A 144,179-nucleotide genomic window follows, 5' to 3' on the forward strand; every position below is an offset into this window, starting at 1 on the left:
ATCAGATAAAATCTCTTTTTTCCCAAGTGAAGCCACAAAACTCAAATGCAAGCTCCCATTCCTTTGTTTGGACGCTGATTTTTCGACTCAGTTTTCTCCAGAATTGCAAAAAATCAAAACACCTTTTCCTGTCTAAAATGCCATCTGCTTTTTTCTTAAATAACTCTCTAAACATGAATCATCTGTGTTTTTACACTGTCGCCTAAAGGACGTAAGAACCTTCCACCCAAATTGGAAATGCAAGGGGGCTGGATGACATTTGCAAAGAACACCTCCTCAGAATAGTTTTCCACCTAACCTTTAATAAAAGTATTTTCCATATATTTATTAATGTCACTAGAAGAACATGATGTTCTGGGATAAAATATTTACGGAATTTCTGCGTCTTTGTTGCGTAGGGCTCCTGGTTCCAAGAACCACTCAGAGGCTTTTAAACTGTTCACCATGTCTCTCCTGTCAAGTGGCACTTTTGTGAGCTCTCTGCCTTTTTTTTTTTTTTTTCTCTGGTGCATTAATGCACACTGGCATAGTTTTTCCTTGAAATTTCAAGTGAGTTGTAATAGCACCACAGAACACATCCACCTCACAGACCTTACATTGCTCTTGCTTGATTTAATTTTCAAACAGATCTAAATCTCTGTATATCCTGTTCAGACTCCTCAGCTTCTGGTTCAACATGTTTAGGGCAGCTCCTGACTCACAGCCAGCATGGAACCAAGCTTCTTATCCTCTCTTCTCTGCTGCTTTCCTATTTATATTCTCCACCCTGTATTAACCCTCATTCTCTTTCTTAATTTTGCCTGTTTATTAGCAAACAGACACACACATGGGGGTGTTTCTTTCTGCAGGAGCTGTAATGTGCTCTGATGCCCTGATGTCACAGTAGCACTTTTTGTGAGTGTTGTGTTTCTGCAGGTTTATTTTACCCCATTCCTGAGCAATGCCCAGTAAGTTTGTTATGAGGAATGTGAGTTAAAAGGGAGATCCTTGCATTTATATCCTGGTTTATTTTACTTGCTTCCCTCTGTATATTCTTAACCCTTTTTTTTTTTTCTGTTTTCCTCCATGATTCCTTTTAAGCTGTTTCACAAATGCACATTTCAATAGTCTGACACTACATTTCTTCATAGATATCAGGGGGAAAGAGCACAAAGCAAGCAAAACATTTGTTCTTTGATGAGTGAGAAGTTTGTCTCATGTTTTCCAAGCCACCACCTTGTGATGAGATTTCACTAGCTGGGAATTTGACATGATAGCCTACAGTGGGAGCAGGATGTGCCCTGCCAGCCCACACTGTTCTCAGAGCCTGCAAACCAGTTCCAGTTCCTCTTTGGAACAGATCTGCTGTTTCAGGTGTTTGTCAATATTCAAAACCTTTTCTCAGCAGTTGCACAATTCTTCACTTTTAATGAGGAGGTTGAAACATTGGTAAACAGGTTGAGGAAGGTGTAAGATAATAAAAAGGTCAGACCGAACAAAGATTGCACTGCATTAAGGAGGAATGTAAAATTATTCTTTGTGACTTTTTCAGTAAAACAATGAACCAATCCAGATTTCTGCATTCTTGGGAAAGACAGTAATTCTCTGCTGGACTGAGGGGGAGATGTGATGCTGGTACACGTGAAAAGCAGGTCAGAAAGCATTAATTACATTTCAAAGTGCTGGAAAAAAAATACCTTTCAAACATTCATTTCTGGTAAGAGAGCAAGAGCAGGAGATCACAATTCAGGCAGGATTTTAATTAGACACCTTGCTTAGTGTGGTATGATAGACATAGAGTAAAAAGAAACTTTTCTCATGCAGCCATGCTCTGCACAGCACTTTATTCCCTCTAGAAGGTGGCATGATGCAGAAGCTGGCACAAATATAAACACAGAGCAGCACAGAGGCACCCAGGGCACTGACACTGCCCTTCCCCACACTGGGCACAGGCAGACTCTGCCCCAGGCTGAGGTCACCACCTTTTGGAGACAACAAGCTCTTTCATTTGTTTTGGATCCTCACCAAACACATTCCAGGTTCACTGCAGTTTCCCACAACAAAAACAAGCCCAAAGGTGAAAACAGAGGTGTTGCAGCTGGACCTCAAGAGACAGGAGCAGGACATGCAAGGCCACAGGACAGGCAGCAAGCTGCTCTGGCAATAAGGTTTCAGGCTATATCCTGCTTTCTTCTCTCATACTAATTAATTTTTCACTCTGAGGAGGAAGGACAACTATTCATTTTATAAGATTATAACAGATCAATAAGGGGAAACTATGATTCATTCAATACTTGACGGTAGATTAAATAAAAAGCATAATTCTGGGTCTGCTCTAAAGTAAAAAATTAAAAGATAAAAGTAGATGTCTAGGGAGATATAAAATCAGAGCAGTTTTCCTCCCTTTCCTCCTTTTCTGTCTCATTAAAACAGAAATTACAAATGGTTTTATTATCCTGTATTCAGCAGACAAGCATCAGGACAGTGAACAGTAAAGCCTTTTTTAAAAATATCAAATTCATACATTTGTAAGAATACAAATATAAAAGTGAAGCAAAGAAAACTTTTGGGAGAAGATTGGTTTATTCTGTAAAAACCTCAAAACATTGCTGTCTGAGTCACTAAACTGAGATTTAGCAGAGAAGGAGGCAGCTCTCCAAAGTATTTTACAGCTCTGTATTTTGCAAACCTAAGCCAGATTTGCTGTTCTTATCTGCTGTCCTTCAGCCAACCTGTTGCTAAATCCACTACCCAACAATTTGTCAGGGACTTGAAGTAATTGCAGCTTTTTCAAGCTTATTGGAGAGATTATCAAACAGATATCCTGTCAATCTCCTGACTGCTCAGAGTTTTGGGCTAGCAGAGAACAGGTAACCTTTTCTGGAAATATTTGTGGCTTTGTGAGCTAAATACCATGTCAAACAGGAGACTGTCTGCTGGTTTGGAGGTGGCTGTTCAGCTAGAGGAGGCCAGGAATTTTCCATCTCAAAAGTCAGGAGATTGCTACACAACTTCTCTTGATCTTCTGAACTCCACACAACTCATATCCACAAGACAGAGCATATTGAAAGAGGAATATGACAGTGAATATTTCTGAATTATAATAATTAGGCTCCAGCTGTTTTCATTATCCTCTGATGGGGATAGAAACCAAACACACTCAATTTTGAACATAATGAAAGACATTCTTCTGGTTCGTGGCAATGACTTTTTAAATGTGTCTTGCATTGGGGTATAGAAATATTAAAAATGTGCCTGCTCGCTTCTGTGAAGAGCCAAATATTGTGCAACACAATATTGAATTTCAGTAATTAATTACATGCTGCCAAATTCAGCTGTGGCTTTCCTGAAATGCTAGAAGTTGTTTCAGCTAGTCTTTGTGGCTCTGCCTCAAAGCCCTTTAAAATGGATCAAAATCTCTCCATTGACTTCAAGTGGCCTTAAAGCTGATCCTCACTGTCAGGGAGGCTGCTGGGAAAAAAGAAAAAAAGGACCAAGAGTGTAGATTTATTCACAGAGGAATGGAAATGAGAGCTTTGGAGTACAGCATTCATTAAAGTATCAGTTAAAAATAAATGAAGCTACTACTGCTGCTACTAAGAGAGAAAATACATGCAAAAATCACCTCTGGATCTCAAAACAGTCAGGATTTTCTGTCTTTGCTGTCCAAAGCCAACTGGAATTGGAGAACTGGAAATGTGTTCTCTTTTCCCTGCAACTGGAATAAAATAATGTCTTATCAAAATGTTTTGCAGGTGATATATTTCTTTTGAACAGTAATTTCAGGAGAGAAATAAAATAATTTGGTTTTTAAAAAATGTTATTTTGGTGCTTTATTGGAATGGGATTTGCTTCTTTACAGCTGCAGTCTTCTATTAGAAAAAGCAGCAGCCAGACCTGGAAAAAGCTGCAGTTAAAGGAATGTGATCTCCAGACCTGGAGAACCAGGAAAATCTATGACAGTAAAGGAATTCCAGGGGGGAAAAAAAATCAAACAAGCAAATAAAAAAAAAAAATTAAAAGGAAGCAAAGAAGTAGATTTTGAGCTGAAACAGTGGAACCAACAGTCCTGGAAACTGCAGGGGAATTGTGTCTCAGCAGGCTGGACTGCTGTGAGCCCCAGCAGAACACACCAGGAGCTGCTGAATACCTCAAAGAAAACCAAACCCTTACTCTAACCAGCAACCTTGTGTAAAAGGCATGCTAAGTCACTTGTAATTGTAGTGTTGACTTTAAATGTGGGACTTGGATTACATTAACAGACACCCAGATATGAGAGCAGACTGAGGACCCCCTGTCACAGTCAGCATGTGCTGCTGGGTGGCTCAGGAGCCTGCACACATCTCAGGGATCTGGAATTCCTGCCAGCTGAGCATGAAGGAATGCTGCAGCTGCTGCCTGGGAGAGCAGCTTTGGGCAATTCATGGAAAATCTTCTTTTCTGTAACTTCTTGTCTATGGAAGTAAACTCACCTCTCCTTGACAGAGTGAAAATAGTTGTGGGGGGAAAAAAAAAAGTGCAGCAGTGCTGGCAATTGGTAGGGATTCCAGGCAAACCAGAATTCAGGCAATGAAGAAGCTGTTTTTGCTGTACCCACAGCAGAGGCAAAAGGAAGCCAACAGCAGAAAGGATTCCTGGAATCTGAGGAGAAGTCACATGAATAAATAATGTGTGATTTTTGACTCCTTGGAGCTCTGAGACTTGTGGCCAAGAATATTTCAGAACAAGCAAGAAAAACTTCATTGTTTTGATCAAGATGCAAATGGCTGGGTTTTGAATACTGCAAAAATCTCAGGGATCTGGTGCCTCTACTGGCACAGATCCATGTGGAATGCCCATGGTCCAGGCTCTGAGAATGGGTGCATAATTGCAGGAGTCTCCCCACAGGGCAGGGAGAGGCTTTGTTTGGGGCTGAGGGATCACTGGACCAGAAGAACTTATTTCCTTGAAGAGGGGAGAGAAGAGACACCTGCAAGGAGATTGAGATGCCAAAGAGGTGCTGATGAAATAATTTAAAATTATAACAGACTGGCCACAGCTGAGCAGGGAAAATTCAACAGTTAAAGTGTTATAGGAATATTCTTTATGAGATCTTTCCTCAGTACTGATCTTACTTGTGGCTTCATGACAAATTATACCAAAGTGGTAGAACAAAGGTAGAAAACTCAGGGATAGAACAGAGCATGGCCATGATTTTGAATGCAGGAACTGTAATTGATTGTGTCTCTTGGGTTGATTAAACATTGCTACCTTGTAAGCACCTTAACAAGCAGAAAGCAAAAAGAAAATTTACAATTTCACATTATGTTTTTAGCAGCACACCCAGGAACAGATGTGGCACACTGAGACTCTTAATCTCTGTGTCTGCTGCCTGAGATGTTAAAACTGTCCTGCTGGATCAGGTGGCTCAGTCAATCTGAAGGATTGAAGCTGCCAATGGAATGCCATAAATCTGTAAAATACTCCTTGATGTTAGAGTTTAGCAGCTTCAGGTTTGCCTGACTGTGAGCAGCTTCTCACACCATCAAACAGCTCACCACACTCTCTGTAGCCTCAGAACACCAAGACCATAAATAACTCTTCCCAAAATCAATTACAGTCTACACATTTGAGCCAAACATTTACTCCTGCAGTTGGGAAAGGAAGGGATTAACCTTTCCCTATGCCAGGAGTTTGCCTTGCACTGAAGAAGATAGCTCAGGTCCAGTAAATTATGAGCTTGGTGTAGTGCCAGCCTTGTGGAGGTTGAGAGTCAAATTTATTGATGTTCAGCCAAGGGAGTCACTCATGTCACAGCCCAGGGGCCTGTGAACCAAACAAAACAAGAAACTTTGCCCTTCAGTTTATGCAGGCATTTCAACTCACTCAGTAGAATTCTTCCTCTGCACAGGGGAACACATTTCTGAGTTGACATTGCAGCAGTTTGTGGGGGAATGGATTAGGGGTGGTCATTAACAAAGCCAGCACAAACACAGGCATTGCAGAGGAGCATTAGAAACCATCCAGGGTGGGAGAAAAATATATAGAATTATACTGATGTAGATAGAGATTGATATAGATAAGAAATTATAAATATATAGATATATACAGATAAATATAGGTATATATATAGATACATAGATATATAGAAAATATAGATGGTCTAGAGAGATACAGATATGTATAGATATATAGATAATCTAGATATAGATATATAGATTAGATATAAAGATATGGATTATATATATGATCTAGATATATTAGATATAGATTTAAATATAGATATAGATAGATATAGATGATATAGATGATATAGATATAGATATAGATATAGATATAGATAGATAGATATATTATATATTATATAGATAGATAGCACTCCTGATATAGAAAGAAACTCTTTCCAACATATCGTTGCAGATTCTGGGTGGAGAAAATGGATTTACTCAGCAAAAATATTTTCTAATAGCAGCTTCCAGAGTTTTACTTTACAGACCTTGTGCAATGGTTTCCCAAGTCATGTGTTTGACATCCTTTCTCAGGAAATGCATCATACTGCACTTTCCAGCCTTAGGGATCCCATGCTGAGGTCAAACTGTGCACTGTGCATTCTTCTGGCTCCCTGACTCAACCCTGGGGTGCATAAAGTCCTATCCCAAATGACACCAGCTTTTAGCAGCTTTTATTTTGTAATTAATTGCTCTACTCACAGAGCTTAGCTGGTAGTGTAAATTGCAGCTTTGGGGATGAAGCTATTTTTAAAATCACCTAATATTCAATAATAACCTTCTAAAATTTTATTTGAAGCAGTGGAGTAATTCACCTTCTTCTATTTTTTAAATTCCACTAGCAAGTCTTCACTTGTCTGATGCAGGAACTGGAGGTTTTTTGTTGTCCAAATTAATCTCAGCAAATCAGGTAATAAAGTTCCCACAGCACTTGGTATAGCCCAAGAGATTTACACAGATAATTTAAAGGCACCATGCTGATCTGCTATAAAATCCAGGCTGTCAGGAGTTCAGAAATTAAATCAACAAGAGAAATCACTAGGACTTTAGCAGATTCTTTAAGTTAATCTGATACATTCAAAGATGTCCTAGACATGAACTTTTATACACAATTTGAATCCCTTACACTGCAGAAACATTAACAATTATTGAAACATGTCTAGCCTTAGTGCTTTATCTACTGTAATAATCACAATAAACATCTGTAATGACAGTGGTTCTATGGCAACAACATCCCAATGATATTGAACATTATTTATAACAGAATTTTGTAACCAGATTGTTTGATTAATATCTGCAGTCACTTCTGCATTTTACACCCCTCCTGGAACACAAACAAGCTTTCTGAGGCTGCAAGTGTGTTTGGGACTCTCTGGGGCCTGAGTTACAAGATGCTGAACACCCACCTGCCTCACTACAGTCCACAGGGGCACCTAATTCCTTACAACATCACCCTTTAGGATCCTTACAACATCATCCTTAAGGCTCCTTCTTTGTGTTTTCCTCCCTCAGATTCCATTTGGCACTGGAGCCATCAACTTGTTTGAAGGGCAAGAAATGAGAAAATAATAAGAAGCTGAAAAGGCAGAGTCGCTCTCATCTCCAATCCCCATTTTCTCTAATTTGTTCTTACTCTGTTTTCCTAATCCCAGTGCCCAAAGGAAATCACAAAAAACCCAAATTACCAGTACATACACAATGATCACAACACATCAATACATCCACATGGCTTCTGCAGCAGGGACAAGCCCAGTGTTTTCCAATGGCACCTGAAGATGATGCTTTTTAAACCAAGAGCTGAAACATTGGCTCCTCACCATCACCCAGAGAAGCTGTGGAGCTCCCATCCCTGGAAATGTTGATCCAAACTCTTCACAAGTGATGGACCATCAATACTTTTACACTGAATCAGCAAAGGCTTCATTGAACACCCACAGCAGGAACTAGAGAGGCTCACAAGAACCAGCAAAGTTGATTTTTAGGTCCAGGGATTCAAAGTGGTAGAGTCACATCAAGAGAGTGCAGCAGTGAAACCAGTGAAATTGTCCATGCCAGGGGGCAGAGATAAATCACTGGAGGCAAAGCAGTCACTAGAAAGGAAGACAATATCCTGAAAATAAATACCTTAGATAAGAAAACAGAAATGCAGGTACAAAAATCCACTCCAGCCTTGCATATCAGGGCTGTATTAACAAGGAGGTCAAAGGCCACTGATCCTTCTGCCAGGTCAGTGCTCACAGAGAGAACAGGAGGATTTTCACAAGTCGGGTAAGTAAGAGAAAAAGGCAGCAATAGAAGTCATGTTTGCATTTCCCTGTCTGAATCCCTCACTGTTTTCAAGCATTTTGAAACTTACAGTTCAAGATCTGCTGTTCTCCAAGCAGCTTTTCCAGTCTTTGTGCTTATTTCAGTCCCAGCTGAAACATAAAAGAATCATTTTGCCAAAAGCAGGTTTCTCTGGGGATCATTCTTGCTCAAACATGTTTGTCCCTAAGCCTTCCATTTAACTGTATGGGCAAGAGTGCAAGTTAGAAATGCACTAAATTTCTTTATAAAATAACCAAAAAGCATTTTCCTCAGGGAATACTTATGTGGAATTTGTAGTTTATACCTTTAGCCTTTATATCCTGCACTTTGGATTTATTAAGAAACAATAAATGTTCTGAGAAGAGTCATATCTGAGTCTTTTCCATCACCTGTCCATCCAACACACTTGGAGCCCATGGATGGAGCTACAGAGCCTGAAGTAACCACAGGAGAGATCACTGTGGTCCTTTTTATTTCTGGATGATGATGATGAGTGGTTGGGCTGGTTTGCCAGGGTTTATCTTGCAGGGTGGGATCCACATCCCCCAGTGGGGATCAGACTCCAGATGTGGCAGCAATATGGTAAATCTGGTAACCATAACAACATAATCCTCACTGCAGGACTCTAAGAAACTTGTCGTGCTCCTGTTTGTTCCTAAAAACATTTTAGCTCCAGGAAGATGGAGGTTTGCTGAGGTTTGGGGAGCACAGAAGAGCACAAATTGAAATGAGGAGGGTGAGTGAGGTTAGAATTAAAAGAGGATAATGAACAATTAATCAGGATACAAAGGGCTGTACAAATATCAGAACAAGACACATCATTTAGTCCTGCAGAAAACGAGGTATTAAATACCCCAAGAGGCACATTGGAACACCTACAGGAACAGCTTAGGAAGTTAGGCACTTTTCTCTTAAATCACCTTGTCATGTTTATAGCTCCCCAAAGCCCTCCTTAAACATGATAATAGGAGTCTGACTAGTCTGACTTTGTCATTTTAATTAAAAGCTCTATTCCTCATGGCAGGAGCAAGTTTTAAAAAAATACAGTTCCCATTGCAACCCCATGGAAAATATTAATGCCTTTCCCTATAAAATCATAAATGAGTGGCACAGCTTAGGGATTGGTCTGGCCTATGTTCCATATGTAAACACCCATAATTCACCTTCAAAAATGTAATTTATTGGCAGATCCACTTTGTTAGCCCAAATCACGAGCCCTTCTTCGCCCCTCAGAGAACTTTTGTTTTTCTCCCTAGAAGATTTTTTGTCCAGAAATTTCCAAGTCCTCCAGCATTAAAATCAACTGAAGCTGCCAACTTTATAAGAAATTTTCCACTAGTTTGAAATTTGTTTTCAGAATTTTATTCTGCTTGAAACTGTCACATTTTATCCAAACTGGGAGTTAGCCATTAAAGAGAAAATCCAGTTCCCAGCATGTTCCATTAAGCCACATGACTGTGCACAATATAATAGCTTGAGTCCATATCCTTACATTTCTTAAGCAAGTCCAAAGCCACAGATTGCCAGGCACAGCAGACAGATCACACTGCCACTAAACTCATTCCCACCATCTGGATCACAGCTCCCACAACTTAATTCACTCTTTGTCAGACCTGCAGAACTCCCTCAATAGTCACAAAATCCAGTTTGCACCTATTTTAAAAAACTAAAATCACTCTGGCCCACATACCAGGGGGAGACAAAGCTTATCATCATTTTCCTAAGTGATTGCTGGCAGCTGATGCTGTTCTTTCAAAGGGCAGAGATATTTATCTGAATAACTACCCCATAGCCAGCTCTGCACACTCATCTCCTGCTGCATGTTAGCAGCAATCCTTGTCCTTTCTGGTGCATGCAGAGAGGGCTGGAGCATTTTCAGATGGATTCTTTATCCAGCTGAGCAGTTCCTTTTGTCCCAGGTGCTCATGTGAACCCAAGAGGTCTCAGGCTGGCATTGCCTTGCACTGGTGGGTCAAGAACACCCTCAAGGGGAGAAATCAGCACTCTGAGAGTTCAGATGACAACAGCTCTGGCTAAGAGGGGGGATAGTCAGGATGCTTTTGCAGCAAATTCCTCTCTCTGCAGAGGACAAAGGACAACTCACACCCTGTAATGTTTTTGCTACTCAGTAAATAAAGATGTGCACACACTGAATCTTCAACCCATGCTGAGAACTGCACCTTGTAAATTCAGATGAGAGACAGAGGGCAGGTGGGGGACAAAGGGACTGACACAAACCTCTTTTTCAAGAAGAGTTAAAAAATGAACACTGGAGCAGTGATCACACAAACATCTCTCTTTAGCCAGTTCCAGTCCAGATACAGATATGCATTTCTGTTTCCTGGAGCAAGCTGCAAGAAAAGATCCATCAGCATCATTCCCTTGTCCCTTGAGCCCTCCATAAACACTCATGCTCTTTATTAATTCATTTCCTGTGTTATTTATTAAAGCTTTATTCTACTCTGATTTCAGATGTTACTCCACAGCAAAACTCTTCCCACAAATCTGTTGGCTTCCTTAGTTCACGGTAAAACCCTTAAATAAAATATTTAAGGAAAAAAAATAATAATGGAAAATTAATTAAGATAGCCTCAAAAATCATAGAGCACTATGTGTTGGTATGAAATGAGTTCAGATATAGGCTGGAATTGCTGAGGAGGGCTGTCACCTGTAGGCAAGCAAGTCTCCTGCCTGCCTGATCAAATTCCCTGGGGGCTTTAAGGTGAGCAGATCAGTTTCTTCATCACGTTTCTCCAGTAAACACTCAGTTTCTTGTAAAAAAAATTAAACTTGATTGAAAAGCAAACCCAAGCAAGCTTGTGAGATGAAAGACTTCTTTTTCTCTTGCAAACCAGTCCATCTCTGTCAGAAATGCAAATGCATGGAGCAGGTCTGCAGGGGTGGCTGCCAAGGCACATTCAGGGGTGTGATGCACTCATGGCCCTGCAGCAGCCCTGGTGCCCAAGGACAGGGAAGCAGCAGCCCAGCTTTGCTCACAGTTGAGGATGAGTGTGTGTGTCTTGGGTTGCAATACAGGGTGTGACCAGAAATGTGAATTCTGTCCCCATCTGCTGAACCTGGGTGACCCTGATCTCCTGGCACACATTATGTGCTCATGGGCCATCTTTAAACCAGCTGGGGCAATCATCTTTATCTTCCCACAGCCCATCCTCCCTCCAGGAGATATCTCCTGTTAATGGCCAGTGAGTCCCAGGGCATGACTGATAAAATTACATCATCCCACTGGGAGATGCTCCAGCCAGGGGAGGAGCCAAGCCTTTCCTACCCAGATCAAAACTGACATTTTGGACACCAAGGCACCTTCTTTCCACTGGATTCCAGAGGAAAGCCAGACCTTTCCACATCATCCCTGGAGCTTCAGAGGAAACTGCACCTTCTCCAGGAGCACTGCTCCAGCTGAACCACATCTGCCCCTGCAGGAGGATGCAGCCACCATTGAATGGGACTGTGCCAACACCCTGACTGACTGATGGGTGTCAGCTTGGATTCTGACTCTGGCAGGGTTGGGATTGTTCTTTGTAATACTGTATTTCTATTTTAATTTTCCTAGTAAAGAACTGTTATTCCTAATTCCCATATCTTTGCCTGAGAGCCCCTTAATTTCAAAATTATAATAATTTGGAGGGAGAGGGTTTACATTCTCCATTTCAAAGAGAAGCTCCTGCCTTTATTGGCAAACACCTGTCCTCCAAACCAGGACAGTGTGGAAGTCACCTCTAGAGTGAGGTGTTTCAATCTTTGCATTTTTCTTCTGCTCAGATCTCCAGGGAAGAACACAAGTCCCACAAAGCTTTGGTGCCTCTTGTTCAGGAATGCACTGCTGTCCCACAGGGCTTGTCCACCCTTTATAAAGAGAATATTAACAGAACCTGACATTAGACTGCAAGAAATTCACTTCAACACCTTGAATAAGAGTTTTCTCTCTCTTGGAAGCACACTTTGCTTTCTGATGTCACACCAATCTTGTTTGGCCAAGCAGTTATGGAGACACCTAGAAATGAGGTCTGTAACTGCAAACACCATGCAAGAGAATATCTATTTGCACCTTGATAGCATTAAGAACTAAGACTCTTTTGTGGGAGGAGACAGCAGAAATCCTTGGAGAAATCCAGAGAGTTGGTTTTAGGCTTGGAAAAAACAGACTTGGAGGAACAGGTAGGAAATGTTTCAGCATGATTATGAAACCTTTCAGAGTGGTCCCAGCCAAATCTGGACATTTTTTAAATCCTCCCAGGGATGGTGAATGCTTGAATGCCCTGGGCATCCTGTTCCAGTGCTTGACAACCCTTTCAGTGAAGAAATGTTTCCTGCTGCCCAATCTAAACCTCCCTTGTCACAACTTGAGGCCATTTCTTGTCCTGTCACTTGTGACTGACCTTCACCTCAGTACAGACTCCTTCCAGGGAGTTGTGACAGCCAGTGGCACAACCCTTTTTTTGCATTATATATCCCTTTTATAAAATCTTGGCACAGCCAGCACTCACTGGCAGAACAATAACACAGCCAGAGAGGAAAAGAAATATCTAAGGGTTGCAGGTGAAATAGAAAAGCCACTCAAGTTTGAAATTAACACTGCATTCAATCACTGGAACCCAAAGACAGCCCTGAATTTATAAATTTGTATTTCCATAAGATCTGTTCATTAAAATGAAGATCACATAGTTTGGAAATTGCTTTGTGATAAACAGATCAGGATTTATGACCTGGTATCTAATCTGCAGCCAGCTATGAAAGCCAAAACAGTGGAGGTTCAAGAGTGACTGCAGGGAATGCTGAGGGCTGTGGTTTGGGGTTTTAACAAAAGCTTTCACCATCACATCCCCTTCAACACCCAATTTTTCATAATCTCCATTTCCTTTCTTACAGAATTTGCTAAATCACTAATGGACCAAAAAAAAAAAAAAAAAAAAAAATCCTTGGATCCAGGTTGGGCACTGCAAGCTTCTCCTTTCCCTATTAGTCAGAATTTTCTATAATTAGGCTTCCCTCACATCTCAGGATATTTATTTTTAAATTAATCCAGCAGGTGTTGTGAAAATAATTATGAATAGCAAATGGCTTCATTGAACCAATTTGGCTCCCTCAATGACCAGAAGCAGATTGTGCCCACCCCAGAGAAATCCTTCACAGCTGCTGAGAGCCACAGCAACAGAAATTAAACATTCTGGTCAAAAATGCCCTTGGTGCCCAGAAATGCAGGCACCCACATGTAAGACTCTGTATTACACAGTGTTCTTCTTTCCAGATGTTCTTTTATTTCCCTGCAATTGATTTGCAGTGGGATGATGAGGGCAGGAAACTGTTTCAGGGTGTACTGGCAATAAGAGAAGCACCAAGGACTGGATTTGTAACCTCTATTTTTAATAACCTTCATGCTCAACACATGGAGAAGAGCTGAGCTGGGCACTGTTGGGAGTTCTTGCATTTGCATACTCTATTATAGATTTAAAAATCAAAAGCAGAAACTCAATGGACCCTCCTCAACCTATGGGTGAACAATTAAATAATCCCAAGAATTCTGCCAGGGAGTGAACTTGTCACATGCAGCACCTGCTGCCTATTTCTACTTTCATTTCTATTGAAGCTGCAGGTTCCTTTAATTATCTAAGTGAATAACTTAATGATAAATTCCATTCCATCTCTGACAGCTGAATAATTCAGGAGAATTTTAATAGGGAACAATAAAACAGACTTTTAAAACATTCACTTTGGTTCCATCTCATCTTTAATTAAGTCAGTTCTGGAAAGATCCAAGTTCTAAAGGTCATTGAAAGATGCTGGCAAATTCATCAACTACATTATAATCTTTTAAAAAAATACATAAGTTCAGTTTCAATACTCTCAACACTCTAAAATAACCTTAAAGAAAACTATTATGTCATGACCAAATTATCCCTATATACTAGATTGAAATGTAAAAACTACCTAGGGTTAATTGTAAAATGAATACTTCTATTTTTAAATTGCACTTGCAATAAATTTGATTTAGCCAAAGTACATGATGTTGTTTTTTAATTAGTGACCAAAACTTCGTAAATAATGATTTTTTCAGGGTTTTGGAGTGAACTTTGGAAAACAGCTCATGTCCAAACAAATAAACCAACAAAGTTTTGTTTTCAAGTCATCAGTGAGACAAGCAAACAAGAACATTCTGCTTGGAGTCAGCCTACAGAACTGTTTGACTTGAAAGGTTATTAAAACCCATTTACTAACATTTGCTGTTGGATCAAAGTTTAAATAAGGGAAACTGTTCAATAAAAGTCAACATTTCAAATTAAAAATAACTCAGTGCTTCCAAGTAACAAAGTGATTATTTTTGCCCCCCTAGCTGAAACAATTCACTAACCTTTCTCCAAATTCACAGTGCACATTGATTTTTTGGGGTCAGTTCCCTCTGTTGAACCCTTCACCAGATCAAGTGAAAACCTGGCAAGCCAGAGGAGTCTCCTGCAACCATTAAACAGATGATTAAAATATTCACCTGCTGCTCAGTAGGGTTGTTACAGAGATAATCTAACAGAGGTGCACTCCTGGCTGACCAGACCTTAGGCAATGACAAGCATTCATGAAAATAAATGAATATATTTAGAATGATTTTACAAATATATATATATGGGAGATATTCACTGCACCTTCTTTTATAGAATGGGACTGCACTTAGCAAAAATCCTCTGGAATCACATTTTCAGCCTAAATGGATTAGTACCTAAATATATTACCTTCTTAGTTCAGACTGGACAGGAGCAGAGCTGCTGTCCCACAGGAAAATTCATCATCCCAAATCATCTCCTCAGCCAAGAGCAAGACAGAGTGCAGAGCTCAGAGCTAATGCAGCTGTACAGCATTCTAAGAACTGGATTGTGCCTGCTCCAGGCCTGACCAGCAGAAACATCCACTCTCCTTTTCCAGATGCAGCAAGTTTCCAGCAGCTAAACAAGCCCTGGCTAATTTCCTGCTGCTGTGGAAATTGACTCCATATCCACATGCCTGGTGAAAATGTATTTTCTCCTTGTGACAACCCAAGTCAGGAAAGGTCATTTACAAGTAATGATGATTTAATGTAAAAATGAAAGCAAACCTTGCACTGAATTTGCGCAATTTGGGAGTTGGGGATTTTCAGCCTGTTCCAAGAAGCAAAATTCCACTAAATTCCAGTTAAGACAAGATTCCCCATCATCAGTGCCATCCAGAAACCACAGGGGATTAGGAGCAAAGCACTGCCTGGAAAGCCAGTGCTGATCAGCACTCCCTGCTAACACTCACATGCCTGGTGATTTCCAAACCTTATCTGCCTCTCCAGCAGGAGCCAGTCACAGCCTGCATGCGAAGCTGTGGGCCATTTATCACCCTGCAGCCATGCACCTGCCCTCTCCCCGATGGAGGGTCTGCCTGAGGCTCCAGCAGGGACTGTGCTCAGCCCCACCCTGCAGGAGCTGCTGGCACCACGAAGTGAGCTGGTATCAGCACAGAGATGAGCTGGTATCAGCACAAAGTGAGCTGGTATCAGCACAGAGATGAGCTGGTATCAGCACAAAGTGAGCTGGTATCACCACAAAGTGAGCTGGTATCAGCACAGAGATGAGCTGGTATCAGCACAGAGATGAGCTGGTATCAGCACAAAGTGAGCTGGTATCAGCACAGAGATGAGCTGGTATCACCACAAAGTGAGCTGGTATCACCACAAAGTGAGCTGGTATCAGCACAGAGATGAGCTGGTATCAGCACAGAGATGAGCTGGTATCACCACAAAGTGAGCTGGTATCAGCACAGAGATGAGCTGGTATCAGCACAAAGTGAGCTGGTATCACCACAAAGTTGAGCTGGTATCACCATGAAGTAAGCTGATATCACCATGAAGTGAGCTGGTATCACCACAAAGCTGAGCTGGTATCAGCACAAAGTTGAGCTGCTCTGCTTCCACAAGGGCAAGCCCATAGGCACCAGCCAGCAGCACAAATCCCTCCCAGCTCTCTGTTGCTCACCCCCTTTCTGGGGTCTAGCTCCAGTCTGCAGTGTGGTCCAGACAGTCTGCCCTCTGCACCCACTGCTAGAGAAAAGAGCTTGCCCACTTCACCACCAAAGCCAAGGAACAAAATCCCCAGCCAGACTGAAGCAGCAGGTGGGAGGTGTTAGCCAAGCCTGGAAATGCCATGCCATGCAATTCCAGAGGAGGAGGAGGGGGAGGTGTTCCTTTTGAACAGATGGAGTCAAGAGGCAGCAGAAACTCCCCCAAGTTGCTGGGTTATTGCTGTGCAGGAGGAGAGGATGGATCCCAGGTGCAGGCACAGTTTTTTGGAACACTCCAGAAGGGAGGGATTGTGCCAGAGCCCTGCAGGGCTGGGGAGCCCCATGCACCCCACCCAGCTCCCACCCACGGCCCCAAGGAGGGACTGCTGCTCCTTGAACACTTCAGTGCCACCACCAGATGCTCCCAGCACGAGGGAAACACCCACAAAGGAGCTCTGTGCTGGGGCAGTGTCAGGCCAGCCATTGGCACACTGCAGGCAAAACCTGGCTGATTATCTAGGCACAGCTGCACCACCCCATTTCCATAGACCTGTCATGGCTGTGGGGTCAAATTAGGGAAAAAAGCTCTTTGCATGCAAGGTTCCCCAGGTGGTGTGTACAGGCAAGACAAGAGAGCACCCAGGGCAGCCAAGCAACTGGAACAGTCCTCAAAAAATGCAGGAGGGATGAGACTAAAATGAGATGCAAAGCAAAAGAATAAATCTGTACAACTTCTCCTCGTGGGATTTACAGAAATACCAATTTGTCTTTCTTTCAGACACATATTTCTTACTGCCAAAGGCCAAGGCTTTTTCTTGTTTGTTTTTAATAAGACCAGGGTTTTTTTTCAATGCCTACAAATCCAGACATACAGTTTAATGTGAGATATATTCCCATCATTTTGTGAACTTGGACCATCGCTTCGGAATCAGGGAGCAGCTCCCTATCTCAATTCTCCCTGTTTGAAAATGCTTCCCCTCACACATGAAGGGCAGCAGTCAAATCCCCTGCTGGGATTTGGAGCCCCCACTCAGGGGTCCTCCAGTTTCTCTTGGCTTGCTTTGCTGGGGAGAAGAATACAACATCAATATTAGGCCAGGCTTTGATTCTGAGATGTTCCATCTCTGTGGCTCAAGCTGATGTTTTCATCTTAAGGGTGAGCAGATGATCTTCTCAAACACAAAGCACAGCCCATGAAGCCTGGGGGATACCTGGGGCTTTGCTTGGAGCTGGGTTGCATTCCCAAGCTCAGCTGACAGCACATCTGGTATGCACTTCTTGCTCAAGAGCTCATTGGAACAGAGCAGAGCTGGATGGGAGAGACAAACAGGCAGGTGCAGAGTCACTGCACATTTGTTTTCCCCTTGTAGTTTACACCAGATGCCTGGGAGGAAAACACAAAGCAGACAAATATCAAACCTGATGTCTTTCATTGCCCTCCACACCCAGAGCCCACTGTTTGCTCTTTGGTCACCTTGAGAGTCTTCCCCCTCTCCTGAGGAATCCCCTCCAAAAGGCAGGTGAATAAATGACTCCTCCCAGCCATGCACTGGTTACAGCTGGCTGCTGAATCCACTGGGTCTGCACGAGCACCCACCCTGGTTCCAGCATCCCCCAGATGCTGAGCCCCTCACCAGGCTGCACCCAGGGAAGGGACAGCTCCAGATCCCAGCTCAGGAGAGCTGTGCAGGCTTCACAGAGTGCACTGGGCTTCCTGCTGAAAAAGTGAGCGATGCCAAACCTGTCTCCAAGTCCCACAGCCCAGAGAAACTCCCTGGGGCAGGAGACAGAGCCTTGCCCAGGGCACAGGACTCTTCACATCCACCCCACTGCCAGCACAGGGGCTGCTGAGCTGGCTCCTCTGCCTCACAGGGGACATGCCATGACTTCTTTCCCCAAGATTTTTATTTTGAAGCCAGTGGCAGCAGAGCTTGACTTCATCAGTGCCACCAAGCTGGGTCTGTGCACGTCCAATGTAAATGTCAGAGCAGCTCATCCTCCCCCTGAGCACAGCCTGCATCCCCAGCCAGCTGCAATGGGCTGAGCTCATCTCCTCTACCTCAGAAACACAATTATCAGCACCAACATCAGTAACAGGAAGTTCTCTTTGAAGGATCAACATCTGATGCCACACCAGCCCTGAGAGGCCTCACCCTGTGACACAGCTCATTAATTAGGGTTCACATGATGGCTGTAGGAGTTTCACTGCACATGTGAATCCATGCAGAAACCTGGAACTTGCCAGCTCCAAAGCTCACTAAAGAACTCTCACAGGAATTTTTAACTAAAGCATCTCTAGCTGCTCTTGGAAATCCTTTTTTCAGTAGGATCTGTGGGCAGGACCAAGCTCAGCTGGAGGTGATTTCTGCCTCACCAGGCTCTGGCCCACTGGGATGGGGGATGTTTTTCTAAGCAGATGTTTTAAAGCCCAAGGACTGGGTTTGCCACACAGTAAATCTGTTCTGCAGGCCAGTCCATAGAGGAGGGTCACACAGAGCCCAGGGTGGAGCAGGGGATGAACACCCAGAGGCTCCTCACACCAAGCTCCAGCCTGCCTGTGCTGGAAACAGCAAAGTCTGCAGCTGACTGAGGTGCAGTTTGGCAAAAGATGGAATTCTTAACAATGAGCCAGTCCAGACATGGAGATATCTGCATAAGTCACCTGTGACCCTCCAGCAGCTTCTTCCTGCAGCTCATATCACAAAAAGGAATTCTCCTAATTCATCCAGCTTCACTTCTAATCAGTCCCACTCTCTCTCTGTTGCTACATAAAAAGCCCTTTTAACACCAAGAATCATCTCCAAGGCTTTAGCTTGCTCTCATCAGTGTTTCCATTAGATGAACAGGCATGTCTGACTGACTCTTGCTGCCAGGCTGTTTTCTTGTGTCTGGTCCTTTCCTGCCCACTCTCCACTTTTTCTCCTTCATTTTAAGCACCCTGATGGTGACCCTGCCCAGGGCTGGTCCCACCAGCAGCGTGCACAGGCACCCATCCCTCCCTGCTCCCACACAGTGCTCCCCTGCTCCTTTGCCAGCCTGTTGTGCCATCTAGTTTGCATCATGATTAGCAAGACAAAAAAAAGACACCGGCAAAAAAATAAGTGCTGAATGGCTCCTGTTCATCTCAGCACACTTCTCTGCTTTCTAGCAATTCATCTCAGTATTAAAAACAAGATACCAATGACCATCATCCCATCAGTAATTGCCTTAATCTGATCAAAATTCCTCCATTTATCAATCACTGCAAGTTCTCATTACCCTTTTCTCTTTCTGCTCTGTTATCCCAGAGGCATCTCCACCACCAACATGAAAAATTTTCTTTTATTCAGAGAGCCTGTTAAGGATCAGAGCTACCAATTTTCTAAACATGCAGCAAAATCACATTTTTTTTCCTGGTCCTCGAATCAATCACCTCAGAGTGATTCCAGTGATAAATTAAACTTCATATCTTATGTGCAAGAAAGTGAAAATTGTTGTTTTCCACTTGAATAGATGCACAAAGAGGTGTAAAAGCCAATATATGCCATTCACACAGCAACAGGGATCTCCAAGGACTCCTGCTCTCAGTTAATGGCTTGAACAGAATACCCTGGCCAGGAAGAAGCAGCGTTACACAAATAACTGCTGTAGTCAAATTGCTGGAAAATTGGAGAAGTTTAGGAATATTTACTTTGGTGAATTGCAATCCTGAACAAGCCAGTGAAAGATGCCAAGCTGTAAATAGCCTTCCTTCAAGCAGTAAGTGGAGTCTTCTAAGAACTTTTATCCACTGTAAAGGTGAGGTCTGCAGCAATTGCTGCTCACAGGGTGAAGGGGAAGGGGTTCTCAGCATTCTGTGGTTATTGGGATTCTGTGAGTCTGTCTTTGCAGAGAAACACTTGCCAACAATAAAAACCAAGCCCACAGATTTTCCTGGAGCCTGTCCTGAGCAGCAGCCACTCATGCACGATTTTAGGTGGTTTCACCTTGGCTGCACCAATGGTACATCCATTTTACCATGGATGGAGGTGTGACAGTGCAGACCTGGGGGAAATGAGCAAGAACAAAGGAGCAGTGCAGCACAAAATCGAAATAGAGGGGAGACAATGGAAATTACCCATTCCCAGACAGCCCAGAAACTGAATTCCTGCCATCAGAAGGCATCCCTAATCTCTTAATGCATTAAGGGCCTCAGCAGTCCTTGCAATTGCCTAAGCATTTAAAGGTTAATTGCAACCAGGATCTTTCAATGAAGTTATGTCAGAGAATAAAGGTTTCAGGAAATCCAACGCTGTAATTAGGAGATGGATATCACAGATTCACATTTTCCTGAGCTTTGTGCAGTGCCTAACACTGACTGCTCCAGTTTTTCTCTGGAATTCAGAGCAACCCAAATAAGTACATGTCTCTGTGAGGATGAAGGCTTCAAAATCCAGCTGATCGTTTTTTCTGGGTCTAATTACTAAACCCAGGGCTGTATTGGAAGACTCCAGCCATTTCTTTAAAACTCCTGGATGAACAGCAGCACCCCAGATACAAAAATTAAAATCTTCTTTCTTGTGGCCTTTTTCTTAAGTGTTTTGCTTCTCCTGCAGATGTTCAAATTCCCACAGTGACCCACAAAGGGCTGGAAGAGCTCTGGGGAAGGGATGTTGCTTCTCTCTACAGCAGAAATGAATTTATTTTGTTCACTTGTGGCAGCAAAAGGCTTCATCACACCTATATATTTGTGGTTTTGGGTGACTGCTACGAGGCCCTTGCCTGGGATAAAGGAAAGGGGAAGATGTAAAAAAGCTTCTGGAGGTGACACCAGAAGTGGCTGGGTGTGATAGGTAAGAGAGTAAGAAGCTGATGAGCCTTTCAGAGAGTGGGGAAAGGAAAGTCTGTGTTCAGGGTAGTGGCAGAGGAGCTATGAGAGGAATACCAAATTTCACATAATGAAGGGCTGAGCTCCTGCCAGCATTGCCCAGGTAATCAATCACATCTGAGACATCAGCTGCAGACCTGACAGCCACATTTCCACAAGCAGGCTGGACAGCAGTTCCATGTGCCAACCCTGCCAGAGTCAGCTCGTTCATTTAGTGCCCATTCCATTTCATACACAGGGTGTTCTGAGAAGAGTGTTTAGGAGCAAAGCAGACAAATTCCACATCATCTGCAGATCATCTGTCTGCTTGAAAAACTAGAAAATACTCTCTTAATCACTGGTGTCTCACAGCTCAAAGGCTCCTACTTTGGGACAGTGAGTTTCCTCATCACAAGGTAAGAATAGACTGACATGTGGGGCTGGCATCCCAAATTCAGAATTTATTCTTTCTGGATCAGTCTCTTTCACAAGGCCAAGTCCATTTTAAGAGCAATAAGAGATCCCCCAAAACAGAAACAAGTGAAGCCCTTAGCCCATCATACAGGATCATTAGGACTAAGCTGTAGTACTTAAAGCCCAGTTTTTCCCCTGCTGCTTTTACACAGTGCCCAGCAGGGGACCAGAGAGGTGGTGGATGCCCCATTCCTGAAACATTCCAGGCCAAGTTGGATGAGGAACAACTTTTAGCAGTCCACATCATTAGTGGGATTTCATTAGCAGGGTTGCTAATGAGAAATGGGACTGAGATGCAAGTGAGCATTTTCCTCCCTGGGAGAACAAACTGACCAACACTCACTAAAAGAAGCAGTAAAAGCAGGACATGGGTTCTGTGCCATCTGGGCAGTTCCCACAGAGGATGTGTCTGGAGCCTTGGCAGACCTGGAGGAATCCACCTGGCTTCTAGTCAGAGAATGTGCTTCAAGATGCATTTGTACCTTCATGTTTCAGTTCTAAGGCACTCCCTAAGCTCAGAATTTGGGGTGATGGGTGAGAAGGGAGCACAGTGCAGGCCTCTCCAAACCTGGGAGCAGCCACTGCTGTCAGGCTTCACACCCTGCACAGCCTCACCTGCCACAGCAGCAGAGCTCCACAGGCTGCCCAAGGTGAGCCTAAAACTTCATCTCCATGAGATGAAAATCAGGAAGAGCTCATACAACCTTGCCCTGGCAGAAACAACAGCAAAACAAGCAGTCCTTGGCAGGCAAGAGAATGCTCTGTAATGCACTTCTGGAAAGTGCCCTGCAGTTGTTCTGACACTGCCTGCTCAGCTCAATATCAGCACAGAGCAGAGAGCAGGCAGTGGGAAGGTCTGGTGGAAATTAGATTCCAAAAGAGACCCTGCACATTTAAAATTCCCCAGCCTCAGGAGCACAGAATTGAGCTGTTTGTTCAGGAGGAAGCATGTCTGGCTAACATTGAGTTTGCATTTAATTGGCACTGATGAACAATAAAGTTGCAAACTCCTTTCACCAGTGCATGAATGTGCAGAAAACAACCTGCCACAGAACATTATATAGGAAATATTGTGCTTTGGCATCCTGCAGCCTTCTGCCATGTGAATCACAGCCCATTTAACAATGACAGGGATGCTGGGCTGCTCAGGGGAGGGAAAGGCAGCTCTGACCATTACACACCAGCCAGCATCATTAGAGTCAATTACCCTGTTAGCACTGAAACAGAGCTGGTACGTGAGCAGGGAGCCTCAGTGCTCTTCAAGTGCTGCCTTCAACTGGAGATCAAAAATGGGCACAGGAAAATTTACAGCTGCTTACAAGCAGCACTCAGCACCCGGCAGCATTGGGCCCCTAATTAGGATTTAATAAGCTGGTAATTGTAATGGCAGTGGTCTCATTAGCCTGATGCCTCATTACTGTGAGCACAGATCAAGTTGAGAAAGGCAGTCAACCTTGCAAGCCTTTCCAAACAACCAGACAAGAGCTGATTAAAGCAAGCTCTGCTTTTGAGGCAGTTCCTAATGAAAAGTCCAAATTCACAGCCAATGGGAAACCAACAGTAATTTGTGTCACTCTTTTAAAGAATATCTTTAGTGAGAGGCATGGGACCAGGAAGTTTGTTAATACTAAATAAATGCCCAAAATGAAAAGGAAGAATGTGTAGTCAGCACTACAAAATAAGGAACACTGAGCTGGAACAATGCTTGCCCCAAAGACAGTCCATGGAAATTGCTAATGACTGCTCAGGGTACAATCTCTGAAGCAGACCAACACGTTTCTGAATCCCAAAGAACTTCAGAGCCCTTGGTTACTTGCTGTGTTTATTGAAGCTGTCACTTCAGGTACACACTTGGGCACTGCTCAATAGCAGGTGAAATCATCCTGCACTTTACTGCAGAGCTCAGAGAGCCTTTGATCAAACAAATGTCTGTCTGCTGGCTCTCATCTGCCTCTGTTTGAGCAAGATCATAGCTAAAGGTCTAAAATAAAGTGCATTTATCAATAACAGAAATGAAATGTGTTTTATAAATACTTTTGATTCCAGGAATTTAGATAAAAATCTAGACTATTCCATGAACAAAACTGGAGCACAGATGCCATCTCATGCTGGGTAATCCCCTAGAAACCAATCAATCAAGAACTTCTGAATGCAAATCAAAAAGCCTTTAGGCTCTGTTGCTCACCTTTCTTCCAATCAAAAACATGAAGTTTACTGAGGCCAGGATTTTGCAGCAAGTCATTTCACACCACCTTTTCATCTCAACAGAGCAACGTGAGCAGAGAGTTGGTAAAATTAATTCAAAATAATCAATTCATTAAAAATAAGTATCCAAGTGGCTTCATGAAGATCAAATACCTAACAAAAAACATTTCTGAGCTTGATTTCTAAGTATCCAACTAGACAGTTTTAAAGTTCCTGTGAGTGGTTACCAAGGCAGAGACATGTAACAGATCTTATACAGGGGGGAATTGAAGGATTAACCTTTTTTCTTTTAATTTTTTTTAAAAGATGCCTGCAGAACAAATCTTTATATAGGCTGCCTTTCAGTCATAAAATACTTTGACCAACACAGAGAGAAAATTCTTGTGAGTAATTTTGGGATGGCAGAGGATGTATTTGCAGAGACCTTGGAGCAGCAGCCACCCCATGGGCTGTCACTGGTATCACTCAGCAGCTGCTGCCTCTCTGTTCAGAAAAGTCACAATGGTCATGGCCACCAAAAATGGAGGAAACCCTCAGGAGCCTGAAAATGAGATTTTTTTAAGCATAGATTTACTATGCTGGTATCAGCACTAGCAGTTCCAAGAGCCATGAGCTGGTGTCTATCCAGCCCTGCAGGAAGCAGGTTCAGGGAGGGCTCAGAGCAGAATTCCTCTCCCTTGCCTGGTTTTGTGTCTTTCAGCATCAGGCAATGTGTACCTTTGTGGGAAAGCCCCCAGTGAGTTTTGATAAATAACTTTAAGGCATTATCAGAAGGGGACCTTTTGTTCCAGTCACAAGGTCTCCTTTCCTTCCCCTAAAATGAGATTTCTCGTGGTGTAACTCAATGACCTGCACAAAGCACAGTTATTCAATAACACCAAAATTAATGCTAATGCTGGACTAATGCAATTTATGAACAATTCAAAAAAGCATCCAGCACTTACAGTTAGGACATAATTAGGAGTTTGAAAGGAACCCAAATAACTGCACCTGCTTTTCCTCACACAAGTTACTGGTCTGACAGACCCTTGCAAAACAATTCCACAAATCCTTCTGGAGGAATCAAGTAGGGAAGTCCTGATCTTTCTAATTTTGTGTAACATTATGCTGCTGCTGGAACCCACAGGTTTTCCTGTATTTACCCAGAGGCCAGGCAGCTCTGTTATCTGATGGAGAAATCTGTCTCTCCTCTTCTGCCCAAGGCAATTGGGCATTTTCCTCACCTGCTCCTCAGCAGCACCACGCTGGCTCTGGGGTCAAGGTGTGAGGTTCTTTGACCTCCAGTGCTCTGGGCACCAACTCCAGAGCTCTTAGGCTCCTTCTTCATCAGGTAACTTAAGCAGAGAAGCTAATAATTAAAAAGGTTATTTGTTACAAAGCACATCTTACTACAAAGCACACCAGTCTCAAAAGGCAATGGCAAAAAGCAATGGTAAAGCAAAGCAAATGCAGTGGCAATAAGCCAATGGCTAAAAGCCACAATGGCTAAAAGCAACAACACTCCCAATACATATTCTTATATAGGATTTTTCTAACAAGCTGAGATGCAAGCTCAGACCACCACTCTTTAACCTATTAGAATTCTAGTTTCTTAGCACACCAGGTTATGTATAGAACTACACACACAATCTATTGTGTTCTATCTAAGAAATGTAAGCAATATTCTCACTATAACTCCATTATAAGTCCTGTCTACAACTGTGGGCCTGGAGCCTCCACTAAAGATGTCAGTGTGTTTCAACCTTCACTAGAACACTCACTGCTACTCTGGCATTTGAAACCTTTCACTTACTAAAAGCATTAGAACCCACCCTAAAACTACTGACTTACTTCTACTTACATGTCTACTTTATGTGTGAGTGGCTTAATATACTTCAATCCATCCAAAGGCTTTAATTCAATCCCTGCACCCTGATTCCTCCCTGAGGGATCCAGAGAATCCCCTGACTATGACTCCAGCACCAAGGGGTGGCCCAAGGAGCACCAGGCAATCTGTGTTTGGCAGATATTGCAATGTGTGGCCACAGATGTGTTTCCTTCAGCTGTTTTGGTACTGCCATCCCCCAAGAACTGTGAGCACAGCCCATTCCCTCAGGGAAAACCTTTCCACCCTCCACCACCAAGGCTCAGAAAACACTGCAGGCAAGCTGAGCCCACATCATCTCCTTCACCACTTCTTGGTGAGGGAAATTATCTGCCAAGAACTCTCTGAGGTCACAGACCTCAGCAGACTCTAATAAATTGTGGATTTCATTGTCTAACCAAAGTCTGTATGGATCCTTCACATGTCCCAGTTCAGCACAACACCCCTAGTTGGTTTGTGGATAATTTAAAGAACAGCTGAGTGCTGTTCCCTTCCTTCTGCAAGACTGGATGCAGCCACATGTCTGAGCACCTCCCTGCACAAACATCTCAGCTCAGAACTGCAGCATTTGGTGCTTTGCAGGGAAGTCCCTCCCGAGCTGAGCAGGGGCAGAACTCCAGTCTGGTCTGTACCCCTGGCATCCCTCACCACTGGTTTTTGTCACCTCCTTTCACTGCTTTCCCTACAAACACCACTTCATTCTGGGCTGCAGTTTTGTTCTGTGGTTCAGAGGAAATTAAAGGATATTTGCTTATTGAAATATGGACAAGAAGCTGCTCTGAGGTGAAGCAAACCCCTGACATGCTGAAGCACTGCTGGCTGGCCACACACATCCATCTTCAGCACACAGAGGTCCCCAAAGAGTCCCTCCCAGTGTCTTTCAGTAATCTGGCAGATTACTGAAAGTTGGGTGTTTTTATCTCTTCAACTTCCAGGAATTTTCCACCAAACGGGAATAACCCTTTCTGACAGCTCTGAGTCAGAGTGAAAGGCAGAAAAAAGTGACAGGTTTTTATGACTTGAGAATAAAACCAGAGACAACTCATCTGCAACTTCATGCATATTGAAGTGGGCTACAAAAAAGTGACAGCAAAAGAAAATCACACAATGTTGGAACCTAGAAATCAGGAGAACCTGACTGACAGCACAGCAACACCTAGAGAATAACAGACCAGAATTGCTGGTAGAAAATTTAAATATATTTAAATTAATTCCCCCATTCCCGAGAAAGCAATTATGTTGACGCTCGAAGTACCTAAGATTTCAATCTGTTTTGAAATATCAAGCTGTCAATATTTTCATCCATTTTGCAAATAACCATTAAGGGGAATTAAAATGCAACATTGCTCAAGGATTGCCAGTGCAGCATCCACACAGGAGAGAGATTGAAGCTGCCTTGACAGCTGCAGCCTCAGCCAGCTGCAGCAATGAATGTCCCACTCCAGAGCAGCACTTAAGGACAGGAGCTGGAGGGGGAAGGATGCAGACAGCCCTAACATGGTGTGAAGGCTCTCCAGAGCACATCTGGACAGCCAGAAGCACAGAGCAGGATTACTAAACCCAGAGGAACTCAGGTCATGATGTTTCTCCTCAGAAAAAGACAAAGAGACTGTCTAGGTGCATCGCTGTTCTTCCTTAACTGAACAGTCTTGTCCTGTCCAGCCTTCCTCCTGTGCTTTTGGGGACACACAGAATAGTCCAGACTCTGCTAGGGGGGAAGATGGGGGTTTGAAGGTGTCCAGCATCACCCAGCCAGAAGACACTGCATAGCTGAAATAGAGACAATATTTGAAAACCACGTGGAAAGTTACAGATTTCAGACACAACTCAGGTGACACACTGCAGCAGCTAAAAAATACTGAAATGTGCCTATTGGGGCACACACAAGTTTTGCACAGTCTCAGTTTGAGGTCAAAGATAAGCTCTTCCAAGTGGTGAAGTGCTCCCTCCATTCTGCTCATGAGTTGTCATGTCCAACATGACTCAGGAGTTTTTTTATTAGCTCTTTATGACTCTGAAAATTCTCAGAGATTAATACTGAGGGCCAAGCCTGTTGTTTGAAATTTATCTAGCCAAGAGAAGAATTATTTCTTCTGTATGAATATCCTCCTTTTGCTTTAAATTCACTTTGTTAGCCTTAATTTGACTGATGAAAAATCAAATAAGTCACATGGTTCAATTAAAAGCAACCAGACATGTTGGGCTTTTTCCTGTGTATATGTAGCCCACAAACAAAGGGAATAATATAATAATGGCCAAAGCATTTGTTTGTATTCAAAAGAAGAAGAATTCATCAGACTAAAGCAATCTTGAACTAAGTCACTCTGAGGATGCAAACCAGCAGAAAGTTAAATTAGCTCCCCTAGGAACTAACTTCAAATATATTCAATTTTCAGGATGCTTTTAAAAATCAACAGAGCTCTTGAAATACTTCAAAAACAACCAACAACTGTCTGCAGAGCAGCTAAATCAGTGTAAGGGTGGTTTGTCCTGCCCTGGGAAAGGCTAAAAGGAAGCACAAGCACCATTTGTGGTGTCCAGCCTGGCCTTGGGCACTGCCAGGGATCCAGGGGCAGCCACAGCTCCTCGGGGCACCCTGTGCCAGGGCCTCACCAACCTGAAAAAAGAAGTTTTTTCTAATAGATAACCTGCTCTTCTACAGCTTAAAGCTGTTTTCTGCTCACTTATATAAATACAGAGCAAAGGATAATCTTTTGTTTCCCCCTTTATTAGGCAAACTGCCTCCCAGCCCTGAAAATTAGCCCTGGGCTACACACGCTCTCCTTTTAAATTACATCTGTAATTAAAAATCTTCCTGCAGACCTGGGGACCACAGTGCACCCAGCCCCTGCACAGCTGAACACAGACCCTCCATGCCCTGGATTTGGAAACAGGAAGCCACGATTTTGATTTCTTACAAGAGCCCAGAGATGATATAGCTCAGGAGGGGCACGGTGGCTTTGGTAAATGTGCCTCAGAGGTGATTCCTGACACCTGCAGATCACTGACTGTGGCGTATTTTAAAGTAACAATCAGAGAAGCAAATGTGAAGTGCCCTGTAGATGAAACAGCAGCAAGTGGATGAGGAAGCTCAGCCACAACTGCTGAGGCTGCTGCACTGCTCTGCTCAGTCTCCTTCACTCTGGACCTTCAGGTGCCAGGATAACAAGCTGACAAGAGGACCTGGCAAGCTATAAGCTTGTCAGTCCAAGTTCAGAGAATTTAAAACAGATTTGCAGAAACTCTTTGTTGAACAGAGTAGATGAAATGTTTTGCTAAAATTTTTCTTGTTTCCTTTTACCCAAGGAAATCCCCAGTTCATCAGCAGGTCAGAGTGTGACACCACAAATTTCCACCTGAACTTTTGTCACCTGTGATGTGAGAGTTCACACCCTTAGGTCTGCCCAGCAATTCCTGTAATGGATTCACTTTTCCACATGAAGAAATTGGCACTGGGAATCTACACAGCAGGAACAGACAGTGCTCCCAACAGAGATCACCATCACACTGACCACACCGGGGTCCTGCTCATTGCTGTGCTCACAACAAGCTGACAAGGAGGTGAACAGTGAATGTGAGGTTCCTGTGCCAGCACCCAGGGAATGCAGAACATTGGCTACAAAGAGCTGCAGCACTTCATTTCACTCAGCAAGGGGGTGAGAGCTCCAAACCACGTCTGACTGCAGTGACTTACAAAGGGATGAACAGGAAAAACGTGATTCTAATTCTGCTTTCACATGGAGGAGCTGCTACTACCCACAAATGGCATCTTGGCACTCTGACAGACAGCTCTAAGAAGGGTTAGCTTGTATACAGCAGTCAGTAAGAAAAGGCAAATTCAATGCTGGGAATTATTAAAAAAGAAATAATAAAACATAATTATGCCAGAACATGAATGAACTGAAGATGCAATTTTTCATTCCATGTTACATTGCCAGAGGGAAACAGGAAACAGAAGTATGGAAAGCAGGATTTCACTTTATGGGTGTCTCTCCCCTGCATATCTGTAACTATGGCATTCTCTGCAGATCAGAGCCATAACTGGAAAAGCACATTTCACTTGAATATGCATTCTGAAGTCGTAACTGAGGGAACAAATAGGATAATGAGATTATTTCCAAAACAAGTAGATAATCACCAGGTATGACACATCTCTGCATTTTAAGGGAAATGATTATTCTATTTGGATGGAATTCTGCCTCAGATCCATTCCAACAGACATCCAAACTGTGTACCTGAAACAACTGAGGCTGTCTAAGCAACTGGGAACTGCAGGTGCCTGCTCAATAAAGACTTAATACAGAAGTGATTAAGAAAAAAACCAAACAAGCCTGTTTTCCTTCTGCTCTGGCAGTGGTAGGACTGGTCCTGTCTGCCAATTTCTGCTTCCAGCTCCTTCCACGAGGTGGGTTCAAGTACCAGCAGCCCATGGCCAGTAACTGAGACCCCAAACCAGAAATCTGGGAGCACATCCCTTTACTGATGTGTGGTACCTGCTGGAGAAATCTTTTGTTTCCCATTGACCACACAGGGAATTTGAGTCAAGGATAGATAATCCTTAGATTTCAAGGCCTGACCTGTTTCACACAGGCTGAGTGTCACTGCTCAGCCACTCCTGCCACAGGAACAGATGTGGAGCTGAGTTTACAGCCCATCAGCTCTCCCACAGTGCCTGTGTGGAGGCATTTGGGGTGTTTGCTGGCAGTGCAATTCCCTCCATGGTCACTGATGTTTGCACAGTGTGACCCTTCCCCCAGGGATCACCCCAGCAGAGCCTTCAGACCCCTCCTATGCCATGCCTTAACAGGAGCTCTCATCCTGGCAATGCACCTCATCCACAGAGCAGCATCTGCAACCACCCTGAGATTAATGTACAAACTGCTCTCTGCACAAAACCATCCAGTTTGCTGATAGATGGCAAACGGTGCAAACCACGAGTAATAACAAATAAATTATCTGCTGCTCTCTAACAGAATCCGGTGCTGACCCAGGTCACCACAGAAACTGGAACAGTTTTTCTTAAGGAACGACTAATTGAAAAACAATACTAATGAGGCAATAAGTGCTATTACCAAATCCATTCTGTTGTCATCATTAGCGAGTCAACATTCCTGTTCTGTGCTAATTAGGTCAGATAGCAGAAGCTCAGAAAGAAGAACATTAACCAAGTGTATCTGGAGCATTCCAGACAGAGGCAGCCAGAAGAGATTTCTGAGCACTCATTGCCTATGGAATTTTGGAATCCCCTTAACAAGTCATTCCAGGTAGATCAAGATATGTTATTTTAATCCTTTCCCTCACTCTCTCTAGCAAAGCACAAAGCACTTTGTCAAGTTTTCAGCAAGTTTGTCCTGTTTAGCTCATGCAGTAAGGCTGATTTTCTGTCCTTCCTGATACAGAGGGCACAACTTCCCCTCACAGGTGACTTTGCTCCCCATTCAAAGCCACTCTATTTCAGTGCTACAAGGATGAAACTTAGATTCTCCAGCCTTTTTCTCTTAACAGGCACTAGGGACATAAAAATATTTTGTTGGGCCAGTATCACACTGACTTGTGCTGAATTTACAAAGTGAATTCCCATGGCTTGTTACTGGAATGATACCTGCCAGAGTAAGTCCACAACTGGTTCACACCTGCCATGATTACCAATACCTGAAGTTTGTAAGCTACTAGAAAATCCTTGTTTATCCCAGATGAAATCCAGAATGGTTGCAGTTAACTGAATCTAAAGGCCCACACTGAGAGCTGAACTAAGTGCCCTCTGGATACCTTGTGCATGTCCAGACATCACACAAAAAACCCAAACCAAACCAAACCAAATCAAAATTGTTTTCTCTCTGCTGGAGCTGGGTTGATGACAGGAGTCAAATTCAAGTGGTTGTTTTTTATTCCATAGTTCTACAGAATAGTCCTTTCACTAAGGTTGTCACAGTGTACATGAGAAACATTTTTCAGTCACTCAAAACATGCCCTTTGTAGTTCTTGGGGGTTTTCGTTTGGTTTTCTTAATTTTTAGAAAGTAAATAATCATGTCAGGGACAAATTAAAAGGGATGAATCTGGCTGATTATACTTCTATCAAATGAGAGGAGTCAAAAACTTCTTCAATGCATTAATCTGTAAACATTTCCCCAACAACTGCAGGAAGGAGATGCAGCTGAGGAAGAGTTTGGTACTTACTTGGTTAGACTCCCACTCCATTATTTGTACCAATGACCATCTTAACCATGTATCAACAGCTGCCAACCATTAGTCAGCATGCTGAATTTAAATATTTCAACTTCTCAAATAAAGAAATGAAATTAATCTAAAAATATTTTAATGTAGCAAGCTTGGCTATAGAACCAGTGCAACATAAAGAGGACACCCATTGTATAACCAACTTTACTGCTTAACAGAGTAAGCTACAGATGCAACAGATTCACCACAAGTTATCTGGTTAAATTAAATACTGAAGTTAGGATCATGCTGTTGGTAATTGTGGTTTTACAGTACCAATGCTCAAGTTGGCTGAGTTAGTTTGACTGTAAGTAAAATGCAAGTTTACAGAGAAACAAAATAATTTAGTATAGTATCCTGTATTCTGCTCCATGCTCAGTCACAATGATAATGTCTTCAACAGATAAACAGTATTTCAGCATTATGTAAATAATGCCAAATTTACAACATAATACAGTGCTTGACAAACAGATTCTTCAGGCATGGGGCCAGTGGTGACAATGCTACACAGGACTAGAAGTATCCAAGCCCCACTCAGTGCATACACAGGACCACACTGACAGGAATGCTTTACCTTTTGATGGAATTGTCACTCTAGGAGTTTGTGCCCCAAACATAATGCAATGGAAAAGGAATGTTAAACCCTTGCCTCAGACACGAAGCAAAAGCACTACATGTTATTTACAAACCTGAACCAGTAAAATCACTTTAAGACCAGAGAAAAACTGTGATCACTTGACAAAGATGACAGAGCTTTTGGTTACTGTACTGTGTGAACCAGGATGGAAATGAAGTTGTAAACAAACTTTAACCAAATTAGGTCAATGCATCTATTCTTAACTCAAGAATATTGCCATTTCAGCAGACAGTGATTTTTAAAGCTAAGGACACTATCAGAGGTTTTATTTTTGTTTAAAGCCAAAACTTTGAAAACCTGGAAGCTGGCAAATTATTTTTGTTCCTTATAAGCCTTCATTAATTTTTCCACACACTTCACCAAAATTTTCAACCCCCCCGATTTCATCTAATCCTGCTCCAACCTCAGTAGCTGATAACAAAGTTGAAGGAGACACTACCAACACCTGAAAATCCCTTCTCAGAGTGGCTTGGTTTGCACCACTGGGGATGAGTTCAGATTGCTGGCACTGTTCTACATTGAACACAAAAGACTGAAGCATTAGGTCTTAATTTGAAAAGAAACACTTCCTCAAAATTAGACAGGCTTTGCAAACATACAAAGAAAGAACATAGGGAAATCATATTTGAATCTGTCAACCCCAGCAGTGTCAAACTCATTCTTCCTCCCCCACCCTCCAACCAAACCACATTGCCAAAGTGGCTGATGAGACACTGATGGAATTAAATTCATTGATATAAAGTCTGGATACAAAACAAAAAGAAACTTTGTCCCTGCCGCATCTATTTTTTTCTTTTTTTTCTTGCATTTTGTAATGAACCCATACAAGCATGAAAGCAGTTTTGTTGGTATTTTGTGTTGCTTTTTTAAAACAGGCATAAGAGTTGTGCCAGACAAAACTGAAGAAACTTTTATTTCACTTCAGAAAGATTTTTTTTTTGTATTACCAACCTATTTTTCTTCATAACTAAAGGTGATAAAAAAAATTCCATAGTAATGAAAAAAAATAAAAAAACCAAACCCTGTAATCAAACTGCATTTTCAAGTATGTTTCTCCCCTCACAAAAGAGCTGCATTAGCCATACTGCTGAGTAAAACCCACATGTCAATGAGCAGACTTAGCCCCTAGGCCCAGATCCCTCGGGAATGGGCTCAGCTGGATCTCCAGGACACAACACTGGAGGCAGATGGGCAATGCACACTTTATATCACTCCTGAAATCCCTGATTCTGACTACATCCACAGCCCCATCACACCCCCCAGCAGGAGGAGTGGCACAGGAGCCACAGAGTGATGTTGGACAGGTACCATTGTTCAGCCCAGTGCAATTCTTGTGCTGATGGAGATGCACTTTGCAGAGCTACCAGACTGCAGAGTTTTGCCCACAGAGTTTTTACAGAGCACAACATAAACCACATCCTGCTGTTTTGTTCAGTCTGGAATTCTCATCTCCATCTATTGCAATTATAGAATCATAGAATCACAGAATAATCTGAGTTGGAAGGGACAAGGATCATCCAGTCCAGCTCCTGAGGCCAATGAAAAGTCATTGAGGGGGATTCTATAAGAGTTGGTCCCTGCATTAAACACTAATACATGTGAAAAATAAATGGGGACAAACTTCAAGTCACTATTAGTGATGGTGATAGGTTCAACTTTTCTTCTTTCCTCCTTATTTTCACTTCCCATTAATGCAAGAGAAAAGTGCAACTTTGCAGCATGTTTGTTCACATCAAGTTTTTCCTCAAGAACACATTTTGCAGCAACAAAATATGGTCTGTAAAGTTGCAAAGTGCACAAGCTGAAGGCACAGAGTACAAACACATAAGAAAACAGATTTCAAAATACCAACTAATAAAAAAGAGACAAAAGAAAAATCTGGAATTCAAAACTCCCTGACAGAAGATACATTTATATGGGACCAACTCTTCTTGGAAGGTGACAGGCTTTAAACTAACAAACAAATACTGCAAAATAATGAAACTTTATTCTTATTAAGTAGAAGCTCCAGAAAATAACTTGAAGTTTAAAATCTAATACACTGACTTGTTAACTAATTTTAAGAATGTCTTTAATATTAAGAAAAGAGTGCAAAAAGGATTCTTCCATTCTAACGCTTTTGGAAGCTGCTGATTTCGGCTGCCCATTTCCACTTTGAAAGGATTGTTTTTCAAGGTGCATTCCTCACAAAGGTTGCAGAAGAAGAGGTTGTTAATAGGCCAGACCAGGGAATCTTGTCTTTCAAAGTCATCCCAAGTGTAGCAGCAACTGACATTTTAATATATAAAGAAGAAGGTCCAAAACTCTTCTTTGAGGCATACTTTGTGTCAGAGCTTGAGTTTCAGCAGTTGCCAAAGGAGGCTCCAGATACCACCTGTGCTCCTCCAGTGTCTGTTCTGGCTAGGAATAAAAGCTGATCCAGTATATTCACTATCTGTATCCCCTGGAGCTTGCACAAGCCGATGAGCCATCTGAAATTACAGAAGAAGTTAAGAAATCCTCTCATATTAAACTTCCCCATGATGTCCCTTGCCACCCTTCCCCCAAAACACAGCTGTGCCTGCAAAACATTCACACTGTGAACAGAAGCTGATACACCATCCATGTTCATTCAGTCATTTCAGCCTATGATAAGAGTTCATCATAAAACTGTGTGCCATTTTATGGTAGGGAATAAATACTCAGCTGAAAGCAAATGAGGAAACTTGGTGGTAAGAGGGCCATAAAATGAGCAGAAGTTAACAACACACCCAAACAGAAACCATTCCCCAACAGCTCTGCATCCAAGCAGTTTGTATTATTTCTTGGCATGGTAAAGGCTGGATTGCAGACAGCTGTTACATGTGGAGATGCAGCCTCTGACACCTCCCCACCCTGAGAACCCAGAAGTCCACCAGGACCTGAATGCCCAAGCTGGGAGGGGCTGGACCTGCTGGAGGGCAGGGCTGGAGCTGTACTTACTGTAAGCTAACTCTTCTCCAGCTCTCTTGCGTGACTGGTCACCTCTGCAGGAGAAGGCACAGAAAGGGGTTTTCATTAAAACCTCAATTAAAGATGTCCCTGCGCCTCTGGACCTTCAGAGGTCCCTACCAACCCCAACCATACTGGGATCTTCAAAACAACAGGGAAATAAATACCTCAGAGAAATATCTCTTCTAGAGATTTAGAAACAAAATGCAGACATAGTAACAGTATTACCACTGCAGGAATCTCCATTTATCAAAGTATAAGTAAATTTCATAGATTAAATTAGCTCATCCTTTTGCTACAGACTGTAGGCTTGATCTCATAGGATAATTCTTTACAAAATGAAGATGAGGAAAAATGCTCATACACAGTTGGAGCTTAAAACATGCATAAAATTGTTTTCCTCACTTTGAACTCCTCACCAAACTTTATTGAACTATATGAAAAACTCTGCATTTGTCAGTCTGTACAGATGCTCAGAATCTTACAGACTCTGAGCTGACAACATTTGCTCTTTAAGCAGAAGATTTTAGCTATTAATGGTGTTGATAGCTGTTCTTCAGCTAGAAGCAGTTGTGCCATTACTGCTGCTGAATACACTCACTGAACTGTTTTCCTCATGGTTATTGCTTTCAGTCTTACTAATTCTGTAGGTGGCTGATAACAGTTCTGCTTACCAGTTCATTTCACCAGTTTCACACTGCTTAGAGAACTAAACGTGACATGTCAAGTACTAACAGTCTATACCCACAAAACCAACTGGTTTGAAAAATGTTTTTTCTTCAGTTACCTAAAAAGGAGAGATTTGGCTGTGAAGTTCTTTGGCTGGTTCTGAAAGGAGGAGAGACTCTATGAAAGGCTGGGAAGGGTAGTAAGGGACACTGACTATTGCAAGGCAAAATGCATTTCAAAAAACCAGTTGGTTTTGTGGATATAGAAATGTCACGTTTAGTTCTCTAAGCGTGTGAAACTGGTGAAATGCACTGGTAAGCAGAACTATTATCAGCCACCTACAGAATTAGTAAGATTGAAAGTCTGACAACACCAAATTGTTCCCTTTTTTTGCTTTGTTCGGTACATTACATTCTTTTGTCAGCACTATATGCCCACTCAGTCACAAAGTCTCACACTTCTATTTCTTGGGCCAAATACACTGCTTTTTTCAGCCCAGGGTTTTATGGTTTTATTTTTATGCTTATCTCTCAAAATTTTTTTTTTCTCAACAGTCTGCACCACATCATTTGCATTTGGGTCAATGGTAGAGCTCTGAAGCTCAATAATTTACCAAGCTTTAAAGAGAGAGATGACCTTTGAGGAAAACCACAGGGTATGAAATCCAGAAATACACCCAACACTAAACATACCCACATCTAGTGGGTGTTCAAACTACAGGGCCAGATTCTCAGCATTGCACAGGTAACAAGAAAAATGAAGATGTTTTCCCTTTATGAAGAAATGAACCTCTTGGGAGTAGAGCACAAGCCTGATCATAAATTGTCAGAGTACTGCAGAAATGGTGAAAAGTGCTGTGTCTTTGCCTGGGCAGAAAAATAGAGCAATAGGCACTGCCCAGAGGGAACAATTTACAGTATGAATATTTCTTGGAGTGACTTTTACTGTTTGTTCCTCTCCCTCTTTCCCCTTCCCAATTCAATATTCAGATGGGAAAGGCCTATTTAAAATGAACACTGTGCCTGTATAAATAACTCTGAAAGTGGAGTAAAGAGAAAACTGACATTTTCAGAAGCACCACGAATAAAGGAGAATTTACAGAAAATAAACAGTCCAAGTAAAGGAACATGATCATGCAGTAGAAACACAACCAAAACCCAGGGATGCATGAACTGCAAGCAACCTGATAAAAAATTTCAGGCCTTACAATCATCTACTCTTTAGGTACCATCTGAAGGGCTGTTAGTGCTCAAAAGACATTTAAAATAAGGCCATATTTCAGGTACTGAATTGTGAAGGTTCTTTATTAACTCTTAAACTATTTCTTCAGTATTTTTAGGTGTATCCATTTTTACCATTTCAGCACTGTCCTGCACAATCACTGAAGATTAGTAATTATTACCTAGTAAATCCATTCTGAATAAGCTCTCTTTGAAGTTTCTGGTCTTGAGCAGCATATTCCTGAAGCTCAGATTCCACAGCAGGGGGTAGAATATTTGGGATGAATTTAGAAAATAAAGCTGGTGCCATCTGTACCCATTCTGCAAGAAGAGAGAAAGCAACAGCAAAATACATGGAAGAGATATTTTGTGAAAATGTTACTGTTTGACAAATGTAACTCTATTTTGAATACATATTAGGAACTTGAATTGAAAAAAAAGGAAAAAGAAAAAACCCCCAAATCCACAGAAACCATGCCTTAAAGCAGAACAAATAATGAGACTGCTGAAATCAGATGTTTACATGCAGACAGAATTACTATTTTTCTCAGTCTCATCATCAAACAAATTCAGTTCTTGCAGCATCTCACAGGACCTGCTGAGTCTCTGGACACTCTTAAGGAGAGGCAACTGATGATCAGCAAACTCATTTGGATAATTAGATAATGATTCTAACACTTTACTGCAGAAAATTTATTCCCAAAATGTACCCTTCTCTCCCCTGAGCCTTACTTCTAAAAAGTACAGTAGTATCATCATACAACCCTACTCCTCCATCTCCATTTCAAAGGAATTCATGCATTTCTCTCACTGATCTTCCAAAGCTTAGACAGGGATCATCTGGAACAGAAAACTGTGAAATCACAAGGCCATCACTTACAATATGAAGTGTGGTCAAGGAACAACCACCCTGAATTGCTTCCAAAAGAGTAATACTTTTACACTTATGTATACACACTTCCTATCTTTGGTCCTGAACACTTTCTAAAACTGAAATTAGCATTGCCTTAAAATTGGTGGAAGCATATTAATTTTGCTGATGTTAAAATAATCTTTGCTTACAGAAAGTGCATTTTGTACATGTAGAGTCCACTCTATTCCTGGTTTGTACACATGCCAAAAACTGCACTAAAGCTTTTGTAAATGATTCTCATTCTTATTTCTATTTCCATAAATGGGGACTGCAAAAATAGACTGAGGCTCAGGCACAATCCTTCTCTCAGGCACACCACAGTAAGAAACTGTCAGTACTAGAAAAGGAAGGGAAACAGGCACCATTTATTTATGGATATTTTGAACACTTCCTGTTTCTAAAAACCTCTCAAACACAGGGTAAGGCACTCCTCAGTTCTCCAAAATTCACAAGATTCTTGTAAAAATTTATTAAAATCTGCAACACCTTTTTCTTTTCAATATAATTGTTGCAGCATAAGACATCACAATGCATTCACAAGTTAAATTAAGCTCTTCCATGAAGCAACACCAACAAAACAACAGCTTCATAAAACACAGTCATTCACCTCCTGCCAAAGATCTGGTTTTTTGAAGTGTGACTCTCAATTCAACTTTCACCATTTCAATAATTCTAAATTTCTGCCATGATTGTCTCATTAATATCCTTTCTTCTTTATTTCTACAGAGAAGGAATGGATCTTCCCTCAGAATAGAGGACTGGGTTGTGTTTTTTAGAAAGTATTTGCTATTCACATGATACTTTGCCCAGGTGACAGATAGACAAGAAGAACCAGGGTGGAACTGAGCATTATGATGCACAAAACACACTTTGATTGTTAACTGTGCATTAGTTAGAGAGCAGACACATTTTGGCAAACAAATGACAACCACAAGATGAGATGAGTACAAACATTTCTCCTTTTTACCTGGTCGTAGTGTATACAGGCCTTTCACAATATTTGCCATGGTTGAAGGAGTTATTTGAAACGGTGTTGACTGAGCTTCCAGAAGTAAAGCTGAAACAAAATTAAGACAATCAGCAACTTTTCTAACATAATTTTTTAAAATAAAAAAAAAAATACAGTAGTTCTGCTTTTTTTGGCACCTGATGTCCTCACAAAGAAAATAGCCACATATCTGATTTGAACTTATTGTCAAGAATAATAATACATCACCTTTAGATAGAAGTATCCTGCTCAAATTATGTATAGTGAAAATGTGTAATAACTTATTTTTCATTCATTGGAGGCAGCAGAGGTTCAACAAAACCAAGCAGGTGATGGCTTTAAGTATTAAGACACAGAACTGAAGCAAACTCACACCAGTGTGTTAAACACCTGAAGATCCACAAATCCTTACTTTACAGCATTTAGAATCTTGCACACAAAACTAAGGCTGGATTCAAAGTCTATGCATGTGTAGTGCAAAAATTGTAAATGCTGAAGAAGAAAAGCTGTTTTTTTAAACACAAGTTAATAACTGCACCTTCCTCTTGAGGAAAAACCTGCCAAGAGCACATTTACTGTTTATGTTGTGATGTACAAGTTTTCATCCTTATTGGTATTTATATGAGCTTTGTACCTACATCTGAATTACAGAAACACACTCACACAAAAGAAAGAAATTAAGGTGTAAACCAACTGCTACCTCTTGATTTTCATTTCTCTACCCAGCAGCTGAGCACCCTTCTGTGCCCACCACAGGAGAAAAAAATAACTCTTACAATTCTACCTAAGGGACACATCTCTTGGGCTTACATTGGAGAAGCTCTGCTTTTAAAGCTTCAGAGCATCTCCAACTCTGGCCTCAGCATCTGCACCCATAATACTTAAACAGACAGAAAAATCTTCAGCAGCATGTTTTTTCTTCTCTTTCTGAAACTATTTAAGTGGCTCATGTCATAGGGAAATTAAAACAAAGTACTTCTTTGTAACCTTCAAGTAATCAAAGTTGCTACATTTAACTGTTACAGATGAATTTGTTTTACAAAGAGCCATCCTAAAAGTGCTTGCTCATTTCTGCTGCAGCCTTGAGGGTGTGAGAGCCTGTGATTTGTTCTGTAATGACATATTTACAGCCCCTTTCCTAAAGATTTGTCAAATAACCTCTTGGCAGCCAAGAAAGTTGGAAATCATAGAATTAAAATGGGCAGAGTGTTTATAATGTGAGAGTAATGCACAATCCAAACAATGTGCATGCATATACAAATATTTACATCTTTAATTAAGACTGTGACCACTTCAGCTTAAGCATCACCAAAAGATTTGCAAAGTACCCAAGAAACTGTGAATTTGTTCTTCATTTGTAGGAAATTACACATTAAGTCACACAAAACAAATTATTCAAAATTAAAAATCTTCATTACTTCATTGCAGCTTCAGAAATTAACATTTCTTATCTTGCTTTCTGCAAATGCACACATCACCTGCTACAATGCAAATTTAAATCACTCACTCCTGATTTACAGGCAATAAATACAAGCATGACAGTATTATGTTCAACAAGATAACAGAATAATGGCATGTATTTCCTGATTCTCAATAAAGAAAATTAAAGAATATCCTGTTCAATAAGCCATACAGTATGAACTGACCCAGTTTGTTCAAAAGATGGACATCAAGCCTTGAAAAATTAATAGCAGTGCTGTAGGATATTTGTTTTTAGAATGATTTCCATAAGAGTAAACAAGACTCCTCTCTGGATAGAACCAAAAGATCTCAATGTAAATTTAAAGACAAAGTTGTAAACTCAGATGAAAAGATGTAAAACTTCTCTGTACACAAATTCATTTGCAGTGAATCAGATATTCATTCATTTCACTTCAATGGAACAGACCTTCATTCAATCCTGTATTACTTCTTGAGAGGCTCACTCAAGGAACAGAAACAGCTCTGCCAGACATGCTGGAATTACCTCTGCTGTTATTTTACAAATCTTACAAAAGACTAGCAAATACTAAGGCTTTGATTTGCTTTATTAGAATAATTAGTGAGAGTCTACAACAACAGAAGTTGCAGAGACTCCTTCTACCCACTCCAGAACTGCACCTGCAGCATTTCAAAGACCGAGGAGGGAGAGGCAAAACAAAACTGAAGCTCAGCTGAACGAGAGTGGTAATGCCATCTGACCACCTCCACAGTGCTCATGAATTAATACCACATTCTACAGACTATGTAACTAACATGTGAACAAGTTAATTACCCTCTAAAGAGTCTTGAAATAACTCCTGGCAGAATCAGAGAAGTGTGGGTTCCCATGATGAAAAGTATTAAATCAAAAAAGATACAAAATGCTTTGAAATATTCTTGAATACAACACCCAAAATGGCCTCAAGGAATTTTGAGGAACATTGATGAACAATATTGCAGTAAGTGAGGTATGAACCTGCAACACTTCAGATACTCTGCAGTAACCAAGTTACCCCAATGTGGCACAGTAGCACTGGAGAATCATGTCCCTTGAACATTTAAGCTCCTTCCTACAGGAATTCCAGGAGTAGCAGATGATACCTTAAAAAGTTCAAATTCATTTGTTCTTAACTCAAGACTGACTTGCAAAACTTAGGATTTAGCTGTTCTAAAAAACTTTTTCTATCCCTCAACACTCCTTTGAAAACAGATTTATTTTACTTAGTGAAGATGTAACTTTTCTGGCACAACAGTGAAACTTTTGCATGTTAGCACAACAAGGGCCTTTCCTCCCTCTGCAGGAATTTAAGCTATTAAAAAATCATACCTAAGTATGACTTAGACAGATGTACCCAAAGTTATAACTACTCAACAATGCACCTTAAAAAATTAGAAACCATATTCCCACTAAAAGCAATCCCTACAGCTTCCACAGCAAGGCATTCATCAGCTGCTGCTCTCCAGTCTTCAACAGCAGCAGAACATTGTTTAACATGAACAGGTGCTGGAGATCTTTGTCCTGCTGTACAAACTCTGCTTTTTAGGACTTAATTCCACTATGTATGCAATGTCTGTATTACTGTGCAGGGTAAAAACTTCAATACTTCCAGGGAATTGAACCCTTCCATAAGTGCACAGCATTTCTGCCCCTTGGGAGGATCTGCAGATCCCATGGAGTCAAATCTGTAGTAGGATAAATTACCTTTCCCTCAGCCAAATTATTCAGGGTCCATCTGATCACACAAACCTTTCCACTATATAAAATCCCATTGACCTTGAAGATGGTTCCTTTATCTCAGTCCACTGGGTTGAACCCAGATGCCAACAGCAATTAAACAGGGAGGGAACTGCCACAGCCAAGATGCAGCTGAAAGTTTTTGTTGTTGCCATTTTGGGTTGTGGTTTTCTACGAGGTTGGTCAGGTTTTTGTGTTTGTTTTTTATTGTTTTTATTTGGTTTTTTGATTTGTTGGGGTTTTTTTCACCTGCTGCCTATTTTGTCATTAAATAGTCTGATCAAAGCTAGTATGATCAAAGCTTGATCATACATTACCTGTCCATTCCTTTAACCTAGGTACAATTCCTATGTGTTAATTACTGATCTAGACTTTCAAAAGCCTTTTGAATGAAAACTTTCTCTTTGGCTTAACCTTCACATTTGCAGTTATATCAACCTTCTTATGATTCTGGGGTTTTATCTTCCTTTAAACAGAAAAATAAATTTTTACTTCTTGGTAAGTTTGTAATGGATTAAAATGTAGATCTGAAAAAAAAAAGACAAAAGCTTTTTATTACTATGCATTTGCCACTAGGCATTGAATAAAGCCACAGCTTACTGTTAAAATATTCATAACACAGACCAAAAGCTTTATTAAGTACATAGTAAAAATGCTACAAAATAAAAATTCCGACTCTTAATCACATGGAAAATAGTCAGTGCTTTAAAAAGAATAAATACAAAAAACAAAGCTAGAAATGTAGATATATATGCTTTTGGACTTGTATAATTGGAAAATAGGGTGGTATTTTCACATTTATAATTTTATGAGCTCTTACTGAAACTGGAATATTATTCCTATTTCTTTGCCAAGAAGCCAGATTAACCATGGTGGTCATTACCTGAGACTGCATTTTCCAACTTAATTTGAGGTGCTGCAACTCAATCAACATGAAACAGGGAAAATAAGAAATGCAGCTCCAACTTTTTTAAATGGCCTAGAGTTCTTTCATGAAAGGTTTAGATCAGAGACAAAATTTGCATGTAAATTGTTATTTAAAGAATTTGAGTGTGTCCTACAATAGTTGGTAACAACCCAGACTGCTACCAGTATTGTTACAACACAATTACTTAGTCCTTAGCTGTCAAATTACAGCTGCAACTTCAATATTAGTGATGGCCCACTTAAACTGCTGAGCATGTAAATATTGATTATTCCATCAGATCTGCAGAGCACAGAGGGTATAAAACACTAACAGCTACAAAAGCTCTCTTAGTTAGTCCTGGAGAGTGTAAAGGTGTCTGCTGAGGTCTAAGAAAAGGGTAACATTAATGTGACAAGAGTTTTGAAAGAATGCTTGACTTTCCTGCAATAGCAGCATCCCAGCACACTCCACATGGGCTGAAAAAGAAGTGGAACAATAAATATTGCAGTTGATTTTCACTATCAGCTATCTGTGTCTATCAATATTTGGAAGGAAAGAAGGAAGGAAGGAGAGAAAGGAGAATATTGTTTAGAAAGTTAGAATTGGAAACTTGAAGTGATTAAATTATTTGCCAACATAAAGTAAGCTAGAAACTAAATACTGAAATTCACAATCCTGTAGATGCATAAAATTATTTTTAAATTATTTTTAATGAAGAGCTTTAGAATAAATGCATCCTTTCCCTATATCTCAGAAAAAGAACTTTATGCTACAGAACCCCCTTGCCACCCAAATCAATTATTGTAAGAAGCTCAACAGCTTTATAGCTGGGGAAAAAAGTACATTAGCTTTTTGTTTCTAGGAATTCTAACAGAAATCACCCTGGTTTAGTCTGGCACAAACACACTGGAATTAATTGGTGTTTTCTCCTAGTGGTTTGCTACCTTTCTTCATTTTTAAGGCCCTGAGGAAGATATTTTATTCCATTTTACCTATCCTGACACATATGCTAATTCTAAGCACAGAGTCACTCCAAAAGCCAGTAATTCTCCTTTAAAATATTTATTTTTTAAAGAAATCTCCCTTTTTTTCCTGTCTCATTCTTAAACTTAAAAAGCAAGAAATACAGTTTATGAACATGGCAGAGTAGAGTTGTGCAGATTTTCTTCTCATACTAACTTTTCAGATTCATAGGAAAAAGCAAAGCAGTGTTTAGAGCTTGGATAACATCCAATATATTACAGAAGGAAAGGGCCTCAGTAATCAAAAAAGACATTTTTAAAAACATTGCTTCTGTCATCACAGTAGTCACTCTGAATCCCAAACCAAAATGAATAATGACTTGGAACTCTTGAGGGCAGTTTCTATATTGATGCTTTAGTTCAGATTAGAAATGTGATTTTGAAGCAAATTCACTGATCATCCCCACTTTGCTGCTCCTTGGTTGGTTTGACAGAGCTGCCTTGGAGCATATTACTTTAATTCCTTTTGGGCAAGATTAAACCAGATGTGCTCAATCTGCTCCCTGGCACACTGTCCAAAGGAGCAGACATGGACAAGTGGGAAATAAAACTCCAAAAAGCAGGGAAAGGTCAGCACTGGGTCCTCAACACCAACACAGAGGTATTTCATATTCTGCTCCCTTTCCACCACCCCACTTATTAATGCAGTCACAGCCTAAACCATGCAATGAAACCCTCAGCTCCTCCTCCAGGGCCCAAACCTTTCAGATAAAAGCTCATGGTTCTGCTGCACCAAACCCATAATGCTGCTCCAAGCACTGCTGTCAAAAGCAACTTTTCCTGATGAAACACAGTCATTAGATGTGACATGGAAATGAGAAGCACAAAGAACAACTTCTTCAATGTCATCAGCACACAGAAAGGCTGGGGGCAGTGCTCTCTGCAAGAAGAAAGTGTTTTCTCCTCTTGTCAGGGCATTTTCTCTGCAGTTTCAGCAGCAACAGGTTGCTTCTCATGTGCAGATTGTCTGAGACATGTCAAATTTCAGGGTTGGGGGGAAGAAATGCCACCTCAAATAGGGTGAATGTCAACTCAATCCATCTTTTTCTTGTCTATCTGTGCCAAAGGGTGAGGCAAGGGGAGTGAATAAAAAAACCCAGCACACATCAAAACAAACCCTGTGGTCTCTGTTGTAGCTGTAGAGTCAGACCATGAACTTGGCATCAATCACAGTCCTTCTCTCAGCTTTTGCACTACTCCTCAAACAGAGTTCTGTATTCACAAACAAAAACTGGATATGGCATTTATTAGTGAAAGACATTTTGTCAAAGAGATGAGGAGGGTCCCTTGCTTCAATGACATCAGACAGGTTTTGGGAGGTCAGCACAGCAAAACACAGCTGCTAAATGTGTAGAACAACAAACACTCCTACTGAGGCACTGCACAGGCAACATCCTCCCTGCTACATTTATCAGCCTCTAATAGATATAAATAGATTCATTCTCTGTAATTTTGCATTACATTTCTACCTCCTGAATCAAAAAGCTGAACAGCTTCATTATTAAATAGCTGTTAACATTTGAGTTAACTCTTTTGGTACTTTTTAGAAAGCACCAATGCAGTGGAAATATCTTCCCTGCTTTTATAAAGGAAAACCTTTATAAAAGGTTTTAATCTTTCTTTATAAAGAAAAAGGTTTTCCAACATAAACAGCCCTTCTATTGAACTTTATTATGCATCCAACAAAAAAAAAAAAGGAACAACAAAATCTCTTCCCCTCATCTGAATCCAAGTGACCTAACTGGAAGAAGCAAAGCTGTCATATGTAAAGATCTTCACAGAAAAGACTTCCTCTGGAACTAAGTAGAAACTGAAAACATAATGAAGGAGGCTGTGAGTGGTGTCCCTCCTCCTGACTTTTTTCAAAGAACTTTTTCTTGGAAATCATGAGAAAAACTTCTACTTTGGCAAACATATGTGTTATATTTTTACACTGGGTTTTAGCTCTGAACTAAAGACTGACATTCAAGAACTGCCTACATTCCTTTAGAATCCACACACAGTAACCACTCTGTGTGCTCAGGCTTCAGAGGCTAATTCTGTAATTACCCCAGGCAACAGGAACAAAATCAGAACTGCTGTACAAAGCTATTTCCCTCTGATAAAGTTCACCTGACTTCCCAGTTGAGTAACTACTGTACAAAAGTGCAGGCAGATTTTTTTTTTTTTTTGCAAAGAACCAACTTGTACTGAATGATCTGTACCAGCACATTGCTCTTTCAAGAGTAAAAAACACTTCTGCAACTCAAAATAGTAACATGTAAGGCAAGAAACAGCCCTACACACACATATAAATGACTGAAGTACTACAGTAAAGAATTAGGAGAAGGAAGGAGAGGAAGACTGCCCTCTAAAGCAGCTTTCACCTCTATGCCCAGCTTAACTTTCTGCTGCTTTTTTCTTAGTATGGGAACATCATCGACCTCCCAGAGCAGATTACAGTCCAGCATTCACCTTCCTTTCTTCAGTTTTCAGGAAGAGAACAGGAATATCTGCAAACTCCTGTAATTTAAACCCAAGTGATCTTTCCACCAAGGAGAAACAATATTATGCTCTTAATAGCTTTTCTTCTTTTGTTAGATTCAAAAGCAAGCTTGGTTTGGGCACTGAGCTGCCAATATCCAAAAGGGGAAGAGTGGAAGTTACTTGGAAATAATCTGCCATTGAATTTTACCTAGTGCAAGTACTCAAAGTAGGGAGTTTCAGGAGCTGCTCTTCACTTTCACACAGTAATTGCAATTTTTCTAGATGAGAATAAACAGGCAAGATGTTTCCAGGACTATCAGAAGAGCTAGTGGCTGCATAAGGAGAAAAAAAACCCTATTTCTGAGTTTTTCTGCTTACAAGTCATCTCATGCAGGACTGTAGCAGGAACAAAGATGACATTCTCCACCACCCCTTCTCTTGTGACATGGGGATATTATCTGCATCTTCTCCCCCTCCCAGCCTCATTTCTGAAGCTGCCTGTAAATAAGATGCTGTATCTTTGCTTGTTACATTCAGTTAAGCAGTTCTGCACACAGCAACTTCTCCCAAGCCATTGAATGCAGCAGTCTTATCAGCAAGAGCCAGCTTTGGCTTTGTAAGGAAAATAATCAGGTTATATTCACTTAGTTCAAATGTACCCACTTTAATCTGAAGAGCATTGACTTGATAAATGTGTGAGTGCAAAAGTGTTTCAAAACCAGCTGTGTTCGTGGATCTGTGTATTGTGGGTTTTTATTATGTATTTACTTTAACTAATGAGAAGTGCTACAGATAGTAAAGTGCTTTAAAAAAAAAAAAAAATAAAATTCATCTATCAAACCCCAAATGGAACCAAACTGGCATAGGTACAGGAAAAATTTGTCAAAGTAATGTTCACTTAGGCAATATTTCCTCTGTAAAGAATGAACTGACACCTTGATCACTCAACTTTCTGCAACCAAGGGCTCAGAGAAGTGATCCCACCACAGAGACAGGTGTTGATCTTGCATCTTCCTGCCTCCCACCAGCCAGCACAGGAATGAGGGGACTCAGCCTGGGGGAGTCTGAGCAAGAAATCAAACACCAAGGAAGAGATCGTGGCTGCTCTGCTCTTCTGGTTGTGGATCTCCAGGTCTGGAGATCTGGCTGCACTTCTCCAGCCCCCACCGTCTTTCTGAAGTGGAGCAGGAAATTCTTCAAAAATCAAATGAACCTGAAATGTACTTACAGTGCTTCCTGAACACAGCCTCAAACAGAAATGCCAGTTTCCAGGCTCTGAGAGAATGACAAGGTACTATAAACAAAACCCACTTTGTACAAACATAGCAACAAATTTCAGGAGCAAGAGCAGATGTTACTCTGACCCTCCAAGTCTAAATCACAAATGGATTAAATAAATTTCATAATTTGTTGTGTTTTTTTTCAAACAGAGCTTCCTCTCACTGAAGTGGCAGTTGCAGCATCTCTTTAAAAAACAGCCCCAGGACTCCATTTCTCCATGCCAAGCACAACTTCCTTGACTTTAATTTCCAAAGTATCCCCATTCATATTTGTACCTTTCTCCCTCACAACAGAGAAACATTTTTTTGCTGAACCAAATCTGTATCAAATATCAGCAAAGAGCACCACATACTGACATTGGGAAGCAAAGTACATAACAAACACCAACTTGCATTCTATTTTCACAGAGCCCTTACATTTCCAAAAAGGAAGGTACTACTCAATCTATTTTGGTTTGAATTTCAGGAAGCTAGAAAAAACAGCTGAGAAAGGCAGAAAAAAATACAATACTAGAAGATTTTCAGCACATCTGCAGTACTACATCATGTGCTATGTATCTTCAATTATTTCCCAAGAACCTGTTAGCAAGTTTAAAATTTTATTTAGGCATACTTTAACTCAATTTATAGATCCTCTTATCCAAGATTTAATTAAATCAGATCACAGTTAGGAGTTCATGCCTGTCAGTATTTATCATCTTACTTAGGAGAGAGATAAAATCTAAATAACTTAGCTTTAATAAACTGATGGTCAGACTGAAATGAACCCAAGGAAATTAACCTCTTGCTCATTAAACAAGAGACTTCATATACAGCAACACAGACAGCTTACCTTTCTTTTCTTTTTTTTTTTTTTCACTTGACTTCTGCAATTAACAGCTGGGGAAAAGTATTTCTGATTCCACACACATATACCACCACAGGTCTTTTTCTTTCAACAATTCATCTGCAATTTCTATTTGATTCTGCTGTTATCACTGCAGAAAGTTAATTACTTAGCAACAACACACGTGACATCACTTATGCCAGAGGTTTTTTCAGTGTTACACCTTTGCTTTGCCACTGGAAAAAAAAATTCTTTGCCTGAGAAATGCAAACATTTTAAGGCAGTATCAGCCAAATTTTCCATGATCTTGTTGCAGCTTTCATCTTACCAGGTTTCATACCAGTAACTCTCTTTGGCACAAAATAAAACATCAGGCCTGTGGCTGGGCATTTCTCGTTCTGCTATTTTTAAGGTGACATGATCTGCTCTTAGTGACACTTTTCCAGATGGCAAGGACAAGACTTCATCAGAGTGGATGATCTCCCATGCCTGTAGGGTGCCAGGTTCCCTGACCTTGTAATCACCCTGTTCACCCATCCCTCTCCCAGGAAATCACCTCTCAGAGAGCCTAAACCAACAGCAAAGCTCCTTCTCCCCAGCCCTTGCCTGCAAAGAGCAGGGTATTGCTACCCAAGCAAAGACAAAAGGAGCAATAAACTCCACTCCCCCTGCTCTAATGCTTTGCCAGCTGCCATTCTGAGGGGCCAAGCAGGGCAGCAGTGAGGTCCCTGTGCTCACACAAACACTCTCAGAGGTGGCAGGTTTCAGACAAACACTGTGGTTCACCACAGGAGTCACACTTCCCATTCAGTGCTCCTGTGGGTACCACTTGAAGCACATTCTATCTGCATTAACCCATTAACCTGAGAGAGAAGCTGCTGTCAGCATTCTGCAGCTCACCACCTCCAGCACTACTCGAGTACATCGTGAACACAACCCCAGAGGTAGCACAGTTCTCTGACCACACCATGTTCTTAATGATACCTGTGTCAATATTTTGATAATGAAGTTGAAAAGTAACCGCATAAACACAACACTAAATCATTCATTCTGCCATAATCACAAGGGAAAATAAATATTGGTTCCCCCAGAACTCAAGCAAAGCATTGCTTCATACAAGGGCAGATTTCTGAAAAAAATAAGCTGATGTATGTCACATTTCCTCATGCCTCAAAGGAATTTGTATTGAAGTTCACTAGTACTTGGCATTTTATCCCCATTTGCTGTGGATTTCTACAGTATCTGAAAGCACTGTGGCTTCTCCAGGCTTCCATTATAAGAAAAATTCAACAGCTTTACTTACGCATTAGGTTGTAAATGTGCTTTTCTGCAACATGTTCCGTAAACAGCTTTATAAGGTCATCTTTTAAGTCTCTGTTTAGCTTGGTTTCTATGTAAAATTTATTCTGGAAAATAAGACAGACGTTTTCAAGTTTGTTTCCCATAAGAACAATTAAACTAAACATATTTTTTCTCTGTCAATAAAAACAATTCAGGATATTAAAGCCATAGAATATTTCACCTGTAAAGCGTTTCCTTGGTGACTGCATTTAAACTTAATAGAACATTCCTGTACATTCCTACTTACATACAGCCATAAATATTCATTTTGTTTTCTGTATCTACAGCTATACCTCCATACTGATCCAGAGTGGAGAGCTTATATACAAAACACTCTATTTTAGGACTTTTAGAAATTATGTAAATTCTCTTAACATCAAAACACAGCCGGACATCATATTTGGAACAAAAGAAAATATTCTTTCCAAAGACTAAAAGTGATTAAGTCATTAAAATAGATAGGTCACAGTAAAAAATCATCAGCACTTATCCACTTCTGTGGTTCACTGACAGTCTCAGAGGATAGCTACTCAGAATGAATCAGCTGTAGAAATAAGTGACATCTAGAAATCTACACAAAAGTGAGCTACATTAAAATTTTTAGGATACCATTACTTTGACCAATTCAGCATTAATAAAGAATTCAGCTCTTCGAGGGAAATTCAAAGATAATTCTATTCCTGAGTTCCTCGAGGGCCCCAATACCTAATACACTATTTGGTATCAATGCACCATTTCCTGCAATTAATAACAAGATTTCTTGTCTGAGTCTTATTCACAGAGGTGTTTTAATAGCTGGGAGGAAAAACTGCTTCAAGATAAATCTCCTACCATTAAAAAGCTAACTTGGAAGTAGAAAAGCTAAGTTAACTAATTTGGAGAAATGGTGTAAAAGAGTTAAACAGATAATCTAACAGAAAATCAACTCAAAAATGATCCACAGGAACAGTTACCTGAGAGATTTACTAGATAAGGGAGCATCTTAAGGGAGAAAGTTTTTTTCAATGCTTTAAATCAAGTTTTTCTCCTATTCACTAAAGCATTCAACAAAATCAGAACAAACTCTCAGAACACAGAGCAATGTTTGTGTTTTTGTGTGAAACTCATTCTCTCGGCCATTGCCAAAGCTACAAACACACCATAACAATCTGTCCAGAGAGAAGCCCCTTAAACTTCTGAGAGAACATTCACCAGCATTTATTTACTTTTAATAAAGACTGAAGCTGGTAGAAAAAAGGCAATCTGAGGGGAGAATACTGAATATATGCCCCTATTGTAGTTTAAGTTTGTTGCAGTGATGGATGTTGGGGTTTTTGTTGGTTTTTTTTGTTTGTTTGTTTTGTGGTTTTTTTTTAATTTACCAATCTTGCTGCCGGTGGTTCCCTCTGATACACTGAATTTATCCTGCCTTTGGAAGGTTTATCAAGGACTAGGATTCAATTGTTTCCCCTCACCTGGGCCTGTGAACAGACATTGAAAGGCTCTGCACACAGAATACCCTAATTAGAAACAGACTAAGTTATTGGTAATGGTTTTGGTCAATGGTGAATTGCCATTGCAATAGAAACCCACAGCAACTAAAGATACACTTTGAGGAAGTGTTAAGCCACACACCACACTACAGCCCTTCACCAGAACATTTTCCTAAACCAGTCTGCACAAGATGTGCAAAGTATGATGCTTTGTTTTACTCAGGGGCTGAAAAGCCTAAACTTTTACTTCTACTAATTTCATTACTAGAAAAGCAACAAAACCCCCCCACAACCCAGCAGTTACAAGGCAGTATAAACACAGAAGAAATGTAAAATACTCTTCATATTTGCTCACTTGGAAACAACTTTCCAAAAAAGAGTTTCCACTGTGTGAGCTTAAAAACACAATGAAAAAGCATCTAACTCAAGTACTTCATTTCTAATCCACAGTGCTGAAAGGAGAGAGCAGAAGAGCTGTCACCTCCCTCATTCTTGTTAGTGGTAAATGAGAAAGATTTTCTGTATAACTTGTCACTATCTAGGCTGTGCCAGTAGTTCTTGAAAAATGTCTCAAGTCATGTAAAGGTCTAGCTGATATGTAAAAAGTTGTGAGTAACTGAAAAAGTCACAAACATTAATTTTATAAAACAACTTATGATAAAGCAATCTGGCAAAGTTAAAAGATAAATCTCAGTTAATATTAAGAGGAAATCAATAAGTACTTGAAAGGTGTGCTTATCACATCATACTCACATATATTTGTGTGTACAGACACACACAAAATGCCCTCTAGCTGATAAGCAACAAAGTGCAATACCACCCAGTAGGGATAACAATATTTTGGAGGCAATGAAAGCTGTATCTCAAAGTAAAATGAAAAACTGAGATTCTATAAGAAACATATATCATCTAAATTTTATTTTTTTCTAAGTGGAAATATTTTTTCACTGTGGTATGTGCAATCTGTAAGTACCCAGAATAATCTCACTTAAATTTACAAAACAGTTTTCTACTAGGAACAAAGCACTCTATGAAGCTGACTTCCAGTTTAATTTGCTTTACTTTCAGTTACATCCCTGAACTTCTGAAGGAACCTAAACCCACAGAATCTCAGAGGGTCTTTTGGCCTCCATGCTTTTCTGACAAAAAGAAAGCAGCCTAAGACTGAAAAAATCCATCACCACATGAAGAAACAAAGTGCTCCCAGCAAAAGAAGGAAAAAGAAAACTCCCTCAGTTGCAAGGTCAGTCCTTTCAGCCACCCCTCCTGATAAGCTTGGAAACACCCCTTGTTCACCACACATGCATAGGGTAAGGAATCACCTTTTCTGCTTTGGTACCTATCAGGAAACAAAAGTGCTGCTGCTGCTTTTAAGACACACAGGACTAAGATGAAGACAAAAATATTATGCCCTATTCCAGTTTGACATAAAAGCTTTAGTTTTTCCTCAGCTTCATAGATTTTAAAAATATTCAAAAGCATATTAAAAGTTTTCCTAAGCAGCAATATAATTATGCTTTCAGAACAAAGTCCTCAAGAGCAACTCAACAGCCTTGGAAACTCCTGATTAAAGCAATCACAGAAACGGAAACCTTGTCACCTCTGACATAAAGGCAGAGTTTAACAACTTCATCCACTTCAAAATACTTTGAAAAGTATCTATTAAAGTAACTGCAAAGCTGTAATTTAGACTGTAATTAGGCTTTCACCTCTTGCAGTTGTTTTTCAATTGTACTTTTGGACCAAAGAGAGGAAACTGTTGTTGCTGTATGAGAAAACTGGATTAGACACTACAATGTAAGATCATAAGAGTACCTGTACATGAAAGCACTTCCAAATGCATAAAGAAAAAACTAACAGACACATTTTTCACCCTGACTTCTCTGAACATATTTCCCACATCAGCACAACAGTGAAATTATTTCAGTGCAAAAGTATGACAGATAATTTGCCACTAGTTTATAAACCAGCTGTACAGCTGAGCCAAGTCAGCATTGCTTTTGACAGCAAGAGGAACTAACAGGTAACAGAACCAGATAAAAGGGCAGATTAGAAGACACCAAGTTCAAGAAAGGCAAATTCCTCTTTTAATGCAACAAATCTGGATGGTAACACAATGCCAAAATACTGTAGCAAGTTACCTAAATTCACTGAGACATAGGAGAGCCTCCTAAAGGCTTCCCAAACTCTTGAAACTACCAATGAGAAAAACTTCGAAGAGTTTGAGGCTTATTTAATTTTTTTTTTTTTTTCATCTCTAAGTGATTCCAAAACAAGAACAGTTTCTGGGAGGACATATTTCAAGCTTAAATTATTCATTACCACATTACCACAAAAAGGCAGTAAGGTTTGGTACTTGGACAAAAGGATGCAAATTATTGGTTTCTGAACCATTCCAAGTACACCTGACAGTGCTATGAATATTGTCTTCATCCATCCAACACTGAATTACTTTATCAAATGGTAAAGACATTTCAAAGCTATGTTTTCCTGTCTTTTCTGAATCTGTACTATTTGAAAGAAAAAAAAAAAAAAACAAAACAAAACAAAAAAAAAAAACTGCCCAAACTATGGAGCTAAAACTTAGCAAGTCAATAAATGATTTCTGTTCAAGAAGACAGAAATAATAAACTATTTGAGATGGCTTTTTTCCCATTAAATCAAAACCATTCTCCTCCCTCCCAGGAAAGAAGTATTAGGGCAGAAACCAACTGCAAAAGTCTGCATTTAGAAAGCATGGCTTCCCCTTCCTCTCCCCACAAAATTTGATCAGTATTGTTAGGCAGGCACCAAAACTAGGCATGGATCATAAGTTTTACATGTCAGAAATCATTATAGCTGCATTTTATTCTTTTCACTTTCAGTTAGCATCTTGTGTATGGACATATTTATTTGAAAAGAATTTTCTAAAACTTACCATATATATGAAAAGAGGCACAATGCTCTGCAATGCTCCCATATACTGTCCAAGAGCTACGTTAAATCTTTCAATATAGAGATCTGGAGGGCTGGCCTGCAAGAAACCGTAAAAGTCAGGTTGGAATTTGAACAAGAGAAAGATCTGGAACAGCATGGGCTATGCTTTCACAGCAAACTCAAACAACTACAAAGGATTTGATACATTAGGTCCACACAAAGCAAGCCACACATCATTCCAGAGTTTCTGCTCTAACTCCCTCCAGCAAAACCAATCTCCCTTCAGTAACTAGGTTTGCCTAGGACTATACATCAGTGCCCAACAAGGTCCATTCAATGAGAAATACAGTGAGCCTGTAACAAGCTGACATTTAGCATATACAAATAAGAACACTTTTCAAAGATCAGAAGTTTGTTTTGAAAGCACCAGCTGTCATGCCTAGAATCCATAACCAAATCTGCACAAGTGGTGCAGTGTGTGCTCCCACCCCTGTCAGAGCAGGGTGTATGAAGCTGCTGCTCTGCAGCTGAGCTGTGAGTGGCACATCCTGCAGATCCAAAGAACACTGGCCTCCACCTTTTTAAGTTACTGCTGGGTCACCTCAGGCAAGGCTCAGCTTCACAAAGAAGCAACATCTTCAGAGAGAGTTCTGTACTCAGGTCTCATGCTCCAGGTTAGGCCTGTGGAAATCTCCAGCTGTGCTCCAGCACACAGCATCCCCCTGCAGCCCCAGCCTCAACTTGGCTACACAAAACCTGAATGTGCTATTTTATGGCTACAATACTCTATTTCCCAAAGAAGGGGCTAAGGAAGCTTAAAAGATCTGTTCAGCAGCAGGTGAAGTTAACTTGAGAAGAGAACCAGAAGAATGGAAAGCACTAAGCACTATCTCTGTTAAAATATCCATTTGGTGGCATGCAGGGGAGCTGCACTGGAGCATTCACAAGTGCACTTAGATACCCACAGCTGAGAGTGGAGCTACAGCAATGTCTTCCTTCATTATCCTCTTCTCCACCCCAATCTTCCCCCTTACACTGCCCCACCTCTGGCCCAACCCCTGCTTTGGTCTTTCCAGAGGGGCTGGGTGGCTGCCTGAGCTCCTACTGCTCACATATACAGATACACCTATACAAACACAAGAGAAAAGTGTTGCTTGCTAATGAGAAGCAAAACTTCTCTTCCCCTGCACTGTTTTCCCCTCCTGACAACACCAAGCCAAAAGAAGATGGAGAACACAGCAGTAAGTGACACCTTGCAAGAAAACAAGTCCAAAGACTTTCCTAAAGTCAAAGCATCTGTGGTATGAGAAACACTCCAGGTTTAGCTGCACCTCAACCACCTTATCAGAACTTAAAGCTTTCTTCAAGAACATTTTTCAGCCTTTATATGGACATTCACCAGCAGCCCTAAGAGAAAAGTTAAAATTTATGTTGATATTTTGCTCTATTAAGGATTCTAAATTTATGACCTTTTTTTTTTCCTTTAAAATAGCTTCTTTTGCCTCCCTTCTTAATATGCTTAATGAACACGTGGGTAATTTTCACAGCAAACACCAATACAGAGCAGACAGTTCAGTAAGGAAAGTGAAACTGGCAAAGGAAGAAAGAGTGTTATTCCATATGCAGTTGCCAAAGGCTATATATGGTTATTCCTCATTTTGATCATAAGGTTTTAATCTTATTGCAAATGCAGTTCTCAGGGGTGGCCAAACAAATTTTAGTTAAAAATGCCAACAACGTATAAAAGTGATTATGAGCTCTAAGGACTCCCTTTCATATATAGCTACATATACAATTTGTTGCAAATAACATGCAATGAAATCTGCATTCTAAGCAGTATGTATTCCTGCTTCACTCCTTTTCAACCTCAAATTTAAATATGGTTATACCCTCTGATTTGTATACAGCTTCTAAGATTAAAGAAAAAGGAAAATTCTACTTGAAAGAACACGTCAGACAAAAGGAGACCATAGCCTCACACATGGCACCACACAACAATAAAGCCAACAAGAAAAAACACAGACAGAAGCTGCCTGGCAGTGGAGATTTAATCCCAGGCAATGCATACAGCCAGTCTGCCACACTTCTGACAGGGGATATAAGCACTGGTATCTTTTTTCCCCACTGCAGACTGAGAACTCAGCATGACACAGTAAGGGAGGCTGTTTATGAGAACACAACATCTGCACACCCAGCTGGCTGAGAATGACCTCAGGAGCCCTCCAATGGAAGGATAACTGGGAGCTGTCAACCACCACCTTGCAATCAAGTGGAAAACAACTGCTCTGGATAAAGACAAAAAGGCTAAGAGAGGTCCTGATGGCTTCAGAGGAAGTGCCTCACTGGTGTCAGGCAAACAAGGCCTTGGTTTTAACCTCTGCCATGCAGAAATAATGGTGTTGTCTGCTTTATCAGCATGAAATGTCACTTTTCAATTTTATTCTCCTCATACCATTTCATGTCAAGCCTCAACAGCCAAGACAATATTAACAGAGATGGAAAAAAAAAAAAAAAAAAAAAAAGGAAAAAAACACAAGCTTGGCAAACTCTGCTTAACTAAAGCTTGATGGGTAAACTATCAAAATATCCAAGCCAAAGAGAAATCAATAATAGTATTTTCATAGCTCATCTGTGAATTACTGTAATCTGTGTGGGGAAAACAGAACCATCTGTTTTCTGTTCATCACAGTGTTACTGACAGACTGAAATCAATTATTTGCTTCAGCACAAGACCTTTCTCCACATCTCTACATTCATATTTACAGGATGGTAACTGGAGCTGGATAGTTTTATATAAACCACTTGAATTTTATAACTAAAAAGCAGCACATGGCAACAAATTCATGAGTAAACAGAAGTTGTGAAGATTTGTATATTAAGTGACCATGATTAGAGCCTAACTTGCATTTAAAATCTATGCTTATTCAGATACAGCTATTACAAGAAAAACCCCAAAAAACTGCTTTGGCTGACACTTTTTACTCCTGGTCCTAGCCCAGAAAAAGAGAACACATACATTCAGCTGTTTAAATTATAAGGGGAGGGGCACAATTAAGCATGATATTTTCTTCTTACAACTCTCCAGCAACTATTAAGTCTTTAAATCCCCTCCTATCTTACCTGAGGGATGTATTACAGAAGCTATTCAAAAAGGTGAAATACACACTCCTAGCCTAAGGTTTTCCAGGAAAGAAGAGGATCCCTCATTCCTTCACTCCTCATCCTGAATCCTATCAAACTGTCAATTTAGGGGGTTGGGGATAGGTTTTTTTGTAAGTCTGTTGGTTTTTTAGATTGTTTGGGTTTTTTTAAAAACACTCAATACAGTTTAAATCTTCTCCTACATTTGATGTTATCTACCACTCACAGGGTTAAGAACAGTTTTCTAGCAGCAATTGTATTGTTTGTCTGTCCACAGGAACATTGAATGTTTGGCTGGATTTCTCAAACTCTGATGCAGCTGCATTTGGTTAACATCTTCAGCTTGGTTGTGAGTCAACTGCTTCTTAAAATAAAATACTATGGCTGCTGTTTAAGAGCTGATGTTAAAGACAATTTCATCTCCTTACACACCACAGTGGACATGTCAGCACCAACAGAAAAGAGAAGTAACAAGAAAACAAATTTGAGAAAGGATGATATACAAGACACAGTCAAACAAAATAAGCAGCTGGAGATTCTGCATACTAAATTACCCTTTCCTTATTTGAAATCTAATATCTTCGCATTTCAATACACTTGTGGGCAAAAAACTATATATCTGAAAAAGATCTGGGTTTTTTCAGCTTGAAAACCAGTCTCAATATCATTCTTAAACTGAACATATGAAATCAGAAGGCAACTCCTGGCTCAAAAAAACTCAGAAATGGCTCAGAAGAAAGAAACAGAGACAACAGTTCTGTGCTTAAGGAACACGAAGTTAATCTGTTTCTGTGTCTGGCACAACCAGCAGTATGTGTAGTAGAGCTTACATTCCTATGGTGAATGGGCAGCTCCATTTTCCTGGGAATATGCTCCCTGCCAAAATGCCAGCACATATGCTGCAGCATCCCTCCCACACCTGCCAAGTGAAAAGGGAGAATGGCTGTGACTACACAAATTAACCTGTTACTCATGTAAGTGATCCAAATCTTCTAAACCACTCTTTGCTCTTTCTCAAGAAAATATAATTTGTTTACCTTGCCTTGCAATGTATGTGATGCCCAGGTCTACCTCACAGACACTGGTATTATTAATACATTTTACAAAAAACAGACATGAAACCAAAGCACTGATTCAAAGGCTGTGTGTTCCTAGCCAAGCCTGCACTCAAACCTGTTCAAAGCCTCATGACATTTTCTCATGTAACTGTCTTACACCAGGTTAGCAGTGTGGGTCATGTTCCATTCCATTCTACATGCTTGTAAAACAGAAAGACATTGTATCTAAAGACCATCAAAACTATGTAGCAGTAAGAAATCTTCAGAAGCTTTTCTATCTATTAAAGACATTAATTTGTGATGTATTTACTTGTGTCTTTCTTGTAATTGCATCAAGGTCTGCAGCCCCAGTGTAGTGTGACAAGGCACTAACAGAGCTGCAGGACTACACACCTTTCCAAAAAGCTGCAGGCAAGAATGTTCCTCTAAGCTCAACTTACTGATGCTTGTGTCATTTTTAATGGCAATTCTGGCAATATGATAATACCTACTACTTCAAGTCAAAAGCCATTTTTTGATGTCTACACACAAAGATACAAACATTTATAACACTTCTGGTTTCTACCATCTGAGTTCAAATCATCCATATGATCTGACTCAATTCAGTGAAATTCACAGCAATAAATTCACTTATATATTAAAGCTGCTTTTGCTGATACCTTCACCAGGGGTTGTTTGAGCACCTTAAAGCCCTCACTCAGGACATCTGACTCCCATACACATTCTCCCAAGGAAACAGCAAGTGGGACAATACTTTCATACACTGCACTGACTGGTTTGAGAGCCAACAAGACAAAAGGCTGAGAAGTTGTAATGATTAATATCAGGCAGGAAACCTTTCTGGCATTGCACAACAAAGACTATAAACCTGCAGGTCCTGGGGGCCAAACAGTAGACATGCAAATTATCTACCAACACCAGTGACTCCTCAGTGCAGTCATGCTCATTATACAAAAATATAATTCATCATCATAAAAATAACCCACCACAAATAGAAAACAACAGATCCCTTTTTCTTTCTCCTCTAGACAAAAAGAAAAGGTGCAACATGACAAATAAATGGTTTTCAGCTCTCAATCATTTCACAAAGGAAGCACTGAATTTATTCTAACTAGAAGGGAAATATTGTACTACACCTGCACAAAAAAGCTACATTTGTAACAAGCCAGCTCAAAGCCACAGCACATTCTGATTGTCAATGCTTTGAGTACTTTCCAGCATCTTTTGCTGAAGAGATACATAATGGGTAAAGTGCTTGATTTTAAATTACTTTATCAGAGTGCATAAGAATAAATTAAGCCAGAAACACTAGTGGCTAATGCAAATACAGTTTTACTCATTTTAAAGAGATGTCTTTAATTTGAAAGCATATGCTTGTGTATCCACCCTACCTCATACATCTGAATGACTCAGCAATTACCCACAAAAACAGCTGACATTATTTTAAACCACAACATAATGAACCATGTCCATTACCAGTGAAATGTTTCCAAATAAAGCACCTTAGAAAAATCATCTGCATGCTACAAGCTTCACAGACCTCAAGACAACAGGAAACAAGTTAATTTGTGTTTTCTTCAGTGACATGTTGTTTTTTTTAAGCTGACAAAATCCAAAATTGGGATCAACTCAAGAATTAGGGACATTGAATTTTCAATTACCAAAAGTCCCGATGGTAAAACTCTGTCTTAACTAATGCAGATTCTGGTCAGACATCAGCTGCAGGAAAGGAAAGCAATCCTTGCTGTGAGTCTGTCCACAGCAGTCTGATCATTAACTGACAGATACAGTAAGAGGGAGCTGGAAATAGCTGGGCATCCAGGAGGCCCCAGATCAGCCTGATGACAATCAACTCATCTCATCTCAATGTACCAGTACTCAGCAAGCACTGCTCACTGCTCTGCAAATTCCAAATGCTTTGCACCCTCTGTGCAACATGCAGAAATACACCAGCCCAGCTACATTTTCCTGTGGCCTCTGCCACCACTGAAAATAACCTTGTGAAACAAACCTTCAGGAATTCACAGGGCAACAAACACCAACACCACCCAAATTGTTCTGCAGTCTGGAAAAGCAAAAGTCACACAGGACGACCAGGGTTTGTTTTGAATGTCTCTGGGACACCCAGCTATGGACACAAGTGTCCATCACTCTGCTGACTCCAGCTATGGCCAGCTGCTCAGGCAAGCACAGGGCCACACACAGAGGGAGGGGGGAAATAAATATATATAGGGAGTTTCTACAGTGAATGCCCCGAAGAGAGAAACCAAGCTCCATTAAGACTAAATCCATGCAAGAGCAAGTCTGACCAGTCCCCTGAGGTGCTCCCACTTTTACAGTTTGGTATCTGGGTTTTACTGGTTTGGCTGTTGATGAGTGGTTCCTGTAGGAGACAGCTTGCTCTGGCATGTTGGTTCCATGCAGACTTTCTGCAGCCCACTTGCCATTTAGCTGTCACACTGCTATGCAAAGAAGGTGCTGGCCTGTCCAGAGAAAGACATTGCATTTGCCATTTCAGTTTCCATAACAGTCTGCTTTCTTACACATACCATCACTCCTGCTTCTACTGGGCTACTTTTGCACCTCTGAACTTTAAAAACCAACAACTTGCATCAAGTCATAGCTTGCCAAATAAATAGAACTCTTAAAAGTTGTTGGCAGGTGAATGAGATTATGTCAGTAAGCAAAGCACAACAAACTGTGCATTAAAAGGATTCATACATATAGGTTTTTTCATTATTTGCCTGTGGGAACCAGAAACTTCCAAGAAACCAACATTTACAAAGTAATTTGCTATTGTTGATAGTGTAAAGATCTAGAAGTGCATTTTCAACATAAATCCTGAGTGACTGAATGTCACCAAAATGTAGTAGGATCAAAGAAGTATCAGGATAATAAAACATATTTTAGAGTAATTTCTTAAGAGTAAATTTCACAACCCACAGCTAAAATGGTTTCTTTATAGAACATTTTTTTGAGACACATGAGAGTTTTACCTCCAGCAGCTCAAAAAGATCCATTTATCATCCATAAGCCAAGCATGTTCACACAAAACTCACATAATGCACTCAAGGATGGTATCATGTTATATTACAGGTGTGTCTAACCTACACAAGGAAGCTTTTGCAAGGCTAAGATTGCATTAAACAGTTGTCTCAATTATTCTTTCAACAAGCTGATGTTCAGAAGGCAGGCTTGTTTTTAGGCAGAAGTATTTAGGCTCATATGTGCTAAAGCAAACTTTAAAATCAGCTGCCTCAGTTTTGGGACTTAAGAGAAAAGAGTCAAGGATTAGCACAGAGTCAAGAATTTGGGGTATTCCCAAATTCAAATCAAACTAAAGCAGTGTATTACCATGGGATATATCAGAAGAACTGGCCAAACCTGTAAAGCTGAAATGATTCATAGTTCTCACAAACAGAAGAAAATATGTACAGGCTGCACCAGCTCAATAGAACCAAGAGAAGGCTTTCTTTTAGATACAATATTCACCAACTCCAAGCAGTTTTTACAGAACACTGAGGCTGTCACTCCATGAGGAATAAAGAGAACATAAAAGGTAAAAGAAGAAAAGAAATACCATGCCTGTTAAATGCTGGGTGGTTATTTTTCTTTGTAAGGAAAGCCATCAGAGGGAAACAGTGCAACAAAAAGGACATCAGAGAGATCACAGTGCTATATATTTTGGGAATGCATGTTTAGCCAGAAATATCTGATGCAGTTAAAGCATTAAAACTGTTTTGGGTTGACAGAAATTAGTTATCAATGTGTTAGAAGCACTGAATAAGCTGCTGTAGTTCAGGGTTTCTTTGTGTTTGGCTTATCTACTTCACACACTGCAAAATCAGTACAGAACTCAAGCATCAGTTATGGAAGTGAAAAAAGCTGCAGGGAGAAATCAAGCAGTGTTGCTGCTACAACAATGACAATTTCAAGTTCCTATCTGGAGATTCTAGTCTAAAAGGAATGTTCAACAAGGAAATGTGAAAACAACCATGGATGCACAAGTAAGATGCAGAGGATAGGGATATACAAACTCTACACCTAGGACTGCTGTAAACCACTGACATCTACAGATAGGCAAGAAAAATGCAGAATAAGCTGTAACAGAACTCTGTATGCAGTAATTCTTAATGCTTCACCACCTATACTTAACTCACTTAATTTTTTTCCTTTAGATTTTCCTGTTTGTGCTGCTGGTGGTACACAAGAACCATAAACAGTTTATACATACTTACACAGAAACAGCAGACATTTATCTTATGTGCTCAGATCATGCTTGACTGAGGTATTTACATCCCAGATTATACTTAAGATTTCCCATTCTCCATTCTTTCACTCTGTGTCACATATTCAGGTTTAGCCACTGCTCTCCTTGTGCCTGAGATCTCCAGGGTCTGGCAGTGCCAAACCTCTGGATCTAGTAGTTGGTTTTCTGTCTGACAGCCCATTAGTGAGTGAAGTAGTTGACAATTTTGTAAGTTAATGTAAATCAGTCTTAATAGCAATCCCCTCCACGGGCCACCTACATACTGCTCTGATACAATCACAGATCCCAAGAAAAAGAGAATTAGATTGTGCAGCTTCTTACCTGCAGCTCCTTTGAGACTCTCTCTAAGTGGTTAGTTATCTTTTTTATTAGGTCACTATACATCTGTTCCGAATGCTGCTGGCATACACACTTATACACACAACTGCAGAAACAAATAGAGAACAAACAATGAACTTCCAACAGTTTGCAATGAAGGGTAACAGACCTCAAAACATTTTGTTCAAGTTTCAATTTAGAGGATAATTGAGTTAATTGAATGATTTTGAACTTTTAAATACAGTCCTAAGCTTGGAATGAGCTCCAGCAGGCCCTTACAGCTCCCCTGGAGGCTCCAGGGTGTCCATCCCACTCCCCCTTCCCAAATTAATTTTAACTTAAAATGACTCCTCTTAACAGTGCATTTCAAAACAGCCAGGACAATTTTATCAACAGCACTTTCCTACTTCTGGCTTTTGTCTCTCCTTTGGGAATGAAGTCTCCATTAAAATAAGCAGGTTTAACCATTCTGTGAATATTCTAGGGCAAAACCCTTACTAAAAGAAGGGGAATGCTGACAAGTACCATAGAAGTTGCACCAACACCACGGTAGCATTAAAAAGAAATGGTAAAGGTTCTAAAATTACAGACTCCAGCATGCTTCTCCATTCTTTGTTACCTAAATTCTAAGAAAATTCCACACTTTCATAATAGAGAAAGATGAAGAAAAAGAGCAATAAAACTAATTCTGCATTCGATGGCTTTGCTATGTAAACTCTGGTATTCAGTGCTACCTTTGATTCTTAAGAACACTTTATTGCTCTCATACTGCAATATAACACCTGCAAAACAAGGCTATTCGTTGAAGACATATTTACAGCAGCTGAAAAACAAATACATGTATTACTTTCAGAAAGATGTTATTTGAGTAGTCATCACTGTCAGGACTAATACCAACACCCATCTTTACCAAGCAGTATTTACCACTCAGTCAGCATTTTGAAATCAGCCAAATCCAAGAGGGCAGGGAGACTTCACCTGGTATCCTGGGCAGGTCACATCTCTGTTCTGCTCCCTCCTCCACTCCCCTGTACCAAGAACTGTGACACTAAGCAATTTAGGCCAGAGATTGCTCTTAGGACATGTGCAAACAACTGATTTCCAGGGAGTTTCAGACCCCAGACTTGAACTCTGCAGCTTTAATTGGCCCGTAGCCCAAAGCTATGGGACAGCAACACTGTATCTCTGCAGGGGAACTATGACTTTCCAATTCTCTACTGAGAAGATGGTTACAAAGATGTAAAAATCTACTTATTTGGTGAACTATGTTATTTCTGAAAAACCAAGAGTCCCTACACCTCTCATATGAATATATTTTAAAAATTACTGAGTATCTGTAGTTTGATATTATTTAAATATTCTCAGTCAAGATCATTCTTTTTCTTTCATATCAAGCCTACAGTATCTCCTATAGGAGATACTACACTGAAATAATCAACTGCAAAAGAGATTTTGGTACAATGTTCCCTGCTAAGAGCAAAAATACCAGTCTGATTTGGATCAAAGAGAGAAATACTGATAAAAAAAGTGAGACTGATTTTTGTGATTTCTTACAAAACCAACCAGCTGGGTAACCACAGCAAATGGCCCCACATGTGTTTGCTCTATAGCTTTCCCAAGCTGACTGCTTTATTTGCATGCAGCTAAACTGAATTTTAAAGTACACTTCTCCTTAGTGTTACACACTATTGCTGCCTCTATTTCTGCAAAATGTTCTGTAGGCAAACACCAGTCTTCCCATGTACACACAGGGTGTGTTTACATTTTATTTGAACACTTCTATTTAGAGGTTCCTTCCCCATTTGAGATCCTGTTTTCAGTTCCTGATTGTGGGCTTAATTCTGTGAATCATCCTTGCCCTGAGATTACCCAAAAGAAGTCAGAAGCTTGTTGGTTCTTTAACATAACCAAATACCTCAGGAAAAGGAAATCCCAAAAAGAACATTAAGAGGGTAAGCAGTGGGTGAATATCCAAGCTAAGTTGTTCTGAGGAACAGAAAACTGCACTGCACCTGGGAGGCTGCCAGATGTACAACTTAGCTGTTCATGTTTTCCTCATCTCAAACCTTCCTTCACACCTCTCTGCCAATTTATCCAACCCCATTATAGCTGTAAGTGACTATGCACAAGCAGGCTTTGGACTCACAGCTGGAAACAGACACTAATGACACTTTGATACTTTACAGATAAACTGGTAAATATCTGCATACACGCCTTAGAAGTTATCTCCCAGCTCTCACTGCTGGGTAGTAAACACCTACAGCTACCACTGACCATGTCAAATATAGCATATACCCAAATACCTGGGTATCTAATAATGCATTTTGAGTTTGAATTGGCATTTAAACTTGATTCTTTTAGCCACCACAAAGACGACCAAAAATACTACTGTATTTTCACATCAGTTTCACTGTAAAAAAACCCATATATGTAGCTATTTAAACCACTTCAAGAAACACTAAAGAACTGGCTTAGAAGCAAAGAACATCTAAACTCCAAATCTCCTTCAGACTCTCAAAAATACTCCAAGCAAACATACTTATTAAATTCAATTAAAAAAAAAAAAAAAAAACAACTATCCTTCCTTTATCAATCTATCTTGTCCATATTGTTAATCAAAGGAACAGCCTAAAAATATCTTTAAAAAAGAGGCTGTGGCAGAGTAATTATAACCACAGACATCACTTTTAAAAGAAAATTGACACACCAGTTTCATCAGTAACACTAAAGTATGGAAAATCTTTAGTTTTGGCAACAGTAAAATACATGCAACAGCTATCCATGCATCTTTACAGTCCTGTACCAAGTGCCCCAGATGTACAGGGGTTACCCAGGAGAAACCCAAAACCCAGTATTCCTCCAGTAAATCAAACTTTTGAGGAGTAGAAAGATGACAAGGATGAACTGCAGTTATCTGCAAACCATAATTAGGTATAATTAAACCATTAACTTTGCACATCTATTCTTTACCAGAGATGACTTTTGAGAGATGTCTTACTGCAGACTGTTTGGACATTGGAAAGAACTCTGATAACTTACACTAAAGCTGGTTTTATTAATTCAAACAACCATCTCAATTATTTATACATATGATGATTGATATCTGAGTCCTGATAAAAGCAGTTCCAAAAGTTTGGAGAAGAAAGAGGAAGTTTATTGAAGCTTTCAACAGGAACTAAGGGGCAAAACTGAACACTTGCCTTTCTTTTATCTGCTTTCTTAATCCAAAGTTTTAAAGGGCAAGGGCAAAGTGGCTAAGAGCAAGAGGGCATGAGACATCAGAACTGAAAGTCTGTAAAAACAGCCATCAGTGACTGTAGCTGACAGCATTATTCCAGAGGGCAACACTGGTGAAGAAAACCAAGACAGCAGTGCCACAGCTGTGCTGCTGGCAAGGGCCAGGGGATGGAACAGCATCTTGGCCAGTAAATCCAGCAGCAACCACCCATTTTCCATCCTATTCACCAACACCCTGAACACCTGCCACCCACAGAACAAAAATCTTCATTTTAGTTCATCTCTTAAGAAACTGCCAAATCTCTAAAGCATTTAGCATTTTGGTTTGGAGCAGTAGTGTGCTGGGGAAGCAAACTGCCCACCATCCCCAGTCCTGAGCACAAGTTTAGCCTGAAGGGAAGTTCTGTTGTGTGATCAGATCCCTTTCCAATCAAACTGCAGCTCCAAGACAGGTGCAGCCAAGGCTGCAAGACAAGAATGGAAATACAAATTAGTGTCCTTCAAACTGTCTGGAACTGGGCAAGGGGAGAACACACCAAAATACCTGAGGCAAAACACACAAATGACAATTTACATCTAAGGACCTTGGCACCAGGTCCTTCTATTTCCTTCTGCACATCAACAATACCAAATTGGTTCCTACTAGAGATCATAAAGGAGCCTTTTGACACATTAAGTCAACTGCCTACCATGCCAATCTCTTTGGAGAAAAGGATGCTGAGTCTTTAATACATTTCCCAGCACATTACACTAAGAAAATGTGATGGGGTTTATCTTAATGTTAATGCTTTCATCACCTCTGCATTTTAATTCTTTAGCATTTATTCCTGTTAACATGGTATGTCAAGATATGTTTCTACTATTCACTCTAGCCATTTAAACAGTACTGTATTCCACATAATTTTCCCATTTGTCTCCTCAAAGGTACAAAATATGACATATGCATAGACAGCAAGGTCAAATAAATATTTCCTTTCAAAGAAAAAAATAAGTTACATAGCATTATAGTATTTCCTTACCTGTATATTTGTTCATAGGAGATAGGGATGTAGTCACCAGGACTCTGAGTTAAAAGCTGATCTATGGCACTGTCCAACTTTGGCCAATATGTGCTCTTATAGTCTTCAATTGTTATAACATTCATTACTGCAAGAAAAAGATAAGAATAGATTTAGTAATTTCACCTAAAAGACTACAAACAAGTGAATGCTCTGTGATTTCAGATCACACCAATTACCAGGCCAAAAATCCTGGGAACAGCTCACTTCCACCAAAATAACCTCATCTAAAACTAAAGCCCAGACTTGAATTTGTACCTTTGCATTTACAAAAATAAAATCAGAAAACCTGCCAAATCAGTGCTTCTGGAGCCTAAGTAACATGTAAAAGTAAACTTCCAGGAGTTCTAATGTGAAATACAATAACAAAAATTTATAAAAAGATTAGTTCAGGCTAATAAAATATGTAACTTTGTGGCAGTTCAGAATCAATTATTAGCACAGCATCTTCATGTTCAGGAGAACAGGCTCTGACCAAGACTGGTAGGTTTCTGACTATTCCTTCCCAGCAGATGTATTAATTTCACAAATCTCAGGTGGGATCAGCAGCTTCCTTGGTCTAAAAGATGATGCAATTCCCTCTGCCTTCAACTGCAGTTAGGCTTCCAGGCAACTTTTTTGAATCTGTATTACAGCTCCCCTCTAGCAGATACAATTACACTCCTTTCCCAGATAAAGATCACCACAGGGAAGAATAGGAGGTGTTTAAATTAGCGTTCCCCACTGCTCCCTGATCTTCCTCCTGAGCTTCCCAACTGCTCTCTCCTGCAACAGTGACTCAGGGCCTTCTCAGCCACAGAAGGGTTTGGATCTCTCTTTTCAGGGAGGATTTCTGAACCAACCACTCCTGGCTCAGTTCCAACAGTTTCACACCCTGCCTTCAGGGCCATACTCACAGCACTACCTCACTGCCTTGTCACACCACCACAGCTTCACAGCACCCACTCAAAAAAGCCCTCAGCAATCAACAGCACCTCAATCAAATCTATGATTTGAATTCAAGCAATGAAATCAAATCAAATCTATCAAAACAAAAAAGGATCAAAACTATCCAGGCTAGAAAATCTAGAACAATTTCTTCATTTGAACTCCACATGTGGGTCTGGCCTTAAAGGAACAGTGAATAAAGATACTTCTCACCCCACACAGACCAGTTTAGACACAACACTGGAAAGAAATATTTTGGTTAGGGTTGAATTTTAAATATATATTTAGTAGATGCACTGATGGGTTTCAGAAGCAATATTTTTGAAAGGTATTTTCACAAGGGGTTGAAAGGAGCTGGGTGAGTGAGTCACTTTTGGCAGCATTATAAGGAACAATTGTAAGGAAATTGGCAAAACAGTTATGAGTATCATGAGGAAAAAAAAGACTGTAAAGAGAACATGAATAGAGAGAGGTGTGAGACATGGAAGTGTTGGAACTCTATCTGTACGAGCACATATTGCAGATTTCTTTGTGTGTTGTGTCAGGGTATTTCAGCCAGAAACTGTGCCTAGAGAAGGATGTTAGGCAGCACTCCTGGCTCCTCTTCACCCAGCTGCAGCCACTGGTGCCCTCTTGTTTCACAGCTGTTACAGAATCAGATCTAGTTAACCTAAAAGTGTCTGAGCAGTGACCAGGTCCCCACCAGCACTGCAGGACACTGCCCAAGATCCCAGCCTGCAATCCAAAAGGACATCAGTGTTTGCTGACAAGAGAGTGAAGGTCACAGGGCTGGCTACACAACCACCAGGATTTCAGTTAACAAGTCCAACAAGTCAGCAACAGCAGAGCACCTCCCTGGCAGTAAAGTCAGCCCTTGTTCCTTGCCTTGCAATGCCTTGTCTGAGTTCTCACCCCTTAAGAGCCCACACATGTTCTCAAGAGCAGCTCCTCATAGCACACTCAGCAGCAAAACCTGAGCTTTTGTTTTCCACTTTGTTACCCAGAACCATTCTGTTCCACAGAAAACATTAAGCTGAAGTCAGCATAAATATTAGACCAAGTCTTGCTTTTATAATCATGCTCATATCTGGTTTAGCATATTAAATGAGCCCTATTAATTTGAAAGAAAATAGTCAAGTAAGATTTGGGAGCACTGCAAAATAATTTTAACATGCTATTGACATGTTAATTTTTTATTTTTTTTACAATATGGAAAAAGAAAGCAGCAGCAGACAGGAAGGTCTGCCCATTAGACATGCTGCACAGGTAAAGGACAAAACACTTTTACAAAAAGCCCCATGAGACTTGCATAGAAGAATTAGCATAGAAAATTCACTGATAAATTCACAGTAACATTCTAGAGAAGCTTCATTCTCATTCAAAAGTCTCTTACAAGTACTATGTAATTTGATTTCCACACTTCAGTTCTGAAACTAAGCCAACCACAATATTTACATAGCTAAAAGTCCAAGACTACAAACTGAACAATATTTTTATTCTTCTAATCGAGAAAACACAATACTTTAAAATTTTAATAACTATCTCAAGTTAATAACATCCTTTTTCTCCTGGCACTGCTTACACACACAGAAGTGAAGGGTGGCCTAAAGACCTTCCAACTACAAACTCTGCAAGAACATGGTTGAGACCAGCAAGGAAGTAATCACATAGATCCTTGGCAAGGAAAGACAGATTGCCCTTTATTTTTTATTTTTCTCTCTTTTTAGGATGTCATGCTTAAATGCCTATCCCTACATTAGGTAAAAGGATTTGCCCAACATCTCCCACTCCCAAACTGCAATTTAGTTGGTTTCTGGGAAGTCACACTGATATTTTGTAAGAAAGCATGCTAGAATGCAAGATTTTATCCAACTTCAGCAAGGCTGGGGAGGTGGGGCTGGGAGATAAATCAGTCTGACAGAATCAAAAGAAGTCAGTATTTTCCAGAGAATTCAGCATTTTCCAGAAAATTATTAAAGACTTCACAAGTAAATCTGCTTTTCTGTACAAAAAAAGTTCAAAAGGAAAACTTTAAGTGAAATGCAGTAGTGAAACCATTTCAGTAAAAAAGAATATGCATGAGCTATCATAACCTAGATATACCAGCATTATAGTCATAATGGAAACACAGTCTGCTTCAAGCTACCTAATTCTTTGATATCAACTTCAATGAAAAGAATGGTAAAACTCACTAATATTCAGCTAAACCCCACCAAGAGTAGGTATATATCCCCCATGAAACTGGAAATAAAACCTTACAAATCTGTAACTAAAATTTTTCAAATCTGTAGCTAAAAGCAAGAGACAGAGCAGGATGGCTGATCCAACCTACTGCCAAGTATGCAGACATCAGTCTGACAATTCTCTGTCATTTACTCTGGCAATAAAAATTAAATAAAGCAACCAAGCATCTTTCAGAAACTGTATTTCATGTCACCAAGTGAGATAGATGAAACTTTGCTGCTCAATTAGCAGTGCACCCTACAATCCTTAGTATCTTGTTAAAGTGTACAAACTCTTCAGGCAGCTGTCCAAGAGTCATCTACAGACTGTGGCCCTGTGCTTTCCTTTTTCTCAGCCCCCATGTGCATGTTTTCATAGATTTTGCTCTGCCCCTCTGCCTGACACATCCCAGCATATATTAGCAAGTTTATGAGTTTACCCTGTGGTTGCTTCCAACTCTATTCTATTTTTATAACTTGTTTCTCAGCCTGCATTAAGGCTGGCTAGTAACTTTTTCTCCATCAGACCATTTGCCCACGCAGCAATGCACACACACTGCACTGAACAAAGTTATGCAACAGGGAAAGCAGCAGATTTCATGGATGTGCCAGTGCACACAGCCACATGTGCCTGACCCAAATGGCACTGGCATCAACAACACCTGTAAACAGCCTTTCTTGGAAAGGATAAAACAAACAAAACTGAAACTCTTCATTGATCACCACAATCAAGTTATGCTAAAATCACTACTATGGAAGAGTTCTTCTTAAAGTAATAAAAGTTCTTCGTCTTCTTTTCTGCCTCATGAACTTTGAAAAATACTTTTCACAACACTCTTGCTATATAAATCCACAGCTATGACTGAAGCTGATCAACTGTAAACAGTTTAACACAGAAGTTTTTCTTTAGTTCTTTAAGTAGAAGAAAAGCTATTCAAGAAAAACTATTAAATGAACTATGCATTTTTCTAATTTTAGCCCTCAGTCTTACCAAAATCTCAAGGAAGAAGAACTGGATTTAGCCTCTTAGAAAGATAGGAGGGATACACTGCCCAGGACAGCCTCTGCATCGTGAAGCAAGGCAGGAGTTGCTGCTCATCCAACTGCAGAACTACCTTATGCAGCAGAGAACAGACAACTTTTCTGTCAAGCTTAGGACTGGCAAACTTCTCTACACATGTTCTGCCATTACTGGGACAGAGCAGGCAGGAGGGATCCAGCAGACATTGACTCCCTCTCAGGGAACATTTATATCCAAAGCAACCTTTCTCTTTTGCTACGTGTGAAAATTAAACAAAGGTGATTAAGGGATCCTCTGTCAGAGCCAGGATAACAACAGGCTCCTTTAGGTTCCCAACTCAGCTCCTTTAGGTTCTCAGTCAATACTACTTCACTGGACTGGTTCTGTTTACTTACATGTGAACCATAACTATCCACAAAGGTGTGGAAACCTTCTAATGAACTTCACTTAGAGAATTTTCCATTTTGCAGGAAAATAATTTTTAAAAAAAGACATCAGTAAGATATTATGTTGGGATAGCAGTGCTGGAGAAGTGAAAACAAGAACTCCAAAACCACACCCTAAGCAAAATCATGCTCTGCTGCTGCTGCTTCTCCCCCTCAGACATAAATTGTGGATTAGCTGGAAAGTCATCTTCCCACTTGCTGGAGATCAAGCTTGAAAAGCATTTTCATTCTGAAACACAAGGAAAAACTAAGATTCTGAACGTCTGGACTAGGACTTCAAGAGCCTAATTTAGCAAGGTGGAACAACATCTCATTTCAACTGTCTTGAGGGTTTAGAAGCCACCCCAAGGTACCTGGAGCCCTGACAAGCAAGGCAGGCAAAGTGCCAGGGAGCTCACAGAGCCTGGGAGTCTTAACTTCAAAGCAGCCAGCCTTGGCCATGTGCCACAAAACCCAGGCTTACCCCAGAAGCAGAAATCCAGAAACCTGGACTTTGAGCTTTTGATCATCTCTGGACATGGACAGGTGAGAGACCACTGGGGAAAGCAGGGAGGACACACAGAGTGCATTTCCCATAACAATTTTATCATGGCAATCACACAGTTGCACTTCCTGGAATGCTTTTAGCTATCCAAATCCAAATTCTTTGACCTTTAGAAAGTTTTTTGGTTCACGAGGAAAAAAAAAAAAAGGTTTATTTTGCCCAGAAGGGTGACTTTTGGAAAAAAAAAGTAGAACTTAAATGTACAGCAAAAAATCTTCCCTCCATCCTAGTTCAGAAAAAAATAGGGGGGAAATGTCATTTTTGTTGGAAGCTACATGCAAAAGCCAATTTGGAACTCTCAAGGCCAGCACGGATGGAGTTCTGAACAACCTGGTCTAAAGGAAGGTGCCCCTGCTCAAGAAGGGGGCTTGAGCAATGTGCCTTTAAGGTCCCTTCCAACCCAAACCATTCTGTGATGTTATGATTCTACTTTTGGGGCTAACTTGGGCAAATTAATCCTGTGTCATCCTCATCAGACCCTTGCAGATACTCGTCCCTTCCAGGACAGCAGACCCATTCCAGGGGCCACCAGTAAACCCGAACAGGCTTCCAATTCATCTCTAGGTTTTTCATGCTGAGAGACAAAGTCTATAGGAAAGTACGATCTGAGCGAAAAGGCTTCAGAAAAAGCAGCGGCCGAGAACCTGCCCACGCTCTCTCCAGGTCTGCAGCCACATTTACCGAGACAGCAAAGCAGCAGAAGTTGGGGCGCCGTGCCAGGAAAGGTTATTTTCGCTTTCCAAGCGCCTTAACCCGTTCGCCTTGGCTTCGAGAAGCCTCTCGAGGCGAGACCCGGCTGGGGGCTGGGAAGAGCGGAGCCCGTCCCCGGGGGGAGCGGGGCAGCGGGCTGGGCACAGCAGCGAGACCCCCCGCCCCGGCCCGGCCCGGCCACTCACGGAACTTGGAGGTGGAGGCGCTGATGTTGATGGCGGCGATGGCCCCGGCCGCCCCCGCCCTGCCGGCCGCAGCCCCCGGCTCGCAGCCCCGCAGCCCCGCGCCGTTGTGCTCGGGCCCCGCGGGCCGCGGCGGCCCGGCCGGCGGCAGCAGCCGCTCCCCGAGCAGGTGCCGCCCGTAGCCGCCCGCGCCCCAGTTGTTGTGGTTCTGATCGTCCATCATGGCCTCGCCGCCGCCCTCCTCCTCCATGCTCTCCTCCTCCATGGCGGGCGCCTGGCTGCGGGAGCGGGGCGGGATCAGCGCCCGCCGCCCATCGCCGCCGCCTCAGGCCCGGCGGGGCTCGGCGGGCTCGGCCCGGGCCCCAGCCCAGCTCCGGCCGCGCCGCGCGACACTTCGCGCCGGGCGGAACGCAACGCGGCGGCCGCGCCGGGCGGCACCGCCGCGGGGCATGCTGGGGGATGTAGTCCTGAGCGACGGGGCGGGACGGAGCGACCGGCGGGGCGCGGAAAGAGGCGCGGCCGGCTCGGGGCCCGTCCCCGGCCGCTCCCGGGGCTCGCCCCTGCTGGTGTCCCGGCGCCAGGGAGGCTCCCTGTGCAGCGGGGAGGCTCCGGCAGCGCCGTGCGGAGAGCGGGCCCCGCGCCGACAGCGCCCCCTGGCGGCAGCGCGGGGCCGGGAAGGGCCGGCTCGGGAACTGGGAGCGAGCGCGGATCGGGATGGAGCGGGGATGGAGCGGGCATGACATGGGGATTGCACGGGGATGGCACCGGGATGGCACGGGCATAGCACGGGGATGGCACGGGGATGGCACCGGGATGGAGCAGGGATGGCACACGGGTGGCACGGGGATAGAGCAGGCATAGCACCGGGATGGCACACGGGTGGCACCGGGATAGCACACAGATGTCACAGAGGTGTCACAGGGGTGGCACACAGGTGTCACACCCTCAGCCCAGCCCCTGCAAGGTGTCCCTGCCCACGGAGGGTTTGGAAAGAAGCCATCCTTCAGCCCAAACTGCTCCGGGAGCTCTGAAGTGCCTGCACAGCGCTGCTCCCTTCCATTCCCCTGCTTACAGGGAGAACAATCTGCACAAATAACATATAAACCCATTTGCCTTGCAATAAACCGTGGAACAATTAAAAAGTATTTTTAATATGTTCTTCATCAAGAACTGTAGTCATGGGACAAGGAGTAACGGATACAAATTGAAAGAGGGGGGATTTAGGTCAGATATTAGGAAGAAATTCTTTACTGTGAGGGTGGTGAGACACTGGAATGGGTTACCCACAAAAGTCACAGATTCCCCATCCCTGGCAGTGTTCAGGGACACTTTGGATGAGCCTTGAGCAGCCTGGTCTAGTGGACAATGTCCCATGGCAGCAGAATTGGGACTAGATGGTCCTCAATGTCCCTTCCAACCCCTTCACATTCCATGATTCTGTGATAATATTGCCTAGCTGCCTTCAAGCAGAATTTAAGTTTTATTTTCATTTTCACTTGGGTACTGTGATGGGAGAATGGAAATGAGTAGTGAGTTTTTACTGAAAACAGATTTCCACTGTGTGGGGTTTTGATCTTGCTTGGCAAACAAAACAAACAAAACAAAACAAAACAAAAAAAAAATCAAAGGTGTCTTGCCTTCTTCCCAAAATGTCTCATAAAAAGTGAAAAGCATGTCAGCTTTTTTCTGATAGAAACACCAGGTTCTATTTTAGCATTAAAAAAATTGTTCTGTTCTATAAAAGCAGAGGATGCCACTGATTTCCAGCACTGTGGAACCATCTCAAGTTGCTTTGATAAAGGCAAGTGATGAAAACAGTTTGTCCCTATTGAATGGGGGTGGGCTTTGCACGTTTTTGAACTGTGTGTTTTCCTTAGATGTAAAATCACACCTTGAACATCAATGCTCTGCTCAAACCAACAGACATTTCTCTCCATTTTCCATCCTGCTAAACACCAACATGTCACAATTTGGTCTCAGAGCCCAAAAGCTGATTTGGCATATCATGCACAGATCTCAGATTACAGGTTCAGCAAATTCACAGGCCTGCTTTGGCTGCTGATTTGCTTCTATCCACACCTTTACCACACCTGGAAAGAGAACACACAGGACATTTTTGTTCACTCTGCTACAATTCATGCTTAGTGACTTGGATGTGCAGTGTGATGCACAGTGGAGTCATTTATAATGGATGTTAAACTTGGAAAGCTAAAGCAGCAAACCATTTTCAGCTTAGGTAAGTGTTGTGATTCTCTGATAACCACAAGGAAAAGTACATGGAGGTTGCAAATCTTCACTGCTTCAAGGAAGGCAGGTTTGTGTTCTCAGCCCTCAGAGCAGCTCCACTGAAGCCTCTCCCTCTCCTGCTCTTGCTGGTCTCAGGAGTGGGTCTCAGATTGTTTGCCAGTATTTAAAAACATTGTGGCCTGAGGAGGAATCAGAAACTTACTCTTATCAGCAGAGTTTTATCTTTGTTTTACTAATTTCAAAAGTCCTTATGTTAACATCTAAGAACAGTGGAAAAGTAAGACAAACCCAGCATTTTTCTGTTCTAGAATTTCTGCTTTTCATCATTTTCAGTTCTAAAATGTCTTCTTTTCTCTTTCATACTCTTGCTGCCCACACCTATTTCTATTGCCAGCTCTGTAAGTTACTGAACAGATGGGGATTGGTTTGATTTGTTTTGGTTTGGTGTTTGGGGGCTTTTCCTACAATCTCTAAAGGTGCATTGCCCTTCTAACTCCTTTTCACAGCATTCCACTTACAGTGACTACACTGACTGCACTTCCTTGTGGCAGGAATCCAAGAGAGCTTAGGAAATGCTTCACCAAGCATTTCTCCTCCACCACCTTGTGCAAGGAGGCAGCTCATCTTACCAATCAAACAAGAAGCCCTTTCTTGCCTCCCATAAGGCAAATAACAAGCTGCAACAGTCACCCATGGCTCACACTATTGAAAAGACTCCTGCACGCTGATAAAGGCACTATCAAATGGTTCATCACTGCAGCAGCCCTTGTTTTTCACTGAGACTTCTCTGCACCTTTTCCTTTTTTCCTCGTCAGCATGTGAAAATGCTACTCAGGCTTTAAATACTTTCTTGGCAAAGTTGCATTTTGAAATACCACAACTATAATTATTTTCTCTGTTAGCTGAGAATACCACATAAAAATTCAGTTCTGACGAGACTCGAAGATCCTCCTGTCTCTGTAACATCCCCGGGGACCTGAGGCTTGTCTCTGTTGTAACTAGCTCGTCAGTAGACTACGGAAATTTCGATGACAAAGTAACATGCAGATGTCACACTTTCATTTCAGTCTGCAGGATCTGTATGTAATTACCCAGATAAGTATCACAAGTGTTTGTTACATCCTTTTTTTTTTTTTTTTTTTTTTTTTTTTTTTTTTTTTTTTTTTTATAACCAGGTCACAGCCACAAGCTTTGTTACAAATGAAATAGGAAGATCAAGATTTCCTAACAGTACCCCTCCATGGAAAACGTGAGGCATTAAAGAAATATTTTCTAGAACTTCACAGAAATGAGGCTACAAGGAAGCTTTTCCTTCCAGGTTCTCAGAAACAGACTGTGAGACTCGCTGGATGTTTCCTCTTGTGCAATTTCAATTTTACATGAACATTTGTATCGATCAGATAAGGGAAATTTGTTTTTCTCATCAATTTGTATTTATAAAGCAGAATTATTAGGTAGTCCAGAAGAGCAGTTTCTACACTCTGTGTCCCAGCTGGGTGTATATAGGGAGCAGTTAAATGATATATGAGACATGTTGGGAAAAGACGTGCATGTTTTGGTTTATTTCCTGCTGTTGGTAATAAACATTATGACATGGATGCAATTCTTATTTTAAAAGACACTTTTTCCTGATTTCCCAAGCACCAACTGCACTGCAGTCAGTAGGAAAGCTTTCATTGATTTCAATGGGATTTCAATCAAGCCCTAACACAGCATGTAAAATGCTTTTCAGATTTATAGCTCTGGTGCTAAAAACCAAATAAAAAAAGAAAATAATTCCAGCAAGAAAGAAAAATTAATGCTAGGCAGAGCCTTAAATAGCAGTGTGTCAGGAGGAGGGTGCAACACAGCTCTTTCAATGCTTAATAAGACAGCCCCTTGCTGAGTGCTGGCAGAGAGCAGATAAACCTGAAAGGAGGTTTAGGTGCTCGTTATTTTTGGGACATGTTTTGACAATTGATTTGCTCAGGCACAGGGAACTGATAGTCCCATTGCAAACTGGCAATTTGTGGCACAAATTTCAACAGCAGCTCCCACTTTGGGCAAGCTGATCAGTGTAAAGTTTTCTTGAAAATGTGCCAGTTATGGGATGGAGAGACCATCCTCAGTGTTTCTTGACTACATATAATTTGTGAACACTGACTATATAAAGTGTCTCTTGTTGTATCATCATGTCTCTGTTGGTCTCTGCCTAAGGAGGAAAAAAATTGGAAAAACACAATTTATGTCATAAGTTCTTGGCATTTAAAGGCTGTTAAAATGTTTTCCCAGTACAATATCAATTTCTAAGCTCAATGGAAGGTGTCAGCATCTGCCTGAAGAGGAATAATCCTTGCCATCTTCCACAGGCAGAAACTCTATTGTGAGCAAAGGGAATTTCAGCTAATCCCCACCAAGACAGCAGGAGCCTGCTCTTGCCAGGTGCCAGCAGAGTGCCTTTGGTGGAGAAGAGAACACAGCCAGGAACAGCCAGGGAACAGCCAGGGAGCAGCAGGGTAGATGTGAGCTCTGATCAAAGCCAGACACAGCCACTCCAGGGATGTCTGTCCTTGCCCTGTGCTGTCCCACACGGCTGCTTTGCAGGGCAGAACAGAAATACAGAGTCAAATTCTCCTGAAATGAACTAAAGGGTCACACCATGGACTGCTCCTGGTACCCTGGGTGCACATGCAAAAACTCAGGTTGATAATTTGCACTTGGGCTGCTTGGGACAGTTTTATATAAGGCTCAAGTGTGTCCCTGCTTCTGCCCTTCAGCAAGGCTGTATTCCTACTTCTCAGCCTTACAAAGAGGACAGGACACAGAACTGTGTGAAAATGGTTAAAATTAAAATGTATTTTCAAACCAATTGCCCCCTCTCTGAATGCTCTCACCAGCAAGATATTAAGAGCACCATGACTACAGGAGTTTATGCACTGAAAATGTTCCAGTTTCCCCTCTAGTGGTCCCATTCCCTGCATCATCTGTGCCTGGTATGAGGACCCTGAGTATACCAATTTGCTATAATTAACAAGACCAGCCTCACACAGATTCCCATAAATCCAGTGCCCTTTTGTGGACAAGCTCTGCTTAAGCTCAAACCTTAAGGTTCACTCCACACCTGCCCTATGCTGTATATGTCCTGTCACCTTTCTCTGCCAGCCCTGACATGTTCCTCCCTCATAAATTATTTAACAGGACTATCTCAAGGTCTCTGAGTTCCTGCATATGAGATCAGCTCAGTATTTGTCCCATGGGAGCAGGAGACAGGTCAGCCCTGCCCAGCTGTGTTCCCTGGGCCAGAGCAGCCCTGAGCACACTCTGGATGCTCTGTCACATCAGTCAGGCACATGAAGCAGTGTCCTGAGGGCTGTGGGGTGGGAGGTGTGTGTACCCTGTGAAACAGGACATCTTTTGCTCTTGCACCAAGACAAAGCACAATTCTCTTAGTGAAATTGCACTACAAGCACATTTGTGGCATGTGATGGGGATTAATCCTTCTAACTACAGGCATGACCAGACTATTATGTCCCATAAACCAGTATCAAAGGGGATTTATGTTAAATAATAAAATATATTTTGGCTGTTTTTTGGGCCTTTGGTCATTTATCTGGATGACACTGGGCCAGTGCAAGCAACAGAAAGGGCTCTCTGAAAGGAGAGTTTCCCAGCCTGGCATTAGCTGCCCACAGCTGGGACAATCAGAATGGGAAGGTCACCCAGCACATGGATACATCCAGCAACAAGCAGCATTTAGAAATAAACACCAAAGCTTCAGTTTTATTAATGCAAGAAGTGGAAGCAAAACAGCATGTAAATTTTCTGCTGTTTCATCATGTTTTCTCATCTGACTTGCTCCATTATCTCCCAGTGATCTTCTGCTGAGCCCCAGCCTCTACTCTGGTGTGCAATCTCTTGCAAGATCTCTAAAAGCAACCCATTTATCAAATAAGTGCTTCTTGACTAAAAGCAAAAAAGCAAATTCTAGACTTCCCAGAGCAGATTTTGTTTATTTTGTCGTTAAGTATTTAATTTCTTTCTCAGGATGTGTTCAGAGAGTATGTGAGAGTCCATAAAAATTTGGTTCCAGTAAAATAAGGTGTTCATTAAGTGACATTTTCAGAAAATCTCCCAGAGCTTTAGCTTTAACCTTAAACCCATGTTTCCCTTTCCAATTTTTTTAGCTGAGAATGCAAATATAAAGATATGTTGGGTATAAAAGCACAAGAACTTTTGTCATTTGAAAAAAAAAAAAAAGGTAAAAAGTATTTTGATATTACCTGATATCAGTAGGATTCTCCTAGTAGTAAGAAACCTTTTTTTATAGGGACATTATCAACATATTTATGTATAAAGTTTAGGAACTATTTGGGAGTTTTTCACTATAAGAGTAAATAGAGTGAAAACTCCCTCCTCCTAGACTTTAAGCAGGTAGGTATAACAATAGAAATGTGCCTGCAACTGAGAGAAACCTATATAACAAAACATTCTGCTCTGATTTCTCTCTCCTCCATGAAAATAAAAACCTGAGCATTAACAGCTCTCACCCTGTAGAGCCAGCTGTAGTTGGCCTAGAGGTGGAGCCAGACATCTGCAGGGCTGAACACAGAGGAGCAGACGTGTGCTGAGCAATAATGCAGGAAAACTGAGAAATAGTAATAATGTAAGCCAGAGATTTGCTGGAATAATGGCTCTGTGGGTGGATACATCCTCACAGTATCACAGCAGCACATTACTGGAGGGTTTAGAACACACTTGTGGTAGCCACAATGGAATTTCTCAGGGGGAAATGTGGGAAGGGAGCCTGGGGTGGGGAGAAGGAATCTCTGCACAAGTGAAAACCATGCATAAAGGAGAAGAGAACACCTAGCTCCTTCCTCACAGAGCAATGTTTTGCTGCCCCACCATGCAGAGCCCTGATGCTGGTTACTGCCTTGCACAATTTTTAGGTGCCAAGCAGCAGTTCTCTTGCTCTTTCAGAAACAGGCCTTTCTAGGACTCTTTAATCAGATAGTAGGAAAGCTTTCTCCATCACATCTCTCACTGGCTTTCACATCTAAGGCATTCTGGAAAATAATTTGCCCAGCACTTATCTGGGCAGGCATCAGCAGCAACAACAGAGTGGGCACCCAGTCTTTGTCTTTTATCAGGTACTGGATATCGACTTCCTCATTATTTGTATTTTCTTAGGAAATGGAAAAATAGCATCCACAGTTCCTCCTGCTGGAAGATAATGTGTGAATTCATCATGCCTTCAGTTTTAAACCAGGCTGTTTTATTTCCAGGGCTGTAACAGAGGAGATACTGATCCATTAAAACTTTTTTTCCTGTACGTTGTCACAGTGGGGAAGGTTTTAAAGAGAATTATTTTTAATTTTTTAAAGAGATTTTTTTCATTTGTTTTCAATTTAATACTCTCAAAGAAAGGTCCACTCATGTATTCTGTGGGACCTGCTGCTACTTCCCACTTTCCATTCTGCATTGTCCATAATTGACACCTGTTCTGGTTCACTCCAAAAATCTCTGCTGCCAAACTAATGTCCCCTCTGTAAAATAATTTAGGGTGAAAGTAATTACACAAATGCAAGAGGTTTTAGAGACAAAGTTAAACACAGAAATAACAAATGCAGGGGATTTTTATGTGTTGTTATTCAGGGATCAAAGGCACACAAATCCAGCCTCTAGCCCTCATGATTACTGCTCTTCCCAGCACAGCAAGTGGCCTTATCTTAATCAAACTTCCCCATCAGTGCTTCAGCCTCATCCTCTTCAGTCTGCCCAGAGTTCTGGCATCATTTACCACCCACAACCTTGTCTGGCTTCTTTGCTCAGTACTTTCTAATTTTCTTCCTACTTCTTCAGTTATTTCTTCCCTTCAGCCTCTCCTCCCCCGCCCGTGTTGTGTTTGTGTCCCTGGCTTAACTTTCTCTCCTCCCTTCCTTTCTGGCAGCAGCTCATCCTCAGAATATCCAAAACCTCAAAGACATCTCTAACTCTCCCCCTGGACTCACAGCCTCATGTCCTTCCCTCCTGTTCCCTAGGCACAGTCCCATCACCCCACCTGGCCTGGCCCTTCTTGAGAACTGCTTCAGGTGACATTTGGGCATCCACCCTCTCTTAATCCCCCAAAGGTGCAGGTGTCCTGAGCTCATTCTTCCCTCTCTTACAGTGGCCTATTTTATCATTTCCTGATAACAGATATGTAGATGTTCCCCCTTATCCATCAAACCACCCAATTTACTAAACTGCCTCAGACCCCTCTTGGGATTCTGGACCCTCTTCTCCATTGCATCAAACAGAAGCTTCACTTTCAAGGTTCTTGATGATCCAGTTCTTGTCTTTCATTAAGTGTCAGGAAACCAACTCTGTCCTCTAATCCGTTCAGGATAAAAGCCCTTATCTCCCACTTGTTAAAACACTCACTTAGGCACCTTTGTGCTTTTTCCCAGGCAGCTGTAAGTATCTGTGAAACTATCCTCATTATCCTCAGAATTCTCCTGTGGCATTACGTCAGTACATCCTTAAGTGTCAGGCTGTGGGTTTGCTGCAACCCTCTGACTCAGAGTGGCTCATGTGTCCTTCTGCCTCCCCCCTGCCCATATCCATTCTTTAATTGTCTGGTAGTGAGGTCTGGGAAGGACAGACATCACCTTTCTCTTCCACTGCCCCACCACAGTGAGATCTTGATCCCTGACCAGCTGCTGCTTTACAACATTAGGGCAGGAAACCAATCCACAGCCTTTTCCCATCAAAATCATGCTTCAATTCTTTTTTTAAAATTTATTTCTAATAGCAGATTTGTCCCAAATTCACCACAGACCACAGGAATTTAGATGCAAATGACACATATAACACTACATAATAAAAGGAAGCAATGAACTGCAAGAACATAGATGAGCATCATTGAAGACTAATTCTGACTTCATGCCAGAATGAAAGAAAAAATAAATATGGAGTTCCTGGCAGCATATTAGCAGAAGAGTGATAAGAAATGGCAAAAGCATTCCTAGGAGGTTTTTTATATGTGCCATGTTTTAAATTCACACCTTTGCTTCTATCAACTATTTGTAGAACTGGTAGAACTTATCAGAAAATAAGAATACAAGAAGGAGGCTGTTAAAGGAGTCTGGAATTAAAGCATCTTTTAAATGCCATCTTCTGATGTTACAAAAAATGTTTAATCCCATTCTGTTTTTTTCCATTATAATTAGTAACATTAACAGATTATGCTTCAGGTCAATCAGTTTCTCTGCCTTCCTGCAAGCTGCTTCTTCCCTGCTTCAAGACTGATGCACCAGGACAGATTTTATTCCTAAATCAGAGACCTATCCACTTGGCTTCATAGATGTCTCTCTTGAAGTGAAAGCAGAATTCAAAGAAAATACTCTTTTATATTCATGTGGTCAAAACCATTCTGTTTTGCTGTTAGTCAACAATTTCTAAGCCATAAATCTTTACCAGGACAACTTTTGCTGGCAGAATTATAGTGGCAGCAGAGCCAGTATAGCATTCCTAATTCCAAACACCACCAGTTTGACATATGCTTAAGTCTGGAACAGAGGCACTAAGCTTTTAAATAGCTTAATTCATTGCTGCAATTTCTTTGATAAATATCAGCTGAAAATGGCATGCAGGATTAAAATCATTGTGGAGGTGCTACAAAGCAACACAGTGAATGGGAAACAATGCAGGAGAAAACAGAAACAAAATAAGCTTTATTTACAGTAAATAAAAGGAAGGGGCAACAATAATATCACTTCTCTTTATGTGTACTCATTAGTGTGGCTTAAGGCATGTGGAAATTTCACTGAAAAACTCACTGCTGCAGTGCATAATTAATAAAAGCAGAGAAGGGGCTACTCTACTGTTACAGCAAAAAGCCTTAGCTGAATATAACCACCTTTCATGGACTTTTCCATCTGATGAGGCACAATGAGAATTAGTATAGTATAGGTGAGCATTTATCTGCTGCTTTGTGGAAGAAAAGTTAACATCTATGTGGGGGAAAAAAAAAATAACAAAGAAAAGAAAACCTACAAAAACCTAAACAAATAAATCACTGTAGAGGAACTAATAGGATTAGACAAAGCAAATTAAATACTTAGAAATCTTGAATAACAAATAAAGAGGTTGCAAATAGACTATCATATCACAGACAGAAATTAAGTTCTCTTTAAATATTTTTCTGTAAGTGAAACAGGTAAAGAAAAGCCCATATGACAATAATAAGGGGAATTAGGTCAGCTTCTGAACTCATCCATCAGTGACATCTCCAGCTCATACAATTTAAAATCATTTAAAGTGATTGTTTTCAAGTCAATCTTCCATCACCCACCTTTCTTTTTGCCAGAGGCCAGAAATAGCACCTCATAATTTATCTTGTATGTCAAGCTTTGCAGCAGCTACCCCCTTCTGAGCCACTGAACTCAGATTGCTGCATCTGCTTTCAATATACACACTGGAACCACATTTTCTCCTTGCATTCACCTGTCAAATATGGTTTAGCAGAACAAGCTTCAGATACTGCTAAGAAATGCAACATCCACAAGACTCAGAGCTTAGAATTCAGTGTATTTGTGAACTCCCCTGAAAAGCTTGTGGAGCTTCAACTCATTGCAATGAGCTAAAGCTGCTCACTCATGGGTTGGATGCCAGAGACAAGTTTGCTGGTGATTTTTAAATTTATCAAACTAGAAGCTGCCTTGGACTCAAAGATTCAAGATTTCCACCTAAATAAATGCTGAAAGATTCTGTATTATTTTCCCAAACACCCTGCACTGCAAGCAGGCTGGGACACTTACCTCTGATAAGAAAGGAGTTCCTGGAACTTGTCTTGGTTCACAGGTCAGGGTGTGAAAGCTCTACACGTGCTCTGTGAAGATAAGGCTCAGGCATGACAACCCTTTTCACTCTCCATCCTTGATGCTCTGCTTTTACCAGGAGTAACACCTGGCTGCACAGGTGGAAAGCAAAGGCACTTTGGGCAGGTGGCAGTTCTGGGCAGTCAGAAGGATGAACCATGCTTGTGTTTGCCATTCAGCACGTTTCCTTTTAGGAAAGCTGATTACAAGGTCCAGGCTGCAATGCACAAGCTCTTCCTTCTCTGCAACTTGCCAGAAATTCTCTCTGGCTTTCCACATTGCCCTAATGGAATTTAGCCTGATGCAGTAGGAACAGCACTGGTAGAAGGGACCACAACACCCAGGCCATTTATCATCTGTTGATGGAGTCTATTGGAAACACATGCCCAGTCCCAGGGCTCTACCCAGCCCCAGAGAAGAGATCAATCTGGCAGCAAACCTCTGCTCTGCACAATTCACTGAGCAGATGCTGGACAGGATAAAAAGAACAATCCGGACAACAGGAGAAGTCTCCTGAAGCTGAACCTCACTGTGCCAGGTTATTTATGTGTTTTCACACCCTCACTGCTCTGAAAAAAGATTCACAATTCCTGTTTGAATGTGCACAGCAAGACTCAAGTAAATGGCAAATAGCACACGGCAGTCCAAGTCCCTTTATGTTGGTGTCTGCTTCTTCATCTTTCAAAAGGCAGAAGCAGCAGCCAGTCTGAGCTGGAATGCAACCAGCTTTGTGATGAAAAGGGAAGAATTCCATTTAAGAGGTCACTATCCAACCTCAGCTTTGTTTAGCACCACCTCCTGAATAGCAAGAATTATGTTTGAAAGGTATGTCCCTTTGAGCAGCTCCTGAATAGGAAAAACTATAGGAGACTGCACATTTTTACAAAGAGAGGATGTGCTCTTCCCCATTTACTGATCCAATGCTCAAAGAGCTCAGAAAACACCTCCTGCAGGTGCCAGGCTTTGAGAACAAAACAAAACAAAACAAAAAAAAAAAAAAAAAAGAAAAATGGATATTCTGGTAACTATGGAGAGGCAAAAGAAAAAAAGAAATTCTAGGTCACTGAAAGCGGGCAAAACACAGAAAGTGTTTTCTATTTCCACTCCACTCTCCCCTGTGCTCCCCACAAACATAAATAGTTCTGTGATTCATGGCAAAGCTGCTCTGCCCTTGCTGAATTTGAAAGAGAATATAATTGCTTTTTCCATACACCTGTAATAATGACAGGGACCAAGATGCCTTTTTGACATAAAGTGGTATGTCATTCATTAAAATTACTACTGCCTGAGTGGGAAGTTTTCAGCAGAAGTGTCATCTTCTCAGAACATGCATTGAAAGGAAGTCAGATAAATAGAAGTTTTCTCCTCTTACTTTTGCACAACACATCAAACTAGTTTGCAGCTTAACAAAACCTGTCTGCACGTTCTCATAGGAGTTGTGGGTTTGTTAAAACACCAGCCCAAAGCTGATATTAAAAAATTAATTCTCTGTTATTCAAAGTGTGACTAAATCCATTCCTGATGAAATATTTAATCTTTTATAGTTCTGTGAATTCTAAGCTTATAGATTTGGACAACTTTTGAATAAATATACACCATTTGTCACAGGACTGCAATCAGCAAATAGGAAGCTGTATTGGGTCTAAGGGATATGTTTCAATAGGAAGGGATGTAACCAGGAGAAGAGGCCAGTGAAGGAAGCAGTGAAGCACCCTGGCTTCTGCTGGAGTTGTCCTTTCCAGCTTTAAAACCCTGTAGAGCATCAGTGATCATCTCCCAGCACTGGCTGGTGCCCAGCATGAGCAGCAGAGCTGCCAGACCTGGCTGGCCTTCATTCCAAGAGAACTGCTACCACACAGAATCCCAGAGCTCTCATGCAATAAAAATAATGGTGTGCCCTTAGTCAACAGCAATTTGTTCTCTGTCTGTCAGCTCACCCCTGCAAGAGCCCAGTGCCCAACACACAGGGCTGGGAGATAAAGGTGAGACCTGCCCTTCATCCTGAAAGCAGAGTTAGAGCAGAGTGACATCCCTTTGCCTGTGATGCACCTGACTGTACAGCAAACCCAACACATCAATTGCTGATGCTATCAAAGGAAATAGCATTTCCAGCCACATGGGAAATATGTCAGCAAAACAAATGGATTCAAATAAACAGCAGCAGAAGGCTCATAGCAATATTGATTCATGGTTTTTTATCCTCTGTCCTTTTGAAATGGTCCCTTTCCAGCACTCTAGCTGCTGTGATAAATACCTCCTCCCCCTCCTGCACGCTTGAATACTGAGAATACGTTTTGTGAGGTTTTTTTTGAGCAGAGAGGGGAAAAAAAAGATTAAAAAAAAAAAAAAGACACCTACACTTTGTAGTGATTCTGGTTTTGAGCCATTAGCTTGCCCTGCAGCATCAAGCATAGCTTTGAACCTCTCCCTAATACAACAATGGCTGATTTGTATCAAGGTGCTTCTCAGTAAAGGCAAGGCATTTGAGAAAAACACTGAATTGTGTGTCATTTAAAAAAAGGTTAGCAGTAGAAATACATCAAAGGAAGCAAGATCAAAATTACTGTGAAGTGAGCAATTGAAGCAACTGGAAAAGTCCTTCCCATTCAGACAGGTCACCTATTCAAGTCCAGCCTGAATCAAAAGTGAAAATGAGTCTTCTGTAGCTTTGGAGAAATGAGACCAGGGTCTCTCTACTGGGTTTACATTTGATAGACAGCCCCATTGTAAACTCAGCTGCTGTCAGTTTCAACAAAAGACAGGGCAAGTTGGTAGGTTTGGGTAATTCAAATTATTTGAAACAAAAATATTATGCTATTTTTTGAATAAACACCACCACCAGAAGGACATTTTTTTTCCACCTAACCATAAAAGCACAGAAAAAAATGTGCAAATGGTATCTGTTAGCTCCTGGTTTATGAATGAATAAGAGTGAGGCTTAAGCTCAGGCAATGTCTGAGGGCTGTGAGTTTCCAAAAAACCCAGTGGTAAGGGTCTCAGCTGCACAGGATTGTCAGCTACCAGCAGAAATACCATCTCCTTCTCTCCTATAACAGCTCCAGGGAAGGACAACTTGCTTTGGGGTTTGCAGACAAACAGGATTGTAAGAGAGTCATCAATGCCAAAATAAAATGAAACATTTGAGGAAAGCCAAGAAAGCTTTAACCCCTGTTCTTCAGCATCCCTAATGCCCTGGTGTCTCAAGCAGAGCAATGCTGCCAGTTCAAGTTTTCCCTGTCCCCCACACAAGAAAATTCGTCTTCAAAGTGGAGGCAGCAGAGAGATGCTGACCCAATCCCTGTGCTTAGTGCACAGCTCAAAAGCTGCACAGGTACAGGAAGAGGAAAAACCCTTGTAATCCTAAGGAACTGCTTCTGCTGACCTCAGGTTACCCTGGCTGGCACTGATCTTGAGACAGGACAGTCCTTCCTGCTCATTCTAATGGCACAACTCACTAAAACCCCCTCCTTGAGCTCTGGGATTCATGGACCAAAGCACAGTTCTTGGGCAGGAGCCTGGGGCTTTTAGTGAGTTGTTCTGCTAAATAATTTGCAATTGCCTATTCCCCTCCTCCAGCCCTGGCTGTCCTTTTTTACTGCTATAAAAATGTTAGCATGACTGCCTCTGATGAATTTCAAAAGTTTCAACACATAATTTAAAAGCAGAAATCATTAGCAAGTATCTATTTGATCACTGACAGCTGAAGCAGTGAGAAGAGCTATCATTTAATAACAGTTAAGGTTAAATATATTCCTGTAGTTTATCATCATTCACTTTCCCTAAATGCATGACTTCAGGTAGTAAACTCTGCAGAGAAGGACAGTGTGAATTACATTGTGTGGCAGATATAGCCATCAGCAGCAGACTTTAACCTCAGACCAATCCAAAACAGGAGTCTGACAAACAATTTCAGGGGATCATCATATGACAATAAAGTCCTCATAATATCATCCTTCCTTGTGTGTGATATATTGGAGGCAGCTCTCAGGCAGTCCTTAATGGCCCAGCTGCCAGCACAGTGATATATGCACTGTGTATTAAGGAAATGAAACAGGAATTATGCACAATGCATCATTTCTCCTGCTGCTGTCATTGGGCAGGGGAGACTGCAGCATCCTGTTGCTTCAAGATAAAACAGGATCCTTAGTGCTTCATTGATATGGAGCAGAACAGAACATTCCAGTTGGAAGGGACCTACAATGATCTGGTCCAAATTTGTGCAGGTACAGCAGACCCAGCAAATGAAGAGACACTAACCTAGAAAGATCAGATCCTTCAGAAAGCCTCACTTGATATCATGAAATACCAGCCTGTGCCTTTCCCAGCTGTACTCCCAGAAGATTCACTTTTCCAAACTCACCCCTCAAAACAAGCACATTTCTTCCCTGCTCCCAGCTCTGCTCCATTCCCTGTTCCAAGGATGAAGCTGGGAGAGTGAAGATGTGGCCACTGCTCCCTGATCCAGATCCTTCCAACCCTGGACTGGTTGGAGCAGCTTTTGGATGCTCCAGCATTATCCTTTAAGAGAACTGAAGTCCCTTGCACCAGTGTGAGTGTGGAGAATTAAATACTAATCTATAACTCAACATAGCTCCAGCAAGAGATTGGCATTGCACAATAACAAAGCAAAAACAACAGCTATGTCTGTCACCTCTGCAGCAGCAGGCAGCTTTTCAGTCCAGCTCTCCTGGGTACCCATTTATAGCAGCACAGAGCAGGTGGAAATCATTGCTGCTGTGATCTGGTGGCATTTTACACCCACTCTGACCAGAGAAAATCACTGTGAGGAGAGGCAAATACATAGCACAATCTCCTGTAGACAGACATTTGGCAGCACCTAGTTTCCATCCTCACCTGAAAATAAAATCAGGCTGTCTAGGCAAATAAAATTGTGAGATGCTCTGGTAGGCTGACAAGAGTTGGTTTAGATACTAACAAGCACATCCATGGCACATCTAAGAGCAGGGGATAATCCCAGTTCCAGCCTGCACATCCCTTCCCAGGCCAGCTCACCTTTTACAGGTTTTCTCCCTCCCTGGGGAGCAGGTGAGACAAACTGGCTCTTCCCAGCAAATTTGGATCTGTCATTCAGAATCTATGTTTTCTCATTACAGAGCTGACAAAGTGACAGCAATAATTAATTTTACTGTGTATGGAGTTCATTGATATCAAGAAGAATTAAACTATTGTAATCAAGTTAGCCTGTTGCAGATGTGTGAAGAGCTAGAGTTTATCAAATTCTGCAGGCACACAATTTGATTCTGCATAACAAGGGAGGACAATAGCAATGAGATAGCAGAGACACAGCAATATGATGCAGGATTTCATGAATGCCTTTTTTAGCTCTTAAAAAGTGCCACATTTGTCAGCTGTGCAAAAGATGCCACGACATGTTATTGCATGTCATATCACAGTAGTTAAAGGATGCTGCACTCTGGCTCCGTGGGGATGAGCTCTGTGTCCAAATCAACATGTGCCTGCACAGGCTTCTGGAGAGACACCTGAACTTCTGCAGCTCCTGGAACCAAATAATGGCAGTAAATGTGCACATTTATGAAGCTGTGAAAAATGCCTCCAAGGGGGATGTTGAAATAGAAGCAAAGCTCAACAAGGGCAATTAACTCTGTCAAAGGGTTTTGGTGATCGACGGCAGCTGCTCTCACAGTCAGAGCTGGGAAAACCACAACATGAATATTTGATTAAATTAGGCCAACCTGAAGTCTCTGCCAGAGCAAGTGGTGCCACGGGTTTTCTCTGAGATGGCAGGGTCTCTCCTTCACAATGGGTTACATCTTTGTCTTGCCTCACCACTTTTTTTCTTCAGCTGAAATGCTTTTATCACCCTAACAAAAGGCAGAGCTGGGCAGTGCCAGGGATATCTGGCACCCTGTGCCAGCTCAGCCCCCTCCCCAGCATGACCCCCATGAACCAGAGGTGCAATTACTGCAAATGGGCTGAGGGCACAGATCAGCTGAGCTGGTCCAGCAATTGCTGCCTGCAAATCCAGGTGACCCTGCTCCTCATCCCTCCTCTCCTCCCCACCTTGGATCTGTACATCCCTGCCCCTTTTTCTTGGGGCTGGCCCTTGTATTAACCCCAACCTCCTTCCAGCTGATTCCATGCACTAAGCAAGCAGGTATCAAATCTGAGGGACAAAACCAAGGGAAGCTTCCAATGTCACAGCCAGCACAAGGCCAAGGGACAAGAACATGAGTGAGGATGCCAGAAGGGGGGAAAAGGCACAACTCCTCTGGTGACACTGGAATTGGCTCAGCTCTCCCACCAGCCAGAGGAGTTCTTGTATTCAGGAGCAGCAAGTGCTGTCAGATCTTTATTTGATGCACCTCAGGCAGCTGAACAGCCTGGAGATTGTCTTCCCAGAATTTACTAACCCCTTGGCACTTATTCCCCTCTCCCTCACAATGCTCTCCATCTAGGCTGGATGATAAATGGCCAGAACTCCATCCTGCTCTTCCTTGACTTCAGAGAACCAAGCTGCTCTGCTCTCCCTTAGGCACTGTGAGCTGTTAACAAATCAACCTCAATGTTTGCTTGCAAAGCCTAACCTGGAGGGAATGGCTTATTTTCATTAGCAGCCTGGCCTATTGTTCAACACAGATCCTAAACCTGAAATGGCTGTAACTCAACCTGCCCACTCTGATTCCTGTTGGAGAGACTTTTCTCCAGGACAGACAGTATTTTCTGGCAGTTGCCCCCAGAATAGGAACCTCTTGGTACTTCAAGCAAGCCCACAGACCATCCTGGCAAGCAGTCACCTCTCCCTGGCCCAAACATGCCTCCACAAAGAGGGACATGTCCCCTGTGCTGCTGACCCCCTTCTCCCCCAGCATGGAACAGAGCTGTCTAATCCCCTGGGGCAAGGAAAGCAAGCAGGAGGGGGTCAGACAGGGAGCTGAGAAAAAACTGTTAGGGCTGGAAGAGACCTAGTCTGCTAAGAGTCACTCCTGCCATCACAAATAGCTCTTCTGTGTAAAATGGCACACAAATTGATGAAACTCTCTCCTTCAGCTAATTAAGTCTGTTGCATCTGTTGCAAGGCCATACTCCACTAGTGCCTAAAAGCTCTATTAGTTCCCAGGCTCTGGTCCTTTTGTAGCTGGTTTATGCTCATTTTCTCTGTTTACCTTCTAACCATTCCATTGAATGATTCCTTGACCTCATATTATTTAATGTTTCATTGTGTTCCTTCATGCTCCAACACTAACAAAAGATGTGCAAACACAGGAGAACACATCAAGGAGCAGTGGGAGAATCATACAGCTTTAATCAATTATCAAAGGGTGGGCAAAAGGTAGAGAATAGCCCAGAGCTGAATATTGCAGTTTTCCACAAAACAGATAAATAAAGAGGGACTAGAAAACTTGACCTATGAGTTCAAAATGAAACAAGATTCTTCCTGCAAATGCAACAGCATTAATGATATCATACAATGGCCACTTCTCTGTCAGAGATGTATTAACTGGACTGAACAAACACAGCTGGGGAACCAGCTTTGGGGAAGAAGGAAGACTTGAGAAAAAGAAATTAAATTGTTGGAAAGAGCCAAGTAGGTAAATTTGCTGTTGTTGTAAGAACATGGCAGAACTCAGAGAGCAATCCCCATGAATGAGAGGTGGGAAATTACATTTGCTGTGCTCTGCAGAGGGAAAATGAACATGGAGAGGTCACATCTTGCCTCTAAGCAGGAGCTTTTTGGGTCATCTGATTCTGTGGGAGAAGGACCAAGGTTCAGGAGCTGGGTGGGACTCAGAAACATCCTGGAGTGTGTAAGAGATCATTTCCCTGCAGCAAACAAGGCTTCTTCCCCTTCTGAGTGGTTTGCTCTTGCAGAGAAAGGCATTCTCTATTCATGCCTCTCCAATTAATAGCATCCTCCTCCCCAAAATTACCAGAATGGACAGCACACAAGAGCAATTAAAGAGAGTGCCCTCAAAACAGAGCAGCATCATTCCAGTGAAACTCTCAAGTTTATCTCGTTGGCTTTCAGAACATTCATTTGCATCACCTCATCTTTTAACAGCCAAGATTCAAAGTTTCCAAAGTCTCTTATGAAAGATCTCCTACAAAGTGTCACACACTCGTATCATGTAATGGCCTTTCAGAGAACGTCTTGAACCCAGGCCATGGAAAACATCTTCACAGGCGAGGAGCAAAGAGGTAACTTAACAAAGAATCATTACAGAAACAATTAGGCTTTCAGCTGGCAACATCAAAGAGTTTATTTATTTGTTACAGGGCTGGAAAATAGACCAGCAAGTGTTATAAAATGTTCCAGCTCATCTGAGAGCGAGTACAAAAGCTTCATGGGCAGTTATTTCACCCTTTCTAAGCTGAAAGCAAATAAAAGCCTTGTGATTAATTCTGTGAGTACAAACCCACAAGAAGCTGGGGTCTATTACCACAATGCACTTTAAAAGCTGCAGAGATGTGACTTGGTTTAGAGATCTTGAGAACAAGTCAAACCTTTTTCCTTTCTCTGTTTAAAAATCAGCATTTTTGAAGTTGCACTGAAAAACTCAAAGATCGATTTTTTTTTCTTAATTTAAAACACAAAATCCTAGGGTTTAGTAGCTGAAGAACACTTTTTCCATATTTTTTTCTCAAATGAAAACTGAATAAATCTGAAAAAAAAAAAAGTATTATTGGTGCAATTTCCATTTTTGTCAAGGCTTTTGCCACTGAAAATTCTGGCAAAGGGGTTTTGTTGTTGCTGGCACTACTGCTCCCTTGTAAAATTCAGGTGAATCACTACAGATAAGCACAAGCAACTCTCTTTATTGAACTATAAAGTAGTTTCTTGTTTTGTTTGAAGGTATTGCTGGTTTGCTCCAACACAAGAGGTTCAGGATGAAGTGAGGAGGGGATCTGACCTTACTCAATCCTAGCAGTAGGAGCTGACTTTTTTTTTTTTTTCTGGTAAAAACATTGCAGGCCTTTCATTTTCACATTTTCTGAACAACATATTGTGTTCTATATCAAAGAAATGCTTGGGCCAACGCAATCCTTTTTAACTTTTTTATTTTACACTTCTGTGGGAAGATGAAAAAAGTTGGGGGGATCAACCCACACAGCATTTTCCTCACAAATTCCTAGTTCACTCAGCAAACCAAAAAATCAATTCTTCATCCATTTCTAGTGCTCAGGGTCACTAAAAGTAAAACACATTCTTTTTTCAATAAGTCACTCCTCATAAAAGGCACAAAACTCAGTGGGCATATGCCTTTTGTGTAGATCTGGAGATACACAAACTGAAATTAAACCAGTGTCCAGCATTTCTTTCTCCCTATAAAAGGCAAATATTGAAGGGAAATTGTTTTCTAGATGTTAGTGGATGTGTGGGGTAAATTGTTCAATAGGTCCTGTGAGGATTTTGTTATTTGTTCAGCAGAAGCAGCATTTTACTATAGCAATTTCTTTACAGAGAAAGGTATTGGATGAATTTCAATGAAATATTTTCCTGATCATCACTATTATGAGGTTGTTTAATAACAAATGATAGCAGGTGAATGGTTCTGCTTTCAATGTCCAATTTTCTTTAAATCCTCTCTTCACAGAAGGGGCCCTTATATTCCTGTGGAGAGGGGGAGGCAGCAGGTGAGCAGATTCCTTGCTGATCCAACATTTTCTTCTCTGTAGCTCCCAATTCCCAGTATGTGTCTGCAATATGAAATTCTAAGCCTTTACACAGCACCTATCAGCATGGTGGGGAGGGGGCAGGTTGATTTTCACCACAGGAACCCTCCTGCATTCATCACAGCACAATTTAACAGTGATGCTACAAACAAAGCCAAGCTCACTCCTCTCCTGCCTCACCCCACACCCTTTGTTTGACCAAGCAAGGTGACTGAGCTCCTGTCACCTCTCCAAAACCCAGGGTTGTTTCATTTGCAAGGGTTTGGAAATGATTTCCATTATTTTCTCAGCTGGCCATTGAGGAAGGTGCCTTCCAGCACTAACCCTGAGCACCTCCTGCCCCATCACATCACACCCCTCATGGTGCTCAGCTCCCAGCATAGCCAATGCAACCCCTGTTCTGTATCTTTTCCTACCCACAGCTTCAGGAGGCAAAGCACCTGCACAGCCACAGGTTTTGGCAGAGCTGCAGGGGTGCCACAGCCTGTGCCAGTGTCCTGGAGGCAGCTGTGCCACGGGAGGGGATGCTCAGGGGACAGAGATGTGGCACCCACCAGGCTCAGCCACCACACCTCCCACTGCCAGCTCTAAACCAGCTCTGCCTGCTTTGCCTGGCTCTTCTTTGTCCTGGAAGAAGCCCTGCTGCTGTTTTTGTGTTTGGAAAGTTTAATATTGCCAGCATGGTTAGGGAGTGGTGAGCAGCACAACCTCTGGTGGCCACAGAGATTGTCCACAGAGCTCTGCCTGCACAGAGCTCAGGAGCAGCACCCAGACACATTCCCTCACTGCAGGGTTACATTTGTACTTCCAGCAATCATCTTCTCATGCCTCTTACATTAGGAGGTGCAGGGCTTGCATGAGGAAATTAATCCTGGAAGTGTGAGCAGAGATTCACAGGTGGGAGAAGACCTGGCCAAATTTCCTTTAGTGCTTTCCTTTCCTGCTTTAGTGCAGTCCACAGTGTGCTCAGCCTGTGGCTCTCTCACTCCAGGACACCACTGCAGCTGTACAAAGACTTTTCCTTACCCACAGCACACACAGACGCTGAGGAGGAAGCTGGAGCTGTAACTCCATGGCATGGCTTTGTCACAGCTGTCACCAGTTCAGGGAAAAGAGTTGTGAAACTCCTCTTCCATTTTGAGCTAACCACTGAGCAGCATGTTAATTTTCTGGGTCAGCATCCCAGGATTTTCCTTTTCCTAGCATGCTGTTCAGTACTCTCCACTCTTTGACATCATGTACAACTTCTATAGCAAGAGAGTGCTTAATGCTCTCTGAAGTAATTTCTTTCTTCTTTTATGACTGGAGCCCTGGACAGTCTGTTATGCTTCAACCCCAGTGCTATATTTAACTCAACCATCTTGTTCATTCCTCTCATCCACAGCTTGGCTAAAAGGAAGAAATTGCAGCCATGAACAAAATACCAGGAAGAAAGTCAAATTATACAACACACTTTTAGGCAAATTCCAGCACTTGCAACATTACCCACTCTGTTTAGGAAGGATTTGCACACAGCTTACAGTGGAGTGTGAGAGTTGGGAATTTAGAAAATGGGACAGAATTTGAAACAGTGGTGCAGAACAGTAAAACTACTTGGTCACAGGGAGTTGCCTCAGCCTCTTGCCCTAAGCTGAGGGTTTGATTCTGCAGATCTGGTAACAGCAGATGCAATGGCCCACGTGTAGATTTTACTTCCAGAGTATAGATTTTCCAGAATACTTCTCAGCAAACTTTGCCTACCACTGTATAGCCCTGCCCAAGCAAAGCTAGTTCAACATGGCATTTGTCATCACTTCCAAAACAAGAAAATTTCATTTGTCTACATTTAGATGCCACATCACTGCACATAACTCATCCTTTTCCATGCTAGTCCTGACACCCTTTCCAAGACAAGCACTCTCTCATTTTGTTATATCTGCAGGATACAGACACAACAGAGTGAAAAGGAAGAATGTGAATTAGAGCTGCCTGGCTCTGACATTGCTCATCCTGCCTCAGCTGTTTGATGTGGATGCACCCTTCACCATCTCATGCACACAAAAAGAAATGTCCTATGACAATAATTAAAAATTTTTGGGTTTTGTCCCAGTACCAAACTTCAACATCTCTGCAATTTATTTAATACTGCTTAATCCATGTTCAGCAGAATCATTTTTTCCTGAGGCACACAGAGAGTGCATTGGGGAAAAAGAGGACAGATTTTCCAGATATCTGTGCCTAAAATGAACCATCTACCTACATGCAAATACTCATGAATACAAACAATATGCTTTTCAGAAGTATGGAAGATTCAAGTAATTTTTAATGACCCAGGGGGGAAAGGTGCCAGTTCTGTTTCTATTCAGTTGGTTTTCTACATATGACATTTTTATTTTCTGTTTCACTGGAGTGCAGACAACTGAGAGGCTCCAGGTTTAGCCTTTGAAATGTTGGCACAGCTGCAGGTACACACACACACACACACAACACAAATTAGAGAAGTCTAAATTCACAAAAGACTAATGTGCTGGAGGAGTTCTTCAGCAGTCAAATTTTAAAACTATTTCAATCTGCTCTATTTCATATATTTCTCTTGGTCACAGCAAAACCTCATGTGTTCCCAGCAATAGAAGGGGCTCACGTACACATTGGCAGCAAAAAATGAATTTGACATTCAGTCTTGAGACTTAAAATCAGCTGGACTTAAAACTCACCTGACCCACACACTGAAAAACTCTCCATTCCAAATTTGCCAAGCAAGAACTGCCTCTACACTGAATCTGGACTCTTTTTAATTGTCCCCCAAATCTGGAACTGATGCCAATACCACAGATGAGACAAAAGCACTAATATTTGTTTAGCAGCCAGTTAAAGGAAGAGAAAAATCCTTTCAAACTTCAGACAGGTCTGAAAAACATCAGGAAAAAGGGAAGAGATGAGGCAGGAGAAACTGAAGCCTTTAGCCTGTGACATCCTGCTCTCAGCAGGGATTTCTATCACAGACAGATGCTCCATATCCCCAAGCCTCTTAATGACCCAAGTTCCAACCACAGCAGAAATTATTTCTCTGCACCCTTGGCCACAGACAGGACTGGTGGGAGAAATGCCTGCAGCCAGGGAACCCCTCCCTGTTCCCATTGCCCCTGTGACACATTATTGGGGTGTGGAAGGGGCAGTTGCCTTGCACCAGGCTTTGCACCAGCCAGGAGGGAGGCTGGAGGAAGGCCAAGCCCCTCATTGTTCTGTGAGGCTGCTCACAAAGACTTCTTTTTTTTTTTATTGTTTTGTGCCCGTTTTGTTCCACCAGACCCACTCTAAATAGGCATTTTGTTTGCCATTAATGAAATCTGCTTCAATTTCAAAAGTTCTGTTTGCAGGCTGTAATCTCAGTCCCAGTCCAATTTAAATATCTGTTGTTTTGGTGGTGGACTTCTGGACTCCATCCCTCCAGCTCAATGCCAAAAACATAACGGAGCAAATCTCGCCCACCGTCAGGAGCCATCTGCTTGTGCTGCTCTGAAAAGTGAGACAGATAAGGAGCTGTGTGATACCCATGTAAGGCAATTTGCTGGCCTGTTTATCATACCTGACTCTGGGGTGCACAGCTTTATTTTGATTTGATAAAAAGCAAAGGAGTACAGCTGCAGCACACTGCTGCCTCACTAAGTCGACAGATGGGCATCACTGTAAGGAAGCCACATGGCATTTTTTTGTTAAACTCAGCTCATTAGGTTTTATCTGCAATATGTTGCTGTATTGGCAGAAAACCTTTCAGCTAGCAGAAACATTAGCCAAAGTTTGTCAACAGATATAGGGAAGATCCTATTGTGGAAGGATATGTGCTGGGGCAGGGGTGGGCTGTGATTGCTTCTCAAACACAAGTCAGCTCTTGAAATGTTTCTCAGTTCTCTCTATAATCTGTGCTATAATGGCAGTTCTGACTTGCATATTAATAGAGCAGCTATTCACAGCTTGCATTTGTTGGGGCATTTCAAGACAGTTCACAAATCACATTATCTGAATAGGTGCAGGAAGTTTGTTAGCAAAACCTGGGAAGTGGGAAATTTTCCTTGTCTCTGACACATAAGAAGAGAGATGCCCAAATTCTTATGATACTGAAAAGTGCATTTCTAAGCTGAGAGCCACAGGATGTATTATTTTGAGGCAGTTTGGGTTGTAAATAGTTCTTTCCTATCTTAAGTCACTGGTTTAATTCCAATGGGCCAGTTTAACTCTGAGAGAAAAAGAAAGCCACATTCTGTGCATTAATAACAGTTTCAGCTGCAGTTTGGCAAATCCTAAAGGCAAATCAAAGTATTTTCAATTCATGGGAGAAATATTAGAAACTTTTAAAAGTTCCTTCTTGAGGAACTTCAAGGAATGGAGTGGGCTGCTTTGTGAGCTCACAGGAATTTCAACACCTGCTCATGTGGAGTCCCATCACCAGCCATTTCACAGACTGGGTCCCACTGAGGTTTCAGGAGCTCTTTTCAACACACAAACATGAACCACGTCATCCAAAGCCACAACTACATCCTAGTGCAGGTCAGAAATGTGCTTTCAAACCAGCCTTGCTCACCATTCCCATTTTGTGATGTCCAGAAAGGGGTCTGGGAGCACAAGCTCTGGATTCCTCTTAGTCCTCAGCTCTCAGGACCAATTTAATCTGAAACATCCCCCCAGAAACACACACAGCTAGGATATCAGGGCTCAGCAACTTTTCCCTCCAGATTTCTAGCACTGGAGAGCTTGCTAAAGCAAAAGCATTGAAAAATCTCCCCTGTTTTAATTTACAGGTGGTAAATTTAATTTTACATTGGGGGTTTTCATTTACTTTAAACTCAAACTAAATCAAATCAAGCCCAACCAAAATTTAATAAGTCCAGCTTAAACCAACGTGGGAATATCCACTCAGTTTTCTGGTTAGTCTAAATTTACCAGTTTAATATGGTACTTTGAATTAAACCACACCAACTCAGGATCTAAATGTAACCTTAGTGTCTGTAAAAGAAAACATTTTTCAATGATACAGCGAGCTGAGCTATGTTTTCCATTAGTGGAAAATGTGATCACACTCTGAGATACTTTATATTTTTATACTGGCTTTTATTTTTAGCCATTTCCCTGTTAGAGCAGCACCCATTATCTCACTCTAATTAAAGGTCACTGCTCCTGTTACTATCTATAGCTATAAAACTTCATGGTAAGCTGCCATATCTTGACCCAAAATTAATAATGTGTTTTAGATCATGCCTTTCTCCCTTTCTCCAGCTGCCTGGCCTGTGTGCCTGTCACCCTCTCCAGCTCTCAGCTGTTTGAGGAGTATCTGGGAGATGCTGTGAGCTCACAGTCCCTGGGGACACAGCTCTCACCATCAGTGGGATCAATCACTGAGCAGGGCTCAGGGCAGAGCTGCCACAGCAGGGAAGGTGCCAGCCCTGCAGGTTTGGTCCCTGGGCACCAGGGGAGCCCTGAGCCCTTGTTCTCCTGCCCAGGGAGAGCTGCTGCCCTGGGTCACCAGGGTCCTGCCCCTCCTGGGGCATCCACTGCCTTCCACCCACAGCCCTTCTGGGTGCATTTGCTTTTTTTTCTTTTGCTTAGTTTCTGCAGAGCAGCCAGCAAAGTGGAATGCTAGCCCGTAAGTAAAGTTCACTGGCATTTTTGTAATTCAAATAAAGATTACATTGGACTTGCAGCCAGCTCTCTCTGGCCTTACTTTACTGCCATGCAGCCAGAGCTCACTGTACCGTGGGGAAAACGTGAAAGAAAAGGATGGTTTTGTGTGTAGAAAACCATAGCTGTGAAGTTTGCTATATGATTTTGACCTTTTGTTGTCACGATGATCTGAATCAGGTAACCAACAGTGCAATTGCAAAATAAGAGACACAATTATTCCCTCAGAAATAGTCCTATTTCCCATAAACTCCATTCATTCCAGCACCAGACTTATTCCTCCATCTCAAGCACTAGAAATTCTTCTGTCCTTTTAAATTTCAGCCTTACTGGAGAAAAAAAAATAAAATACAATATCTAGTCACACATGAAAGAGATAAGCTCCCTGGTAATTGAACAGCAGAGATTCTGCACTCCAAATTCTGCCTGAGAGCCTGTGTGGATATTGCCTTTCAAGGGCAGAAAGGGGAATGGCTTTTCTGATAACCACTGTGTATAGAGATACCACAGGAAAAAAGCAAAGGGCTATCAGCATGGTGGGAGAGAGTGGGGAAAAATGGCAGGCTTGGCTTTGGAAGAAACACCCCCAGGTTTTACCTGAGACAGGGTTTGTACATAGAATTGGGTCTTGACTCTGATGAAAATAAGAAAAATCTTCTGGCATCCAGCTTGCAATTGATATTCATGAAAATGTATGAGATTAATGTGCTCACTTGGCACTGCCCTTCAACCTTGTAATGAAAGCAGTCAGGTCTGTGAGGAGGTGGCAGAGAATAAAGAGGGACAGGAAAAGTAGAAGTGAAACAGGGAAGAGGAATAAGCAAACTGAATTGATTGATTGAAAAATTTCCTTTCTATGGAATTACCAGCCACATGCTGGTCTCCTTTTCACCACCTAGCATTGGAGTTAGATGAGATTCACCCTGCTGACCTGGGCCACCCCAGACCTGTGCTCTTCTCTTGGAGCATCAGAGCCTGCAGCTCAGAGCTGGATGCAGCTTTCCAGGCAGAGCCTGGTGCACAGAATCCATGAGATCTCCTGGAAGATGAAGCTGTCCACTATCCTGACATGCTGCTGCCTTTTGTTTGTGCAGTTCCCTCTGTCCTGCAGGGGGTCAGCAGTGTCACCTTGTCCTTCATTTTGCAGCAAACACAGATGTCCTACTCTCCAGCCACTCTTTGGAGGACCTGGCCTGTCCTTGGGCACTGCTGCTCTCCAGCAGAACATTTCCAGCTCTTTGCATTGTGCTGATTATCTCAGCAAGACTTTCAGGTGATTTCTAGGAGGAGGGTATAGAGAGATAGCAGGACATTCTGTCCTCTGCCAGTCACCATCCTAAGGGTCATTTATGCCAGTGCTGGCCAAGGCTTGGTTCAGCCTTGTCATTAACAGCTTGATGGAAGGACTAGACCACCATATGGTAGTGAGTGAAATGTAGCTGTGGAGCCAAAGAAACTGGCCTGGTGGCTGCAGGATTAGCCTCAGTAACAGTGTTTGCAGTACAACCCATATAACCTCACAGAAAGGATGTTTCTCTGGTGCTCCAAAACAAAAAACAAAAGAAAATTAAATTAAAAATAAATAAATAAATAAATAAATAAATAAATAAATAAATAAATAAAAAACAAACCAAAAATCTCCAAAAAAACAACAAGAGCTGTAGGAAGGACCTTATTCAGAGGCAGGGGGGCAGTGAAACCATCCTAAGGAACAAAATTGGAGTGATGCACACTTCCTTGTCTATAACCCACCTGGCTCCACCTACCCTGCAGTTTCCTCTCCCAGAACTGTGCACCTCAATGGCTGTGCTGTAGATAATTGCCTTCCCTGCTCAGCTTTGCTGGTGTGCCAGAACAAATGTGTGTGCAGCATATTTGACATCAGACCTAAGCTGCTTTACAGTGAAAAAAAAGCCAACCACAAAAAAAACCAAGCCACCCAAACTTGAAGCTTATTGTGGGAAAGAAAAAGCAAAAAGTTGAATATTGCTACTGAAGTTATACCACAGAATCTCCTTTGAGTAACATTCCTGTGCTCCAAGTTTCTCCAGAAGCCATATTCCCTGTCATCTTCTATCCCCATCACACTCTACAAAATATTCTCCAGGGTGAGGAGACAGCTGTTCGTGGTGCATGAGGGAACAGCCAGTCCATCTGGGAAACAAAACTCCCATGACATTCTTTCAATATTATATGTTATTTCCAGTTATCTGACTTAAAAGAGGTGAGTAAAGGACAAAATAGGGATTTTTGGAGAATAGTTGAACTTAACAGGAAGTCCAGTTTGTTGCTAAAAGCAGTGTCAGAGGATGTTCTCAGGTAAATCTAACAGGTTTCTTCAGGCTCACAGCAGAGTGTGAGCATTTTGGGGAGTGCAGCAGGGGCAGGGTCTGGGGAGGAACTGCTGCCAAGAAAGTGAAGCAGCTCAGCAGACTGAGATGTCCACTGAAATAACACAACCAGGAATTTTTTATTCTTGCTAAGAAAATCTTACCTTAAAACACTCCCACTTAAGGGCCATGAAAGAATATGCCAGGACAAAACCTGGCTGCACTTGGGGATGATGCACATTTGATTAAAACAAGAGAGAGGATTGCTTTGGGCCCTGCTGCCACTTTCTGTGCAGGAACCCCACACTGCACAGGGGTGCTGCTGCAGGAATTGCACCTCTGCTGTGCCCTCCCTCCTGTGCAAGGAGCACACAGCTGGGCTGAACATTCTGTGTCCATGCAGGCTGCAGAGAGAGTGGCAAGGGACTGAAGGCTTGCAGCCCTACTGACCCTGGTGGGAAGGGAGGGGATTCAGAATCCCCTCTGGGGTCCTGCTCTGCCATTGTACCTTATTTTAAAGGGTTGTTTGTGCCATTATGAAATAAGTAGGTCACAGACAGCCCTTACCAGGGTTCCAGTCTGCTCACTTTGCTGCTGATGGGGATTAGCACTGAAGAAGTAACGTTACTCTTCTCTCATGTGAGGATGCAAATTGCCTTCTCATGTTTAATTCCATTACAGGAAAGAAAGGACAGCTGAGCTGTCCACATCTCCATCTGAGTTTTCTTCTGTATATTTTTTGCTTGGTTACCAGGACTTCCCATCATCCCTTTAGTATCAGCACAGACACAGGACATTGTTAGATTGCCTCTTTGTATTTCAGAAATCTAATCTGCCCCCCTGCCAGCATTGAAAAACACAGGAGAAAGAAAAACACTTTCTGACCTCCAGAGGATTTTATGAATTAAGTAGATCCTTTCTTTTTCACCAGGAATCACAGAACAAAGCTGGCAGTGATTGGTCTGTATGAAGTCAAGAGATATCAGGAACTGATGCAACTCAGTATTCAAGTGCCATTACCCCAGAGACAAATTCCCTCCAATTTACCTTCCTGGATTTGCTCCTCTCTTCTTTGGCCACATTGTTCTCCCTCTGTTCTTATCCCAGTGCTGAGGAGGGACAGCACTGAGGTCCAAGCTGATAAACAGCAAATGAATTCATTCTGTGCTTTAATTGACTTGTGAGGTCAATGAGGACTCACTCCACAGGCCAGTTTTTCCTTATCTCCAGCGTACCAGTGCCTATGGAATGGAGACATTTCTGTCCAGCTCCAGGAATGGCATGACAGCTGTATTTATCTTCCCAGGTGTTGTGCCAGGCTCATCACCATGGCACCTGCAGGGCCCTGACTTTTAGCTACAGCCTTTTGCTTTTGGTGGCCCTCACTCCCCTGCTGGAGCCAGCAAGTGCCAGGGACCATTGATGCTGCTCTGGAGTCATCTGGGGAGGAGGGTGAATGTTAGTGCTGTTAATCATTTCTTACTGTTTGCATCCTGGCTCACTGTGGTATGCTAAGTGCCTGAGCTCTCCTGGCAGGCTGAGGGGTTGTGGATTATTAATCACCCCTACTTTCAAATATATAAATCATGATCCCAGTAAAGGCAAGGGAAGAGAAGGAGCAATCTCCTGTTAACCCTTCCAGCTCAGAGGATGCTCTCTGTCCTCACCTGATCTCACCACAAGCCCTGGATTGTTCCTGTGCCAGTCACCTTCCCAAGAGAGGCCCCTATGATTTAAACCCCAAACCTACTCCAGCAGTATTCTCACATCCACCAGTTTGGGGTTTTAGGCCAGGCTCAGAAGAAGGCTGTCAGTTCCCAGGTGCCAGACTCATGAAATGAGGGAAAGCAGCTGGCTGCACATCAGACCCCACTTCATTCCTTGTGTGAGAGCCTGGAACAAAAGCACACAGCACTGCTGCAGACAAGAATAATATTGGGTGGAGGGAGAAGACACATTGAAAAAACACAGGGAAAATAAGCTTGATGGGATTCTCAGATCCATAGAAATTGGGATAGTTTAATAAAAATTCCCAGATAATTTGATGCTAATGTAATTTTCATATAGAAATGGAAAATAATAAAAAAAGCTCCTCCTCACTCCTTCTGAATTATTCTAAATTTTGTCTGGGCTAAAAAGCATTTCTGAATTGGAGCAGATCTTCCTCAGCTGATCTAAACATTATATCCAATAAATAGTTATTGGGGTAAACTGCATCCAAGCCAAGCCCACAGGCTAGACAGTCTTCTGGTTTACAGGAAATCTCTCAAACTGTACAGCCCTTCATCAGTGCCAGAAATCCATATTGACTCCAAGCCCAGCCAATGCTGTTCTCAAAAGCCAGAGGAAACCACTGCTCAGGCTGGACCCTCTGTCAAAGCTGCAACAAGATCTGAAATCCAGGAATCACATCTTCAATCAAGCTCCAGACTGTGCATAACCACATCATGTGATGTATCACTATATTCCTCCAGCTCATCACAGCTGGGAAACAATTTAAGGTCATTCTAAGTAAACTTGCAATAAACAAATAGACTTTAAAAAGGGTCATTTTACAAATGTTTGTGGTTTTGTATAACATTTTACAAAGCACTGATATTTCAGGTTAGGAAAGGAAAAGGAGTGGGTAGGGCAGATTTTTGAAAAGAGAAAATGCTTCAGTAAGATTAAGACATAGTAGTGGAAAAAAAAAAGATATTTTATGACTGAAAAGAGAAAATTTGCAAACCAATATTGCTTAAAGTGATTTATCTCAAGAGAGTATCATGGTGTGAAGACAGCAAGGTTCAGCTCAAGTGATGTATCTCAAGACAATGCCAGCCCTGGCTCCTTCCACCTCAGCTCTAGGGGGAACTGCCAGCCCAGAAAGAGGACACTGCTCACAATGCTCACTTCAGTTCCAGGACCAGATCCTGCAGGCAGGAAAGATGCTGCTGATCTTCAGAAGGCCTCCTGTGGGTGGGAGGGAGCTGCCTAAACCATCAAAAATGTTCCTTCAATACAAGATTTTATTTCAGGTAGACCTCCCCTTCCCCAAATTCACATATAGGCACGAGGTCTGCCCATGCAACATCCCAGGCTGGTTTGGGAGAGGAGGAGCTGCTGCTCCTTAGAGCAGGAGGCAGCTATTGCAGCACAGACGTGCACTGGGAGTGTTTTATCCAATAGTTTGGCCACTTTAAAATTAAATATAGCACAGAATGAAGAATTGCTAATTGTTGTGGCTTGCATGCATGTTTTATGCTACAGCACAGATTAATATTTTGGGTTTTTTCTGTTGTTCTCCAATGTTTACAGCAAATAACAGTAAATCTGGGTTTTAGGTCACCAGTTAGCTATAACACTCCAAAGGCCTTGCAGCAAAACAAAGCAGCACAAATCCCAATTACAGCAATGATGAGCAAGAGCTGTGGTCTCAGTATTTCTCTGGTTTGATTTCAGGTTGAGCTGAACCCTAACCAGGCATGTTTCTAAGAGATCACAGAGCTTTGGTTTGTGAGCTTATACAGCCAGATTCTCTTGTAAATCAGCACAGCCCTGTTCCAATCCCCCAGAGCTCTGGGCTCCAGCCCCAGGGGAAGGGCTGCTGTCAGTGGAGCTGCACCATTTTACAGCAGCACAGCCCATCACACTGAAGAGTTTGCAGCACCAGAGAGGGTCTTAAATATTGAAGGTTTTGTCCTGCAGTGGGCTAAAAGGATTCACATGTCCTTGGAGCAGCAGGCATTTAGTACATCTCTGGAGGAAGGCAGTGCCCTGCACAGTCATTTTGTGTTATCATCTGAGCAGGGCTGTGTAGGCACTGTCTTGGTGGGTAAAACTCACCCCTGTGCACAGAGCACACCTGGGCTGGAGGCTCCCTGCAGCCTTTGAAATGAACACAAATGGATTTATACAAGGGGAAAACTCCATCCTCTAAATTATCCAGCCCTGGAGCTAAACCCCCCTGATGCACAGAACTGCTTCCTGAAATGCATCCAAGATCTCTGCAGATGGGATTGGGTCAGTGCAACACCTCTGCTCAAATTTGGGTTGACAACTACAGAGAGCAGCTGGAGCAGCTAAAAGGAAAAATACATCTGGTTCCCCTCTCTGCTGAGGCTTGATAGGTCCAGCATAAAACATCTACAGCACCAGCAGTGCCTCAAGAGCCATGATAACCAACCTTGTCTGCATCAATTAATCAGGAATTTATAAATAGCTAGTAAAATGGAGAAACTTGTGTGTGAAGCAGGAACAGAAAGATGTGATTATGGTTAAGCAAATGTGAGCTGTTACAAAGTTCTCACTTATCTGTGATGAAGCACTGCCAGATTCAGCCCCTTGTGCTCCCACAGGAGGGTGAGGATAAGCAGAGACATTGAGATCCCATCTAGGGCAGTCTGGGAGGCTGGAAACCAATGGAGGCTCTTGGGAAAACAAACATTTTGCTGTTGGTTTGGGAATCCTGTGTGTCACAGAGCCACAAGGGGATTGTTGGCTGGCCCAGATGCAGCTGGTAGTGATTTTTTACAGGGACAAGATCCCAAATCTCCAGGCTTGCCATTCCCAGGAGCTGCATCATGGAACCTGCTCTAACACAGAAAAAAAGCTATTCTCTAAGTAATGATGCCAGGAAGAAGTTTGCTTTATCTCAGAAGTTGGATTTATCTGGACACATAAAATACTGCAGAATACCTGTAGGGCAGTCCCAGAATAGCTTAGGCAATCAGCTACTAACAAGCCATCAATTCATCCTGAACCACCTTGATTTGCTGAATCAGAGTTTCTAGGCTGAGAAACACTTCCAAAACTGTAGAGTTCACTAAACCATGTCCCCAAGTGCCACAGCTGCACATCTTGTAAATCCCTCCAGGGCTGGTGACTCCACCACTTCCACTGTTCCAGTGCTTGACAACACAAGCTTTGGGCTGAGTGTGAGTTTTCCTGGATGGGGAAAATAAACAGGAAGGATTTGTAGCCTGGATGAAGCTCAAGTTGTATTTCCTGTTCTCTCTTTATACAATGAACTTCTCCAGGCCCTTCTGCAATGCTGTGCCACTCAGAGGGGGCAAATTTAACTTTCTGCTGCACTGGTGGCAGTGGCTTTGCCCTCAAGTAATCAGCAAATATTAACTTATTTGGGGTTATTTTGTTTTCTCAGATGCCACCTCTTGTTTTTTTAATCCATCTAGGAGTAAATATTGCCAGGAGCAATAGAATTAGAAGAGCTCCTGAATCATCTCTCTTTTTTTCTAAGATCTTTTGGATTAGACAAAAAAAAGCCACCGTGTGTCATATAAGCTGCAGTATATTGAGCATTCTCATTTGATTACAATTACTGTGGTTTCCTGGACTAAAATTTAAATGGAAAAAGACATTCAAAATGAGGCAATATTAGGTATAGACCTTACAGGAAAAATACTGATCACACTGAAAATTTGGAATACTGAAATATGAGGTCAGGGGGAAAAATCCTGTCAGTTTTATGCAAATATTAAGAATGCAAGAAGGGAAAAAAAAACAATACCAGAAACACTACAGAATCCACCAATGACATGTTGTTTTATAGGCAAGTTCTTCAGCAGAAAGCAGCAGCAACTTACATTTTCCCCAATGAAATTGAAAATGCATTTATATGTAAGTATAGTGGATTATGACTTTGTGAAAAATTGCAGGGTTTTTTTATTTGCTTTTGCAGGTAGTTAAATTTTAGGGCTACTTACATTCCCCCTCATCCCCAAATTTAAAAGGCAATAAATTGCTTTAGTGTTTTCAATTTCTTTTCCTTCAAGAGATGTAGATGGATTGCCTGAGTCTCTCTATAAACTTTCTTCTTGTGAATAGGGGAGAATAATTCACAAAGCCATTGGCCCCATCCAATTCCCCTTTTAGCTCCAGTACACCAGCAGGATGGGGAGTGGGGCAAATCATCCCACCCTCCCCAAATGGTTGGACTTTTCCAGGAATAAGGATCATTCCCTGAGCAAAGCCTTGCTGCCATTCAGGACAGAGATGCCACAGCCTCAGCAGCAAAAAGGGAAACCTGCAAAGCCTTGAAGGGTGAGGGGCTGGCACCTGGCTGGTCCTGGAAAGAACTCACAGGAGTTATCCCTCAGAAGGAGGGATGCTGAGATGAGTCTGAGATAAGCCAGAGGAGCAGCAGGGCAATTCTCCCCAGCCCTCCTCAGGTGTTACACACAGAAATCCTGTAATCCCACCCCCACCCCCATCTGATGTCTAGTGACAGCCCAAACATCCCCTCTTTATTAAATTCAGGTATGAACAAAATCAGCAAAGAAATATAGGGTTTAATTAATTTTTGCCTCCACCATAAATGAAAGAGAACTTTAATTTTTTTTGCTGTATTTTACTAATCAGAGTCATTCAATATCTTGGATGCTAGTAAATTAATTCTGAACTAATGAAGTTAAAGGAGGTCATTTGTTAGAGAAAACTGATTACATATCAAGATCTCCCAGGGACCTAAATGAGAAAATGGCTATAATGAAAAAATATTTTAAATGATGCAGGTCAACCAAGTAAATCATTAAGGATGCAGGGGGGATGGAAATATTAACGACACCACGACAGGGAAATGCCAAAAGGGAAGTGAGCTGACATAAGTAAGCAAAAAGACATTTACAGAGCAGGCAGGCTTGGTTCTTTTTTCTCCTTATAATGATTGAATCACACAAATTTCATTGCTTGCCTCAAATTAGTCACCTGTGTCCAGGTATTTCAATGACAGCAATGAACTAATGTGCATTATGCACATAAATTTATTTGCATGGCACATAAACCTTTTTAGCAGTATAAATTACAGTGGCACCTAAGGACCAGAAATATGGGCTGTATTCTACAAAGCACAGGGAAAAATATGCAAGGGGACAGGAGGGATCCCTGCTTCTCAGAGGTTTAATTTCAATGAACAAGCAGCAGCTGAGCAGTGCAGCCTGGATGTGCAAGAAATACCCCAGAGACTGCAGCTCTGGTTTGTCCAGCCCAGAAATCCCAGTGCCCTGCACCAGGGCTCTGTTTAGGGACAATGTCTGAGCCTGGCCACTCCCTGCAGCCTGCTGTCCCTCCAGGATCTGGAATGACTGCAATAGGAACACAAAAACACTGCTCTACCTGCACTATTTGAAACACTTCAGATCTGCTGGATGAAATCAAATGTGTTTAGTTCCATTTTGAATCTCCTGGGACAACAAATCCCTGGTTGCTATGAGAAACAGCAGTTTCTTTCACCTGTCTGACACTTATTTCCTGCCAGGTTCAAAGAGTTCTCCCAGCCAGAAGCAGTGCAGAATTTGGTGACAAACACTTTGAAGTCCACCTAATTCATGACTTTACTAATTTTGATTTTATCTTTTCAGCAGTCCAACAAGTCCCAGAGTTTACTCTGAGGACACCTTGGATCCTGTGGAGCACAAGGGTCTCATGATTTCCAAGAGCCTTCAGCAATGTCTCTCCCCTAACTCCTCAGTGCCAGCTGTGAGTCTGGCATTGTGGGGACAGGATTTAAACCATTCTTGTTCCCTGTGCCTTGAGCAGTCTCATGAGAATCCATAAAACTTCCCTTTTGCCACATTCACATAAACGCTGCAGATGTGGCTGAGCCCATCCTGCCTGGCAAAGCACACAGAATTCCACACATCTAGACAGCTTCCAAAGTTTGCTGAGCTTTGCTGAGCCAGTACAGATTTGGTATGGCTAGAAAGAGAAAGGAATGGAAAAAAAAAAAAAAAAAAAAAAAAAAAAAGAGAGAGGAAAAAACCCAGATCTCTGCTCTATAGTACAAAGATGGGATCTCTCAAGGATTTAGGAAAGTAGGGAGAATTTAGGGAATTTTAGAGGAGAAACAGTAGCATCAATAAAATTAGTTGAAACAATCCTTTATGAAACAGGAATTACTGACACACTCTTTACAAAAATTACCAGGAAGTGGCTTATTCAAAGGAAAGAAGACACTATAGTGATCCTAAATCCACTTTTCAGGATTTCTTGATCATATTAGGCATAGAGAAATACATTAGTCCTACAGAGCAGATGCAAACTGTTTAAATTAGCACATCAGGCAGTTCTATCACAAAGAGGTGTAATTAGATTTGAGGAGCCAATACCTCAAGCAGAGCCTGAAAGAGTGATCAACAGTTTACAGCTTGGAAAACTCCCAGAGCTGGAAGCCAAATCCTTTGGAGCATTTAAACAGAAACTCATTAAATGGAGCATTTGCTGAAATTCCAGGAAAGCCTAGGATGAAGCTACCACACTAATGCCACACAGAAAAAAGGCAAAGCCATTAATTATTGAGGGTTCTTATGATTTATTTCTCTTTTAAACACAGGTACTAAAATCAGTGCTAAAAGGCAGATGACAAGATAGAGATTGCCTTCCCCAGCAGTAAGCATTTCTGACCTTTTAGTGACCAGTTGTTTAATTGCAATCTCCAGATCAGCAAAAAGAGCAATTGATTTCTGTTCATTAAAACTCAGTTGTAGAACCAAGAACTAACACTGATGTTTTACAATGTAAAGATTGCATTAGGCTGAGTTAAGTAACTACATCAGTTAATACCATTATGATGATTTGGCTTCCATGTAAGTATGCCTTGTATTGAACCAAAAACTAGAATTCCTGTAAGAGCTTCATTAAATAAATATTCTCCAAGGATGGAATTAACCATAACTGTTTCTCTTCTTAATTGGTCTTTCAATGAAAGTTTTCTGCCAACTTAAATGAGAATCTCCTATCACTAACAAAGCAAACACTTCAAACCCAACTCTACTTCATTGGATAGTTATATCTCCATTTATATCCACTATATTAAAATATTATGAAAGCAGGTATTAATTTAGAAAATATATCTGGAGTTGTCAACTACCTGACACAAACCCCCAAATTTCCAATCATTTGGATGTAATACCCAGTAGAAAGAGCTGCCATAGTCAACTGAAGATGTTTTAAAAAACAGGAAAAGGACAATTCCATCCAGCTGAATAGGGACAAATTACTGACAAATGTGGGAGAAAAAACAACAAGCTTCAAAGGAATCTGCAGTGTGTTTGCCCTCACCCCAACAGAATTAATAGGGCCAGAAACAGCAGAGTAAAGTATTTCTCACTCTACCTCTACATGGAAGATGGCATTTATAAAACAGCTAATTACAGCTCAAATCATAAGTAAGCACTAAAGCTGAGTTTCATTGGAGTCAGGTGCATAAATCTTCCTCACCTGTTCAAGTTAGAGCAGATGTACAGTGGCTGTGCATGCCTGATGTTGTCATTCCATGGGGTTGATCCAAACAGAAAATGAGTGATGGTTTGCCACATTTGGTGTGCACATTTTGAAGGCAGAATATTCTCCATGCAATAATTTGTCTGTTCCTAACCTTGAAAGAATCATATTTTTGTAAATGTATGTATATGTGTGTACATATATACATTTAATTTACACCACTGGTAGACTGAAGTTCCAATGACACAAAATAAAGTGCTCCTCTGACAGATGTTCATCACAGTTTGATAACACTTCCCAAATTTCTTAAGATGTCTTCACCTTTTAGAACAGTTGTGCCTCAAATATACAAATTCCAGCTTTTGGCCTGCCCCAAGTTGTGCCTGCAGAAATAAGTTCTGATATCTGATGGAAATTCAGGCTGCACAACTCAGACTGCACACATGCTCAAGCAGGAAGAGAACACTTCTAAAATCTGCTCTGATGATAACTTGGAAAAATAGTGAAATTAATCATCACTGAAAAACAGACACTAAATTTTTTTTCTCATTGTTGGCCAAAAAATCCAGTGGATCCATTACTAATATTTAGTAAAATTAATAATAAAAAGAAACTACAAATAAGGGTGTTCCTGAAGACCACTGACACTTGCTATTGAGGGATTCCCCTTTACCATTTAACACAAGACCTTGCAAAGATTTTTTTTCATTTCTAAGACAAGAGTGAAGTTTGAGAGATTTATTATTAAGACACATCCAATAAATTCCTGCTTTTATTTTCCATGTTTGAAGGGTTTCTGCCCCACAGTTGGCAGCAGATCTTTGTTCTCAGTAGCTGAGATGGTGCAGTAGAATTCAAGTGAGCTGAAGCACTGCTTCAAAGGAAACATTTCTGCCTCAAGTCCAAACATCCTACTATGAGCAGCTAAAGGAAGCCTGGTAGAAATCCACTCTGGATTCTAATCTTTGTTTCCTACAGCTGTCAACTGGAGCATGGCAATGACAGCAGGGGGTTTGCACTACCCAAAAACATTGCAATCTCTTGGCTGTGAAACAGAAGTGTGGCTTGAGCTGCAGCAATCTACTTCACACCAGTCTAATCTTGGTGTAATTAGAGGATCACTGCCAAACAGGAGCATATGCTTTGTCCAAAAATCTCAATGCAAATCTCTGTGTGTGTCTATGTGTGTTGAATTATTAAATTCAGAACCCCATAGCATCTATGATAATATATCCCGCTGCTATTATTACACACAAGAAGCTCTAAAGTCACTTTTAATCAAAAGAGATCCTTTTAAATCTATACCTGGTTTTAGTGACATTGCTCTTAATGCAGCTGATGAAATATTAAGCATGCAATTACTGTACATGCTCTATAAATGGCTTTCCTGATATTCAGGCTGTGTAGAAGGCTGTGTCAAAATGAGAAGGAAGTTATTTTTCTCCTGAGTACCTTTTTCCCAGAGAGAGATTCAAGATCAGGCTGAAAGCATTTCACTCAGAAGTGACAAGAACCCCAACCAAATACAGAATTAATTGAAAAAAAATTTAAAAAAAAAAAAAAATCCATCAGAACTCTCAATTGCTGTCTTGCAGAAGCCTGGGCAGCCACACTCAGGCTGCACACCTGTGTTGAGTCACCCACAAAGAAAGGGAGAAAGGCAATCTTCTCAACAAAGCTTGGCACAGCCTTGCAGACACATACAAAAAACACAGGATAAGGTCACTTTGTGCTCATTTTTTCAGGGAAACAGCACTCAGAAATGAGAGATGCCACAGTGCAGTTGCTGACACAGTTCATGCTCTATACAGAGTGAAAAGGGAGGTTCATTTTGCAGGCATCCTGTTGCCATCCCACTTTTGGAAGTGCAGCCATAACCAGTATTGATTGATGGTGTCTCATGGCCTGACAGGGCTGTGCTGCTGTAATTGTCTCTGCACAGGAATGTGTCAGAAAAGCACTGACATGAGCATTTGCAGGGCTCCAGAATCTGTCTGTGGAGCTCAGAGTGAAACACAACATAACCAAAATACAGCTGCTCACTGCAGGCAGCAGTCACTGCAGCATGTGCACTGACAGGACTGACCATCACCGGCACAAACAGGTACAAACCTTACAAGTCCAGTCTCACTGCAGGACTTTTACAACCCTTGGTGGTTAGGAAACCCATCAGGAACCCATCACATGGTTGCTGATTGCTGTGGTTGTGGGCAACCTGCTCATTGCTGAAACAACATGCACAAGAGCAAAAAAAGAAAAAAAAAAAATGGACCCTTTTTACTGTCTTAGGGACAAATATTCTTGCTCCTTTACACACAGCTTCCTTCCTCTTGGACACTGTCAAAAGCTGCTGCAAACTGAGACAAGTTTCCTATTCTGGGGCACTGCTGTCTGATCATCCCATGATTCTCCCACTCAGAAATGGAAGAAGCTGCCTGCCAGATTGGGGAATCCTTTCATTTCAACATCCATTCTTACTGTGTGCAGAGTTGTGCCAGAAACCCTCATTCCTCCTCGACCTGAAGCTCCTTCTTACATTCCTGGCTCCTGCAGCACAATTCTCTTTCAAAAAGAGCATCATCAGTCCCCTTTATGATACAGAAGGCTTTTCAGGAAAAGGCATAGCTGGAAGGATCCCAGCATCTGGTATTTATCCAGGAGACTGATAATTGTATGCAACACAGGCCTCAAAAATTATTAGACAGCTCTGGCTTTATAAAGATGTGATGTAGAGAAGGTCAGGCTAAATGCAACAATCCCTTCTGGACTTAAATACTATGAATCTGTGAAAAGATCATTCATTTTATTCAGTGTCTCATAACTAAATGATTATGCTCACCCTTCCTCCCAGCACTTTGCTATCAGTGACAGATGCACAAAATAATACTGCTCCAGACAGAAAGATAGATAAGAGGCTCAAAAGAGGAAAAAAATTAATCTACAGTATTTAGATATTACTACCAGGAGGCACAAAGATATTACTCATTTTGGTCTTGCATTGGACAGCGACATCTGCATCAAAATAGATGCACTTTCACAAAAGCAATAAAAAATTAGCCAGCTGATGCAACATCTGATATATTTGTGGCATATTGCATTATTTCCATGCAGCTGGAGTCCTGCAATCAATATACTAGTACTCTGGATCTGGAAAGAGGTTTTTTTTCCTCTTATGAGTCTGGATCTGGGATACTGGATGAAAATCTAAATATTTAAAGTAGTACTCAAGTTGTTAATCTATTCCACTAGTCTTTCTGGACATATTCCAATATGAAGTAAAATGTTTTGTGCTATAATGGAAGAATTACTATTAAAGGATTTAATCACAAATGCACCCCAGGGTATTTCTTTATACATTCAGCAGAGTCTGGAGGGCTGCTATTTTTATCAGGTTTGTGTTTTACACAGAAGCATTATTACAGCATTGGTTCACACCAATGGTTCCCCACTGTGCAAAGGATGCACTGGCAGATGTGTTATGTGCAAGGCATGGGATGTGGACTTTCTGCTCTACACACAGCTGAGAGATTGGAATATTGCAACTGGATTTGAGCATCTAACCAAGAAAAATGTAGAAAATTTAGAGATGTTCAGAGATCAACAAGAACCATAAGTACAGACAAACACACATTACAGGGAAAGTTGGAAACAATTGGTTTAATTTCAATATAGAAGCAGCCACCTGACTATAAGGTGAACTAGGTATCAGTCTCTAAAGAGGTAAAAGCAGAACAGAATTGACAAAAAGATTAGATAAACATCATCCCAGGCTAGATAGACCTGGTTCTGCAAAGGAGCAGGGGGAAGAAGCAGGGCTTGACCTCTTAAATGCACCCCCAAGTTAAATATAGCAGCATATTTTATATATTTTTATATATAATTTTATTATTATATATTAACTATATTAAATTTTAATTTTATTGATATTATTGCTCACTGTATTAAATTTTATCATTTTTATAATTTATATACTTATACATATAAATGTATGTTTAGGATCTACTTGGATATGCTTTATTTCACTAATACATCCTTGTAGCATAGGATGTATTAGTGAAATAAAGTGTCTTATTTGTTAAATACTCTGAAACATCACAAAGTAAATCTCAAAGGTTAATACTCTGAAAAAAACCCTGCCAAAGCAGTGCCTGCACATGTGTGGCAAAAGCATTAGGACATACAGGTAACATGGCTCAGATAAAACATCAAAATCAATTGCACTCAAAAATACTGTTGGTCTCAGCAATTGCATTTCTTGTAAACACATTAAGGGATTGATTCAATAATCAATCCTGGATTCATCCAGTGAATATGCATGTTGATCACAAGGAAAGTTATTAAAGCTCATCCAGCTAATAACACTTTCTAGCTTGAAGCTTGATACCTTTATAGAATTTGAGCTAGCAGAGCAGCAGATGATATTCCTACTTTCCATGCAAATGCATAATCCTTTTCTGAAGGCTGCTAAGCTCTTTGCCACCAAAATCAGTGGAACTCTGGCTGTTTACATGGGATCTGTGAAAGGCTTTGAAGATGAAAAGAGCTGTGCAAGTGCTAAGTGCAGCAATTTTGGCAAGGGATCTAGACCAGAAACACAGGCTGTTACACACAGGTCCTATTGTTTCCTGTCATCCTTGTCAGCATAAAGGCAGAAGACAGTAAAACCCAGGCACTCTGATAAAACAGAGAGGAAAAAATAATTTTCCTGAGGATGCATTCAGAGGCACTCTTAGTTAAGGGACACAGTAGGACTTTATGTCCATTACTAATCTTTTCTTGTATTTAATATTTTATTTGTTCTGACATGGTTTTTGATCAGTCACTAAGTCAGCAATTGGGGGACTCCCCATGATCATCAGTTTATGCACATGAGCAGGATGGGGAGGTTGAGGTGGAGAGGCTGGTTGCAAAAAAAACAGCTCAAGTTGAGCAGGAAAAATAAGAAAAGAAAGATTGTTCTGAAAAGCCTAGAGCACAGCAGACGAAAGAACCCTAGAAAAACTTTCTGGTTCAAACAGAAGAGAGCAGGTGTAGGGTTTGTTGTTCTCTTTCTTGTGCTTCTGGGTTGTGGATTTTGGTTGGTCCTTTTTTTTTAGACTAAGGAGTCAAAAGCCTCATGGTTTTGAAAAAAAGTTCAAAAGAGAAACTATTTAAAAATGGCATTGGAAGCCCATGCTACAAGCAGGTAGGGAATCCACAGCTAAAGAACTGCACAAACCAATTCCTCAGGAATGCAAATAAAAACAGACTAAACAATAAAGAAAAGGAATCGAGGGGAAGGTGAAAAAATTAACTGCAGAAAAACAGGCTGGGTTTAGGGCAGGACCCAGAATAAATGCACCAACATATTATTTCAACAGAGATCTTGGAAAAGTCTGCAGGACCCAACTGAACCTGATAAATTAATTTAATAAAGCCTGAGCAAAAGTGGAAGAAAGACCATAAAACTCAATGCAGGATTTATTAGAGGACAACAAAGTATATGGCTCTAGGTTCAGATATCCCAAAACCCTGCAGGATCTGAGAGCTCCAAGTGGAGAACAAGAATCACAAAGACACTGGAAAGAGAAGAATTTAGTTGCTACTGACTGCAAATGAATCAAGAATATTGCAAGATCCATGAGGTTAAGATAGGGTTTTTTTACAAAATTCATAACAGAAGCAAGTCAGCAGCCTGGAGGGAAGCAAGTGAAGAAAACTCTGGCTGCAGAAATTGCTTCAGGTAAATAGTAATGAAATACCTGGAATAACAAGGTCTGATGACAGAGTGGTAGGATCACAGAATTGTGAATTAGATGGAATAAATAACAAGGTCTAATGACACAGGGTGATGCCTTATTTAATTTCTCTTGTTGCACTGAGTTAAGAGACATGTTTCACTTCCAAATTTGTGGAGTGCAGAGGTAAGCAACCAGCCAAGCAACATCTGTCTTGAGCTTTCCATTTAATAAAACTAAATGCAGTGTCATGGAAATGTGGATTTGAGCCAGAAGTGCTGAGCCACTCCTGCAGGTCTGTGCTAGCCCCAGCCCCAGGAGGAGCTCAGGAATCTGCTATCCAAGACAACTGAGCACCACAGTCACCCATGGACCCAGGGCACTGCCAGGTGCACCCACAGTCTTTTATCATTTCCCTTCTGGTGTTTGATCACCCCGTGCAGGGGGTCAGGAGGATTTCAGAGGTTCCTACAACAGCAGAAGACTGAGGGGTTGAGCACAGACCTCTGTGGCTGCTGGAAATGTGAATCCAGCTTTTCTAGGATCAGCTTCCTCTTCTTTGTGTGCCTTTGCTTCACAGAGAGCATTCAGAAGGCTCAGAGGGAAGGAACCAGCAGGAAAGGGCTGCATGATTTCCTCATCCTCACATTTGCAGGCTGTGTGATTTGGGATACAGGACCTAATGTCACCCTGCTTTGTCTCTCTCCTAAATCCCCATCTCAGGAAAGATGCAAAGGGCTGCCCACACATCCTAACAGCTCTTGCTAAAACCAAATAAAACAGGGGGGAGAGTAAACTTTAAAGCAAATGCTGGCTGTCATGGTGAATTTCCAAACAGTCTGTGAGTCAGAGGAAGTTTCTACATGCTTATGTCTTCCAGCTCAAGTAAAGTAATTAAATTATCTTAACTACTGACTAGAAAAAGCTTTATTATTGCAATAGCTGGGTCTGCAATGAATCATGGTGCCATTACACAGCACAGGTGGTTTATCACAGAAGTCATCCAATTGCCTTTTAGGACAGGTGGCATTTACTATGAGAAAAAGAAAAAAAACATGCTTTTCAATGTCTAAGCAGAAAATTCAATCCCAAATATTGTCCTTTCTCAAAAAAAACACATTAAAAAGACAACTTTTAAAGGGGAGAGCCAGGCTGCAAAGCTGTTCTGACACTAGTGATTAAATCCTAAGAATTTAAGTCTATATTGCTCTGCAGAAAGAGATGAAAACCCAGCAGCCCATAACAAATACCTTCTGCAGGCTGAATTAGTGTTGTTCACAGTGAGATTTTTCCTTGAGCACAAATGAAGAATGGGCCATGTATGATCCAAGATGTGGTCACACCACCACACAGGATATGCCATAATACAGAGAAAAAAATAAAAATAAAAGCAACATGCAAAATTCTGCATTCCATTTTATCAAAGATTTCTGGGGGAGGTTCTGAAGTAGACTCTGCTTCCATGCCATCAGCAGAAGCAAGGGAATTTTCTAAATTACTTGGGAACCAGCTTGTTAAGGTCTTTTGTTATTCGGCCAAAGTAACCCAAAAAAAAGGTTGCTGAGTATTGGACACTTTAAAAAACATGGTTAAGACATCAGAATGCTTCTCTCACATGCCCTTGACAGAGAAAGGCTGCTACACCCAGTTTTACAAAGGGCCAGGTGGGACAGACCCTACAGAGAGAAGGAATTTTGTGGGTAGTTGTACTGAACCCAGGACCAGTCAACTGCCCCTCAATCATTGTGAATGAGGGTTAATAAAAGCTGTGATAGGTCACATATGGGTTTGGGTTTGTTTTCTCCTTCTTGCTTCACCAAAAAACACCACAGGAGAAAGGACAGTGTGGTGTTCTGATCTCTCACCCCTGTTTTCTCTCGTGTAATGCTATGACTCTCCTTTCTTTTTCCATGGAGAATTCAGATTATGAAAGCAGAGCAAGAACAAGTCATGTACCAAAAAAAAGTTCCTTAAAAAGGCAAAAATTAACCACCCTTGGAAAAACAATAAGAGAGGAATGTGAACAGCCCAGCATTTCCCGTGGCTTGTATACTTATCTCATACCACAACGATCAAGTGGCTTACTTGTCCCGACCCGTTACAAAAGGGATTCTTTGCATTTTCACGTGGTTCTGCTCCACAACCAACCACACAGTTTTACTACTTTGTCTTAGCTATTTCGGTGCTTAGATACTCAAATCCTTTCCCCTTCCCCCCACTAAGTAAATTTTCCAGGCTAAAGTTCAAAGTGAATTCCAATGTGATTATATAAACACATGCATACTGTAGATTGACATCATACAATGCTATTCTTTGTTGCTGGATTTTTATTTTTTTTTTGGCTTTTTAGTTTGCAACAACTTCAGCATGCCTGGCTTGCTACCCTAAAATAGTAGCTTATTACACCCTACTGAATAAGATAACACTGTTTTTATTCCTCTGGCAGTTTGGTTATCACAAGGAAAAAAAACACTCAAGATTTAATTCATAAAAATAGACTTGCAAAGGAAAAATAAAAGTAACAGACCTTATGAATCTCTGTGTTTATTAAGGCATGTGAGAGTGGATGGAGAGAAAGCAGGTTTATATGTTTCAGTCCATCATGACTGTGAAATTGAACTGTAAATGGTACCTAGTGCAGCCAAGTGAGACAGACACCATGCCGGGAGTTAATGGAAATGTGGAGAGCTTTTCTTTTTAACAAAGTACTTGAGCAATTATTCTAGCACACCCACAGTGAAATGAGATAAAGTTAGGCTGTGCATTACAAAGGCTGTTAACTGCAAAATAAATTTCCTGACAGCCATTGGGAACCTTTCATTCCTGGTTCCTTTTCCTGCACCTGTTAGCTGGAGCAGTGCTGGTGGGGATAAACAGGCAGAACTCCCAGACTCACCTTGCCCATCACTCCTGTCCTGTGGCACCAAGGAGTTGAAGGTCATGATTGAGGCTGAACTCCAGGGACAAACAGGATGAAGGGCAAGTCCTCCTTGCCCTCTAGAACTATCCCTGTCCAATTGCTTACCAAAGCTGCCCTCCCTCCAGCCCCACCTGCTCCCCAGCAGCAGAGTGGTAAATATTGATCTCCTGGGCACAGCTCACCCCTGTGCACAGCCAGGCAGAAAGCCCTGCCCAGCTGTGTGCAGCCTCTCATGCCCCCATCCAAAGGGGAGCTTTGTTGGATCAGCTGTGCAGGTGAAAACACAACCACTCTCTCAGGCAGGAAGCTGAAAGGAGCTTTGCTTCCTGAGAGAATAAAAGAAAATATCAAACAGACACCAAGAGAGAAGGGCTGCCCATACAGGGAGTATTCATCATTGATCACAATGGTTTTCTATGGATTTTCCATTTAAGGGAAAAATCCTCCCCTGTCAGAAGGGCATTAGAAAGCACCACTGGTATGTTATGGATTACATACCAGAGGAGCCTGGCCTCAGCCCCTTGTGAGAAACCCACTAGAGAAGCCAATATAGGAATGATGTTAAAATGTTTTGAAAAAGCAAACAATTTCTATATCAGCTACAACTTCTGTTTTACAAAGTCCTTCATTTCCTAGCAGAGCCCATGCTTAGATCTCTTTGGTATATCTTATTGTGACAGCAGCACACTATTTTTTAATCATGCTATTTTGAGAGCATCTCAAATGCAGCCCTGCATCAAACACAGCACATTGAGCCAGAGTCAAGCCATGTTTTATGCAACCCCCATGACATCTCTTACACCTATGGCAACACAAGTGAGCTCCTATTTGCATTTCCAGAGCAGATGAACTGAGAGCTATTCACTCACAACCCTTCTCTTGCTATTCCTGGAGTCTGGGCTGAGCCAGCAGTCTGTCCAGCAGGTGCACTGACTTTGCTAACTCTCCCTTCTGGAGCTCATTGTCGTGGCTTGCTGCTGCTAGCCCCAGTGACACCACCCTGGAGCACCTCTCCCTCCTTTTCAGGGAGGGATGATTTGAAGATCTGTATCTTTTGGCCTCACAGCTATTATTTGTGGCAGCCAGTCAGAAAACACAAACTGAAGTGAAAATAACCAATGCTCTCTCCTCTGCAGCAGACCTGTCACTGTTACTTTTCCCTGACTTTATTCGACATAATCAAAATTTATTTTGTTTTCCCTGCTCATGCACCCTATATAAGCATCCTACACATGACTAACCAACACACTCTCCATCCCCTCCTAACCCTAATTCAATCCCAGCAAACAAGAGCCTGTTACCTCCAGGAACTGCTCTGATTTCAGCCCTCCTGAGCTGTGCACAGGCAAAGCTCCTCTCTGCTAAGGAGGGACATTATTTTCCAGCAGCAGTTAGAAATTAAGCCAACCTGGACCCTGGGGAAGTCACTGCTTCATCCTGCCCAGAGCTGCTAATGCACATGGACCTGCTCTTCTTTTGCCCTGCAGCATTTCCATTTCCTTGCATGTCTGTCAGATTCTTTCCATGTTGCTTTTTCTTTGCTGTGCAGTGTAGCAAGATGCCAGCTTTCTATTTGTTTTTTGTTTTTTTTTTTCTTTTTGCACTGTGCATGTTCTAGATCTAACATCATGCTTCAGATGCTATCAAGGAGCCAAACGTGCCACGATTTCAAGGTTGGCCTCAAGGTGGTTAACTCTGAGAGTCAGCCTTTCAATCACCATCAGATACAGATCAAACAAAAATAGATGAGGGCTGACAGCAGGCTGGCTTATTATACTCTCTATTTCCAGCTGGTTTAGTTCAGGATGTTTTTATCAAGTGAGTCTCCAGCTCTCCTCTCTAGTATGCAAGGAAGGCAGAAGGGGGAATGGTTGTATAAAAATGGAATAGTTTGTGATTTATAGCTGAAGAAAAACTAAGACAATGCTTTTCCCTGATTCACTAGATGTAATTGTGCCTCAAGCATCACCATAAGGCAAAGAAAATACCAAAGATAAAACCAGTCTGGGGGAGGAGAGGGGACCCACAGCTGCAAAGTTATAATTTCAAGATGCAGCTTTTCTCTCACCCCTTGCATAAACATTACATCAAAATTATCAAAAACCTGCAGCTGCCCAAATGGCACTTGTGTCCTCACACACTGCACAGAGATCACTCTTAACTTCAAAGGAGCAGGAGATACTGAGAACTTTTACCTTTAGTTTTCATGCTGATAGAGATCAGGGAGATTTGTAGACTTTGATCATCCCTTGTTTAATTCAAGTCAGATGGAGCCCAGTTGAGTTGTGATGGTTCAGCTTCAGCAGGGGACTCCACACCCCAGCAGAGTTTTCCTGAGCCTTTCTTCTCCTCCAAAGCATCTTATTTCCAGCTGGTTTCAAACTCTCCTGATCAGACCTGGGTGAAGCACTGCCTTTTTATTTGTCATGGGGACTTGCTGTGATTACCACACAGGTGTCTCAGGTGAAGGAGCTACACTCTTGCTCACCATTCCAGCCTCAAAGTACATTTTTAACAAATGACTTTCACTGCTCTACAGTTCCACAGCCAGGGTCCCTTAAATACAGGGACATATCTTAAATCAATGTCTAATGCAAGTTCCAGTCTTTTACAGACACTGCTAATTTTTGCACCTGTAACAAATTTAGACAGTGATTATAAGTGTAGCTGACCTAAGAATAAATGAGAGGATTAAATACCTGGGCTCAGCTTTCACAGATTGATCATTTCACCTGAACAAGTTCTAGACAATTGTAACACTGCCTGGTCTCCAAAATGTTGTGTCTACATGTTATATTATCTTTCCAGCTTGTTTGTCTCGCTTTCACTAGAGATAAATCTCTGTGCCACAAGGCAGAGCTGCTGTAGCCCCCAAAGCACAGCACCTGATTACAGAGCAATATTTACTTGAGAAGAAACAACAGCAACCCACAGGTCCATGCAAGGCCCTGAGCCCACAAAAAGCCCTGCAGAAGTTGGCCCCTGCTCTGGCTCCCTGTGCAAAAACCATTAATTCAGGGAGATCTTCTCATCTAAAATTCCTTCTGGGCACAAAAAACCCACAAAAAATCTGCATCTCATATGCAGTCCCTCGTTGTTCAGTGGAGGAGCACAATCCTACTGCTGTGGCCACCAAACCCCACCAAACCCCATGGCTGTGGCTCAAAGTCTATTCCTGTGAAACAGAGAGATCCCCATTCCCACCTGAGAACGGGATAACGTGTCCCAGCAGGATTACAGCACATTACAAAGGTGAGGGGAGCTGAGGTGATGAGCCAAACAACATTCAGGAGCCTCTGGATCTCACATCCTCCTGTTAATTATGAGGGAAAATAGGAGCACCTCACCACTGACTCCATACAGAGTGACAGCTCCTGCTGAAGGTACCAAAATTACCTGTCTGGAGTTAGAGGGTCCTAAAATCCCACCACTAGCTAAGGGTATGTGTAAATGCTGCTCTGACTAGTGGGATTGTGACCTAAATTTGGTAATGATCTAACAACCAGCCCTTAGAGCTTAGGTCTTAGAGCTTCCCAAAGTAGATGCACAGGCAGGAGTTAAATGTCACCATCTACCTTTGGCTGATTAAACTCTGCTTTTCTCCATCTGATACAATTGTAAGAGTGCACTGTGCTGATCAGGCACACATTTTGCACAAAATGTCATGCATGTTTATTATTAGATTAAGCTGCAGTAGGTTTAATTTTAGATCTTTTGATTCAAGTGGTGCAATGAAGATTAAATGTTAGGCATTATTAAAGATGCAGATGTGGACATATTGAATTATAAACCTCATTAAGTGCAATGTCCTAGACAGGCTTCTGAGATAAGCTACAAAGGACTTCCTTACTTCATACCAAAGTTATTAAAATATTAGAAGGTAAATCTAATCATAAAAATATTATGATAGAATGAAACTGATACTTTAAAAGCATGATTACAAAAGACTGTATTTCTTTCATGTATAATTACTTCCTTCTCAGTTTAGATTGCTGGATTGATATTAAAATGCAAGTATTTTTCCTCTTTTGAACACACATAAAAAGTAAGTACAGTGGAGCCAAATTTTGTCACTGTTTCAGTGCCTGAGCCTTGAAAAATCCTCCTCCTCAATGTCAAGCTTTTAGTTCTCATCAAGATTAAAGTTATCCACTCATGATTATGTCTGGAAGCAAAGCCATCCCCACTTGCATGGATGTGGGAGTGGCCAAGACATCTATCACAGTAAATATATGACAAGATTTTGGAATGTCTGAGGTGGCTAAAGTTTGGAGAAAGGACCAGAATGGTGGAACAGGACAGAGATTCATTAAAAGATAAAGGCACACAGTGGATTCTCATATTCCCTCATCAGATTCTTTATCATCAGTTAATTGCTATAACTTTCTCTTCTGTTGTAGAAAAGTAGGGGATGCACAATGAAATTAGAAAGGGCAAAACAGGAAAATTTCAAATTCATGCAACAATTTTTATTTTTTTTACCAACTACCATATGAGTTTGTGGGGCTCATTTCTACAAGTTATGGAGGTTCCCTGTCATTCCACTTCACAAGATTCCCTGCTGGCCTGGATAATAAGAATTTCACCAAGTCACTGGTGAGGCCAAATGATCTATAAGGTATGAAAGCAGCGCTGGCCCAGAACCTTCAGCAAAACAGTGGCTGACAGGTGGGAATTCCTGTAGGAATTTCATAATTGCACAGTCTTGCCCTTCTCTGGAGAGGGTTTTGCTCTGGCTCTTAATATCAAGACCAAGATGTTGCTCTAACACAGCAGAGCAATTGCAGCTCTTTGAACCTATGGGCAGGCACAAACCATCTCAGACTGCACCAGGACTTTCACAGATTTTGTCAAAATTCACTGGAAATCCATATCCAAGTTCTGGAGAAGTTCTCAACGCTTCTGCTATTATTCCCTTCGTTGCAAGGCAAGGTTGAGCTATGATAAAAAAAATTGCCCAGTTATTAAATTGACTGCTTCTCCCTCCAAATTTAGACATCAGATGTTTTTTCCCATCCTGGGCCACCTCTAGAAAAAAAAAACCCTTTAGTTCAAGATCCATGTTTTCCTAGCAGGGCTTTCTTCTATTTTCCCATTAAACTGTGCCAACTCTTTGGCTGCAGTAGATAAAGGCCATTCTCATGCACTGAAAATACAGAGATAGCAATTCAACTTCTCATTTGCTAAACAATTGAATTTGTAAAGTAATATAAGGATTTAAGAGCATTTTCTGTACCTGTATTGTGTCAACTGAATGAAGTGACCACAATGGATTTGATCCATGATAAGATATTTGAATTTGTTTGTTTGCAAGATTTGCTAGATCTGATAACCTGTTTTGTCTCAGCATACAGAGCAGGACTCTTTTCAGGTAAAGCTGGAGAAGAAAGAACCAATTTGTTTGATTGCATTGTATTTTATATTAGATGTACCTTTTGGGATTCTTGTAAAAGCTGGCATTTATTTTTATCTATCTGCCACTGACTGGAGGAACTTGATGTCAAAAATGGCAAGATAAAAAAGCTTGTTTTACAAATAAACCTGGAGGAGCAAAGCTACAGCAATGATTTTTGTAAAGTAGGCAATCACATCCTAGTGGGTCAGAGTTTGAATATTGCAACCATTATGGAAAATTGAAAATAAAACATGAAATACCTCACTGCCACTAGGAAGGAAAGTGAGGAACACAGAAAGCAAGACTAGTAGCAAATTATCAAAATTTTTATTACATTTCTCCAGTAGAGAGTCACCAACTCTTCTGCTTTCTTTTAGTTGCTTTTGTGTGTGACAGGCTAAATATTTTTAGGAAGAACTTCCTCCTTTACTAAAACCAAATTCTATTTAACACTATTTTTTGTATTGAGCAGAATAAAACAACAGGATTTAAAGAGAAATATTAGATTACTTGTGAGGGTTTCTGAGGAACAGAGTGGTTGGGTATTTTTATCTTCATTTCCTTGTCTTTTGCAATTTTAATTTGAGAAAATGCACATACTGTGAAAAGTTCAGTTAAATATTTCATTGTTAGTGCATGCTGCAGAAAGAAAAAAAAAAAACCTTAATACTCTAAAGATCAGCTCTTCTATATTTGTTTTGGTGGTTAATTTGTTAGCGTAAATGAAAAATAAAAAAAAATCAAGATTCCTACTGAGAGCAGACACTCTGAAAGAAGGTGAAAAGTAATAAAGCACCATAATGAATTCGGATGTTTCAGACAGAGCTACTAAATAAAATACACAAATGAGGGAGTCAGGACTGTTGCCTTTTCTTCTGCTCTATAAACACAGGTCAGGTCTGCAGAACTCAGATTGTTTCTGAAGCTGGAAGTAATAGCAGCTCCTATATCCTTGTTTTGAGTAAAACCAGCCATGACAACATGATCTCTTGCACAGCCTGGATGTTTTAGCACATGGAAGACTGTAAGATGACTCACCACACTTTTAATTGCAGCTTTGATCATTAAATCTCTTTTGAATTACTGAAGGCTCTGTTTCCGCTTCCCAGTTACAAAAACCACCAGAAAAGGATTTGAGGTTTCAGGTCGGGAAGTTCAGCTTTGCTTTTCAAATCCCAGCCTCCTTCAGTGAGGATCCACAAAGGGCTGCAAACACCAAGACAAAAGCCCAAAACAGATCACACCAGACCAATCTCAGCCTTGAGCATCCTATGTTGGCATCCACCTCTTCATCTTGTCTGCCATTTCCAGGCCAGAACTCCTGTTGCTTTGGTAACCCCACTAAAAGCATGGATGCTTTCATTGTGGCTGGCCTGCTTCTAGCACTAATCACTGTTTTCACATTAATGAGATGCTGTTTATGGTTTTTTTTAGTGAGATGTTCTGCTCCATAGCCAAGGAAAGCACCACTAGATGGCTCAAGGGACTAGAAGGCTGCTCCTGCTTCCCAAAATCCCTAGGCAAGGCTCTGGGTGCTCCAAACCCAGCTTCTTCTGGCCATGGAGAAGCTATTTGGGCATCACAAGCTTTGCCCTGAGGAGCAGCAAAGATCCCTGTGGCACCACACACTGACACCCTCCTCACACAAAGCAGCCCGAAAAGAAACAAAAGATTTTGTCCTGTCCTGACAGAGCCCCACTTCTGTGCAGTGTGCCAGCAGCCAACAGAGGGAGAGGAGGATGCCTCCCTGGCACACTGAGTTTGCTCAGAAATGCTTGTTCTGGTTTTTTCCCTGCACAGCCACCAGAGCCACTGTCAGAGACTTTTAATCCACGCCGATGATTAACGCAGTTGGTCGCCGTAATCACCAAATGTTCCCTCGCTGATGTAAATCCCTTCCCTGATGGAAACTCAGGACTTTGCCACAGCCCAGCCTGAGAGGACATCTCTGTGCAAAGAAGGAATTAGGCATTAGCATAATGGACTTTTAAATCTCTCTGGTCATTGGCCCCAGGGAGGTGAGTCCAACTGGATGCCTCGAGCAGTTAATTTGTACCACAATCGGAGAGGGGATTTTTATTTTCTCTTTAGAAAGCTTTTTAGTGGGACCATTTCTCCCCCAGCCAACATCAGTTTGACTTGTGCAGAGTCACTTTAGATTTGGAGTGATAAAAAGGAGGTAAAACTCATCACCTTATTATACAGCTGAGTGAACTGCTCAGGGAACTGCAAAGAAAGAGCAGGGGAAAAAATCAGAGGAAATTACAAATAATGTTGATAAAAGTATCAAAGGATCACAGTTCTCATCCAAGTGTGTGACAAAAAGTTCTCCCAAAACAATTCCACTATTGTATGGTCTTTTCCTACAGCAGCACTTGTTCCATCTCCTCCCACTCTTTGGCAACCCTCAGGTGCCCAGCCTTGCTCGAGTCTTTTTTTATGGGGGTGGGTAAGAATTGCAACATTTTTAATGTTACCATTTTAATATTTAAGAGTTTCACACACTCAGTAAATACAGATTGATGAACTACAGAAACCTGGCCAGTTTTAACTGAAATGCAGCATTACAGGAGTAAATTTTTCTGGGATGTTTAGAAATGAAAATGGGCCAGTCCACTTATTAAAAGAAACCTTCTACCTTCCAAGAGAGCTTTTGGGCAGCCAAGGACTCATTGGGAGTCTCCACAAACCTTATTTTTGTCAGACTTCTTACAACAGGGCAACATAATCAGGTGAAATTAAAATGGTCCTGTGTTAGTCAGCAAAAAGAGGGCCCAGCCTTCAATTAGAGCCACTCCTACTCAGGCATGTGAAAGGGAATATAATGGATCTTGGCTGATTTCCTGCCAGGTTTTCCTGACCTCACTCTGCTGTTTTGACTTACAAGCAGTATCATTTTTAGCAGGACTAATGAACCTGCATTCCTCCAAAGGGCCCACCCCAGCATGTGAGGGTTTGTTTTGTTCTCGTGTTGATCATCTCCCTTCTCAAGAAATCACTGTTTGAAAAAGACACAGAAAAAGGTCTTTGCAACACTTTTATTCCAAGGTCTCTGCTTTACCCTCACTTTTAGAGCACACAAATGATTTTTGACTAGCAATTTCAGAGAGAATCCACAGAAAACATCTTTCTGCAGGACTGCAGGTGATTCTGCTCTTGCTGCAAGGGCCTTGAGCATCTCAAATAGTTCCTCTAACTGGGGAAACTGATGGAAGGAAACAGAAGAGACATGGAAGCAAAAGATCAGCAGAATTCATACAAGAAATTCAGGCTGTGGTTTCTAAAGAATGGGTATGAACAAAAGCCATCCTAGACCAGTGAGATATTTCAGCATCACCTCTGAGAGGTCTGGAGAAAACCACAGGCTGGTTGGTCCCACCTTGATCCCTGGGAAGGGGATGAATTTTGGTGGTTTTTGCTCCATTTCCAAACTTCTGGAAGAAAAGAATGTGACAGGGAGGAGCTGGAATGTGTTTGCAGGGGAGCAGTGCTGCCACTCCTTCTCCTCAGAGACCCTGGGGGCAAGTTTTGAGTGTCTGAGAGCCCTTGGCAACATGAAGAATTTGGTAGAGTCAAGTAATCAAAAGCAAGAGAAGAGCTTCACTTTTGAACATCTCGAGAATCAACAGAGATAATGACTGTACTGTTTTCTTCAGACATTAGTATTAATAAAATTCTCTCTGAAAAGGCCAAGACATTAAGAGCTAAGCAGATGATGAGCTCCAATTGCAGCAATTACTTATTGACTGTGTAATGTGCCCTGCTTTTTGCTAATGTCATCCTTGTCCTCCTCTTCTCCTTTTTCCTTTCTCCAAACATTACCCAAGTCTTTTTAGGCAATGGACTATGCAGTGAGACTTTATGCATCCAATGTTTTGTTTGCTGATTACAGACTCTCAAATTCCATTCTTACAGGGATATTATTTTTATTTTTTTGCTCCCTTTGTTGATTTATGGGGCTATGAGCAGGGTCTCCAGCCTCAATCCAGCTGTCTGTTTTCACAAAGCCTGTAGAGACACAGTTATTACAGGCACTTTTTATTCCTTTTGAAGTAAAATGATCCAACAATTTCTGATATATAAACCTTTGTAAAATCCTGTCAGTTTGTTTAATGTAAAAAAAAAAAAAAAAAAAAAAAAAAAGGAAAAATTTAGGTAAGAAATGGAAAAGCCCAGGTATACTCTTTATCTAGTAGATCATGTGGTCTGAACAGATTTCTAATTAATGCTGATTTCAGTGTTGAGCCTTGCTGCCCTGGTGGGGTGTTCCCATTAGTGGTAGTGTGGAAGTTTGCTGAGCCATGAGAAGTTTCCAGAGCAGGAAGTTTCCTGCTACTTACACTCAGTTTGAGAAATTACCAGAATATAGGCTTCATTAAGAGTTGCTTTTTTATGCAGATGACAAAGAGAAATTGCAGCCAGTGGTGTCTTTGCTGAAAAGACTCCATTACACTGCCATTAGTTGCTAATAATATATCATAATTATTTTTATAGGGTTAAGCCTGTTTCTTTCCTCATCCACCTGCCTTGCAGAGATAACCTCTAAAAATACCCTGAAGGACTGTCAGGCTCCAACTCAAAAGCTTTTCCTTAGCTAAATTTTCTAAACAATTCATTACCTATAAAAGATTGGTGAGAATAGAGATATGGCCCTTTCTCTTTCCAATTTACATTCTCATAAAATTCCAGTCAATGCCTAGTCAGACTCTGGAATAATTTGATTTTTCTTCCATTATTACTATGCAAAGATATTCTGTGTATTAGTGAAATATCCATTCTTTCTCCAGAACACATTTGCCCTTAACTACACAAACACTTGACTGTAGTTAAAGAATTGTTAATCAGACTTGTCACTTTTCTTATTTGAAATATTCATTTTATTTATTGTGTGGGGCAGGGTTTTCAGAAGTTTGAGCCTTAGTAGTGCATATTTCTCCTAGAAGATGAAGAATAAGCTCTCTACTAAGATACATATTTGTGAATGTGCACGTGTGCTTGGAAATACTAAAAGCTGAGACTTTGTTTTCTTCTTAAATGGTTTTTCTTGAAGTGAAGCCTATCAGTGAATCTGTCAGGTCTAATGGCAGCATCTGCTGCCTGATTTTTGTGCAAGAGTGTTAGATTATTTTAATTTAAACCTGAGCACCACTGCTGGATAAACGAGAGCAGCAGAGCAGCTGACTTGACTAAGTTTCACAAAAGGCTTGCTCTACTTTTCTGCTTAAAGTCCTGCTTCTGTAGGATGAGTCCTGCTATGCACTGGACTTCTCTAAGCCTGGGATTAGCTCCAACACCCTCAGGAGAAGGAGCAGGTAAATGATCTGTCCCTAGAACAGACACTAGTGACCAGGAAACACTGGTGAGGTTCTACAGCTGAGACCTGAGTGTGAGATGAACCAAAACCCATCAACCTTCCAGCAGTGAGGGTCTGGTACAACAGACCCATGGCTGCTTGGAGAGCAGGGCTGGCTCAGGTCACAGGAGCAGCAAAGCTGCATGGGGAGATCAATGACTTTTTCAGCCACTATGGAACGGTATCTCCACACAGCACAAAATGCTAAACACTCATTTTCTCAAACTGAATTACCATAATTTAACTGAGGGTCATGTATCTTCATTCTGGACTCTGTTTCACTGCAGGAGCTCTAACTGGTGACATGACCTCACCAGCACATTTGAATCCCCACTGCAGAGACCCTCTGAGCAAAAGCCAAGTTTAATTATAATAAGAAAATTTCCACAAGGAGAGTGATTCAGACTTCCTTGCATGAAACCAGAAGATGCTGCAGTGCTCTCCAGAGAATGCTGCATACATAACCAACAGTAACAAAACCCAAACTGGAGCAAATAGCAGTACTTTCTGGGAAATACGTCCCAGGGAAAAAAAAATGAGGTGGGAGGGGTTTTTTGTATTCTACTTGAATGATGCTAAATTTGCAGATGGAATTTCAGAGGAGACAAAAACTATTAATGCATTAACATTAAAGTTTAAGGGGGAAAAAAAGAAGAAATCTCCATTTGTGAAAACATGAAAACCCAAGTGGACATGGACAGCCTGCTTCAGCATCAGGGAGGATGGAATATATCATCTCCAGAGGTCCCTTCCAACCTAAATGATTTTGTGATTCTGTGACAATAAAAGTATCAGAATAGTTTTTTTTTTTCATGTTTTCAAAGGGAGTTGGTGTTTCTGCCTTAAGCAGAGGGGGAGATTTCTCTTCCAAACTCAACAGTTCTAGTTTAGAAGTGCTAAAATACTTTTAGAAGTTTTCAACTGTTTTGAGTTGGCATTTCAGAATGACAGGGATGAAGTATATTTTTTTTAAGCTGGGGTGACAGAAAGAGGAATAAAGCCTAAGTGACTTCCAAAAGAAAAGAGATTATTAAGGTTGGAAATGATTCTCTAAAATCATTGAGTCCAGCTGTTTACCCAGAACCACTAAACCATGTCCTCAAGTGCCACATCCACATTCTTTTTGAACATTTGCTGGGATGGTGATTCCACCACTTCCCTAGATAGCCTGTTCCAATCATCTTTCCATTTGAGTTAAAAAGAGAAAGTTTTGTTTATTTTGCCAAGATAAGTTGATTTTTCCTATTATTTTTTCAGTTCAGCCCTAGAAACAAGATAAGAAAAATTTCCTTCTCAGCTTTTAAATAAAGTTTCATGAAAATTCTTAATCTCTAGTATAAGCTGTATGCAAAAAAAAAAAAAAAAAAAAAAAAAAAAAAAAAAACTAAGCAAGTGAAACCACACCACAGGAACATTGTTCTGGGTTTGGGGTGCTTTAGAAGCTCAGAGATGCCCCCAAAGTAATTTATTCCAAGTAGCATGAGATATAAACAGTCTTAATTTAACATTTCAATTGTCAAAGATGAAGTATCAAATTTCTCATATTTTCTGCTTAGATTTGTCCAAACAAATCAGCATGTTTCAGGAATATTTCCACTTGCTTTCTTCTACCTGGATATTCCAGAAGGCTCAACATGTATTGTTTCCTTTTCTTATCCAACCACTTGAATAACATCTGCCCTCTTCATCAGTTTCCTAAAATAACCACCTTTGGCATGTTTGAAAAGATTTTTCATCCTCTGGTGCAAAACAGCAGTCAAGTAATGAACTGGGCTCAGCCCAGCAAATATTTAATTTGGCAAGTGCTAAGTTTTAACTTCTGGTATCTCATCTTTGCATTCAAATGTCCAAAACAGGTGATACATGTGTAATGCAAAAAGCCAGAAGCAAACACCACAGCATTTAGAAAATAGCTGCAGGGTTTTTTGCTATGGAAATTATTTCTGTTTAAAACATCAACCCAGAGTAATTGTATATTTTGTTTAGAATGACAGCTGAATGTATTTGCTGCCTTTTGATGGCAGATAAGTGGGAAGGAAAATGCACTCTCTGAAGGCTTTTATCAGGGAAAATCACTGTCAGAAAATTGCACCATGTAGCACAGCAATATTTCCATACTTTACTGCACTTACAGAGAGAAAACTGTTATTAAGGCTAACAGGGTGTCATATAAAAAGAGATGTTTTCACAGATCCTTTATTTGGCCAGAATATTCCCCCCTACAGTTGCAGGGGTTGGGAGGCCATTGCAGCAGAATTCAAAGCATTAGACTTTCAGTGAAGTGCAGCTAATATTTTAACAAGGGAATCCAACCAAACTCCTGCTGGCTCTGGAGGCTGTGACAAAACCCAGGATGGGACAGAGCCACCCTGGGAAATCTATTCACCTGTATTCCCAAGGGCCAGAGCCCTGAACCAAGGAGGGAGCAGAAACCCATCCCTAAAGCCTTGCCTTGCTGCAGAGAGCTCCCTGGTTCCCAGAAGATGAGGATCATTCCTCTGGTGCCCTTCATGCCTGGTTTGTTGGGCTTTTCAGAGAGCATCAGTAAAGACAGCTGGGCAGCCACCCTCTGAAAGGAGCTTCAGGAGAGCTGATTGTTTTGGAGTTCTCTGGAGGACAGAAAAGAGCTTGTAAGGGACCAGACTGGAGAAAAACAGGCTGGGCTCCTCTCGTTGGATCCTGCTGGGAACCAGGGGAAAAGCAGCCTTGAAGCCTCGGGTTCCTCAGCCTGCTCCAGGACAAGGAATTATAACAATGATTAACACCTGCTGGAGATGTGTACTGCGTGCTGTTTGGCACAAAGCATGTTTTCAAAGAGGTGTTGCCTTCCTGGACCAATGAGCCTTTTCTATTCTGTTTTGCACAAACTACCCTATATAAGTGCAGTGTTTCTTTAAATAAAGCTCTCTTTTGCTTCCCCATTACACAAAGAACTGTGTTGCATTATCCTTTTAGCCTCTCTCCTGCAGCAGGCTCCAGCTCAGGAGCCCTGTGGTCTATTCCTGCTGCTGCACTGACTCACATCTACTGAATTTACCAGTGCCCTAATTGCCTTCTGCTAAGCATGGGCCCTGACTCATTGGGAGAGCTGCTATTTCTACTGTTAGGGATGAAATTCCCAGTGGACAAACCCCTGCAGATTCACAAGAATCATCACAGCAGCTGTAAAACCGTTTCATCTCCCCATGACTCAATCGCGCTGCTAATACTTCAATTATTTGCAAGCTTTGTAAACAAAGCTATTCTGGGATGCTCTGGAAGCTCCAATCTCCTTCTCCAAAGGCCAGCAGTTAGTCATGGCTTCATTCACCAGAAGCCCCTCCACTTTGGGAAGCTCTCAGCTCCCCATTGCTCTCAGCTGTGCTGCAGCCACTGCTCTGTGCTCCCTTCACCTGCAGGAGCACATCATCTCCCAGATCCAGATGAAAGCTGCCTGAAACAGATTTCTTTTCAGCAGAGGGGGAAAATATCCAAGGCCTTCTCTGCCATCTTAGCTTGTGATAAGATCTGCACCCACATTGTTCCTTTAAATCGATTTTAAACTTAAAAACAAACTCTCAAACACTGCTTCTAATCCCAGAGCAGTATTGGCATAAACACAGGTGCACCTTCATCCCATTGTCAGGTTAAAATTAAGTGAAAAAAATGAAGAAGTTATTTCTTTTCCCTGACAATTCCAAACAGCTTGAAGCTGGAAGCTGTAGCTGATATTACAGCAGGCTCCAAGGTAACACTGCAAAAATTCCCAATCCAGACCTTCCACTTTGCAAGCACAGAGCAAGATCCCAGGCTCTCCACAAGACCAGGGACTTTTCCTGGCGTGTTCTAGGGACAGTGTGTTTTCATTAGGAAAAACTTCCTTGTGGGATGTTGTGCAGATTGACCCCCAGCCCTGAAGAAGGCAATTTGAACCTGCCATTAATCAAGTCATGTAACTCATTTTTGCAAGTAAAACATCCTGAGCTGCTGTTTGGGGGTCTCCACCAAAGATCCTTTGAATTGTTCTGGTGAAACCTCTTCGTGGTGAAGTAATTGTTTTTCTACACACAGATAACTATTTGCTTTTCTGTTTCATATTACAGATTTCCTCTTTTAACTACCTGAACTCCACTCAGCATTAAGAAATATCAAGCACAACACTATGAAACAACATTTCTGTCTTGTCCTGCCAATACTCAACTCTTCATCCACTGCTTCAGCAAGGAGTTGTTTTTACTTTATTTGAGATACTTCAGCATTCCCCTAGGAATGGATAGAAGTGCTGCAGATTTTATTTCCTTCTTAGTAATTAATCAGGTGGAATGGAGATAGCTCAATAAAAAATAAAACCAGAAAACAACATTCTCATAAAAGCTCTTGGCTCTTCCACAAGTTGAGCTTAATTTTAGTTTAGTTTTCTAAATGGACAAAACTGTCATATTTCACCATGCAAAAAATTTTAGCAAAAATCACATTTTCTTGACAAAGTAGAGGACAGTCAATGCCTCTTATGAAATTATGACCATTCTACTTTATGCTTCCCTTCTCCCTTTTAGGAAATTCATTGTTTCTAGTTCTTTCACAAATGAAGTAAATAAAAGTATAGAGTAAGACCTTAATAAGAAGAAGGGAAATGGTACAGGAATGGATACTGGATGTGGCCAAAGCCCATCTCTGTAGAGTCATCCTTATTACCCCTGAGATAATTGGGGAAGCCCACAAGCTGATATAAATGCATGTACAAGAATAAATCCAGCAGAGTTATATTCCAGTGTATTTAATTCTGACTTAAGTACATAACAGATTAGTTTATCCTTAAATATATATATATATATATATATATATACACACACCTATTTCCTGCACTTTTGCTTGGAAGATATGACTTTTCCAAGTGATAACTACAGAAAAAAATAGTGTAGGAATGTGAATAAGTGATATTACACAGATTTTCTAAAGAGAATTATTGAAAAAACTTTGCAGATCACATAGTTTATTTCCCTGAGAATTAAAGACCAAGAAGCTTTTAAAATATTTTAAGATGATTTTAAGCCAGCATTATGTGAAATAAAAATTATCTGAACATTATTCTGTCTTCTAAAGAGGATTAAAAAATTAAGCTAAATACTTTCCATCACATTATTTGATACCTGATCACAGAATTTTAACTGCTGCTTACCAGAAGTACCATTTCTCCATATTTAGGGTTTTTTTTACATAGTTCCACAGAAAATTTTAAAGTTTACCTGCAGAGCAGGATATCAGCATTGCTATGTCCAAGCCCAACTCTTTGTACTTGTTGTGTGTGAAGGGAAACAAATTAGAGGCACTTTTCACCTTGATTTTCTGACTCTGGGAAGGTGAAGTGGAGGATCTTCTAGATGAACAAAACATTCTTGCACAAAACTCACTCTCACAGGCATAAATAACTTCAATATTAACGATTAATTTCATTCAGACTGAGAAGTGGTTTGAAATAAAGGCACCATCATTTCCCATGACTGTCGTTCCCCACAAGCACCAGGAGACACTGAGATCACTGAGATGGAACTTCTTTCATCTCACAGGAGAAAATGCTACTCTGGAAGCAATCAGTGGTCAGCAGAACATAACAGCAGCTGACATTTCAGGTCAATATGAAAGCAGTTTGGAGCCAGCCAATTTGGAAGTGCTCCAGTTTGTCACTTCATTGCTAACGAAGACAATGTTGCAACATGCTTTGTTTAATATAAAAACCAGGATAGAATCATGGGAGAATTATTTCCCTCTCAGCTTCACCCCCCTCCAATCCTCTTTCCAAATGCAATTGTTCTATTTTTAAAAAGCTCATTTGTTCTTATTGTTCTTGCATCAGGCTGGCTGCTCACCCATCTGTCTCCCACTGTGCTTAAAAAGATGTCATGATCCTGCAGTCCCAAACACAGTCCTGATGTTTCCACTCAACTAAAACACATCTGCAATGACAGCTTTCACTTAGGAGTGAAGCTATTTTTCAAAAAAAATCACAACCTCACTAGTCAGATTTCAGGTGGATTTATCAAAAAGGAAAACCAAAATAAAACCCCAGACCAGTGCCACCTCATCCAAGGTACCAGGATGCTCATTGGTTAAAACATTAAACAAAGTTTGTTTAAAGAATTCCAATCTTCATCATGCATGTTGTTTGAGAGCAGTACCACACAAAGGTTTTTGGGAAAACGAGTCTGCCTTTAGGGCTGCCCTTCACCCAAAATCCCTCAGCAACAGCTTGAAAAAACTCCCAGCCCAAGGAGATCCCACAGGATCCCTCAGATGTGTGGTGGTAATATCAGGTGAAACACCCCTGGAAAATCACCACTTGCTGCATGTCAGAAAGGAAGGAGACAGAAAGTAAGCAGGTAACCAAACCAATATGCTCAAGTAACCATGTTTAGGGTTTCAAACAGAATTATTGCACGTGACTGAAGACTGATCCACTGTTTTGCAGCTTCCATTGCAGGGAAAAACAGTCTCATGGACAAAATCAAACCACATGTGCCTTCACTTGCCTCACAGCAGTGCAGTCTAATGGAGAGAGTCAGAAATGTAACACATCATCAGTCCAGGTCCCCTCACATCCCCTGCTGCCCCAGGTTTTGGCTTGTTGAAGGCAGCAAAGCCTTAAAGCTGGGATTGGCTCTGCTGAAGCACAGCCTCCTCCAGAAAAACAGCTTTTAGATGAGGTTTAGATCTGTTTTTAGATGAGACCTCAAGTGCAAGGCAGTGTAAACACTGAGAAACTTTCAGACCTGGCACAACCTCCATCACAGTTTCTGACCCTGAATATGTGCACCCTGCTTCTATCAGTGGATTCCATCACCACAGTTTGGGATTCAGCTAAGTGGCCCCAAGACTCTTTGGCTGCATGGAAAATGGAGATTGAGGCACTTTTCTCTCTCTTTAACTTCTTCCCTGTGAATCAAGTCAGAGGCAGAGTAGACACACACTTGCCCTCAGTGTGTTTCATGGAATAAACAGGCTTGACAGCTGAGAATTTTTGGCAAGAGCTGCAAATAAACTTGCATTTTTTTAGAGAGGCTTAAAGCAGACAAACAGCCAGGCTACTCTCCTCAGAGGAACAAATCCTGAGGAGACCTTTTTTTTTCTTATTGCATTAATGAATATTCTGTCACTTTAGCAGGCCAAACCTAATTGTTCAAACTGCTATGCTGAGACTAATTGCCCTGTCATTTACCATTAGAGGTGTTAATATGTTCATTAAGATGTTACAGATGGCTCTGAACACCCTCCCAGGTCACAGGATGTATAGAGCACCCTGGCAGAGTGGCAGAGGGAGTTAGAGGTCAGGGATTTTGGCAGGTCTGGATGCCATGAGAAACCTGACATGGCAAGAACAAGCCACAGCTTTTCTTCATGCCAAACCCTTGCTCTCTGGTCAGCAGGGAAAACCAGCCCAGCTCAGAGAGGAGAGCAGCTCTGCCCCACCTGCCAGCCCAGTGACTCCCCCAATTCCAGACTGCCCCCAGCAGCCCTTCCCTCCAGGGACCCAAGCCAGGCACTTGGTGCCACAGCCTCCTGGCAGCAATCAGTCATCAGAATTAGGCTGAGACTTCACCTGTAATCTTTTCAAATGGAAAGACCATCTTGTGATTAATTTCTCTGTCCACAGAGCAGCCAACACACAGGAGAAGGGACTGTGAAGTCTAATCCATGGCTTGAGAATGGAATGGAGCACACACCCACACAGAAAACTTCTCTCTGTTAGCTGAGCTCTAAAGCTTGGCTGCTGAGGGCAGCTTGTGGACTGGTGTGCCATATCAGCTGGAAGGGGCTGCACTTGCATGGAAGACTCCAATCTCCAGCTACATTCGACTTTGAGATGATCTGGGGCCATTCTGTTTCAAGAGGTGGATTTTTAAAGAGGCAGGAACAAAAACATCCCTCTCTAAAAATAAACCAACTCCTGTGCAAAGGCTTGGCATTCCCAGTCAGGTTTCAGTGACTGGGAGAGAGAATAGGCTGGTGTTGGCTTCCAGCCACGAGGAAGTTCATATCTAATATAATCAAGCCACATTAGAAAAAACTGAGCAGATAAGAAGCCAAATGCAACTCAAACCACAAAGCCTCCATTGAAAGTGTGTTTTGACTTCAGAAGGGGGACAGGAAAAAAGGAGAGAGGATTAGAGATTCAGGGCCCAGGGCTCCTCTCAATGGCCCCAAATTTACACCCATTATACTGCAGAAGAGTTGATCCAAATTCCACTTTGCTGTGAGAAAGGCAAGTGCTTAACTTACATCAGCTGCTAAAACATTTCCGATTTCTTATCTCTTTCCTAATTGCCATCCAGGGGACAGTGTGATGTGTGTCACGTCCAGCTTTCACCCATTTATTCTGAAGGTTAAAAATGTCACAACGGGTGTGGAGTAACCAGCATTAAAAAAAAAAAAAAAAAAAAAAAAAAAAAAAAAAAAAAAAAGTTGGTGGATGCAGAAGTCTGTTATTGCAAGTCCAATGAGAAAATAATGCTCTCTTTGTACTTGTTTTCCCTTGACAGACAGCTTAAATTAGGTTGCTGAATAACTTGGTACATGGTACAACAGTAAACCTGTCACAAAAGCATGTTAATCAAAGCACAACTGATACTTGACATCCCCTGGTGAAAGGCATTTTTACAGTGTTTCATTAAAATTGAAAGGAGGATTAAGAGGCCTATTTCTTGATTAATGTCTCTCTCTGACTGGGAGATGTAATCCTATCCATAACCTCAAATTACTGGAAACAAAATTAAATTTCTGCCAGCAGATCATTCCGAGCACATATGACACAGGGCACAAAAGTGTTCATTTCCTTACACTTTTTGTCCAACCTGGAGACCCTTTGAGATGCAAACACCACAGTGGGAGCTCTAGTTACACTCCAGGCTACAGGAGATGCTGTGGAATAGCCCCTGACACCTACAGGGGTTGGCCAAACATTTTGAAAACATTGCTTTTAGTGTCAAAAATTATTATAAAATGAAACGAGGAAATCCTTGGTGACAAAGTAAATCAGAGTGATAGAAGCAGAGAAAATTTCAGAGGCAGAAATTTAGGGAGAAGGTATTTTACCATCTTTGCATGCCACAACAACAGGAACAGGGAAAAATACTGCAGCTGACAGGGCATAGCAGGGTGTTACTCCAACATCCTCGGGCTTTGGGAAGAGCAGAGGCAGCCAGTCTGGAAGGAACAAAATTCAGAATTTCTGTCAGGACACATCCTGGCTCTCCTTGCTGCCAGGTGACAGGGATCCTCCTGGGAGCACAGCTCTCCCTGGTGACCCACAGAGAGATGAGAAGAGGATTTTTCTTCCCCCCACCACCTGAGGCCAGGAATTCAGTGTCAGGAGTGCAGGGACAGAGCTGTGCCAGGCAGCCCTGACTGCCCAGCCCACGGGGCACCAGCTCCCTGCCAGCTCCACAGCCCCTGGCACATTTGCTTTCAAACCTCTTCTGTCAGCAGTGCTTGGAGCCTGTGTGCCCAGAGGAGGAACAAAAGATGATACAACCCACATTAATTTCAGCCTGCTCCACAGCAGACAGGGCAAAGGCAGTGCCAGGTCAGAAATCAGCCCCGGCCACCTGCCAAAATCCCCATTTCACAGCATGCTCACACTCCATGGCAAAATCCACAGCTGAACCACAAACAGCCTGGAGCAGCTGCATGTCCCATTCACACAAAACAAACCTGCCCCTCAGGAGCCCACTCCAGCAGCATCTCCCTAAAACAGACTCTGTTTCTTCCAGGAGCAAACTCCAAGTGGGTTTTTGTAGCACACCTGGCAGCCATAATCTGACTTCTCAGAGGCAGATTAGATAAAATTACTTATAGCTCTGCTGCTTCTCCCTTGAAATATTTTCTGGCTGCCTCAGCATGATGGTTTATCTTTAGAAGACAATAGTTGAGCTAGGAGCCTAAATTCCAAAATGCACAAGAGTCAGACTCTCAGCAGATGCTCCTCATATCTCTGGGTTTCAGCACTCCCAAGGCCATCAATACTTAGTGCCAGGAACAATTTATTCCATTAGATAAGGGCTAGAGCTTCTCCAAGCACAACCTACATGCACTGAGATGTTAACAAGTCACCTAAGGCTACACCATGTTTCAGCTTTGATCTCCTCTTTGGTTGCTCTGAATATCACTTCCCACACCCTCCCTCTCTGCAAGGCAGGGCTGTGTTGCAAGGGCAAGCCCTGGGATTTCAGTCCCCTTGGGTTACTGCCACAGTCCCACTGCTCACCATCTCTGCCCACCCAGAGACCAGGCTGGAGTCTGCTCAGCCACAAACAGCTGAAAAATTTGCTTAAACAAAAGAAACCAAAAAAATCCCCCAAAAGACTCATATAACACTGAGCTCTGTAAGGTGGCACAGCATTAAACCCTTGTTTTTAAACCAACATTAAAATATGTCCATGTTTCTGACTTGCATTCTGAACCAGCAGCCTTACTCCAGATTTCTGCAGAGGATGAGTTTGAAACCCATCCACCTCCTCCTTCGATTTTCCATTCCCCACTGGCTCCTTGGCATCTCTGCTCTAAACACCTCTGTTCTCACCCCTGTTTACAAGGTCAGGTTAAAGCAGCCTGTGAAAAAAGGCAGAGATCAAGAAATGGATGGGGCTGTGTTATCCTCACAGTGTTTTAAGGGCAGGAAATATCAGGACTCTCTCCCTCCCATGTGCAGCTCAATGTACACAGCACAGGAGAGCACAGCTGAGAGATGAGCTTTGAGACACAGCCTTTTATAGTATCTGCATTAATTTAATAAGCTGCAAGCTGCTCCCAGAGCACATTCATGGGAGAGAGGGGTTGTTGTTGTTTTAGCCTTTGCAGCTTTGCTAAGCTTTGAACTGAGGGTATTGGGTTGAAAAGCAATAAATGCACTGTGAGTTGCCTAATATTTTCCATTACACCATTCATATCACATAATCTTACACCTGACATTTCCTTTTCTTATACTATATCCACTGCTTAAAAAAAAAAAAAAAAAAGAGATAAGTGTTTTGCTGCTATTTTTAACATGCCAATAGATCTTAGTGAGTTTTACCAAAGGGCAGGTTAAAGAGTAATTAAAAATCTAGTCAGATTGGAAAAAAAAATAAATAAATTAAAAAAAAAAAAAAAATGGAAGGATGTATTAGGCATTCAAAATCTTCAGGGTGAAGTCCTCCGGAGTAGTATTGAAATAGACTTTTTTGTTTCTGTTGCTAATCTCACTTTGAAAACTCAGTTTATTCTCATTAAATAACTTCCTTATTTGCCATCTAACTTGTAAGAAAATATTTACACCACATACACTGGCTTATTTGTCTGTTAAGTGAGCCATATGGCATCAAGACTGGCAATTTAAGTGGGAACAGACAACAAATGAATGGTGCAGAAAGCTAAACCTTAGAGAGCCACAAGGGATGAGCTTGAATAAAGACAAAAAGAACAATTTCACAGAGCATGAGGGGTTCACTGGGGGATCATCCCAGGGGTCTGTGCTCTATTGCAGCTGTGTCAGTGTGCAGGCAGGCCCCAAAGCTCTGGTCCCTCTGTGTCCAGCAGCTCACACCGTGCTGGAGCATCAGCCCTGCCCTGCAGAGCCCCCAGCAGCCCTGGGATGGGAGCAGGGCCAGGGGAGGCCCAGCAGGCTGGACATGCCCAAACACCAGGAGCCAGCACTCCTGGGCTCTGGCTGAGCCCTCGCAGGTGGGCAGAGCAGGCTGAGGCTGGTGCAGCCTTTTGCAGGAACCTGGCCAAGCTGAGCACAAACCAGTGTCCTGAGGATGCTAAACCTGCCTGGCTGCTCACTCCCTTGGGCTTCTCATATTTCTGATGCTGGTGAGGGGAGAGGGAAGAATGTAAAACAAGATTTCTCTCGCTGCCCTAATCTGTATTATGCCCCTGCTAAGCTTTCTCCTCACATTTCTAGGCACAGACAGGGCTCTCACTGCACAATGTGGGCATAGATACCAACCAAGGACATGGTTATCCTGCTCATTTGCTCTAAACAGCAGGGTCAGTGGGGAAATGGGAGCTGCCAGGGGAAGGAAAGAGCAGATTTAAATTTTCTGCATTTCAGCAGGGCTAGAAACAGTTAAATGGGTCACCCCACTCTGATATCCCATTATCCCATTATAATCCAAATGGGTTATCCCATTATTGAAGTTGTAAGCAGTGTTGGAGCATAAAGGTTTTGGGCACAAAAATGTCTATGGTTATTTTCAAAAACAAATGTGTTTTAAAAGGCTTGAGTCTAACAGAGTCTGAGTGGAGGGAAATACTGGAGTGATGGGAATTTTAAGAGGCCCAAGGTATAAACATTTACACAGCAACCTGATTTGGCTACCAAGAAATTGGAAGATTAGTTTATTACGAGGTTCATTTCTTTTCTGATTTCTGTAGCAGAGTATTTTTATCATGTGAAACGACAGTCAGTGCCACAGCTAGTCAAATATAACAAGTGGGAGAGAGAGAGGGGAAATAATTCTGAAACCTTCCTAAAATGAAAGCTTTCTTATAACTCAGGAGCCATAAATAAAACCAAGTATTTGCCCTCAGGGAAGAACTTAACACAAGTCCAATTCAGCTGAAGGAATCTTTCACCAAGGCACGACTTTGCCCTCTCTGTCACTGTGCCTTCTCCTCACTCTGCTCTTTGGGAGCCAGAGCTGCATTTAACAGCTGTGCACTACCAAAAGTGACCTGGAAGGAGACAGCAGAGCCAGTAAAACCTGGACAAGGCTGATTTCTAACAGCTACATTCCCTGGAGCAGGATTTCAGCCTGCAGGAGCCTCACACTCCATCCATGGCTGCCCCAGCACCACCAGCCTGCTCCTCACAGGACACTGCAAAATCTGCAGAGCTCTCTGCTGATGCAGGACTGTCCCCCACCCTTCCACTAGAAAATATTCCAGACTGGAGGGCTTATTTCAGGAGGGGATCCCAGCAAGCCAGTTTATCACACCGAGAACCATTTGCAATCTAAGTGCATTTTCCCCATCTGAAAACCACACAGAAGCCA

At 41.6% G+C, this 144,179-nt stretch overlaps 1 protein-coding gene across 1 annotated transcript; it reads right to left on the reverse strand.

The window, feature by feature from the left end:
- Positions 1-31,538: 31,538 nt before the first annotated feature.
- Positions 31,539-74,280, reverse strand: CACUL1 (CDK2 associated cullin domain 1). The gene is made up of 9 exons (XM_056494854.1): positions 73,849-74,280; positions 67,754-67,880; positions 63,501-63,603; positions 54,712-54,807; positions 50,285-50,387; positions 39,264-39,353; positions 37,566-37,704; positions 35,486-35,529; positions 31,539-34,995 (listed from the first exon to the last, which is right to left on the reverse strand). The coding sequence occupies exons 1-9, from the start codon at positions 74,108-74,110 to the stop codon at positions 34,955-34,957; spliced, it is 1,005 nt and encodes a 334-aa protein (XP_056350829.1). The 5' UTR covers positions 74,111-74,280; the 3' UTR covers positions 31,539-34,954.
- Positions 74,281-144,179: the final 69,899 nt, after the last annotated feature.

This window comes from Oenanthe melanoleuca, chromosome 6 (genome assembly GCF_029582105.1).
Source record: "Oenanthe melanoleuca isolate GR-GAL-2019-014 chromosome 6, OMel1.0, whole genome shotgun sequence".
In the NCBI taxonomy this organism is placed as follows: domain Eukaryota; kingdom Metazoa; phylum Chordata; class Aves; order Passeriformes; family Muscicapidae; genus Oenanthe; species Oenanthe melanoleuca.

Excerpts from the sequence above, each read along its gene's own strand:
- CACUL1 (XM_056494854.1), bottom strand. The coding sequence starts at position 74,110 with ATGGAGGAGGAGAGCATGGAGGAGGAGGGCGGCGGCGAGGCCATGATG. Across the intron at positions 67,881-73,848 it reads CGCCTCCACCTCCAAGTTCC|TAATGAATGTTATAACAATT; the intron begins GTGAGTGGCCGG and ends TTTTTCTTGCAG. Across the intron at positions 37,705-39,263 it reads CCTGTATACACTACGACCAG|AATGGGTACAGATGGCACCA; the intron begins GTAAAAAGGAGA and ends CTCTTCTTGCAG.